The sequence below is a fragment of the Hypomesus transpacificus genome, unplaced genomic scaffold, assembly GCF_021917145.1.
Source record: "Hypomesus transpacificus isolate Combined female unplaced genomic scaffold, fHypTra1 scaffold_146, whole genome shotgun sequence".
Taxonomy (NCBI): Eukaryota; Metazoa; Chordata; class Actinopteri; order Osmeriformes; family Osmeridae; genus Hypomesus; species Hypomesus transpacificus.
Window position 1 is genome coordinate 5,174 of NW_025813717.1, and position 133,439 is coordinate 138,612.

A 133,439-nucleotide genomic window follows, 5' to 3' on the forward strand; every position below is an offset into this window, starting at 1 on the left:
TCCATCGTAGAGCCCTTGATAGGAAAGAGTGCACTCGTTCTCCCAAATCAGATTGTGCTCCTCACACAAACACACACACACAAACAGTCAGGTAGAGTCCCATTTGGTTCCCTATTACCCTCTTCAACGTATTCACAGACTCCCCATATGTCCCTCACCAGGGGCCCCTCCTTTGGAACTCACAGCTCAGTTTGGACCATGCTTCGGATCAGGTCCAGATCCGGGGTCTGCTTGCTGACGTGGCGTCAGCGCCTCCTGGTGGTGGCGGAGGTGATACTGCGGCCGAGGCTGAGCTGGGGGAAGTGGACGGTCGGGGTGCGGGGGGTGGGGCCGTACAGGCCCAGGTTGCGGGCGGCCGGCGACTTGCGGGGCTGCTTGACGCAGGGGAACGGAGAGAAGACCCCCTGCTGGGCCAGGGGCCGGGAGGGATGGGGGGCCGCCTCCAGGGGGGTGGGGGTGCTGGGGTAGCAGGCAGCGGGGGCGGAGGAGAGGCCAAAGGGCGGGTCTGGGGAGGGGCTGGGGGTGGAGGGGGAGGAGGGGAGGCGCTGCGGGGTGGAGGAGGCGGAGGAGGAGAGGGCGAGGGGGGTGGAGGGGGAAGAGGAGAGGGGTAAGGGGGTGGAGGAGGAGGAGGACGAGGTGAGGGGGGTGGAGGGGGAGCGGCGGAGGGAGCGCAGTTCGGCTGTGGCCTCGGGGACCAAGGGGGGCGCCTCCAGGGCTGCGACTGGCTCAGTCTCTGCGGGAGGGGCGGCTCCCACGCCGATCTCCAGCTCCAGGGAGGCGAGCCCCTCCTCCACTTCCCCCACCTCCTCTCCTGCTCCCGCCAAGGAGCTTTGGGAAGGAGACAAAGGCAGAGGGCTGACCTCCCTCCCCTCCTCCACTTCCACCTCCTTCCCCTCCTCTTCCTCCTCCTCCTCCTCCACTTCCACCTTCTTCCTTTCTTCCTCCTCCTCAGCCTCTCCTCCCCCACCAGAACCACCTCTCTTCTCCCCTCCCTTCTCGGACGGCCGTCTGTCGCACATCCCAGGCTCCTCCCCCACCTCCTCCCGATCCTCCGGGTCTCCGAAGCCCAGCTGAGCGCGTGCCCTGGCCACGTTCCGGCGGTGGGCGCGCACGTGGGCCCGCCAGGGGGAGCCCATCTGGGCCGGGCCGGACTGGGCCTGGGGCCTGGAGGGGGAGGAGGCTGGGGACTGGGGCAGGGCTGCAGGCCTGAGGCCCGGCGAGGGGGGTCCGTGTGTGAGGCTGGCCCTGGAAGAGCGGGGCCTTCGACCCAGAAGGAGGTGGTTGACCACTGGGGAGGAGGGGTTCAGCTGGGAGGCCAGGACACTGGTGGCGGGGCACTTGTCTGAAGAGATGGGAAAGATATAGACGTATATAAACAAAACATACAGACCAACATGCTTATATAAACACATACGCAGACATCTCAGCTGAGTGTTTTGAGTGTATCGTTGATGCTACATTACTGAGTTGAGTTTGCATGTTGCCGTGTCGAAACAATAAAATGCACATATTTGAGAGAAGAAAAAAAATTGGGAAAAAGAAATTGTTCTGGCTTGTCTTCAAACCTCAAGCTCCGGCAGTGATCCTCTAAGCCTGTGCACTGTGTTATTACGGTAAACAGTGTTACATAAAGCCGGTTTGGGAGATTGAAAGTTTTCTATGAGCTTCGCCGACTGCAGCAGTTCCAGATTGTTCCCCCTGGGGGAGGGGCGAGTCATGGAAGAGGGAAAATCCAATGTCCCAACCACCTGACCCCCCCCTCCCCCTTCTCACACACACTAAAATGTTCCGTCATGATGGGTCTTTGCGAGGGTAGTGGCGGCGAGCACAGACGGAAATCGACGTCGAGGTGAGCACTCGGGAATACAGTGCCCTCCAAAAGTATTGGAACAGTGAGGCCAATTCCTTTATTTTTGCTGTAGACTGAAAACATTTGGGCTTGACATCAAACGATGAATGTGAAACCAGAGATCAACGTTTCAGCTTTTATTTCCAGGTATTTACATCAGGATCTGATGCACAAATTAGAAAATATCACCTTTTTGTTCAAACCCACCCATTTGTCACGTGAGCAAAAGTATTGGAACATGTGACTGACAGGTGTGTTTTGTTGCCCAGGTGTGTCCTATTACATACATTATTCAATCAATAAATACCACTGAATGTCTACACTCAGGTTCAGATTGGGTAAGATAGGTTTTGTCTATGCAGACTGTATTCAGAGGTGAAAACAACATGAAAACCAGAGCGCTGTCTTTGGGTGAAAAACAAGCAATTGTGAGTCTTAGAGAAGATGGAAAATCAATCAGAGCCATTGCAGAAACATTGGCCATAGCCAGTACAACCATTTGGAATGTCCTGAAGAAGAAGAAAACTACTGGTGTACTAAGTAACAGAGGTCGAACAGGTAGACCAAGGAAAACATCAGCAGTTGATGACAGAAACATTGTGAGAGCTGTAAAGAAAGACCCTAAAACAACTGTTAGTGAGATCAGCAACAACCTCCAGATGGCAGGAGTGAAGGTATCACTATCTACTGTTCGCAGAAGACTTCATGAACAAAAGTACAAGGGCTACACCAGAAGATGCAAACCACTCATTAGCAAGAAGAATAGGAAGGCCAGGCTGGAATTTGCCAAAAAGTACAGAGATGAACCTCAAATATTCTGGGACAAAGTTTTATGGACTGATGAGACAAAGATTAACTTTTACCAAAGTGATGGAAAGGCTAAAGTTTGGAGAAAGAAAGGAACTGCTCATGATCCCAAAAACACAAGCTCATCTGTGAAACACGGTGGAGGTAATGTCATGGCTTGGGCTTGCATGGCTTCTTCTGGGACGGGCTCATTAATCTTCATTGAGGATGTAACACATGATGGCAGCAGCAAAATGAACTCGGAAGTCTACAGAAACATTTTGTCTGCCAATTTAAGGAAAGATGCAACCAAACTGATTGGCAGAGCCTTCATCATGCAGAAAGATAACAACCCAAAACACACTGCCAAAACAACAAAGGAGTTCATCAGGGGCAAGAAATGGAAGGTATTAGACTGGCCAAGTCAATCTCCAGACTTAAACCCTATAGAGCATGCATTTTACCTGCTTAAGAGGAGACTGAACGGAGGAACCCCACAAAACAAACAACAACTGAAAGAGGCTGCAGTGAAAGCCTGGGAAAGCATCAAAAAGGAAGAATGCAAAAGTTTGGTGACGTCAATGGGTCACAGACTTGCTGCAGTTATTGAAAGCAAAGGATTTGCAACTAAATATTAAGTCTTATTCACTTAAATATGTTTTAAGTATATCTGTTCCAATACTTTTGATCACATGACAAATGGGTGGATTCAAACAAAATGTGATATTTTCTTAGTTGTGCATCAGATCCTGATGTAAATACCTGGAAATAAAAGCTGAAACGTTGATCTCTGGTCTCACGTTCATTATTTGATGTCAAGCCCAAATGTTTTCAGTCTACAGCAAAAATAAAGGAATTCGCCTCACTGTTCCAATACTTTTGGAGGGCACTGTATGTTCTGCCTTAGAACGTCAAAAGCAGAACATCACAAGCAGAAAAGTAAATAAGCACCCGCCATCCAAAGAGAGAATCGATAAGATGCATCCCAACACCAGCCCTACCACTGATCAGTACCACCGTTCACACCCTCCGAATCGCCCTTCCTTTGAGATCTTTATTCACACCAAAGAAGCTCCCTCCAAACAACGCTCTATGGTTTAACCCAAGTAGGGTCATATTGGCGGTCAATACCATGTTTGGGGATGGTGGGGGGATCTTGGGGGACCCCAGGGGTTGTGGTCATTCCAGGTCCTGGGAGTCACACAAACATTTCCTCACACATTTCTCTTCAGTGTGTCATATGGATTGGTGCTGTTGTCAGTGCAGATGTCGTGTCGATGAGTTTGTGCGTGGTGTGTGTACGTCTGTGAGCATGCGCGAGTAAGTGAGTCAACCAGATGTGTATCTGTACCGATCTGTGTTTTTCTGTGGGTACCCAAACATATGTGTACTAATGTGTGTATTTGTCTGTATTGGGAAAGGCTATGTAGGCTGCATATGTGTGTGTATATCTGTGAGAGTGTGTGCGTGTGTGTCTGTGTATATTGGTGTGAGAGTGTGAGTGTGTATATTTGTGTGAGAGTGTGTGTGCGTACCTGTGCGTATGTAGACCTGCGTGGCCTGCTGCTGTTGCCGTCTCTTGATGCGACCGTACTGCTTCTTCAGGGCCCAGATATCCGTACTCATGCGTTCCTCCATCATACTGTTGATGGCGGCGCGGTGCTCCGCCCTGCCGGCCCCCCCCGCCCCCACCGCCCCCGGGCTCAGCTCCCCGATGTTGCTCTGGTCTGGGAGGTGGGGGGGGGGGGGGAGGCGGGGGGGGGGGGGGAGGCGGGGGGGATGAGAGTGGGGACAGAGACAAGAAACGAAAGAGATGGAAAGAGAGTTTGAGGTGGCGAAACGAGAGGAGGAGGTTGGCAGAGCAACATCGAGAGGAGGAGGAGGAGGAGGAGAGGGGGTGTAAAGAGCGGAGGGAGAGGGGAAAGAGAGCGGATTTAGATTTACGCGCTTGGGTCAAAAAACAAGCAAAACAAGTCTAGAACAACCCTCTCTGACGAATAGCGCCCGGGCAGACACAATCCATTGTTCCTTTTGATACCCTGACCCCCCTTCCTCCGCCTCTTCCTCCCCCCTCCCCACCTCCCCCCTGCGGCCCATGGCGAGGCCTGAAGCCTTGCGAGGCGGAGGGATGCCCCTCTTGTTGCAAAGGAGAAACAGCAGGGGAGGACGGGGGCTGATCCAGCACAGGCGTCACACGCCACGCCCGACCATCTACACGGCCTCGCCGCCTATAGAAAATCAGGGTGACACCCCACCCCCCCTCCCCCATCATATCCGGTTGCCTGTCTAAGTGCTCACGCGGAGCCAACAAGGTCGGCAGTTCCAGCAGTTCTCTGGACCCCGTCTGTCAGGAAGAGATAAAGAAGGGGAGGATGAAGGGGCATCCGCCTGTAGGAAACTAGATAGTGACTGCATAGTACGGACACAGTATCTACAGCTACAGCTTCACACTAGTGGCAGGCCCCCGATGACAAAATCCTATAAATATTTATCGAGGAAGGCAATGACTTACTGGACATCCAAGGCCATTTCGTATGTTTGACCCTGTAATTGCTTTCTTGTCCGTGGAACGTCCTCTCTGTCTGTCCATATCGGGGTGCAAACTGGGGTCCTCTGACTAGCGAACGCGACAACGCCCTCTGTAAACACCTCTTTAGCCAGCTACACCACCAAAAAGGTAACGCTTGGATGGAGTTTAAAATATTTGTTTCATTTTTTATTGTTTTAAGATTGAGTACAATCACACAAATGCCATGAGTGCAATTACACAAATAAAAGAATGCCTTACTCATTTCATTTTCCCCCTTTCCTAACCCTACTCAACAAGGTGGCCAATTTATTTTTACTGAGGAGTGGGTTTAAGGGTTGCCGAAACCTAACTGAGCACGTGGGCACCCCGTCTTGGTTTTATCCAAGTTGAAGGGTCCCTGTGCAGGGTTCAGAGGTCATAGAGACTCAGGTTTTCCCGCAGCACTGCAGTTAAGGCTAAGCAACACAAGCCTGCTGCCTTAATTACGTTGTCGAAAAAAAATACATTTTAAGGAGCGATATCCGCCGTGTTACTCCATCCAGTTTTCTCCCTTTCACTCCAACGTCTCCCTTCTCTGCAGAACTTAGTTTTTTGAGGAACCCCCCCCCCCCCCCCCCCCCCGATGGTCCATCAGCAAACCTCACCCTACCACCTTAACTAACACATTTCTTCTGAGGGAAACCCTGATGAGACCTACCTTTGAGGTGTTTCTGGTATCTCTGGAGCTCAGGGGCCAGCAGCCCCCCCAGGGGCCCCAGGCAGCCCAGAGCCGTCACCACAGAGTCCTCTTCATCCATGTCAGCATCGTCATCACTGTCCCAGCCTCCCAGCCCACTGCTGGAACATAGTATCATGACCATCACCTTCATCATCATCGTTTTCCCAGCCTCTCACGCCACAGCAAGAACACAATATCGTCATCGCCTGCATCATCACTGAGTTTTTCCTGTCTTCCTTGAGGGTTTAGGTTGGTTGAGGGGCAGTTCTATGGGTGCATGTGAAGCACTCTGGGACATTGCTTGTAAAAAGGGCTATACAAATAAAAAAGTATTTGATCATCGTGATCATCATCGTCGTCTCCATCCCAGCCTCCAGGCCACTGCTGCAGTCCCTGTCATCCTTATTCTCGTTCTCTTCATCATCCTTATAGTCATCGTCTCTATCTCAATCTGCCAGGCCCCCCAGCATCGAATATGCATGGTCATCATCATCCTCATCAATATCCCATTCTCCCTGGAACACTGCCGTCATCCTCCTCACTATCCCAGCGCAGTCAGACACTTACTAGGCTATTTTCATAGTTATCATAGCTGTCACTATAGCCACGATCTGGAGGCACACTCTGTATACGATCGTTGTGGTGATAAGCAGGGTTGGCACAGGGAGCAGATTACCCTTAGGTGAAACAGCACAGACATCCCATAACAGGCACCAACAGCTCTCAGGGAAGAACGAGGACAAGAAGGGAGGTGTCTCTCTTCTGCTTCCAAGGGTCACGGAATCTTCCAGGTTTTTTTTATCTAACTGTTTGAGGATAGGAAGGAAGGAAGGAACGAAACCAGGTTCCCACACTGGCCGCTAGCCAAGCGGCCACAATCATCCTCTCTCACGACGGATTTACTGTGATTACATCCTAAAACCTTGGAGGCCCTCTGAGGAGATGGGCAGGGAAGTTGCATAACACCGGGCAGAGGACAAAGTCCAAAAGTTGCCTCGGAGGAATGGAATTTAGTGTCAGGGAATCCTTCATCACACTGAAAGACAAGTATTTAACTCCCCCCCTCCCCCCCCCCTCCAAACACGCATTTATACACATATACATACACAAACACACTCCCCCCTTCCACTTCCAATTTATACCAAAATGTGCCACTATCGTGTCCCTGCGTGCTTATGTCAACACACCACCGGCTGTAAATGTAGCTGGAGGATAACAGCTGGGGGGGTTTTATTTGTTCCTCATTTGCATCGACTTAGGAATCGTCGTTGGGGAACGACTAGCTGGTCAAACCGCCAAAGATCACCAAGGAAGGGTTATGGTTAGCACTGACCCTGACTATGAATGATGGGAGGGACAAACATGCCATCTCACTGTGTGTGTGTGTGTGTGTGTGTGTGTGTGTGTGAGTACCAACCTGCCATTGGCCTTGACGGAGGTGGGGAAGGGGGTGATGTTGTAGGTGTACTTCTCTCTGAGCTCAGCCAGCTGGGGGAAGGGGAACACTGCCATGGAGTACACTTCCTGTCAGGGAGGAGGTGTGGGGGGGGGGGGGGGGGGGGGGGGGGGAGCACAGGGAAGGATAGACGAGGATGAGAGGGCACACAGGGCTTAGTGGAGAAAACATGACTGACCTTGCTGCTGGAGCACATCAGCTTACTGTGGCGTGAGGCTGTGACTGAATATGATACAAGGGCGGCATAACGTCTGTGTGTACGCGTTTGTGCTTGTGGTGTCCATGTGTAGCTCAAAGTGAAGTGTTTTTGTGCAGTGTCAAGTGCGTGTGAGGTGTTTCTGTGCAGTGTAAAGTGCGTGTGTGGTGTTTCTGTGCCGTGTAAAGTGCGTGTGCTACCTGCATCATGTCAGTGGGCTCTATGAGGCTGTGTTCCAGCATCTCCTGCGTCAGACAGCCCATGGTGCTGTAGAACTCATCAGCTGTCTGGCAGTACTCGATCCTCCTGACACACACACACACACACGGACAAACACAAGCACACAGAACCGATCCGAGCAGAATGTTAAGCCCTGACCTGTAACACAGTAAGACTACAGCTCCGCCCAATGTGAACTAGCGCAATGCGTTTGCGGTAATAAATACATTTAATAAGTCTAATAAATGATTGGTGTGTCTTTATGTGTACGACTATATTCAGGCACGCACACAGCATGTATTCATTAAGTGTGTGTGTGTGTGTATACGTACAGTATGTCTATCCTGAGGGAGTGTGTGTGCTTATGTGCGCGGGCAACGTGCGGTGTGACGCAGCACTCACTGGCCCAGCCGCTCCCAGATGGCCAGGGCCACCCTCAGCAGGACCTCGGAGCCCTCGAAGAACACCGAGTCCCAGATCTTCAGCACGGTGGCCGGGGGCAGGCAGGTGGCGAACATGGTGAGGAACCACTGCATGGTGAACACGTTGGTCAGGGGCGGCTCGTAGCTGCCTGGAACACACACACACAGATTATGTTTGTTATGAAGCATGCATGAATTCCCAAAAGTGTTGAAAAAGACTAGGCGCACGCACACACGCACACAAACACACACCCACTCCCCACCCACACACACCTCCGGCCTCGCGGTTGGCTGCCTTCTGCAGGTGGTGCAGGTGCTGTGAGAGGCGGGGCAGCTTGAGCCTCAGCAGGTCCCTGAACACGGCCATGTCCACTGAGAGAGCACGCAGGTTGTTGGCAAAGTAGCTCTCTGGTAACACCTTGTCTATCAGGTAGATCATCACCTGGAGAGGAGGAGGAGGAAGAGGAGGAAGAGGAGGAGGGGATGAACAGGAGGACGTGGGCGAGGAGGCAGAGGACAAAGGGATGAAAAGAGGAGGAGGAAGGAAGGAATGAAGAGAGGAGGAAGTTGAGAAGTTGAGGAGGAAGAGGAGATGAACAGAAGGACTCGGACAAGGGAGCAGAAGAGGAAGGGGAGGAGAACAGGAGGAAGACATGTAGAGAACGAGAGGAGAAGGAGAAAGGAGAGGATGAGATGACGAGAAAAAGAGGGAGAAGAGGACACGACCAAAGGATTTCCTTTGGTAAACCCTGTCTTTTACGGTTGCAGTCAATGTAAATACAGGCTCTGTGTGTGTGTGTGTGTCTCCACACCTTGAGCGCGTCACTCTCGCTGCCCTCCGTCACCTCCAGGATGAGGGCGGCCAGAACGTTGAAGCCCTGGCAGTAGCCCACAGTCTTGTTCCAGCGAGCGTACGCCAGCAACACCCGCTTCAGCACCACCCGGTCCTGCTCCCCCTCCTGGCCGCAGTAGGAACTGCAGCCTGTCCTATGGAGGTCCTGGGGAGGGGAGAGATACAGGAGTTCTGCTATGTTGTTCCACAGGTAGGTCACTACAGAGTTAACATACTGCAGGTTAACTGACGGAGGCGAGAGAGAGAGAGAGAGAGAGAGAGAGAGAGAGAGAGAGAGAGAGAGAGAGAGAGAGAGAGAGAGAGAGAGAGAGAGAGAGAAATTGTGAATGGGGGAAACGGAGTGAAGAAAGGAGAGGGAGTGAACGAGTTACATCAAGTGGAAGGCAAATGGCCAAATGAAAGAGAGAAATGTTGAGACTAAAATGGAGAGACACAAAAAGAGAGAAAGGGGAGGAAAACTGCACTTTGTCCTGTTCAGGTTAAACAAACATATCCTGAGTCACAGAGTTTCTAGAGTGAGGGAGGAGCGAGGAGGCGAAGAAAAGTCCTCTTTTTTTCCGTGATGGAGTCATGACTGACGCACAGCAGTGAGCAAACATTACCTGAGCTAAAGAGGATGTCACGCCATGACTCAGCCCCACAGACACACTGTATTCGCAACACACACAAGCAACCCTCACCTTTCTGCTTAAATAGACAGGGAAACAATAGTCCACTTTAAAGTAGGCGTCATTGTAATGCCAAGCCTTCTGAAAGCTATTGGCCAAAATGAGGGCCAGACACACACAAAGAGAGAAATCAGACTGGTTACCTTGACAATCTGGATGCCGAGGGAGTCATCGTCAGGGTTACTGCGCTCGTTAAAAGCAAAGCGGAGCGTCTTCTCCCAGTCTATGGAGATACTGTGGAGGTACTGGTCGGCAAGGGTCAGCCAAACCTGGCAACGCACAGCACACCGAAATGAACGTCAACAAACACCAGCACAACACTGACTGAATGCTCATGTCTAAGAATACAAAAGGGTGCCTTTGGATTGGACACACACAGGAGAAAGTGCTCATACCCTCTTCCTCCACTCTTTCGGGATGCCTGTCGGCAGCCTGGCCACAGCCTTGAGGGCATCGTACCACTGTTAGGACACACGCACACACACACAGCCCAAGTCAGCTGAAGAGATACAGCTCGAACCATAAACATACAAGCCTTTGTTTCTTCCCTTACCTGCTGGAAGCCATTTTTGCCCAGCGAGGGTTCTAAGGTAAACTTCAGCCTTGTGTCCACTCCTATTAGAGGAGAGGAAAAACAGAAAGTCAGCGATGAACTGTTCGATGAATGACAAAAGGAGTAACTCAATAAAATGATCATTTAAAAAGGCCGATTCACGGACTGTTGATCCGTTGGCCTACTGTATGACCGTCTGAAGTTAGCTCCGAGGAACAAGTCGTAAGTATGCTCTCACCGACAAACTTATATTTACTTGTAATTAGGCCTACTGAGAACTCGTTCTTGTCTATTGCGATTGATGCGTAGATACAGAACCCAGGAAGCTTAGGCGTATCAGATGTTGCATTCGAGATGTCGCTGTCCCCTCTCCGGTGCTGATTCCAAACTACAATCTCTGGTTACAGAAAACCGTGTTCAAACACTCGCCGACACGAAAGTACACAAATACCTTACGAGACACTCAGATATCTTATTGCGTCCACCATAATGAAACGGAAATGAAAATCTGAGCTTTGGTTTTAATGGAAGGCCGATTCCCCGCGGCAGCTTCTCTGGATGAGCGCCAAGCCAGCAGCCGTAGCAAGCCGCCATTGCTCTCGCAGCGGCAAGAGAAACAACTCGCAGCACTTCGGAAGACGGCCTGATGCAGCACAACTTTCTCGTCAGCAACACTAAGTTTTGCTCGAAATACAAACACTTAAACAAAACCCAACCTGCGTGCGTATTGTCTTTGTCGTCCAGCTCCATTCTTGGCTCACCTCCAGTGTGGGTCTGCGGTCATGTTTACATTTGGATAGCGTTATTAGTGGCACTGACAAAGGATTACCATAGAGCCCTCCTTCTACTTCCCTGTCAAAGCCTAATACTGCTGCAGCACTTCAAACACCCACACCGGCCACAGCACACGCTGAGCGCGTGGGCTACAATGTGTCAGTGTCACCCACGAGAAAAAATGAATGAACGGACGCTTAGAATCTGACCTCACTATTTTACCATATCAAGCTATGCGCAAGGTGCTGGTTTTGTCACTGGTTTAGGTCATAATACAAAAGTAGTGTTCTAAATGCAATCAGCTAAATGAGTACAGACACTTCTCGAGACAAGTATTATTTCAGCACCACAACAGCTAGACAGCGACGGCGGCATCGGATGCTCTAGGCTACTTTTCATTTATAAAAGTATAACAATGAGCTAACACATCTAGGATTGCTTAGGGATATCACCACGGATATTTAACGGATCAACAGGTTAAGTTAACCCCACAGAATAGAAAACAATGGTTTTGAATAAAGAACCCCCCCGTGTGTCACCTGGCTCGAGTGTGCACAGCAGGCGGGGCGCGCTCCGAGAGATGCCGTTTCTTTTCTTGAGGACATTGCTAATAATATTTCCAACCCCTGCCGAAGCTTGCCGCTTTACACAAGCCCGCGATCTCCTCCCGGCGATTGTCCGTTCCTGACGCATTTGGTATCAAACAGGATCTCACGTTAATAAAGGCCACAGTAAAAATTTCCTGCTGAGTTCTGTGTCTTCGTTTGAATAAAGCGTTATTTAACTCAATTAACTGCTGAGTTATCGCCAACACTGTCCCAAATTCCCTTCGATTGAGATGGAAAATGAATCACTGGAATTGATCATTGCGTAAGAGGCTCTTGAATCTCTCTCAGCGACGGATTGTTTACCGCCAGGCGCCCCCAGAAAAATAGCCACTGACTCATCTTCCATTAATGAGAAAATCACATCCGATGCCGTGCAAAGTACCAAGTTCAATGACCCGTGCATGGAAATGAAATGTGAGCCATCCAAGAAGCGGCTTTTGGTCAAGTCATCCAAAGCGGACGAAGAGATAACATCAGAGAGAAAAGATGCGGGTTATGCAGCGGGGCTCACACGCATAATGTGTACATCCCCGTTTGCAAAGTCGTATATGGGAGGGATGCGGTATGATGTAGAAATATGGAGCGGAGGGGTTGGGGGGATGAGGTAATGGGGGCGGGAAGTGGAGGAAAGCTGGCGTGAGATGGGCAGGGCCAGAGAATAAAAAGAGACGTCTTGGGTCAGCCCAAGTTTTCTGTCACTGCATGCTGCTCAAATGATGGAAGAAACAAATGTTTATTAAATGTTAGTCGGGATAATGTCAGTGATGACTATTCTATCCCCCAAATAAATCAGGAAAACGTCTACATTTGAGAAAACCGATTATTTTGACATTTGCTAAATGAACCACCTTTTGGGAGAAACAACATATATTGCATAATTAAATGTGCATGATTTGTCAATGTTGTACAAATCTGGACTGCAAGTCAAATCAAAATGATATTGTGATTAGGCAGGGCAGGAGGATGTAAGCACATGTGTATGTAGGCTCCATGGGTGCATGCTCATGTATGTGTGCTAGAACATTTAAATATGCCAGTGTGGGTACTGTGTACATAGTATGAAGTGTACGCCGCAATAAATGAGCCACATGTCACATCACCATCCACCAATGTGGGTGACCGAAATACAGTAAATTTTTATTGCTTCCACTTTATTTGCCACGCTGCGTGTGGGCAAAACAAAATAGGAAATGAATCCAAACAAATCAAGCTTCTTACACGGATCTTTATTGTGGGCTTTGTGTAATATGGTATTATCCAACTTAGGGTTACATAAATGGGGAGGGTTCTTTTGAATTACTTCTAAATTTACCATGGGGGAATAGTCTTGTTAATCTGCTGTTGATTTGCTGCAGTCGTTTTAGCGTGGCATCAGAGCCACATCCCACGTGAAAAGGTATATTAACAAGCTGTAATCCAAATTTAAAGGTTAGCTTACAGCTATAGTTTACACACTACTTTGCCTGTCAGAACCATAAAGCAATTGAAAGAGAGAGAGAGATAGAGAGAGGGAGGACACGTCAACTACACCCTACCACTAGCCTAGTCCTGTGTCATTGGAACTCGAGTTTCACATGACTCAGGGCATCGCCTAGGAGATGCCCATGACTACCAGGCCTCTTCTCACAACAATAACAGGAAGCAGCAGAGGAGCAGTCACTCCCGGGCCTTCAAATACCCAACTCCACCCCCCCCCCCCCCCACCCCGCCCCTCTTTATAATTACGTTTCATCTCACACGAACGGGATAGTCGAAAAACATGCTCTTCTCTAGGCAGCTGTTGCCAACTGATATGACAAGCTGTTGCATGTCACGCCAGTTATTTTGCCAAGGAGGAAACACAATGTTTCAGACTGTTTTGATCAGATGGACGGAGGTGGAATATGATACAGCCTCCCTTTTAACAAAAGGCTCTGTTCTAAAGATTCCTGCCAGAAGATAAAGGGTGAGAGAAAGAAATCCTCTTTCTTTACCTGAATCACTTCCTCCTGAGACAGTGCCATCTGCTCCACTATCCATGACACAGGACATGGGGAAGGAGAGAGCGAGTGAGACAAAGAACAAAGACAGAAAGCAGCTCAGACAGGGAGAAGGGTTTGAGGGAACACGAGAGAGAGAGAGAGAGAGAGAGAGAGAGAGAGAGAGAGAGAGATCAAAGAGACAGAGAGAGAACAGAGAGAGAACAGAGAGAGAACAGAGAGAGAACAGAGAGAGAACAGAGAGACAACACAGAGACAACAAGAGAGAGCATACAGAGAGAGGGAAGGGAGATGAGAGGCCGCGCGCTCTCTCTCTTACGTCTCTTCTGGGAGACGGCCTGCAGGCAGGCGGTGATGATGTCGTAGTTCTTCTGGAGCTTGTGGTGGAGGCGGTCTCGTCTTCTCAGCTGACGCAGCAGCTTGGTGGACTGCAGACCGGTGCGGTACTTCACCTCCTGGATGATCCAGTGCAGCTGCTCCGGGGCTGCATGCACACACACACACACACACACACAGGGCATAAGGATGCAGCTATGCTCCTAGTTGTAGATTGTATCTGAAATGTACATTTAGTCAAACGGAGTCAGGGTCACAAAGCAGGTTTGCCATGCCTGCCTTGAGGAGACTGACTTACAGAGAACAAATATTAGACCCGTTGACACAGTCTGACAGTGGATCCACATACACAATGGACGTTTGACTAGCCATGCATACCAATGAAGAAGACCCCTTCACTCAGGCTACAGGTTCCAACTGCACATTTCAGTCTCTCAATAGCTCGTGAGGCTAGGGTATTAATTGCACTAAGCTGCTAAAAGTTGTTCTCTTCGGTCCGAGTTTTGTGATAGTGAGTGCATATCTGTTGAGGAACAGTTATAGGGTAAGCCCCATTCGAATTTACATGTCCATTCAACTGTAGATTATGTTTTGCCTCTACTGAGCTCACCTTTCTGAGCCAGGTAGTTCATCTGGTGCCGCCTGGTGTGCTTCTCCTGCAGCTCTTGAAGGAAGCTGGAACCCGTGTTACTGCGGCCGAAGAAGGCATCGGAGCTGGAAGCTTCCGTGGAGCTGTCCAGGCTGTCCACGCTTCTCCTGTTGCTGCTGTAGGTGTCATATAGCTCCACTAGCAGACAGTCCACGATTGAGGTGCGTGGGATTTTGAGGTTCTCGTCCTGGCCCTCAGTATCAGAATAGATGCCTGTTTCCTCGGCTTCTGCGCTGGCACTTCCATTCAGGACCTCCTGTTCGCAATGAGTTTGGGATGATGTGTCATTTGAGCAGTCAGCGGCGGTGGCGTTGCCGTGGCTTGATGTGGAACTCCATTTCTGAAAGGCGGAGAAGCTATCCGACAAAGACGCAGCTGAGTTGACAAAAACTCCGCTTTCCGCTTCAGAGTACATACTGTCGCAAATGTCAATTTCTAAAAGTTCATCCCCGTTTACTTCACAGGACGCCATTTTCAATCGGTATCCTATTTGACTTTTTGGGACTTCTGATGTTGGAAAGTCTCAAGTTGTCATCTCCCTCATATGAACGGTGCTTGTGAGCAGGTAGTTTAGCTAAACTCTCAACAGGTTACACGTTGAAGAGGATAGAGTTCCGGGTGCATTCCATTCCTCTCCTCGGGAGGTAGCGCACTTGTTTCCTGAAACTTCCAAATGCTGTTTTGCACGTCCCTTCTTTAGTGAATAGTCCAGCCCACTTCAAAAAACTTCTGCAGCGCCTCTACCAAACTTTCGACTGCCTCTGCAGGTGCAGCAGGTGCAGTGCGTACACATCTTGTAACAAACTCTCCTGATACAGAGTTGCAAGACCGGCAACAGAATAACAATAATTTGGAAATAGAAATATGAATATAACCTACATACATATACATCACATAGGCCTACATTGTTTTAAGGAGGCATTGGACTATTCAAGACAGCAAATGTGTGCCTTTGTGTTGTGATTAAAACTTACAGATTTATATTTTATTGTAGGCTTAGGCTACTTGCATTTTATTATTATTATTAGTTACATCAGCTACAAATAGCGGGGAAGAAAATCTGACATTGCTGGTGTAACATAGAAACATGAAATGAATGTGCTGTAGCCTAATACCTATAAGTCAAACTGTTACAGGGTCAAACCTGTGCCGGGACATTTATGCTTGGAACAAGGTTATATTTGAATAAGAGTAGACCGTCCAAATAAAAATATTTGTAGGCTAAGGCTATTAAACGGACTTTTTAGATTTTTCTTTTAGATAGACTACGTTTACAAACTTTTGTTAAACTCAAGTCATAGTTACATAATACTCCAAGCTTTCTGAAATCAGCTGACCGGTGTTTCCGTTGTGCCAAGCATAACACATGACACAGGGAACAGGGAAGTGCTACCTTTGGAACTGAAATGCATTCTTTGCTCCGCTCTATTTGAAGACGGTTCCCTAAAAACATTTCACGCTTTTATCGAGAAACGAATCAGTGGGGACCAACACAGCTTTAGCTATTACGATTTTCCCAGTGAAAATGGCCTCGATCCACCTCCGTCTTCCGACGTTATTGAATGTTCTCCTTATCTGCGTCACTTTGCTGTTAAACAACGAGTGTGTTGTTGCCAAGACATATCGCAGACCCAACATTGTTTTGATACTAACGGATGACTTGGACATAGCAATTGGCGGCTTGGTAAGTATATCATCATATCAGTTTCATAGATAGATGGTCATGGTCTGCATGAGAGAGTGTATTCCAAACCAATCGTGCACAGCTAGCCATTTAGCTAGCACTCGCCAGATGAGATAGCAAAAGGCAGCCAAACAATGGCTAGCAACCTAGCTTGATTAGCTGTGTAATAAAGTGTCTCGCTACTAACTAGTTTGTGTAGACCACTGTGAAATAATCGTAATAGTATGTTCTTTGTAAAGTCCATTATGGTTTCCCTCAGCTAATAATAAACCCTAATCCTGATCAAACCAACTCTCTTAACATAGACTTCATCCAAAGCCAAACACCCCCACCCTCCTCCTTATTCTAAAGAGGTTTGGGTTAACCAGGGTTATTTTGTACTTTAATACATTTTAAGTTGTCATAAATGAATCTATTTATAAGTTCAGTTACTCACTTTTTATACGAAGTAATCTGAAGATGTCTTGTTCTCTTTAAGAAGTCGTGTGTGTCATGATGTTTAAATTGGCCCTTTTAGTTTTACACTCTGTGTTTCAGAATCCATTGATCAAAACCAAAAAACTTATTGGAGATGCTGGGATTTCATTCACGAACGCTGTGAGTACCCAACTCCCTCATCATCTTATTTCAAATCCAGGATCAAGCAGCAACTACACTCTGAATCCAGGGCAGATCATGAAATGCTTTCATCACCCTCATCATCCTCATCATGTGCCTTGTGACTAAGCATCCTGAATGCTAGTGCTAGTTCAGCCCCTTCGCTTAGCAAGTTCCTACTATATTTGGAGGTCAGCTCTGTAGCCTGAACATGCAGGATTGGGGGGGTCACATGGTGGTTGGCTTCTGTTTCACAACCCAACCTAACCAAGATATTTTTTGTATTTTTAAATACCTGCCTAATCCCCCCCCTCCCCCAGTTTGTGGCCAGCCCGCTGTGTTGCCCCAGCCGGGCCAGCATCTTGACGGGGAAGTATCCCCACAACCACCATGTCATCAACAACACTCTGGAGGGCAACTGCAGCAGCCTGGCCTGGCAGAAGAGCCAGGAGCCCCAGACCTTCCCTGCCCTGCTGCAGACCTACGCTGGCTACCAGACCTTCTTCGCTGGGAAGTACCTCAACGAGGTAGGCTCCACCTCCAGGTCGCACAATATGTCAAAGGTGACATACTAGATGAGGAGATACTTGACTCAGACGGCTTGTAAGGGATTTATTCTTATATTTCTTAGCAACTGAAATAGTCAAGTTTTTTTTTTAAATGTATGCTTCATAGAAGTGTGTACGGTCTTTGTTAATCCAATTTGTCTTCAACCCGCATCAAGTAGTAGGCTTTGCTTTACCTTACATCTTAAGTCTCCCCCTAACACACCTCACACCTGCTTGTCTGTCCGTCCTTACGCTTGCACAAGAGGTAATGTATTTCATTTGTGTACAGAAACTGATTGTGTGTGTGTGTGTGTGTGTGTTTTCCAGTACGGGAACTCTGATGCTGGTGGGATTGAGCATGTTCCTGCTGGCTGGGACTACTGGGTCGGCCTGGTAAGACAAACAAATGCAACCCCCCTCCCTCCCAAACGAATAGGCCGCTCTGACCCCCAGTAAACAAGATGGCCATGAATCAGCCACACCCTACTGCTCCCCCCCCCCCCCCAAACAAATAGGCCACTCTGACCCCCAGTAAACAAGATGGCCATGAATCAGCCACACCCTACTGCTCCCCCCCCCCCCCCAACTCCCATCCTGGCAAGGAGACCTTTCACCGTTTCCCAGATCATTTATCAGCCGAAGACATGCGCTGGTTAATGGGTTGTGGTTAGGGTTGTAATATTGCAAGAAGGGCAAATGTAGGAACTTTCTGACGTCCCTTGGAGGTAGTCTTGTGACGGTGTTGTTTATCAGACCAGTGGAGATTAATTCATATAAAATGTTATCTGAAGTCTGAACTCAGCGAAGAACTCAAGTTTAAACAAACAAACGAACAACATCGAGAAAAAAAGGCCAACTGCTTTCTCTTGAGTATGAATGTTTTATTTTATAGGAGAGGAACTCCAAATATTACAACTATACTCTGTCGGTGAACGGGAAAGCTAAGAAGCATGGGCAGAACTACAGCACAGACTACCTGACAGACGTACTGGTGAGAACTCCACCGTCCTTTCCTCCCTATTCAGCAAACTTTATCAAACACAGTCAACATTGTGGCAATATCCATGTTACAATGACATTTTATGCAACTCAATTGGTTACTGAACTGTCATTCAACGTTCTAACCCTGACCTTTCCCCAATCTGTCTCAACTCTTCTCCGTTTTCTCTCACCCCACTCCTTCCTTCTCGTGTCCTCTCTCTCTTGCTCGCTCTCGCTCCGTCTCTCTCGCTCTCTCTCTCTCTATCACACTCACACACACACAGGCCAACATGTCTCTAGACTTCTTACAGTACAAGTCCAACTACCGGCCGTTCTTCATGATGGTGTCCACACCGGCCCCCCACTCCCCCTGGACCGCGGCCCCTCAGTATGAGAACAGCTACCCGGACGTAAAAGCCCCCCGGGACCCCAACTTCAACGTCCATGGAAAGGTAGCTCCTAACTTATGGGTTCTGTCCTTATCAGTTTCTGGCTCTTTTGCGCTACACTTGCAGCATCTCACACGTGTAGCCTTTAAACCCTAAACCAGGATTTTTCTCTCTCCCTCTCTTGTGCGTGACTCTAACCCTGAATCATTCTCCTTATTTTTTCCTTCTCTCACCATAACCCTACATCTCTCTCTTTCTCTTTTTTTATCCAGGATAAGCACTGGTTGATCCGACAGGCCAAAACCCCCATGACCAATTCCTCAGTGGAGTTCCTGGATGAAGCTTTTAGGAAACGGTCAGTCATCTTCCCCTTCTCAGTGACTTAAAAATGGTGATATTAGCTCACTGCTGCTGCTGAAAGTGTTTGTGTGTGTCCTCCGGGCCTGTAGGTGGCGTACTCTCTTGTCAGTGGATGACTTGGTGGAGAAGGTGGTGAAGAGGCTGGAGGTCAGGGGAGAGCTGGAGAACACCTACGTCATCTTCACCTCCGACAATGGCTACCACACCGGTACACACACACACACACACCTTATACCAACTACCAGACATGTCAGCAGGCATGACTGGCATGGCTTGACTGACTCCCTCCCTCTCTCCCCCCCTCTCTCTCTCTCTTTCTCCCCCTCCCTCTCTTTCTCTCTCTCTCCCCCTCCCTCTCTCTCTCCTTCTCTCTCCCTCCCCCTCCCTCTCTTTCTCCCAGGCCAGTTCTCCCTCCCCCTGGACAAGCGGCAGCTGTATGAGTTTGACATCAAGGTTCCTCTCATGGTCAGGGGCCCCAAGATCCAAGCCAACCAGACCAGCCCGGTAACAACACTGGCCTCAAATGACCTTTTTAAATGCTTTGAGCATATAAAAAGGCCCAAAATATATGTGATTTGTTATGGGAATATATCCGTTTTATTATACAAAATAATCATTTTTGCTAAGTAGTTTTCTTGCTATGCGTAGATGCTGGTGGCCAACGTAGACCTGGGACCCACCATCCTGGATATAGCGGGGTACGACGTCAACAAGACCCAGATGGACGGCATGTCATTCCTGCCTGTCATGGTGAGACCAGATCAGACCCTCACACCATAACTCGACAACCACACAAAACTGGTGCTAATACGCTTGCCAGGCAGAAGTGTACTGACTTCGTGTGTGGGTCTGTACCCACCTCCCTCTCTGTGTCTCTCCCTCTGTCTGTGTCTCTCTCCTCTCTCCCTGTGTCTGTCTCTCCAGCAGGGGCAGGTGAACAGCAGCAGCTGGAGGACTGACATCCTGGTGGAGTACGAGGGAGAGGGGAGCAACATCACTGACCCAGCCTGCCCCCTGCTGGGCCCGGGGGTATCGGTACGGAGGAACCGGTGGGGGAGGGGAGGGAGAGAAGAACACTGGGGCTCTGACTCAGGAGAAGGAGAGGTGTTTTTAGTGGAGTGGAGTGGATGAAAGGAGAAGAAGGAGGAGGAGGTGGGAGTGCTGATACTGACGTGCTCTCTCTGTCTGCAGGAGTGTTTCCCAGACTGCGTGTGTGAGGACTCGTACAACAACACGTACGCCTGCGTGCGCACCGTCGCCCCCTCTACCAACCTCCAGTATTGCGAGTTTGATGATAACGAGGTAACGACTAAATGAATGAATTGTATTTGTATAGCCCTTTAAACAAGCAAAGTCACAGAATACTTCAGCTTCCCATAGAAACCAACCCTCAAAACCCAGCATTTTAGAACAATACCTACACATTCACTGGGATGTACCTAGAACGACGCCTACTGCATGTCAGTAAGCTAAAATGTGACTCGCGCGCGTGTACAGGTGTTCGTGGAGGTGTACAACGTGACAGCTGACCCCTTCCAGCTCAGCAACATCGCCAAGAGCATCGACCAGGAAGTTCTGGAGAAGATGAACCACAGGCTGATGATGCTGCAGTCCTGCTCTGGACAAGCCTGCAGGACGCCGGGGGTTTACGACACGCGGTCAGTGGAGTGGGGCACACATACACACACACACGCGTCCAGATTGCACGCGTACATACTCGCACGCGCACTCGCACACCTACACTCAACTTCAAAACATTTATCTCTCGATTTAATCCTGAATGTGTTGTACAATGTTATTATATGTATTGATCTATCGATTGATTGAGATATATATATATATATTAGAGCTGTCAAACTATTAAAATATTTAATTGCGATTAATCGCATTAGTGTCATAGTTAACTCGCGATTAATCGCACATTTATCTATTCTAAATGTCCCTTGATTTCTTTTTCATCCATTATTTTTTCAAATTGTAATGCTCTTATCAACATGGAAAAGTGGTTCGGATTGCTTCGTGCAACTGTTTTTTTTTTTATTGAAAACAACATTGCAATCGCCTGGCTTTGACGAGCGGGCGGAGCATTTGCATCAGCTGTGTGCTTGGCCATCAAAATTGTATTTTACACTCCACGACGTGCTGCGATGATTCACAACGATTCACAGTTCACAACGACAGAACACACTGATCACTTTCGTATAGTAAATGGAACCATTTGGCAACCTTTTAAAAGTAAACTTTCTATTCAGAATCTTATTGGCATCCATTTCGGCGTCTGGCGCTGGCAATCAACTCAAAACGTAACGTTAGCCTACTACCAGAGAATGTTTAATATCCGTAAACGGGCTCTGCTCTTTAGCCGGCTCGCAAGCCCAAACAAGTGTGTGGCGTGCCTGTTGTTTTGTTTCCGGTCTAGCTAGATCCGGTGCGGTATTGTAGTTTTTCTAACGTCCGTGGTTGTCGCAACAGAATGTGAAAAAAACTACAAAGTTTGCTAGGTCAAAAAGAGCGTTAATCGCGCAATAAAAAAATTGACGCCGTTAATTTGGGTTTGCGTTAACGCCGTTAATAACGCGTTTAACTGACAGCACTAATATATATATATATATATATATATATATATATATATATATACATATACTAACACACACACACGAGAGGGAGAGAGCCCACGTTGATGTGATTGTGTCCCCCTTCCAGGTACAAGTTTGACCCCCGCCTCATGTTTGGCAGCCACAACCCTCGCATCAGCAGACTGCGCCAAGTGCTGAAGTAAGATGGACCGACGGAGGGAGAGCGAAGGAGAGGAGGGAGACTTAGAAGGCCCCTTTTGTCCGGTTGTTGCCTTGTTTCTGAGAACGCCAACGGTACCTGGCCCAATCGGTGTGGGAAAGAGGGAGGGGGGGGGTTTGGAGGGGTTGGCAAGGTAGGGTGGAAGGTCCAATATCTCTATACAACACTACAGCCACTTTTAACAGGGATGCCTTTTTGTACGCAACACCGTTGCCTGTCACTGCCGTACCGGGCACTCGGAGACAGGAAGTGACACGTCGTTTGTTGTGGATCGTCGTCATTCTATACGTGTTTGTGGTGAGTTTGATAGGGCCTGTAGACATTTCATGGTTCTCTTTGTATTTTAACATAACTTCGTTTTTGTTTACTTTTGATGTCCAGATTATCTGATTTAGGAACCAATGAATATCTCCATCACAGAGCCACCGTGGCTTGCTAAATGTCCTCCTCTCCGCCGTGGATTCTCACGTGCATGCCTACACGTGTACTTTTCTGGTATTATCATTATCAAAGTATTGATTTGACTGTAGGCCTTACAACTGACTTGTTTTTATGATCTGAGAACTGCCCAGAACAAGGGACATCGCCTAACCCGGATGTATTTCCCACAAAAGAGAAGCGGATGTTTATATATATTTTTTTTTTAAAGGGGGAGGGGGGTACACATGACAGAAGGAGAGTAGGAAGTGTGATTGTATGGACTGGATTGAGGGAAACGGGCCAACTATGCTTTTACCCTGGATTCAATCAGCCCAATCAAAACGGTTCCTTGTATGTCACACACAAAGACACAGACAGACATTTTCCCGGAGATTAAACGATAGTACCTATATTCTTCACGTTATATTGAGACTATACATTGTATGAGAACATGAGTTTCATTTGTTCTGCTGTTGATCACAGGGTTTGGATCATGAATGAGCCAAAGGGGAGGATCTGTGATGGTTCGTTCCTCCAAAGAGATTTTTTCTTTTATATTGTTTTCTTTTTCTTTCATTTTTTGGGAAGGGGGGCCAAATCAATGGTTCCTTCAACTAATCTGCTTAATGTGAATTCTGTAGGGAAAACCATTCTTCCTGTTTTAGACAAGGGAATATTAGGGAAGGAGAGTGAGACTGATGCATGGTTTTATAGTAAAAATACCATGATAGTGCTCAAGGAAGACTGAAACCTTAAAGGGAAACTATCTTCTTTGAATATTACTAACTCCACCTTCGTCATGATAGGGCGGCCCAAACTTTGCCATCTAACTCCCCCAGCAGTGCTATTGTGGTTCATTCAACATGCATCAAATGAGTTTGTTTGAACTGCCTGTTGTTTGATTGTTGATTGACTGTTGAATTTGTTTGAAATGAATGGTAGTTCTGTTATTTACATCAAAGATCTAGTCTGACTGTATTAAAGGTGCAAGGTTCTGAACAATACTGGACTGATAATCGTCACACACACACACACAGAGAGTTATGCTGTAAACCACAGGAACTGGTCAAACCCATTTCAGCTCATTCATGCACTTTCCAACTTGTGAAAAAGATGTTTTTGCACATTATTTCTTTACATTAGTCGTTTTGTAACAGAGTATGCATTTCTGGCTTGTGTTTGTCCATTAAACATAGTCTGCGATTGGCATATGAAATAATTTGTCGGTTAATGACCAAGTCAGTAAACTGTATAGTCAGTTTGACACCTATTACACTTAAGACTCTGCTGCCCCCATTGGTTAATGGGTATATCATCAGACACTTAGCCAGGTCTCAGCCAGAGAAGACAATGGAAAACAATGGACTAATTCACCAGCCTGCTTAGAAAAGCAGGCTGAATGTTATTTAATGTAAAAACATGCTACTTCATCCAAATTCAACTCCAAGCATTTCATTGTGTCAAAGAAGAGGCACCAGTGTTATAAAAGTCCAAAGTATGACATGATCAGATAAGAGGCATTCCTCCGGTAAAATTGCTGGTATGTCCACCCCTAACAGCAGGAACAGTGTGGGAAAAGATGAGTATCTGTAATTGAATCCACGGTTAAAACATCAGCTACACCATGCCGACGCGCTGACACATGTCACAGTGTAAAAATCCTCCATGTCACAGAATAAAAATCAGATGTGCTTATCCTTTACCCTAACAGTGCAAGAGGCTCTGACTAAATGATTTCCTGAATCACTGAAAGTCCCTCGTCTCGACCTTCTAATAAAGTTCCTCAAGTGATCCAAGATCCAGAAAACCCTCCCACCATTCAGGGTTATGACATTTGATCCCCAACCATACATTCCGGGTCAACTTCTCCCTGCTGCCCAGAGGCTAGGCTAGGCTAGCTCCACTCCTCCAGGACAGGCAGGAAAGGCAAGTCGGTGCTCCCCAAGTAGACCCTCCCGCGGTGCTGGAACGCGTCGCTGACGGCCCAGGTGAGGCTGCCGTCTGGGTCATGGAGAGTGCCCACCGGCTGGGCGTCCGGTCCCAGCTCCAGAACCAGGCCGTAGCGTGGCAGCAGTATATTGTACAAGCTCAGAGGAACCACCTGGGACACATACACAGGGATGGGTTCAACAAATAATAATAGCCTGGCATAAAGGTTAGGTAGAGTTTAGCCCCATCTGTCTGGCCATTACTTCTACCCAGTAGGTGGTGGTAATGCACCAATGACGTTGGAAGCCCTTAAACACAGAAGAAGGAGAATGTGTGTGTGTGGAAGGGGGGTCTGAGTTCATAGCTTGCACCGCATGTGACTAAGGATTAAAGAATTTGATCAGACTTAAATTAGCAGAACTTTGCATGGTTTACTTGGTTTTTAGGATTGTTTCCAGTTTATCATATTCCATATTCTGCCAAAGTTGTGCTTTACATCTTTATAACACAATATCCCTTTAATACACTGTGTCTGGGGAAATAAGGTTCTAAATACAGAGCAAAGCATTACCATTTAGTTTAACGACCATTTAATCACCATCATATAGTGTATGAGGTTGTCACTGATGTCACCCTTTGGTGATCAGGGACTGCAGCCCAAAGTTCACTGAAAGTTCAGCTCAACAACCCCAAACAACCCCCAACCCACTCTACTGCCCCAGCTATTGCTGCGAGGGAGGTGTGTGTGTGAACTGTATGTGTGTGTGTGTGTACTGTATGTGTGTGTGTGTGTGTACTGTGTGTGTGTGTGTATGTGTGTGTCAACTCAAGAGCCCTCGTTGCTCTGCGTCACCCTGTCCTATCAGATTACACACCATCTAGTCTTGATGTGGGCTAGGAACAAAGGCTGTTTCATCCCGACGCCCACAACGTTAAATCGCTCACACACAAACACACAGGTTGGGATCGCGAGAAAGGTTGCAGCATTGTGAGGTTCAATTGGACACGCTTTAAGAACAGAGAACCCCTGAAGTTTTTCAGTGAAGACATCAACAAGGCTTGGAGAAGCTTCTCTCCCACAGTCACCACACCAGCAGCGATGAAGACCATGGTGAAGCTGATGACGAAGGTAATGGTGACACTGACACTAACCTTGGCCAGGAAGCGCTTGACGGCCGGGTAGGGGGCAATCATGTCAAGGAACGGAGGCAGTAGCCGTCGAAACCGAGTGGTTGTGATGCCAACCAGGAAGGTTCCATGGTCACTACGGCGAATGTTGTCTGGGTAACCAATCATATTGCTCATGACCACTTCCTTCCTGCCAGCCTTGGGCCCCTTCAGCCAGTACCTGAAAAAGAAAACATACGTCTTTTAATAATACCCCTTCAAAACTGTACAGTGAAAAGTGCAAATATTGTATGTGAGTGTACAGTATGCAACATAAATACAGTATTATACATGCTGTATATGGTGTTCACAGAAATGTTCTCCTTTTTTTATTTAACCATTATTTATTCAGGCAAAGAACAGTATGTCATAATTGTATGTCTTATCTTCATATGTACACCAGCAGCACTTTAGATGATAAGCCTGAGGATTTACATTGAACAGGGAAGTAGAACAACGTGTCAAACACTGTGTGTGTGTGCGTGAGTGTGTGTACCTGAGAATACGTCCAAGGCTGGTTTCGGCCAGCAACAGGAAGTCCTCGTCAGGAGACAGCGCTATGCCGTTGGGCATGTAGAGAGAGTCCAGCAGCACACGCACGCTTCCAGACCCCGGCTCATAGGCCAGGAGGCGACCCAATCGGTTCAGCTCGATCACCTGCAGGGGCATGGGGTCAGAGGTCAGGAACAGACAATGAGGAGCTTCATTGAAGTCCCCAATTAGTGAGTTTTGGCTGGCAAGTTCTGGGTGAGAATGCTTTGGTTCAGAGAGCCAAGCTTGGGGATTCTGGAGCATGCTGTCGCTAAGGCACCACGAGGAAGCGCGGTGAATGGTTGCTGTGTCTCTCCATTCCTGCACCTCCCTCTCTCACTTTTCCCTCTCTCATCCAGCTCCCTGACCTCCAGTTTGACGTGTCTGCGACCCCAGCGACTGGAGGAGTCGGTGAAGTAGATGGTTCCCGTCTGGGAGGAGATGTCCAGACCGTTGAGGAAAGCGAATGGGACACCGTCAGCACCTGGGGCACGGTACAAAAAGTTGTGAACACACATTCACTGCCATTTCCCGCTCTGGCATCCGTACCTGCCTACCTACCCTTTTACCTCATCTGGAGGATAAAAGTTTCAAACTTTTTTAAGTTTCAAAACATTATTCACTGAATGAATATAACAACCAGGGAGATCCCAAAATGATGATGAAGCGTTTGGATGCTAACTGGTTTGTTTTGTCATTCTGACCCTCTTAAATGGCGAGGGGGATAATTGACCTTAAAATGCCTAGTCATTTTCCCAACAATTCCTCGGATATGGATAAGAAAAATTCTGTACAAGTTGATAAATACAAGAAAACCTCAGGGATCAGGGAGTTCAGTGTACAGTATGTGCTGGAGCGTTTGGGGCTGGTGTTGGACCTTGGGCGTTGGGCAGCAGCAGAGTCTTGTGTCCATTCTGGGGGTTCACACTGTGCAGGCCCAGGTAGGAGTCAGCCACAATCAGCTGGCCCTGACTGTCCAGCCTGACGCCATGGGGACGGCCACACACCGGCTCGTAGTCAGTACTGCTGCCTGAGGGGGATGGGCAAACAGGAAGAGAGGATAGGAAGGAAAAATTAGATACTGACGTGTTTGGGATAGAGGACCTGTGAGGTGCTCCAGGAAGTGGCTGTAACCAATCCAGACAGGTGCTCCAGGAAGTAGGTCACCCCCTATTCAACCAGTCTGCATCAGATTAAATATTTTCTCTATTCAAAAATATTAATACATGAAAAAATATGAATACATTTTTTCTCTATTCAAAAATATTAATATATGACATGTTTTTTTTATCAACAATAGTAAAAAAAAAAAATATTGCATCTGAATAAAAATTTGGAAGTGAATTTAGAAGTCATTTCAAAGTGACTTAGTTTAAACTCCTGGAGGTGAGTTACAGAGTTAAACAAGCGTCTTTAATAAGTGGTGTTTCAGATCCTGGCCAGGGATGTTTCCGGGCTCTCTGTCCTGCTCTGTGCAGGACTGAGCTATCTGCTGTCAAGCCTCCTTTAAAACGTCATCCCTGTTTACCAGCACCACAGGAGTTATTGAGGCCTGCTGGACCATGGCTAATGCACTCTGGGACACACTCCCTACCTCTCTCAAAAACATGTTGGCCTCGCTCCATGAATCATCCCCTCAAACAAACATGAGAAAGAGCCACTGCGAACCCTCCAACGCTGAACCCTAATCCCTGATCCAACAACCTCCCTCGGGTTCTCCTGGGCTGTGATGTGACTGACTAGAATGACAGACTGACTAAATGACTGACTAAATAAATGACTGACCACACTCTGGGATGTCCTGGCCCATATGGGTGAGGAGAGTGAGGCTGTCGTCTTGGCCAATCCTCCACAGCTTCCCATCTACGGTCCCTGTGTACACGTTACCTGAGGAGGCAGGGAAAGGGGAGCAGTGAGCGAAGGCATCGACAAACCTATTGTGCCTACAGTATACGCAACACGTTTTAATGGGGGAGGTTAGGGTTAGGGTAGTTCAGTATGTAAGGGTGTCAGGCATAGGGCTGCACTCTGGTCATTTGGAAACACACACTCACACAGCGATAAGATGGAATTAAGAGTCTCAATATTATCTGCATACTTTAAGTACATTCTTTCAGACTTTAAGACTTCCTAAACTGACAGGCCCCAATGTGGAGTGCAGTGGATGCTCTACTGATCCAGAACTCTGCATGTCTGTGTTTCACCATCCATTTGTACATATTTATTTGTTAGCTTTACTCTTCCATGATTGTATTAATCTCCCAATAATAATTAATGAATGTCCAAATAATTGCTCTTAAAGTTTTCTCCATTGTTCTCTCTTTTCCTAGGAGTTTTTTCTTGTCTTCTTTAAGGGCTTTGGTTGGCTTACGTACAGTTTATATGTAAAGCCCTTTGTGACATTGTTTGTAAATACCGCTTTAAAAATACAATTACATTTGATTCGAAGACAAGCTTCATCTTCTCACACTGAACTGCTTACCATTCTCATCAGCAGTGAAGGACTCTGGTCCATGTAGTTTTCCAGTGAACAGTCTGCGGCCCTTTTGTAGGCGTTTATTTACAGCGAAGGGGCCCTCAAGAGCAGGAGGGGGCCCTTCTAGTCTGAGACAGATAAAAACCATAGCTGAATTGTAAACACATCATTGCAGATGTGTATGTGCGTGTGCGTGTGAGTGTGAGTGTGCCTTCTCACGTGTGTGGTTCAGGGTCAATAGGAGAGGGTATGAGATATACCCCCACAGCTACTGCTATCAGGACAACTGATAAAGGTTTCTTTCCCAACCTGAGAAAGTAACAGGAAGATGAACAGTCAGGGCCGCGTTTCCCATATTCGTTAAGCTTCTATGTTTTTAGAACGCTCCTAAGAAGCTCTTTGCGTTAAGAGCTTCTTAACAAATCTGGGAAACGCGCGGCCCAGATCATATTGTAGCCTACATTAAATCAGACATCGCCGTCAAACTCACGTTGGTAAAAAAAAAAAAAACAGGTAACAGCTCGTTTTCCTATCTTAAGTTAATACATCAGCAATGTTGTGTCATGTATGAACCCTATATCTCCGACATCCAGTGAACTTTGTCATTGTGTCAGAGCGGACAAGCGTGCTCTGCTTTCAAATTTCAAGAGCAGAGCGTTCAAGTAGGCTAAACATGTTTGTGTTAATTTGTATCCATTGATCAATTGGAAAAATAAAAATCCCTGGCCATTACACTTGCCAAACAACAAAGCAATCGTCTTCCTTATAGAGTGCCAAATGTTAATCGTAATAAAATGCTGAATGACAGTGAGCAACCGTTCGCCGTATTTTTCTGCATAGCAATTTAGGGCATCCGAATATTATTACCAAAGTATTACCCTACGATAACCCGACTCGGCGACCTTAAATTACAAAAGAGCTGTCCGCAAGCGACAGGGATATTTGTTTGACTGTTAAAAAAAAACGGGTAAAGGCGGTTACGTTATGCAATTTCGTAATCATTCGCAACAGACAACATACCAAACTTACATTGTTAATCCTACAGAAGACATCCGTTCTTCCTGTTAGTTCAGAGTTCTCCTCGTTGTCGATGAGTACATTCTCCCATGGAAGAGTTGCGAAGTGTGTGAAAGTTTGTGTACTTGGTAGACAGAGAGAGGGGGGGGGGCAGACGAGGGAGTTTAGTGTGTGTGTGTGGGCAGGCAAACCGCGACTGTGTTCTCTAGGAGTCTTGAGTTCATTCATTTAGGCTGTGATCACTCTGCTGGAGGACATACTTGCGATGGGGTCATGCAGGGGCCAGGAGCAGTGGCGTCGTTAGACCCTTTTTACTGGGGCACGTGCGTCAGTATAAATCTGCTGTGCCCCAGTAAAATCAAAAGTTTGAGTTTTAACAATTTACTTTATTACTCAGTGCATTAATTTGTATTGACAATCCCAGAAAAAATAAACAATATCCCAATCAACGCTTGTAAAAGTGTTTAACCAAAAACACAAACCCATGCATGCAGAATTCCATGTCCGCGCTCTTCTGAGTTTACCAAATAGCCATTACAGCGCGCAGACTGAAGTCCAGGTGTCGGACTCAGCACACAATTCAGAATTGAGGTAAGAAAACATTACAAAACTAAAGATAGTTTCTAAATGATAGGCCTACCAATCATCTTATTTTTACTAAAACATAAAATCAATATTACATGAAGCAAAAAAGTGTTAGCGCTCAAAGGAATTTAGAAAAAAATCCCAGCCGAAGCAGATATCAAACTTGCGTCCCTGAACTGTTGTAGCCTAAGCAAGGGGAGTTTCTATAGCTGAGTAGTGCATTGTGTGCAGCAAGCTTGAAAGAAAAAAGGGATATGAATAGGGGCCTGTGCCCCAGTATAGTTTTATGTCTATCAACGCCTCTGGCCAGGAGCACACAGATGGCTTAGGGACAGGAAACAACACAGGACGTAAAGAACTGTAACCTTGATAATGGCAATCACCCAAAAAAAGAAGATTGATTTAAAACTGCTCAATAGACTTTATAGAATTTAACTAGTTGCATTACAAAACAGTCTCAATCCTGCTGTTCTTAATATTGCATGCAGTCCTATGTCAAAGTTATTTTTAAATGTATTTGATAATTGTCCTATGAAATGTTTTGTCAACTGTGCAACACAAAATAAAAAACCTTGCTTTTAAATTTCAACTTTATTGGACAGATGCCGTTGTGTCCTGGGCAAGGCACTTCACCTACTTGCCTTGGGGAGATTGTCCCTGTACTTACTGTAAGTCGCTCTGGATAAGAGTGTCTGCTAAAAGACTACATGTAACGCAAATCCCCTTATATGGTCTCAGCAAATCACCTAGGGATACATTAAAGGGATATGACACTCCTGTCTTTAATCCATTGTCATAGGGAACTTGGATAAGGAAGACATGCTCTATCCTTTAACACCACTAAAGATCTATGATTGCGAGTTTGAACACAGTAAGGGCACGTTTCTGTTCTAGGATCTCCAGTACAGTAGCATAGCAACAGGAGTAGTAGAGCCAGAGATCTTTGGTAAACAAGAGTTACATATATCTGGTTTATGAGGTTCTATAATGATCTGTCCTGTCTATTTTCACCAGTACTGGCCTTTGGTTGGAACACTGCCACAGACATGAATAGGTTTAACATGACAGTTTGCACAAATAACATATCATAGCCCAAATTAACCATCCAGATAGCACTGTCACTCAAAACATGCTACAATTTTATCTAAAGTTACTTACATACTAGCTTACAGACTCGTTGCTCTTGTTTGTTAGTGGTAACTGATTTTAATTGTTGTACTCGCTGTGAAATATTTTTTACTGTTGCTTGCTTTTCTACAGGTACACCTGCACTTATAGCCATTAATGTTGTTTAATTGTAACTTGTTTAACTACATGCTCATATGGTTCTTTCCTTTGGCACTTATTTTGGTTGTTCACAATATGTGCTTCATGTTTTGTCCACCGCAATGTTTTTTGGGGCTATCTTGTTGTTATTATCAGTGACCTATGCACTTTGTAAAGCTCTCTCTTGGAAGTCGCTTTGGATAAAAGTGTCTGCTAAATGAGTACATGTAAATGTTTAGTCGACAAATCGAACGATGGGCTAAATAAATACAATAACAGCCATTTATACAGCAGCCAGTTCCAATGAGAAGTAAGATACATAAAAACATTGCATAAAATTGTGGTGGAAGATGCAGGCATTTGCACAAATAGGAGAAGAGAGGAAAATATAAAATCCCTGAGCGAGAATAGAAAGTGAGCTTTAGTCTCAATATCTGTTCTGATTGAAGGCCCTGACACTATCCAGAATCACTTACTAACTAGGTCATAATGGGACAGTGGTGTCTGCCTTATAATACTTGTCTGTGCTTGGTAGCAATATTGTTTAATTGATTTGCAAATCAAACGATGGCTTCTTCGGGATATGTAAATATACATGTGTCTGCACAGAACAAATGAATAACAGACCACCTTAAATTATACTAATACCCAGTGTTTGAAATTAAATTAAGTGTGGGTAATAGATCTCCAAAACAAATGAACAACATTTAATCAATCCACAGTTGTGACATAGCTCAAGACAAGTCACTGGCTGTCCACTAGATGTCAACATTGTCAATCTATTTCTATTTATCAATCTGTGTCTCTGTCAATGGTGTATTCTGTAGCATCTGTAAATGTCCTCTCTCTATAACCCACGGATATGAGTGATTTCCAATGCCTTCTTTAGCGTTTGAAAAAAACACCTGTTTGTCTTGAAACCTCGAGAATGAAGAAGTGTGTGGTCTGTGACAAAGAGGGGAACATACAGTTAGTGGAGGAGTGTACGAGGAGGAGGGGAGGAGTGAGACTGTGTCTCCAACCAACAACAACCATCACCCAATTCTTTTCATCTCCAATGTGCAGTTTGGAGTCAACAAATGGTTCAACACTACGGCAAGTTGGATGGCCGTCCCCAGATTTGTTAAGAAGCTCTAAACGCCAAGAGCTTCGTTGTAAGAGCGTTGTAGAGCGCTCTTAGAATGTTCTTAAGAAGCTCTTAGCGTTAAGAGCTTCTTAACGAATCTAGGAAACCCGGCCTTTAACAGTTACAAATGTAAACATCCACATCACGGTGGGTCTCTGGCAGGATGGTGCTGGTTGGGATTGAAACAGCAGTAGTGTTGTAGGAACCATGAGAAAAGCAAAGACCATTCAGGTTATCATAATGCTTCATAATGTAGATAACATACACATGCTCACTCTATACACACATAAACACACCAAACACAGATATACACACACTTACATTTCTAAATTAACAACATCAAAACATCCACCACCATCTTTCTGTCTTTCTTCCCACCTCACTCTCTATTTGTACATGTCCGTCCATTTCTGTCTATAACTCTCTATCTCCCCATCTCAAGGTGTCTCTTAGTAGAACGTTTCATTCATCAGCACAAACATCTGGAGAAAGTCAAGTATTTGGTAGTTCTTCTTCCTCTCCTGCCAGGATCTCTCCTATGTTCTCCAAGCTGCACTGTACAGAGGGAATGTGTCTCTCCAACTGGTTGGGAGTGTTATTGATGTGAAATCTACCGAGAGGGGGAAGATGGGTAAAAAAATCGACATTTTGTTAAGAATGTATGTTAGGAAGAGCATCAGTAGGTAGACAAATATGTGGAAAATCAACAATGTTTGAGAATGTCATCATTTTTTACGTAGTGTCATTCTCTACTTTTGCTTCATTAATCATGTAGCATGATCCTTGAAGAATATTAAATAGTGAGAGGAATCCTTTCTTCAATTCAACTTATTAAAGACAAAATACATGATAATTGATTTTAGAAAACATGCTTACACACATGAAGTTACATCCATTACGGGTCAGACAATGGAATGTGTACAATCCTACCAATATCTTGGGACAATTATAGCCTCAAAACTAAACTTTAATGCAAAGTGGTGTGTAAAAAGGTGCATAAGCGTTTGTTCTGCTTAAGGAAGCAGTCTTATTTCCACATTAACAAAACTATGATTACTTTGTTATCGTGCTTTTATTGAATCTATTTGATCCTTTTCTTTAGTGTCTTGGTTACGTAATCTATCCTTAAACAGCGGGAATAGCTTGAGTCACATTGTTAAATGGTCTAGGGGCTAATTGGAGTCACAGTTTAACCCAGCATCTACGGTGGCCCTGAAGTGCAAATGACACCCCCTAATATGAGTACATCCCCCAAATGAAAATACTCCCCCCCAATACGAGTCAACTCCCCCCAAATCGGATGACTTGTTCACCTCCCCCCAAAAATGAAAATACTCCCCCCCAATACGAGCCAACTCCCCCCAAATCGGATGACTTGTTCACCTCCCCCCAATACAAAAACGCGCCCCCCCCCCCAATACAAGTCAACTCCCCCCAAATCGGATGACTTGTTCACCTCCCCCCAATACAAAAACGCGCTCCCCCAAATGGAAAACGACATTACATTAACTCAAAAACACATTACATTAACTCTGAACGGAAAGGGTAGGTACTACACTTTAGCGCTGATTGGATGCAGTAGGCTAACTGACAAGAAATAAGAAATTGATTGACAGAAGTACAAAATGCAATAGCCTGACAGAGTTACGTGCACCAGGACATTTATTTGGGTATCGAAGCATGTAGCATAGGCTATGTATGCAAAAGCATAAATTGCTATGTTAAACGTAAACATCGATAGCCAAACAACTAGTCCACGTAACTCTGTCATTATCATGAAATTAATCGTTTTGATTTGAAGGAAAGAGGAAACATTAATGTTTACAATTCAGAGTCATTACACTACTCTTTATTTTAATCAGGGTCATTCCTATGAAATAATCTTAGATCTGCTGTTAACGTTTCACAATATAAGTAGCCTATGCGCACGCTAAAAACGCAGTTGAAGGAATCAGGACTTTTCAGAAGAAAAAACTGATAGTCCACTACAGAAGAATGAAATGCCACAATGACAGAGTAACGTGGACCAGGATAGTTGTTTGGCTATCGATTTTTACATTTAACTCGAAATACTTTTGCCTAAGAAGCCTACTATTTGCTACATTCTTCGATAGCCAAACAAATGTTCTGGTGCACGTAACTCTGCCAGGCTATTGCATTTTGTACTTCTGTCGATCAATTTCTTATTTCTTGTTAGTTAGCCTACTGCATCCAATCAGCGCTAAAGTGTAGTACCTACCCTTTCCGTTCAGAGTTAATGTAATGTGTTTTTGAGTTAATGTAATGTCGTTTTCCATTTGGGGGAGCGCGTTTTTGTATTGGGGGGAGGTGAACAAGTCATCCGATTTGGGGGGAGTTGACTTGTATTGGGGGGGGAGCGCGTTTTTGTATTGGGGGGAGGTGAACAAGTCATCTGATTTGGGGGGAGTTGACTCGTATTGGGGGGGAGTATTTTCATTTTTGGGGGGAGGTGAACAAGTCATCCGATTTGGGGGGAGTTGACTCGTATTGGGGGGGAGTATTTTCATTTGGGGGATGTACTCATATTAGGGGGTGTCATTTGCACTTCAGGGCCACCGTAAGCATCGCTGTATACCAGACAATTACAGCGGCTGGCTCAATACTTAATTTCAGCTCCTTCCTTCTGGACGAAGGTTCACTTTTCCAAAGTGCAGAACAAAGCGGTACGAAAATAACTTTGTTCCGGCAGCTATTAATTAGCTGAACAAGTCCTAGAAAAATGGCTAGTGTAATGATATAAATGTTATGCTGATTTTTATTTAAACTTTTTATATATTGTCTTATGGAATGTGGAGCATCAGTTTTATAATGTAATTTAGATTTTTAAGTCATACATTGTTTGTGTTGTTTTGTGTATATGTGTGAAAGTACAAAGTCTCCCACTACAGACTAAATTTACCCAATGGTATAAATTAAGTAAACTGAACTGATTCATATGAGAAATGTATTTAGAGGGACAGAATGTCAGGTTTTCAGTAGCTTTGAAGTTACAAGCGTTTCTGTTCTGCTTGAGAGAATTTCTTAATGAAAGGGTTAACTTTGTTTAGAGGACTGGGAGGGGAGGAGCCTCTTCTGAACATTTCACTGAAACGAAACTAAAGAGATTCTAAACTCAGGAAACTCGTTCTATGTAGTTTAGTTTGATAGATTTTCTGTTAATGTATACACGGAGATCTGAGACAGCACAATATACGAACAAACAGGTGAGAACAGAGATTGAATTTGACCTGTTTAATTTATCTTCAGTTGTATCCAATGGTGATGTAAATACACACTGTTGCTTAATTGACTGACATTTGAAAGCCTGTTGAACTATGCTATTCTGATCCTTGATATTCTGCTGTATTTTCTACATGCACTATTTGTACCTCCATTTGGATAGAAGTTTTGGATGAATGAACTGTAAAATGTATAGCAATGTTTCATGTAGCATTTCTATATTGTATTATTTCTGTAGCCATTACCTCCATTTATGAAAGTACATCAATAGTATTGGTAAAATATACCATGACATAGTTTTGTTGATGAGTTCATAGGTTCACAAGATTAACAAATTAATTGTTGGTCTTATTCTAGAAATGGCTTCGTGCAGCAGTCTCCTGTCTGAAAAGCAGTTCCAGTGTTCTATCTGTCTGGGTGTGTTCACTGATACTGTCACTATTCCTTGTGGACACAACTTCTGCAAGGGATGTATCACCAAGTACTGGGACTACAGTGACCTGTGTAAATGTCCCATGTGTAAAATGACTTTTGATAAGAGACCAGATCTCTATGTCAATACTTTCATCTCTGAGATGGCTGCTCAGTTCAGGAAGTCAGAGCCACTGAAAGTTACCATCAGACCAGACCTGAATTCTACTAAACCTGAAGTGTCATGTGACATCTGTTCAGGTACCAAGCTCCATGCCCTGAAGTCCTGTCTGGTGTGTCTGGCCTCTTACTGTGAGACTCACCTGGAGCCTCATCAGAGAGTTGCAGCTTTGAAGAAACACAAACTGATCCACCCTGTGGAGAACCTGGAGGACAGGATGTGTCAGAAACATGACAAACTGTTAGAACTCTTCTGTAAGAAAGACCAGACATGTGTTTGTGTAATGTGCATGAAAACAGACCACGAGACCCATGACACTGTCACTTTAGAAGAGGCATATGAACAGAGGATGACTAAGCTGGGACAGATGATGGTTGAGATGAACCAAATGATGGAACAAAGATCTAGGAAGGTTCAGGAGATCAAACTCTCAGTAGAGACCAGCAAAAGAGATGCAGAGAGAGAGAAATCAGACAGTGTTCAGGTCTTCACTGCTCTGGTGCGCTCCATTGAGAGAAGCCAGGCTGAGATCATCGAGGTGATTGAAGAGAAGCAGAAAGCAGCAGAGAAACAGGCTGAAGGGTTGATTAAAGACCTGGAGCAGGAGATCACTGAGCTGAAGAGGAGAAGCACTGAGCTGGAGCACCTCTCACACACTGAGGACCACCTCCACCTGCTGCAGAGCTTCCCATCCCTGAGCACCCCTCCCCACACCAAGGACTGGTCTGAGATCAGTGTCCACAGTGATCTGAGCGTTGGGGCAGTGAGGAGAGCTGTGTCTCAGCTGGAGGAGACACTCAATAAAGAGATGGAGAAGCTGCCTGACCCTGAACTGAAGAGGATTCAGCAGTATGCAGTGGATGTGATTCTGGACCCTGATACAGCACATCCTGATCTCATCCTGTCTGAGGATGGGAAACAAGTGAGACTTATAGATATAGAGCAGGATCTCCCTGACAACCCAGAGAGGTTTGATAGTTATGTTTATGTCCTGGGAAAGCAAGGCTTCTCCTCAGGGAGGTTCTACTATGAGGTGCAGGTTGAGGGGAAGACTAAGTGGATAGTGGGAGTGGTCAGAGAGTCCATCAACAGGAAGGGGAAGATCACACTGAGGCCTAAGAATGGATACTGGACTGTATGTCTGAGAAATGGAGATGAGTTTGAGGCTCTGGCTGTCCGTCCTGTCCTCCTCTCCCTGAGACAGAAGCCCCAGAAGGTGGGGGTGTTTGTGGACTATGAGGAGGGTCTGGTCTCCTTTTATGATGTGGAGGCCAGGTCTCATATCTACTCTTTCTTTGGCTGTACCTTCACTGAGAAACTTTATCCACTCTTCTGTCCTTGTGTGAATGATGGAGGTGACAATGCTGCCCCTCTGATCATCACTCCTGTCAATGACTGAAACAGATTTGGAATTGCAGAAGTTAAGTCATGTTTATTGTACAAAGGATAAGATATGTTTCAGACTGTGTTTGGTGCTTAGACCGTATGGGGAGATCAGTTGATCAATGGTTGTCTGCAGCACGAAGAGAGCTCCCCAATGGAGTCCAGACACTGGTGGTGGGGGCTGAAGACCCAGACAGACAAAAAGCAGAGGAGGCAGACACTAGATGAAGCCAAGAAGACCAGGCGGTGACAGGGAGGTGGAGGGTCACGCACATGGTAGCATGGACGAACGAAGGCAGGGAGAGAAACATATTTAAAGGCTCGGCAGCAGTATGATAGGCTAGAGAAGGCTTGTCTCTGATATATTGGAGAGAAGTAAGCGGCTGATAGAACAGCTGAAACCCCGGTGACAGCCCAGGCTTTGAGGTAGAGGAAAAGGAGAGAGCACCTATAGTGGGGGGAGTGTGTAGAGAGACAGAACAGCCCGAGCGTGCAGAGTTCATTCTTCCTAAATTAAATTGTGCAAAACTTCATTAATCCAATGTATTTTTTAAATATATATATGTATATATATTCACTCTGAAATTGATTATTTCAATATCATAAAATAATGAAATAAAAGGTCACTTTCGTACACGTAATGGTACAGTTAGTGCAACACCTTTGACAGAGAAGGACAATGGAATGAAATGACCAACATTTATATTAAATGAACGTACTTAACAAAACACTTGCAGTTAAAACCATTTGTCTACTCTTGTTTGTTTGTTTTATTTGGTACAACTTCTGACCAGGATCCTGCAGTGGTAGAAATGGTCACACAGAGACAGAAACAGAGCTTCACTAGACAAACCTTGTAAATCATTAGTTTAAATGTGCTGTTGTCAGATCTCTAGAGCACAGGCAGCACAAATGACTAACTTGTCTCACCTCTTTACGGTCCTCCATGACAGTCTTTGAGCATCAAAAGGTGCTGAGGATGCCTTTAAGATTTCAGCCTGCACACACTAACACAAACCTAAAAAATTTTCAACTGCAGTTCAGCCAAAGAGCTGTTCATTTGCTGTGCCCCGTCCTTACTGCTGGGGTCAGGGTGATAGAGATCAAAGGTGAAGGACAATCCAACACCCAACAGGGGTTACTTGTCGTGTTAGACATTCACCACTAGATGTCCCCCTAGATCAACACATTTACAGTATTCTGTACACGGTGTAGTTCTCAGTGGAACGTAAATCAAGACAAAATGATTGGGTCCTACACTGGACAAGCTGCTGTCTTGATAACAACACATCGACTGTAACATGGGAATCGGTATTACCAGGATGAGAACATGCTCTGTGTGTGTGACACCTCAGATCAGCTCCAGGTGGTCCAGTCACTGGTCTGATCTCCCTGGAGTTCTGCCCAGTCACATGGTGCACATTCTACCTGTGGCCCCCCTGAGCTGACTGAATTATAAAAAAAAATTTACACGCTTTTCTTCTTCTAGCAGTCATCATGAAACGAGGAAGGGAAATTGCAGCCTTTTTTGCCCCAGTAGATAAAAAAGTGAGAGAAACATATCAGGGTATTGAGAGAGCTGAGGAGCTGGAAGAGGGAGAGCCAGAACCGTTTGTATGATTTTCATGTAAAGCTAAATTAAAGTCATTAATGTTTAAATATAATTTGTTTCACTTTTTTATGTGCCCCTCTGATTAAACACTGGCCCACCCAGTACAATTTGTCTAGAACCGCCACTGGCCTTCACAGACCCGGACACACATGCTCACACATCATGTGTTACTGTGTACCTGCATATTGTGCTGTTGCTGCCACCCTCCACCATCCCCAGCTCCTCCATACTACAGTCTTCTGTATCATCACTACAGGATGTTGTTAATGCTCTGTGAAGCCTTTTGACTTTGCTTGTTAAAAAGTCTAAACCTTAAGTTTGATGTGCTAAGATTGTGCTATACTAGCTTCTCCAAAGCAGAATGTTTTCCAATTAGAGAACACTTCCCAAAGATCTCTATCCACTCTTCAGTCCCTGTCTGAATGATGGAGGTAAAAACTCTGCCCCTCTGATCATCACTCCTGTCACACACGGACAAACAAAGATGTGGAAGTCTCTCCCAGGTGATAAGACTCTCCAGGTCTGGAAGTCTCTCCCCCTTAGGAGATAATATAACTCCAGGGGTTGACCAGGCAAATGGTCTACTGTTCCCTTTTGGAAGGGTCAAAGAGTGAGGTCGAGAGACGCAATATGAACTGAGAAGAGACTATAAATGCAACCATTAAGTATTGAGTTCTACTGTATGTAAACACTCCTCTCCCTTGCTGCTAATCAGCCAGGTAAACGTACGTAGACCAGATGCTTTGTTGAGCAGAAAAAACAAACAAACATCATCCTGTCTCTCTCTCCCACACTCTCAATTTTGCGATTAGTCATGTACAGCGCAATGTCCTCACTGATCACACGCTCACACACACGCTCACACACACGTCATCTGAGGCATGAATAGGTCATGGAAGCAGGGTCTCTTCTTAGGCAGGTGAGAGGGGGGACCGGCTGTGCAGACGCAGGGACAACAGGCATGGTATATTTATTCAGATGGTCATATTGCTGGAGACAGAAACCCCATCACCCAGCAGGTAGTACCCATCCCTGCTCCTCTTCCTGTCCATCTCTCTCTCTTACACACACACACACACACACACAGGTTAAGAATAAACACATGAAAAGCCCAGTTCAAGGAAAGGAATGAGAAAAGAGTTGGAAACCGGTTCTGGTGCAAGATACGAGATCAACGAAAAGAACGCGGATTCATCACTGCGTGACCAGGCTTCATCTCCACAGCACAGCATGACATAACACTTACTGAGAGTTAGGAGTCTGAAAACCGCATCCCTGCTGTTCTCCTGTGGGGGAAACTCAAAGGCCCTGAAGTCCTGTCTGGTGTGTCAGACCTCCTACTGTGAGACTCACCTGGAGGCTCATCACATCGCCCCTGAAGACACACAAGCTGATGGAGCCTGTGGAGAACCTGGAGGACTGGCTGTGTAAGAAGCACAACAAGCTGTTGGAGCTCTTCTGCAGGACCGACAAGACGTGCGCGTGTCCAATCTGCCCGGAGACCGACCACAGGTTTCACTACTTCCTCAGTCTAGAGGACGAGTGTGAGGGGAGGAAGGTTCAGCTGGGGGTCGCGGAAGTCCAACAGCTGATCCACGAGAGGGCGAAGAAGCTTCAGGAGATCAAACTGTCGGTAGAGACCAGCAAGAGAGACTCCGAGAGGGAGATCTCCGACAGCGTTGAGGTCTTCACGGCCCTGGTGCGCTCCATAGAGAAGAGCCACGCCAAGCTCGTCGGGACGATCACGGAGAAGCACAAGAAAGCCGAGAGAGAGGCGGAGAGGATCGTCCACGAGCTGCGGGAGGAGATCTCGGAGCTCAAGAGGAGGAACGAAGAGCTGGACGAACTCCTCCACACCGACAACCTCGTCCACGTCATCCAGAGTTTCCCGACCGTGAGACCCCTCCACACACCGAGGACTGGTCTGGGGTCAGCGTCTACAGCGACCTGAGCGTGGGGGCGGTGAGGAGAGCTGTGTCTCAGCAGGAGGAGACCCTCGCGATGGAGATGAGGAAGCTGTGCCAAGCAGAACTGAGGAGGATTGAGCAGTACGCAGTAGATGAGACTCTGGACCCTGACACAGCGAACCCCTCAACTCATCCTGTCTGAGGATGGGAAGCAGGTTCGATACGGGCAAATGCGAAAGAGTCTCCCTGAGCTCCCTGCTAGGTTTGATAGAGGTGTGAACGTGCTGGGAGAGCAGGGCTTCTCCTCGGGGAGGGTCTACTATGAGGTGCAGGTGGAGGGGAAGACTGAGTGGGATCTGGGTGTGGCTGCTGAGTCGGTCAAACGCAAGGGGATGATCACATTGGACCCTCTCATTCGTTACTGGTCCATAGCTTTGAGGGAGGGCAAGGGGTACATAGCTTGCACCACCTCTACTCTGCGCCGCCTCTCCCTGACACAGAAGCCCCAGAAGGTGGGGGTGTTTTTGGACTATGTGGAGGGTCTGGTCTCCTTTTATGATGTGGAGGCCAGGTCTCATATCTACTCTCTCCCTGGCTGCACCTTCACTGAGAAACTCCACCTGTGAGCGACCAACAAACAAGAAGAAACCATGAAACACAAACGATTCAGACTTAACACGGACTAAACAGACAAAGCTGAAAAACAACTGTTCGACAGTGTACACAGAACACGGATGGCTGGCTGGCGATCGGAGGCCAGTTCCGCGTTTTTAAAAGGCAGCGGGATAGACGGACGGGAACGTGATTGGGCGGACCCCGGATGGAGCACGACGATCCCGGCCAATCGCGGACAGCCACCTGCAGATAACGATAGGGGGGAAAACGAGAGGGAGGGGCAAACACAACAGGGCAGACAAGGCCCTATAGGCCGTAACAAACATACAATAGGATGTATGATAGTAAAGTCAAGGGCTGGTGGTTGATTATGTGTTCTAGTGTCCTGGGATCAGAATGTATTTGCAGTTTTTTCAGTAAACTGCTGCATCCTGTACATTTATGTCTGATCCTCTGAAGAACTCACCGGTCGCGAGTGTGTGCGTATCCGCACAGCCTTTTAATGCTGCCTTATCGGACGTGGCTCAATGGGCTAATGCTGGCTAACACAGGTGTAGTTAATGAAGCGGAGGACGCGCTGCCCGAGTGCCATGCCTGAACTAGCTTTGCTCATATGTGGTCAGTCTCCTGACATGGGAGAGGTATTGATACTGCTAGGCTGTGCACTTCACACCACATTACCCATGATGCATCAGACTTTATTCGTTCATTTGCATTACATTTATGCATTTAGCAGACTTTTATCCAAAGCGACTTCCAAGAGAGAGCTTTACAATTAACCAATAAGGTACGAGAGACAGTACATTATCGTCAATAAAGTACGTGTTCCAGGGTGCTGTTAGGCCCGACGCTGCGCGTCGAACGGTTCACGCCTCCGCATCGTCCATTATCAGGTGATATTGGACACCTCGTCGGGCATTATCCCTTACATAATACATACCCTGGAACTCCCTCTCAACCAATCAGAATGCTTGATTTCATCCACCCGTATTATAAAAGTGCATAGGTCACTGATCATAACAACGAGAAAAATTGTGGGTAGCCAAACATGAAGCATACATTGTGAAAACTAAATAAGTCCCAAAGAGAAAAACCATAAGAGCATGTAGTTAGACAAGTTACAATGAAACAGCATGAAACTCAAAAGTGCCAGAGTGTACCTGTGGAAAAAGCAAGCAACAATAATACATTTCACGGCGAGTACAATCATTTTAATAGGTAAGCTATTCTGCTCCAGCACCTCTATATAACACAACCAAACCTACCTACAGTATAGGACTGGGTTAGAGTCTGTCTTTATCCTACCATATAACTGGTCTGTTTGAAGCTGTCAGTCAGAGGGCTGCCAAACAGATTAGTGGACAGAAAAAGCCCCAATCACAAATCTGTAGACATATTTTAGATGAGAAGTTTAACAAACAATCGTTCTACTTCAAAAAACCTGAACCTTGCATTTTTTATAGATGAGTATGCTCCACTTTGACTTATATCCAGATAAAGTTTAGCCTGTACATGAATGTACTGTACCACACAGTTAAGAATGTGCTCTAAAGTATGAAAAACATGACAAAGTTGACTTCCAAAACTCATAGAAACTATAGGAGGAGTGAAGCAAGAAAACAAACACAAAAAATGGCAATATCTCAAGAGATAGATAATCTTTTCTAATCAATGATCAGAATGTGTGTGCAAGTCTTCATGTGTACAGTAAGTGCGTGACTGTGTGTGTCTGTGTGTGTGTGTGTTTGTGTGTCAACACCCACATTGCTCCAGGCTCAAAACAGGTTCAACTACAAAAACCAAAAAGGATGAGATGATTGAAAAGTGAGGTAGAAGGACGAAATTAAAGGTCAGAAGAGACTGTTAATGTAACCATAAAGATTTGAGTTCTACTGTACGCAAACACTCCTCTTCCTTGCTGCTAATCCGCCAGGTAAACAAGCGTTGAGCATATACTCTGTTGAGCTGAGAAAACTCACTTTTCTCTATCTCTTTTGTACAGTATAATGTGCTCACTGATCAACCACACCCACACATTCTGGTCTTTACTGGTAATCTATCTAGTCAGTAAAGGGTAAACAGTTTGCACTGTAGTACTGTAGAAGAACTAGGTAGGAGGATCATTGTTACCTCAACTCACTGAAGAGAAACTGAAGTGGAGAGACTTACAGTACCGCAGCACTGAACAGACGCACATAACAAGAATCTGTTTTCTACAAGTATCCACCAGTTAGAGGAGAATATCAATATTAAAATATACAGGTGAGTAGTCTGAATTTCAAGGACTTCATTTTGTCTTGTAGTTTTTTTTATATCATGAAAGTATATTCACGTTAAGGCATACAATGCAGTAATGTGAATCATAAGTGTGAATAATTAGTATAGATTTATAAGGTTAGTATAGGTTATTATGTGTATTATGTGTATTTAGAGGTTTAGTATAATGTATGGAATATTGTACATTATTTATATATGAGGAGGTTTACTATATTCGAGCTTATCACAGATGTAATCTATGTTCCGTGTACTTGTATGTTATGTTATGCCAGGTTGCTTTGAGTTGTCTTGTCCTAAGAATTTCAGTGCCCAGTCTGACCCCATGCTGTTCTGTGCATCTGACAATGAAACACTTGAACTAATGTCACATGACTGTATTTATCACTGTTTCTTGAACAATTCTAAATAAAAAAAACTGCCACGTAACAAATGACTCACTGACTGAGCTTAGCTTTCATGGTTTCACTTTTGATCTATCTTTCCAGTGAAAAAATGGCTTCCTGCAGTAGTCTCCTGACTGAAGAGCAATTCCTGTGTTCTATCTGTCTGGATGTGTTCACTGATCCTGTCTCTACTCCATGTGGACACAACTTCTGCAAGGCCTGTATCACTAAGTACTGGGACAGCTGTGACCTGTGTCAATGTCCCATGTGTAAGGAGAAGTTCTATAGGAGACCTGAGCTTCGTGTCAACACTTTCATCTCTGAGATGGCTGCTAAGTTCATAAAGTCAGTGAAAGGTAAACCCAACAGCCAATACCTACGACCAGCCAGATCTGGAGAAGTGTCATGTGACATCTGTACAAGTACCAAGCTCAAGGCCCTGAAGTCCTGTCTGGTGTGTCTGGTCTCTTACTGTGAGACTCACCTGGAGCCTCATCAGAGAATTGCAGCCTTGACAAAACACAAACTGGTCGACCCTGTGGAGAATCTGGAGGACAGGATGTGTCAGGAGCATGAGAGACCCCTGGAGCTGTTCTGTAGGACTGACCAGGTATGTGTGTGTCAGATGTGCACTGAGACAGACCACAGAACGGTACCATGACATGGTAACTTAGATTACAAAAATAATTACAATCCGACAATTAGATATTAAAATGATATTCATAATCACATTCTCTAGTAATGACTTCCACGTATGGCTTATGCAGGATGACTCAGTAGTGTTATTTACTTGATACTTGATTGCACACGGTACAATACATGATTGTAATACTTGAATTTGGCATAATGGGTCTGCTCGCAGCGGCTCCCTGCCGCACCCAACGGAGACATCGTCTCGACATCCGAGCAGGGAGCAGCAAACGCATTCCCCCTACGAAGCAATTCCCAGGTCAACAACGCCGGTGTGCACTCTTCCTTTACCAAGGAGGAGGACAAGGTGAAGGGCAAGAAGAAGAAGAAGAGACAGACCAAGGCTGACATCGGCACACCAAGCAACTTCCAGTGAGTTGGGGGGGGGGGGCTAAAGATTTTCCCATGATGCATCGTTCCATCCTCTGGACCTCCTCCAGGTCCAGCGAGTCTCAGCATCAGTGGTGAAACATGGCTCTGTTGGTAGGTGACTGGTCCAGGTTTATTTTGACATCGTGTTAAGGCCTCTCTCCCTCTTGTGTTTCCCTCCAGGCACATTGGACATGTAGGCTGGGACCCCAACATAGGATTTGATGTGAGTATGGCTTATTATGCCACAATGGATACAATGGCAATATATGTGGTGGTCTTGTCTGGATATTGTTTGGGGGGGGGGGCTGGGTGAATGTTAAAATGTCCTGCCCTGGAAAAGAGAATACTAGGAGACACACTCAATAAGTTCCTTTTCCCTCTGGAGTCTAGTAACGATCCAGGTTATGCTTAAGGGAAGTTCTAACCCATTCAAGTTCTTATAGATGTTCTTACCCAGTCAGGCTCTAACCTGTTTACTTCTGTTCCTCACAGTTGAACAACCTGGACCCAGAGCTGAAGAACCTGTTTGACATGTGTGGCATCTCGGAGGCCCAGCTGAAGGACAAGGAGACATCCAAGGTCATCTACGACTTCATTGAGAAGAAGGGAGGAGTGGAGGCCGTCAAGAACGAACTCCGGAGACAAGGTCAGAATCTCCAGTGAGGACCAGAGAGGGTGTGTGTGTGTTCAGAGGATGTGTGTTCAGAGGATGATGGCAGGATGTAAACCACATAGCAAACAAAGGTAATGTTATGAGTAGCACCATGGTTCAATATGGAATAAATCTGTCAAACCATCGTTTCCACCCCAGCCAGTGTACAGATGAATATTTGATCACGTGGCATCTGTTTCAAACCAGTACCTCCATATCTATCAATATTGGTCTACTGTTAACCTGTGTGGTCTAGTCTAGGTTTGTTGTAAACCTGTGAGGGCTAGTGTAGGTCTACTGTTAACCTGTGAGGACTAGGTCTGTTGTAAACCTGTGAGGGCTAGTGTAGGTCTACTGTTAACCTGTGAGGACTAGGTCTGTTGTAAACCTGTGAGGGCTAGTGTAGGTCTACTGTTAACCTGTGAGGTCTAGTTTACTGTTAACCAGTGTGATTATGTCCCTCAGGTCCCCCCAGGTGGAGTGGTAGGTCTGTCTGCATGCTTTTGCCATGTGAGCAATCGACTATAGTAATCAATGACCTTATAATGACCTTCCATGGTAATACAGTGTTGCTACAGGGTTGATCCATATTAATCCCTATCCCAATACACAGTCAGTCAGACTTTTAAGGTCTCTGTAAATTGCTGCGTCAGGGTTGGTAAGTCGTGTGACATGGAGGTTATGCCCCTAGTGGCCTGCTTTTTGAACTGCATGGTTAGATAAATGATATGAACAGCTCTTCAGGCCGTTTTGAAGCACAATGTGAAGAAAGTGTGATGTTTGCTTGTCGTACTGAACCAAGCTCCTCCTCTTCTCATGTTCTCCAGCCCCCCCACCCCCGCCCTCCAGATATGGTGCTCCGCCCCCGTCCCCCCACCACGGCTCAGCCCCCCCACCCCCGCCCTCCAGAGGTGGTCCTCTGCCCCACCACCACGGCTCAGCCCCACCTCCGCCTCCCCCTGCCTGGGGCCGAAGGGCCCATCCACCCCCTCCACCGTCATAGAATGTGTGAGTGTCTGTTTGTATGTGTGTGTGTGTGTGTGTGTGTGTGCGTGAGGGGGGAGGGATGATATGAAGAAGTCAAATGAAAGGTGCCATTTTCATGCACCTAGCCACAGTGGAACAAATGCTATTTGTCTGTGTAAAATATTAATTATGATTGTTCACCAACTGGGTGTAATAGTTGAAACTTTTTAAAAATTAAAGGAATAGCTAGCAACAACTATTCCTCTATTGTACAACCTGAAAGAAAGATAACACTTCAATTAAGACAACATTTTAAATACATTTGTTTTCATTTATAAGAATGTGGATGTTAAGAACGAACTCCGGATAGACGATGCGTCATTAGAACCTCTAAATTCAGTCTTGCCCCCAGATTCCAGAGTCACTTCGCTGTGGACCTTGCCACTGTCAGTAATGCATATATGAATAGACACATTTAAGGGAATCTTCAATAAAACAGTGCCCCCCCTTGTAATCACAACAGAGAGCAGCCTGTAGAAGTCAACTAGCCAGATCATGGTAACACTACACTTGTTGAAAGACAATTTTTACATACAAGTATATTTTGAATCCTGGCACAATCATAGTAATAGACTGAACCCACAAAATGTGTGCTTTTCCTTGTAACTCCATAGTTGAAAATGTCAGACTTTCAAAGATTTGTTCAAACTGTAGAACTAGAGACTTTGTCTCTTAAAAGCAGCGGAGATATGAGGAAATATATAGTGTGCAATTGTTTAGATGTGAATTATTCTCGACCATGTTAGTGGATCTGATGTTCGTTCACTTTTATGTCCATTGCAGGTGTGGAAGAAATTGGGATTTCCTGTGTGCTTACATTATTCACAAATCAATAAAACTAGTCATTGGATACAAGTTAGTATGTTCTTATGTAAGCTTTCTACAAATAAGAGTAGATTCTTTCTATGTGTCAGGGTTGATAGATGTTCGGGGTCAGGAGAAAGTACTGGCTAAACGTCCCTTGTCATGACTACCAGAAGAGCTCCAACTTTGATCTCTCTAGTCTGAGAGTGGTCATGAATTCAGGAACATGAGAGGTGCAATGACCACTAAGGTTTTTCTAGTGCATCATAAATGGTGGAGCTAGTTCTGGCATGGCATTCAGACTGTGCGTCATGTCATCAGCTGATGTCACTCACACAATCACCTGCAGGTGTGTTAATTGAAGGTTTCTACCTTCCCCCTAATGCTGGGTACACACCACAAGATAATCGGGCTGATTTGAACCGATTTCCCCCTTCCGACAATCCTATGTTATGTCACGCCAATCCTAGGTAATGTCCCGATTATCTAAATAAAAAATGTCTTCAGATTTTCCCTTGGTGTGAGGTGTGTTAAGAGTGAACGAACTTGCTCGGAAGAATCGTAAATATTCAGTATTTACGATCAGAAATCCTGATGTGTGGGGGGAACCCCGAGGACAAACACCCACATATTTTTTTGTTTGTGGTCTCTCACATTTGAAAATCTTAAAAGATTTTAAAATCCTTTAGTGAGTACCCAGCATTAGACGACTTGAATACTGCATACCTTCACAGACCCAGACACACATGCTCACACATCATGTGTTACTGTGTACCTGCATATTTTGCTGTTGCTGCCACCCTCCACCATCCCCAGCTTCTCCATACTGTCTTCCGGATCATCACTACAGGATGTTGTTAATGCTCTGTGAAGCCTGTTGACTTTGTTTGTTAAAAAGTCTAAACCTTAAGTTTGATGTGCTAAGATTGTGCTATGCTAGCTGCTCCAAGGCAGAACGTTCAGATCAGTGAAGAGTATCTTGACTGAAATGTAGATAACATACACATGCTCACTCTGCACACACGCATAAACACATCTTACACACACTTATGTTCACTTCCATTCACCACTGTCTCTCTCTGTCTTAACTTTTTATTGATCTCTATTTTTATCTCTCTCAATCTCTCCCATTCACTGCCTCTCTCTCCAGCACAAGCTATCTCTTGGTAGCATGTTTCGTATTTTAGTTCAAACAACTTGAGGAAGTCAAGTGTCTAGTAGTTGTGTTGCGGTCAGGATCATTTTGTCTCATCTTCCGCTCCTGTCAGGATCTTTCCAGTGGTCCCCAGCATGAACTATTACTAATGGACAGAAATCTTAAACATTTGTCATGATCACCATGGAAAAGTGCTGCTGGGAACCATACTGTACTGTACAAAGGGGATGAGAGAGTCAGGAATGTGTCTCTCCAACTGGATGGGAGTGTTATTGATATCAAATCTACAGAGAGGAGAAGTAAAGAGAATAATGTATGTTGGAAAGAGCATTAGGACAACAATATTTTAAATTAATATGTGGAATATTGACAATATTTGAGAATGTCACAGAATTTATCTTATCTTTATTTATTGTAATTCTTTGCTTTTGAGCACTTAGCAGTGTTCATATCCATATCAGACAATAAGTTAGGGATCCACTGGAATGTCTCATTTTCATGAGCTTTAAAGAAATCTGTCTTTCCTTTTGGCTTGCTAAATAATTCAGCCATGTAAGGGTTAACTTTGTTCAGGACAGAGTACCAAGAAGGGAGGAGCTTCTCATTATTTCACTGAAACGAAAGCGATTCTGAACTCAGGAAAAACAAACGACTTAGCTTTGTTTGATAGATTTTCGGTAATTTCATACACACAAATCCAAGTACCAACTGGTGAGAACAGAAAATACAGACTGTTGCTTGTTTTGAACTATGCTCTTCTGATCCTTGATATTCTGTTGTATTTTCCATATGCACCATTTGTAATTTACTTACTTACTTCTTGTTACTTACTTAGCTTCTTCTAAATGAATGAAATGTAAAATTTATAGCAGTGTTCCATGAAGTATTTCTGAATTGTACAATTTATGTAGGCTATTCCTCCTTTTATGAAAGTAAGTTTTTTACAATATCAAAGTCAAAGTAAACTTTATTGTCAATCAGACCATGCAACAAGTAGTTACACAGACAATCAAATTTCCCCATACTCCAAATGTGCAACATTAATGTTACAGTTGTTTTGATGAGTTTGTAGGTTCACAAGATTCCTTATTTACCTTTTTCTCTTATTCTAGAAATGGCTTCCTGCAGCAGTCTCCTGTCTGAAGATCAGTTCCTGTGCTCTATCTGTCTGGATGTGTTCACTGATCCTGTCACTATTCCATGTGGACACAACTGCTGCAAGGCCTGTATCACCAAGTACTGGGACAACAGTGACCTGTGCCAATGTCCAATGTGTAAAATGACTTTTGATAAGAGACCAGATCTCTATGTCAACACTTTCATCTCTGAGATGGCTGCTCAGTTCAGGAAGTCAGAGCCACTGAAGGCTACCATCAGTCCAGACCTGCGTCTTCCTAAACCTGAAGTGTCATGTGACATCTGTACAGGTAGTAAGCTCAAGGCCCTGAAGTCCTGTCTCGTGTGTCTGGCCTCTTACTGTGAGACCCACCTGGAGCCTCATCAGAGAGTTGCAGCCTTTAAGAAACACAAGTTGATTGAGCCTGTGAAGAACCTGGAGGACAGGATGTGTCAGAAGCATGAGAGACCCCTGGAGCTGTTCTGTAGGACTGACCAGATGTGTGTGTGTCTCATGTGCATGACAACAGACCACAAGACCCATGGTTTTATGACTTTAGAAGAGGTTTTTCAACAGAGGAAGGTTAAGCTGGGACAGATGATGGCTGAAATAAAGCTAATGATGGAAGAAAGATCTAGTAAGGTCAAAGAGATCACATTGTCAGTAGAGATCAGCAAGAGAGATGCAGAGAGAGAGAAATCAGACAGTGTTCAGGTCTTCACTGCTCTGGTGCGCTCCATTGAGAGAAGCCAGGCTGAGCTCATTGAGGTGATTGAGGAGAAGCAGAAAGCAGCAGAGAAACAGGCTGAAGGGTTTATTAAAGATCTGGATGTGGAGATCACCGAGCTGAAGAGGAGAAGCACTGAGCTGGAGCAGCTCTCACACACTGAGGACCACCTCCACCTGCTCCAGAGCTTCCCATCCCTGAGCACCCCTCCCCACACCAAGGACTGGTCTGAGATCAGTGTCCACAGTGGTCTGAGTGTGGGGGCAGTGAGGAGAGCTGTGTCTCAGCTGGAGGAGACACTCAATAAAGAGATGGAGAAGCTGTCTGACACTGAACTGAAGAGGATTCAGCAGCATGCAGTGGATGTGACTCTGGACCCTGATACAGCACATATCCGTCTCATCCTGTCTGAGGATGGGAAACAAGTGAGACATGGAAATGCATGGACAGACCATCCTGACAACCCAGAGAGGTTTAGTCGTTGTGTTAATGTCCTGGGAAAGCAGGGTTTTTCCTCAGGGAGGTTCTACTATGAGGTGCAGGTTGAGGGGAAGACCAAGTGGACAATGGGAGTGGTCAGAGAGTCAATCAACAGGAAGGGGAAGATCACAGTGACTCCTGAGAATGGATACTGGGCTGTGTGTCTGAGAAATGGAGATCAGTACAAGGCTCGGGCTAATCCTGATGTCCTCTTCTCCCTGAGACAGAAGCCCCAGAAGGTGGGGGTGTTTGTTGACTATGAGGAGGGTCTGGTCTCCTTTTATGATGTGGAGGCCAGGTCTCATATCTACTCTTTCACTGGCTGCAGCTTCACTGAGAAACTCTATCCCCTTTTCTGTCCCTGTGTGAATGATGGAGGTGACAACTCTTCTCCTCTGATCATCACTCCTGTCAATGACTGAACAGACTTAGAATTAATGACACTCTGATTATTAAACATAAATCTAGAATTAAAGAACAAATAACATTTCAATCAGAAGGAACAAGTGAATGAGTAAAGTGATTGTTTATTGTACAAAGGATAAGATATGTTTCAGACTGACATACTGTTTGGTGCTTAGACCGTATGGGGAGATCAGGTGATCAATGGTTGTTTGCAGCATGAAGAGAGATCCCCCATGGAGTCCAGACACTGGTGGTGGGGGCTGACGACCCAGACAGACAAAAAGCAGAGGAGGCAGACAGGAGACGAAGCCAAGAAGACCGGGTGGTGACGGGGAGGTGGAGGGGCGCTCACAATGATAGCATGGACGAACGAAGGCAGGGAGAGAAACATATTTAAAGGCTCGGCAGCAGTATGATAGGCTAGAGAAGAAGGCTTGTCACTGAGCTATTGGAGAGAAGTGAGCGGCTGATGGAACAGCTGAAACCCTGGTGACAGCCCAGGCTTTGAGGTAGAGGAAAAGGAGAGAGCACCTATAGTGGGGGAGTGTGTAGAGGGACAGAATGGTCTTACTGACTGAACTTGTGCTAAGCTACATTATTCCAATGAATATGTGTAATGGGAGTCAGGTGGCTGAGTGGGTAGAGCATCGGGCTAGTAATCTGAAGGTTGCCAGTTCGATTCCCAGTAAGACATGACGTTGTGTCCTTGGGCAAGGAACTTCACCCTACTTGCCTTGGGGAGAATGTCCCTGTACTTACTGTAAGTCGCTCTGGATAAGAGCGTCTGCTAAATGACTAAATGTAAATGTAATATGCATCACTAAACTGGATTTGAAATATAATAAACAATGAAATAAAAGGTAATCTACATACACATGATATGTTTATCGGTACAGTTAGTAAAATGCCTGTTGCAGAGAAGGAAAATGGAATGGAATGACCAAAATGTTATAATAAAGGAACATGCAAAATAAAACACTTGCAGTCATTACTATTTCTCTATTTGAAGTTTGTTTCATTTGGTACAACTTCTGACAAGGATCCTAGAGTGGCAAAATTGTCTCGCAGCCACACAGTGGCAGAACTCCACAAGACAAACCTTGTAGATCATTAGTTGAACTGTGCTGTTGTCAGATCTCTAGAGCACAGGCAGCACAAATTACTAAAGTGTCTCACCTCTTTATGGTCCTCCATGACAGTCTTTGGAGCATCAATGGTACGGAGGATGCCTTTTAAGATTTCAGCCGTCTCTCTCACACACACACACACACACACATAAAAGATCAGAATCAGAAGGGATTTTATTCGCCATGAATGTTTGCACAAACAAGAAATTTACTTTGGCGGGGAGGTGCATACATTAAACATATAGGAATATTGGAACTTAAATATGTGGACTAACTATACAAGGAGCAAAGTCTAGCTAATACTAAGGGGGGTCTAGCTAATACTAAGGGGAATACAAAATAATATATAAAATATAAGTAGCCCTAATTAACAATCTAACCTAAAAATCAGATTTAACTGTTTCAACAGCAGGAGTTGAGACAACGAGCTGGCTGGTGATGTGCTGTGACACGTCCTTAGTGCTGAGGTCAGCACGGCGAATCTAGGTTCCCACTTTTGGGGGGACTAAATCCCTAGATAAAACCTATAATTTTTCCTGTGACCCAGCAAAACTAGGGCGGTCTGGGGGCATGTTTCCCCACAATTTTTTTTTTTGCAAATATCTTTTTAAATAGTGTCCTCTAGTGGGTTTTAGGAAGAGAAATTAACAAATTTTGATTTAAAATATGAAGATTTTTTTTATATATATATACATATATATTTTTAATAATAATATTTTTTGGGAGGGGCTAATGAAACTTGTGATTTCACTTTCACCTCAAACTTTCCTGTGTGCTGAATAAACTATTTTCAAACTTGTGCTGATGATATGATTCAGTGGAATGATGTTATCTCGTCATTTTATGCCATGGCCCAAATAAGCTAAAATATTTAAAATAAGCATTTTAAATAAGCTTTATTTAAAATGCATCTGATATAGATGCATATGCAAACACACACACACACACTGTCATGTACACACATACAGTAGAAACACATTCAGGAGCTACCTAATGAGAAGCTCCATTGAGAGCCAGCTGGTTTACTGTGTGCCCTATGGGCTGCAGGGTAGGAGGCTGCGGTCATGCTGAGTGATGCTGAGGTCAGGTCAAGAGACAGAGAGGGAGAGGGAGAGAGAGAGAAAAAGACGCACACCTTAAGCAGAAGTTGAGCCAAGGAGCCGGTGATGATGTGTCGTGCCCCGTCCTTACTTTTGAGGTCTGGGTAAGAGAGGTCAAAGGAGAAGACTCAAGATCAGGGGTCATTGTGTAATTCTGTAACACACAGAGACCTCAGTCAGACTCAGTTCATTCAGAGGCATTCACCACTAGATGTCCCCCTACATCAGCACATACAGTATTTTCTCTACACTAGTGTAATACTGAGTGGAACATGAATCATGTCAAATGATTGGGTATTACACTGGACAAGCTGCTGTCTTGGTAACAAATCAAATCAAATCAAATCAAATCAAATTTATTTGTATAGCCCTTTTTACACGCAAGCATGTCACAGAGGGCTTCACATGCGCCCATAGAACTGCCCCTCAACCAACCTAAACCCTCAAGGAAGACAAGGAAAAACTCCCAGAAAAACTCCCACCGGGAGAAAAAATGGAAGAAACCTTGGGAGGAGCAATTCAGAGAGGGATCCCCTCCTCCAGAGACGGTTGGTAAGAGAGAGGAGCAGAACACAAGCTAAACATAGTCATACAGTGTCAATGGGTTTTGAAACACCAAAATCCATTGTTCGGCTTTATAGACGTTGGATGGGACCGGGAAACTCGCTAACAACAACAGTCTAACAACACATAGACTGTAACATGGGAATAGGTATTACCAGGATGAGAACATGCTCTGTGTGTGTGACACCTCAGATCAGGCTCCAGGTGGTCCAGTCACTGGTCTGATCTCACCTGGAGTTCTGCCCAGTCACATGGTCAGCAGCAGCAAGGAGAGATCTCAACAAGCTGCAGGTGACTCAAACCAGGCTGCTAGATCAGGGCTGGAGTGTTCATTTCACTGTCAAACATCCACCTTCATTTCTGACTAATAAAGACAATGCTTGTATGGTATCTGACTTGATGTTACCAGTGTGCATTATTGTGTGATAGACCGCAGAGAATGAATGAGTATGGGTACACACCACGGTATATTTCCCCCCGTCCGACAATCCTAGGTAATGGTTATTTTGATGGTTCTACTGATTATCTTATCAGTGTTTTCCTTGGTGTGAGGTGTGTTAAGCGTGACCGAACCTGCTTGGAACAACGTGAGAGCCGGCCCGATTGCGAATCGTGATTATTGAACATGTTGAATATTTACGATCAGAAATCCTGATGTGTGGGGGGAGCAAAACGGTTAAGTCTCGCATTTTTTTGTCCTCGTGCTTGTGGGCTCTCACATTTTTTTAATCTTATAAGATTTAAAATATATTTTTGTGTGTACCCAGCATTAGTGTGTACTCTGTATGTGACAAAGAGGGGAACATCCAGTCAGGGGAGGTTTGTATGGATGTCAGACTCTCTCCAGTGGTCTATGAGTGGTGTACAGGGTGTAGTGATTTACTGGGGGATTGGTTTAGTGATGTACAGTCTTGCAGTACAGACAGAGTACAGGGTTCAGGCACCAGTTGTATTGTAGGAAACATGAGAGGTGCAATGACCACCAAGGTTGTTATGGCGCTTCATAAATGGTGGCATGGCATTCAGGCTGTGCGTCACTTCATCAACTGATGTCACTCACACAATCACCTGCAGCTGTGCTAATTGAAGGTTTCTGCCTTCCCCCTCAGAGGACTTGAATACTGCATGTCTTCACAGACTCTGACACATATGCTCACACATTATGTGTTACTGTGTAGCTGCATATTGTGCTGTTGCTGCCACCCTCCACCATCCCCTCCATACTGTCTTCTGGATCATCACTACAGGATGTTGGTAATGCTCTGTGAAGCCTTTTGACTTTGCTTGTTAAAAAGTCTCAACACTAAGTTTGATGTGCTAAGATTGTGCTATGCTGGCTGCTCCAAGGCAGGAAGTTTTCCAATTAGATAGGACCCTTGCCAAAGACAAATGTACAGTATTCAATGGCAACAAATGGTTAACTGAGTACAAGAGTATCTTGACTGAAATGTAGATAACATAAGCACACCATACGCACACACTTATATTGACACAACATTCTGTTCAACATGTCTCTGTCATTCTTCCCTCTCTCCCACTCACTTACTTCAGAGTAATACAACCCTTCCTGTCAGCTGACTTGCTAGATAGAATTCGGTCATAAAAGGGTTAACGTTGTTTAGGACAGAGGACTCGGAGGGGAGGAGCCTCCTATCATTATTTCAGAGAATTTAAACATAAGAGATTCCAAACTCAGGAGACAAGTTCTACTCATTTTAGGTAGAAAGTGATTTGGTTATTTTACAAACAGAGATCTTAGAAAACAACATAAGTACCAACAGGTGAGAAGAACAGAGAATCAATCAGGTGTATCCTATGATGATGTGACTAGTGTAGGTGGTGAATTGTAAGGCCGGAGACGCTTCGTGTTTGTCCCCGGCTTGGGCAACACAATTCAATTCTGTTTACATGTTCAGGGAGATAATTGACTCGTTAATCTGACTCCAATTTTAGAAATGTGCAGAAGTGCGTTATCTGTAACCTTGAGCGCCAAACAGTTAATGACATGAAACACTGACGTAGGTAAAAAAAATAGTCTGCTTGACCAGAGCATCGACCCTCAATGCGTGTTCACCAATCAGTCGTTTATCACTACTAAATATGGATTTAACCACCGACCTATGTATGTAAACCGATCACGCAGAGGCTCCGGTAAATTCCTTCGGAGCGTGGAGATGCACTGTACAGAGGCCTTAAGTTAAAACCTACTTCAAAACTGTGTATAATCAGTATTAGCCGTATCAACCAGACTAACCGATCAGAGTTTTCACCGCCGTAGCATAACAGATACGTTTCATGGAGAACAAGTAACTTGAAGTGCACAGTAGTTTATTATCTAAATAGTAAGATAATCAACACAATGATAATGAAATATCATCAAATACAAAACATACCTTCAAAGTTTGGTTAACAATGGTATTCACAATGAAGACTAGGCGCCTAACCGCACCGGAGCTGTATCGTAAACAGAACTTAAAGTGATTGGTAAAACGTATTCCTTTATACACCCAAACCTGACTAAAATGGGGACGCCGTTTATATGACTGAAAAGTTGTCTAACGCATACAAATTCAAATTGGATCATTAATCAAGGCTGCAAGTGGTGCCCATGCAAGACAAGGGAATATGTTAAACACATGTTGGTCTGCTGCAGGCACAAACTCTGTAAACCCTGTACATGTTACAGTAAAATTATTACTAAAATGTAATACATAAAATAAGAAACAAAGGCATATCAAACATGACATTAGAAGCTGTTTAGAACGATATTTACAAAAACACAACTTTTAATTATAATTTCAGAGTCTTCCTCTGTCCACCTTCCTCTTCAACTGTTGAGATCACCTCTCCAGAGGGGTGTCATTCAGGTGTGATTGTCATTTTAGCATTCATGCAAATCAACGACTGTCCCAGACGAGTGTCTGGGTGACCAGTGACAAAGGGGCTGACAAATACAGCCCTACACTAGTAATGGAGACTGTTGCTCGACTCAGACGTTCTAAAGACTATAGAACTATGCTCTCCTATATGCAGTATTTTTGTATTGTAATATTTCTGTCTGTGCTATTGCTTCTTTAATGAAAGTACATTTTCAACAATATACCAGTACGGTTTTGTTCATAGGTTCACAAGATTCATAATTTAACTTCTGGTCTAATTCTAGAAATGGCTTCCTGCAGCAGTCTCCTGTCTGAAGATCAGTTCCAGTGTTCTATCTGTCTGGATGTGTTCACTGATCCTGTCACTACTTAATGTGGACACAACTTCTGCAAGCCCTGTATCACCAAGTACTGGGACAACTGTGACCTGTGTCAATGTCCCATGTGTAAAATGACTTTTGATAAGAGACCAGATCTCTATGTTAACACTTTCATCTCTGAGATATCTGCTCAGTTCAGGAATTCAGAGCCACCGAAGGCTAGCATCAGTCCAGACCAGGGTCCTGCTAAACCTGAAGTGTCATGTGACTACTGTACAGGTACCAAGCTCAAGGCCCTGAAGTCCTGTCTGGTGTGTCTGACCTCTTACTGTAAAACTCACCTGGAGTCTCATCGGAGAGTTGCAACCTTGAAGAAACACAAGCTGATCGACCCTGTGGAGAAGCTGGAGGACAGGATGTGTCAGAAGCATGAGAGACCCCTGGAGCTGTTCTGCAGGACTGACCAGACGTGTGTGTGTCTCATCTGCATGAGAACAGACCATATGACCCATGACACTGTCACTTTAGAGGACGAGTACAGACCAAAAAAGGATGGTCTAGTGAAGATGATGGCTGAGATGAAGCAGATGATGGAAGAAAGATCTAGGAAGGTTCAGGAGATCAAACTCTCAGTAGAGACCAGCAAAAGAGATGCAGAGAGAGACATATCAGACAGTGTTCAGGTCTTCACTGCTCTGGTGCGCTCCATTGAGAGAAGCCAGGCTGAGCTCATTGAGGTGATTGAGGAGAAGCAGAAAGCAGCAGAGAAACAGGCTGAAGGGTTGATTCAAGATCTGCAGCAGGAGATCACTGAGCTGAAGAGGAGAAGCAATGAGCTGGAGCAGCTCTCACACACTGAGGACCACCTCCACCTGCTCCAGAGCTTCCCATCCCTGAGCACCCCTCCACACACTAAGGACTGGTCTGAGATCAGTGTCCACAGTGGTCCGAGTGTGGGGGCAGTGAGGAGAGCTGTGTCTCAGCTGGAGGAGACACTCAATAAAGAGATGGAGAAGCTGTCTGACCATGAACTGAAGAGGATTCAGCAGTATGCAGTGGATGTGACTCTGGACCCTGATACAGCACATCCCAAACTCATCCTGTCTGAGGATGGGAAACAGGTGAGAGATGGAGACATAGAGCAGGATCTCCCTGACAACCCAGAGAGGTTTGATTATTTTGGCAATGTCCTGGGAAAGCAGGGCTTCTCCTCAGGGAAGTTCTACTATGAGGTGCAGGTTGAGGAGAAGATTGTGTGGGATCTGGGAGTGGCCAGAGAGTCCATCAACAGGAAGGGGGACATCATTGTAAGTCCCGATGAAGGATACTGGGCTATATGTCTGACGGATGAAGCTGAGTACTGGGCTCTGGCTGGTCCCTCTGTCCTCCTCTCCCTGAGCCAGAAGCCCCACAAGGTGGGGGTGTTTGTGGACTATGAGGAGGGTCTGGTCTCCTTTTATGATGTGGAGGCCAGGTCTCATATCTACTCTTTCACTGGCTGCACCTTCACTGAGAAACTCTATCCATACTTCTGTCCTAGTTTGAATGATGGAGGTATCAACTCTGTCCCTCTGATCATCACTCCTGTCACACACTCAAAAACACAGATGTGGAAATCCTTGAGTTCGAAAGAAAATGGAATTAGAAAATATTAATCTGAAAAAGAAACAGTTGTTGATTTGCGGGAGACAAAGTATTTTAGATTTTCAAACATTTATAAAAACTCAGGGACTGGAATTCAATCCAGCCTGGACTGTGTCGTGCTTTTCTCTTTTACTTAATACCTCTCCTGTCACTCTTTTATGGTCTGTATCAAATAAAGGCAAATAATCAGGTAATCTTAAAATAGGAAATGTTGTCCAATCTAAAGTAATAATATGTTTTATAAAATATGGCAATGAGACGTCACCTAAATGTACCAGTGAACAAATGAAATAAAATGTCTTAAAATGCAATAAATAAATATAAAACCTCATTCAATCCTTTAAAAAAATCTGTTTTGTGCACTACCACAATCAGTGAAAAGCACAAATCACCTATTGGGGGGGGGGGGGGGGGGGGGGGGGGGGGGAATCAAGACTGCCCTCTCTCTCCTCCCTCTCTCCCCAGTGTGTGGCCAGCCAGCTTCTACATCATCCTCCCCCCCCCCCCCCCCCCCCATGATGAAGGCTCCTCCTCTGGCCCTGATCCCAAAATGATCACATCCTGGCTGCAGCCTCCAGCCAGACGGAGCATCTGTCAACACCAGAGAGCCCAGCTGGGTCTGGGAACACCTGTTCCCTGGTAGACCCACCAGGCTGCACCGACGCCTATCAAGGTTGGGCCCCTCTCCCCGTCTCCCCATAACGACCACATCAGATATTCAGCCTCCAGCAAGAGCATTCAGGGGAGACCCGTGGAAAGTCAAACGAACACCTACCTTCTCTGACCGGTACGCTGGGTCGGGTTTCAAAGACGAATTCTAAACAGTTTTACCGGGCCCGTTGAGGGTTAGCGATTCGTATTCCGAGGAGCGCGTCCCTCTTTTGTCGAGGCCGCTCGCCATCTTTTCCACTAATCACTCATCAAAGGTGTGTTGAGCGTGTGCCTGGGCTCCCCCTCCAGCCTGTCAGACGAGGGCTCAGAGGCACGGCGTGTCACTAACTGAATCCACCCCATCAGTGGACAGCCGTGATGCCGGCTTCCTCCACAATAGCCTTTGATTTCATTATACGGGGCCTCAACGTCTGATTGGTGTTAAAACGCGACCGTTGGTTTGGTCACGATAGAGGGAAGCTAGATCGGCTGCAGATACCGTGTGGAATCTCGCAAGTGGCTCTTGAGGATGAATAGGGCTATTAGGGGACAAGATGATGGAGGGCTGCACTTGGTGAGAAGAGAATGAGGATGAGTAAGTGTGTTTGTGTGTGTGTGTTGGGGGGGGTTCTGTGACTGCAAAGAATACCTTCATGAGCCAACGGAGGCTGATCACCTGACAAACAACGAGGAAAACACATCAAGATGCTGCACGAGTACGTAAGACAGCGTACAGGATATGATGTCGTTTTAGAAACTAACGTATTTCCCTGTCACCGAGGTAAAACTTACCATTATCTGCCATTTTGGAAAACTTCTCTATCCAACCCATAGACAGTTACCCCGCTGAGAAGAATTCACTGAAGTCAGGTAAAAGCTTGTTGGTGCTTCGAGGTCAAGTCCACCTGACAGGTTTTTTAAAGACGTAAAGCGTTGTTGGTTTTTTCAGGCATTTGTCGGCAAGCAAGCAGCTGAAGAGAGAGGGTGGGAGAGTGGAAGAGAGGGAGAGGGAGAGTGATGAAGATACCGGCAGAGGCATGAAGGCAGACTGTCACGATGGGCATTCTGGTAAAAGAAAAAACGTTACGATTGTAATATTCAGCACAATGATGACACTGTGAAGACATCCCTTTCCTATCTTCCTTCCCTTCCTGTCTCCCTCTTCTCACCTGTCTCCTCTCTCCTCCCCCTCTGCTCCCATCTCCTCCCTCCTCCTTCTCCTCCTCCCCAGTGAGTCCAGAGGCTCAGTAAAGTCAACATGGCCTCAGCGCTCCTCCACCTTCCTGGACAGACTCAGGGAAGCTTCTGTGTCTCAGAAGGACGGGCTGCAGTAGAACACACACGCTGCAACAGAACTCACACTGAATACTAACGGGGAGAGGGACCGGAGGGCTGCACCGGAACTCAACCAAGCATCCCCGTCCCATCTGAGGGCTTCTCTCCCAAACCTGCAGCAAGACCTTCTGGCTGTACCCTGGTCTCTGACACACCACTCACACACACAGAGACATACACAGTGTAGAGTTGCAGAATGACCGATTCAAGGACTATACTGAACAACAAGATGAAAATGTTAGTCAGCCATTTTTAGTTCTTGAAAGACATCCAGACCAGGAGGGACAGAAGAAAGAGGAGAATAGTCCTCATTACATATCATTACAGAACAGGAAGCATCCAGCAGTGTCTCTGCTTGGTTTACCAATTAATATAAAAATATTAAATTATCAAAAAGTTAGATATGGCTTCCTGCGCCAGTTACATGTCTAAAGAGCAGTTTCCTGTCTAACATTATTACTGTATATAATATGTTGGTGGCTTTTAGAAGCTAGTATATTTCTTAAAGAAAGTAAAGTGTTTTACTCCAGTAACAAAGCATCAAGTCATGACTACATGTGTAAATTGTCATCCAAAAGAATGAATGTATTGTTAGCTTCCACTATTGCACTTGTATTTGTGTACTAATTTAGAAGGGGATTTATGTGAAGAGTTAACTACAGGTAACAACTATGGATGTGGAGGAGCATACCAACGTCACCTCAAGGAAATGAAACAAAACAGATACTTAAAGGATGTCCTCCTCGACCTTTTTGGTCTTTTTAAATCTAACTATTTGTATTATCCGTGTGGTCCTTTTGCCATTTAAAATGCTATCTTTTCCCGGTTTTCTGCAACCACGCTGCGCCGCATCCCGAATGTTTACAAACATATAATTGGTCTCTGAATAATATCGGAGATGTGTCACGGTCACGTTGGTTGGCTCGATACAGCATACGTTGTGAGAGCCAAACTGTGACGTCAGGAAGTGTTTTGATGCCGAGGGATCCAACTTTCGCTGCTAAGGTTCTGTAATGTCTAGGTGACGGCCATGAGATTTTCCATTATTCCACTACGGCCCAAAGTAGAGTTTAGACTACACATTTTGTCAAGTTTACATTGAAACAATATTTGTAGGAGTTTTTCTGTGTGACCACATTTGTATTCTTTCCTTTATCAGACTCCCAGAAGAAAACACTAGTAGTCCATCTCCACTACAGCAAGCCCACTTGAAGCAGTGCAGTAATAATCATCAAGTAGTACCCATCAAGAAGCAATACCAAATAATACACAAAATGTTAACTTTATTGAGAACAACGTTTTGTCAAGCATCTGTGATATGAAAAAAAGTCTGGTGTGCAACTGATGATGTCATAAGTGTGTATGTCTACATGATCTCTGTGTAGTGAAAGAGAGAGTGAGAGAGAGAGAGAGAGAGAGAGAGAGAGAGAGAGAGAGAGAGAGAGAGTGAATGTGTGTGTGTGTGTGTGGGAGAGAGAGAATGTGTGTGTGTGTGTGTGTGTGTGGGAGAGAGAGAGACAGAGAGAGGGAGAAAGAGAGAGTGAATGTGTGTGTGTGTGTGTGTGTGTGAGAGAGAGAGAGACAGAAAGTGAGAAAGAGAGAGAAAGCTAGTTAATGTGTGTGTGGGAGAGAGAGAGAAAGAAAGAAAGAAAGAGAGAGAAAGAGAGAGAGAGAGAGAAGGAGATGTTTGTTAAACATCTGAACAACAGCCGCATATGAGTTTTCGTGACAGCCACTGGAGAAACCTGTCAATCATAAGAAAAAACATCAAATGTAATCTGCCATACCAGTACGCATTCTCTCATCCTTAAACTAAGGGTCTTACTGTCTTCACCCACATTCTACAACCCCCTCCATTTAGCCTTTCTGCTATCTGCCCTTACCTCTTTCCCACATTCTTCTTTTTCTCCTCCTCCACATTGGTTTCAGAGTATTCCTCTGGCTGTTTGTTATTGGCTTCCAACACAAGCAGTGGTTTGACATGCCGCTTGGTTTTGGCCATCTTCTTCCCTTTGCCGGCCTTCTTCTTCTCCCCTTTGCAGGTCTTCTTCACCTCCATCACATCCTGAAAGCAGAACACAAGCTTACATGGATGAATCACTGAGCTGAGAAAAAATATCACCAATGAAATCATGGTTCTTTTCCAGCCTCATTAGTCCGCAATGTATTTAATTAACTTAAATGTATTTATGCTTTAACAGTGAATATCATCACATGTTTGCCTGTGATGATAATGACCTACCTGTTGGAGCCCGTCCAGTCCTCCTTGGAGCAGCTTCTTTACATCCGCGCTCAAGTGGTCAATTGGTGCCAGACGACGGGGGGGTAAATACTCCACAGCAGGCAAAGACTCAGGCCACGTAGGAGTCACAACTCCAACGGTGACACGGTAGAGGGGAGTCAAAGCCCGGGGAAGCTGCAGGTTGGGGAGGAGGGCCTCAGGAGTAGGAGGAGTCAGAGGGGGGGATTCAATGGCGTCCTCAATGCGGGGGACCACATGAGTGATCTCTGTCTCAGGTAGATCCTGGGGAGACACAAGAGAGTCACAAGAGAAGACATAACCTTTTGGCCTGTGGGACCCGGAATATTGCTCTGTAGGATGATAATCAACAAACAGTGCCATGCCACACCTTGAATCAAACAATAGCTGAATAAATGAATATGTAGGTCTGTACTAATTACTTACAACACGCTGGATGGAGGACTCCTCTTCCTGAGAGGGTTGGACCTGTGGTGGGGAACGACACACCTCGGGTGGTGGGATCCTCTCAGTACAGGCCGTGCAGGCCATGCGCAGCCTCTTAACCTCTCTCTGCCAGTTCTCTAGGCCCGTCAGATTGATATCATCTTTGCAGTCCTCCATCACCACTTGGATCAGCGCATCGAAATCTTTGCTGACCCGCATATACTTCTGCGCCTGAATCTTCTGGAGCCTTCTCCCTCTGACTTTATAAACAAGTCTTCTCAGCGACGCACCCATCAGGCCTTTTCCCTGGCTCTTCACACGAGACATCTCTTCGAAGTACTCGTTGGTGTCCAAGAGCTCCTCCTTGGCTTTCATAAGGTCCTGTTCCAGGGCAACCAGTGATTTTTGGAACCTTTTCATGACTATTGTGTCACGGGACTGCCTGTCGCGCCTCTTCTGATCTTGTAGCATGGGGGGGTGCACGTCATTAGAGACGCAAGGCTCGGTCACGGCTCTCACAGGAGAAGGAAGAAGGCCCTGGGCTTCGTAATCCATAACATGATTCTAGGGAGACCAAAAGTAAAGTACAATGTGTAGGAACAGGGGAGAGGGAAAATGTTAAAATATGAAGATCCATATGGGGAGGGAGGTCACGTGGGTCAGATGGCTGAGCAATTAGGGAATTGGGCTATTAATCAGGAGGTTTACAGTTTGATTACCGGCCGTGCCAAATGAAATTGTGTCCTTGGGCAACGCACTTCACCCTAGTTGCCTTGGGGGAATGTCCCTGTACTTACTGTAAGTCGCTCTGGATAAGAGCGTCTGCTAAATGACTAAATGTAAATGAGGGAAAAGCTGATTCAGCACTAGCAAAAAAAGCCAATTCATTGACCTTTTGTCACACACATACACCTACCAGGCGTTTATCCGGAAGTGGATTCTGCTGGCGGTCACGGTCCCCATCAGACTGTGAGTCAGATGGAAACATATTGTTCACACAGTCTATCTTCAAAATGTAATGTACCTTGATGCTTTTGATGCACAAACTGACCAGAAAATCTCTCTCGCTGACTGAACGTAGAGAGAGGTCATCGTAATCTACGGTTTGACGGATAGTGTTCCCACCACGTTCCACTTCCTACATTAGAGACACAGTCACTCAGAGGTATTTGACCATGTTTGATGATTAACCATTTAGGTTTATGTAAAATAAGGATCTTACCAATTCTGTGTCATCCCTTTCACCTATCGCTATGCATACATTACTGACCAGAAAATCTGCCTCATCAAAGGAATGGAGTGAAAGATCATCCTGATTTTTCCAATCCGTTTCCACCTCTTTGATAGTTGTCCCATCATGGTCAACTTCCTACATTAGAGACACAGTCACTCAGAGAGGTATTTGACCATGTTTGCGTTTTAAACATTGAAATTTAAGTTGATATTATTAGGCTCTTACCATTTTTGCGTCGTCCATTTCTCTAACCAGTCCTGACCTGACTGGAAGAGTTTGGTTTCGGCACACAATGATTGGCTGTGAAGCAATTGAGAGAGAAAACGTGTCACTTTTGTAACTCCAATGCTGTTGAGGTTTAATTTACAGGCCATTTGTGGACTGACTCTTGAGTCTCTTTTTATTGATGTGGTCAGTTATAACAAAACACAAAAAAAATCTAAACTTGCTTTAAATGTATTTGATGCGATGAGATTGACAGTAACTGCATAACAAAAGTGTGGATTAAATTTAGAATTAAATTATGTTTTATATGTAAGATTACAATAAGTAGGGGAAATATTAATGTGTAAATAAGAATTACTCACCAAAAAGCACAAAATAGTCTGAAAAGCCTGAGAAAGTCTTCTGAAAAGATTGCAATACAAGTCTTCAAGTTACTATTCACCTGCCTGTTCAGAAGAAATGTGATGTAGCTGTGTAATGTTTCATTTAAGTATGAATATACACCATTATGACGTTTTTGTACGTCATAGCATTCAAACATACTTTTTATACAGAACGTATGTCCGTAAAATCAATGTGTCAATATTCTTCATTAGAAATGTGTAATTAGACACAAGCATGTAGCTCAGATGACTCGAATAAATAATACGCAAACAATGCCCACTATGCAAACTACAACACGTAGGCTATGCGATAATTGTTACTTTGCCCATCTGCACTAAACGTTCCGTCATGTAGGACAGATTCGATTTTGAAATCCATACAAGCCTAGCAGTCCTTTACCTTGGCAACATCTTTCTTGTCTGTATACCGACCAGAGCCATTAAATTATTATTTGTATTAAGCTTTAATGATTGATTCATTATCAAAACTTGCTTTAAATGTAATAGAATTTTGAATCTGAGGGACATTTTCTTAGTTGTACAGCCATGATATTTACGGTAACGCATAACAAAAGTGTGGATTAAATTGAGCATACAATTATGTTTTGTGTAAGATTACAATAAATACGGGAAACATTAATGTGTAAATAAGAATTACTCACCAAAAAAGCACAAAATTGTCTGAAGAGCCTGAGGAAATCTTCTGAGAAAGCTTACAATAGTCTTCAAGTTACTATTCACCTACCTGTTCAGAAGAAATGTGAAGTAGCTCTGTAATGTTTCACCTAAGTATGAATATACACCATTGTGACGTTTTTGTACGCCACATCATGTGTAGCATTCGGACATACTTTTATACAGATAGAACGCATGAAATAAATGTCAATATTCCTCATTAGAAATGTATTACACACAACCACGTAGCTCAGATGACTCCAATAAATAATACGCAAACAAATGCCCACTACATACTACAGTATGCTATACTTGGCCCATCTGCACTACATGTTCCTTCATGTAGGACAGGTTTTATTTTGATATCTACACACAGCCAGCAGTCCTTATGTTGGCAAAATAAAAAATAAAGTATTATTACTGAGCTTTTCTTTTCTTTATTTTTTAAGAAAAGTAGTACTGCTCACGTTTCCCACGAAAACATTTTAGATAGCTACTTTGCATGACACCATCTCTCGCTAGCCCCGCCAGCTGCTCCAATCCAATTGAACTGTTCCTGCTGGAGAAGAGGTTCAGTGCAGGAGAGGAACTGTAGCAAGTCGTCATTTTAAAGGGAGTTATTGTAGCTTCCCAATAAGGGCCGACAATTTTAAGTAAGAAACAGAAGAGTACTGCACATTTTAACCCTTCTGTTCCTGACTCAAAAATGTAAATTGTCCTAAACCTTTTTGAAAGTAAAAGAAAAAGGTGCAGTGGTCTCTAAAAAAATTCCAGAGCTTATGTCAAATGTCTTACCTTCAAGTTAAAAATATTTACTGAACATAAACCATGTACATGGAAGGAACTGGCTTCACAGTCTTTTGTCCTCAGTATTTCCATCTAGATCGTTTAAATATTTCACCTCTAGATAAATGTGACTAATGCCAGCATCCTCCCACAGATCCAACACAAACACACATGACATGCTCTCCAAGAATCCAAAGACTGAGGCAAAAATGTTAGTTAAAAAAAGAAAAAAAAAGAAAAGGCCTCTCCACTTGTTTTTAGGTGTCCTTGTTGCTCCCCTTTCCCACTGAGGTTCCAAGTCTCCTTCCATCTCATTCTCAAAGGCCTCACATAGAGATGAAGAACTGACTGTATGGGGAAAGGGGAGGGAGGAGCGTGTGCAACAGCCAGCAGAGAAGGCATTCTAAGAAGTGGAGTCAGTTGCTAGCTCCAACTGACCAATCACCATAGCCGATTGCTGATGGTTTCGACTTAGAACGGACCGGACATCTGAAGTGAATCTGCAACAAAAAAGAAAAAAATATATATAAGTATGGAGTATATACAGTAATATATCATGTATATTTTATACAGACGCTTAAGAGACAAAGAGGGGGCTCGGAACCTGTGACCTTGTTCTGTAGCTGTTCCCACCCCTATACTGAATGTAGACTCATACCAAAACAGTCCTGTCAGTGTTTTACAGACATACCTCAGAGCATCTAGCATGGGTAGCAGGTTTAGCAGGGCTGTGTCACTGGGATCACTGAACCATGACTTGATGGGTATTGCATTGTCTGCAATCACAAGTTCAAAGTCAAAGTATTATTATTTATCAAATACACAGTGACAGTGTCAACTTGAATGAAATGCTTGAGACCAGTATCCATTCAACAATGCTAAATAAAGAATTTAAAAAAAGAATATATGTGTGAAACTATAAATACAAAATCAAAATATATCTGAGGAGCAGTGCAATTAGTAATGCAAAAATATGTAATATTAAGGAAGTAAGTCCAAGTAGCCAATGAAAGCACAGTCGATACATTTTTACTGTCCAGTGATGGACAGGTACTCACCTGGATGGCTGCGGTAGGCCCCAGGCGAGTTGTCCAGGATGACCACACTGGACAGATCATGGTGGACCACAGACAAGTCTTTAATATAACTACCAAGGTCCAGCGTACAGTGCTGAACAGCAAGAAAACAAATAAACATTAACAATCACTAACGGTTGACAGTTCAAAGGTCAAAGAAAAAATGTGTACTAATGTCACTTCTCAGTAGAATAAATGGAGGCGCATGTTTAGAAATAAATACCTGTTCCTACCCTCTCTTCCTAAGGACCATTTACTGAACTGCAGTGCATACAAGTGCATCAAGTAAATGTATGTGACAATCGTTAGTTACATGAAGGATATAAGTCAGGTAACATCTGGCCACTATTTGTTCTTTTTAGTTCTTGTTTGTATTAAAATAAAAATGATATAAGTGACATAAAGGAAAGAATGTCAGTGTCTTTACCTGTCTGTAATATCTTCGTTTGAGGATGCCCTTGTTTTTGATACACACAACACACACTTCACGTCTTATTCTAGAAATGGCTTCCTGCAGCAGTCTCCTGTCTGAAGATCAGTTCCATTGTTCTATCTGTCTGGATGTGTTCACTGATCCTGTCTCTATTCTATGTGGACACAACTTCTGCAAGGCCTGTATCACCAAGTACTGGGACAACTGTGACCTGTGTCAATGTCCCATGTGTAAAATGACTTTTGATAAGAGACCAGATCTCTATGTTAACACTTTCATCTCTGAGATGGCTGCTCAGTTCAGGAAGTCGGAGCCACTGACACAAGCTACAATCAGTCGAGACCTGCGTCCTACTAAACCTGAAGTGTCATGTGACATCTGTACAGGTACCAAACTCAAGGCCCTGAAGTCCTGTCTGGTTTGTCTGGCCTCTTACTGTGAGACTCACCTGGAGCCTCATCAGAGAGTTGCAGCCTGGAAGAAACACAAATTGATCGACCCTGTGAAGAACCTGGAGGACAGGATGTGTCAGAAGCATGAAAAACTGTTAGAACTCTTCTGTAGGAAAGACCGGACGTTTGTTTGTGTCATGTGCATGAGAACAGATCACAAGACTCATGGCTTTATCACTTTAGAAAAGGCGTATGAACAGAGGAAGATTATGCTGGGACAGATGATGGACGAGATGAAGCAGATGATGGAAGAAAGATCTTGGAAGATTCAGGAGATCAAACTCTCAGTAGAAACCAGCAAGACAGATGCAAAGAAAGAGATATCAGACAGTATTCAGGTATTCAAAGCTCTGGTGCGCTCCATTGAGAGAAGCCAGGCTGAGCTCATTGAGGTGATTGAGGAAAAGCAGAAAGCAGCAGAGAAACAGGCTGAAGGGTTGATTCAAGATCTGGAGCAGGAGATCACTGAGCTGAAGAGGAGAAGCATTGAGCTGGAGCAGCTCTCACACACTGACGACCACCACCACCTGCTCCAGAGCTTCCCATCCCTGAGCACCCCTCCACACACCAAGGACTGGTCTGAGATCAGTGTCCACAGTGGTCTGAGTGTGGGGGCAGTAAGGAGAGCTGTGTCTCAGCTGGAGGAGACACTCAATAAAGAGATGGAGAAGCTGCCTGAAGTCAAGCTGAAGAGGATTCAGCAGTATGCAGTAGATGTGATTCTGGACCCTGATACAGCATGTCATCAACTCATCCTGACTGAGGATGGGAAACAAGCGAGACATGAAGAAATAGAGCAGGATCTCCCTGACAACCCAGAGAGGTTTGATTATTGTGCCCGCGTCCTGGGAAAGCAGGGTTTCTCCTCAGGTAGGTTCTACTATGAGGTGCAGGTTGAGGGGAAGACTGGGTGGATTCTGGGAGTGGTCAGAGAGTCCATCAACAGGAAGGGAAGGATCATACCAAGTCCTAACAATGGATACTGGACTATATGGCTTAGAACTGGAGGTGTGTATGAAGCTCGGACTGGCCCTGATGTCCTCCTCTCCCTGAGACAGAAGCCCCAGAAGGTGGGGGTGTTTGTGGACTATGAGGAGGGTCTGGTCTCTTTTTCTGATGTGGAGGCCAGGTCTCATATCTACTCTTTCACTGGCTGCACCTTCACTGAGAAACTCTATCCACTCTTCAGTCCTGGTTTGATTTATGGAGGTACAAACTCTGCCCCTCTGATCATCACTCCTGTCACACATTGAAAAACGATGAAAATGTGATTACAAAATATTAATCTGAACACACTGAAAAAAAAGACGTGGTGTTGCCACAGGGAAAGTGTCACTATGATTACAAAACAAATTCAGAATCAGATATTCTCTAGTAATAGTTTCCTCTGATGGTTTAATGAATGTTATAAACAAGTGTATGATTATAAAACAAAGGATAAACAAAGCAAAAAAAATAATGGAATTATCAAAAATGATATTTGAATAAATCATGAATGAATGACAGATTCATGAATGTGTGTCTGATATTTTACAGTAATCACAATCATTACCTTACATCTAGTTAGCCTTTATATAACCCATCCTCTGCTTGTATTACACACCTCTTACGGATACATGTGTGTTCCCCACATCTGGTGTTGTCCTCCACTCTAGGTTCATCTTCAAGGTCAGGGGTCAGCAAGGTCAATCCTGAATCTACTGATCGTCCTCCTCTGTCCACCAGAGGGGACACATGTCAGGTCTTTGTTCTCAGTACCTCCATCTGGGTTGTCTCTTCCTCATCTCTTCTTTCTCATCTCTTTACTGAATACATGGAGCTCCCTGACCTTGAAGCGAAGAGAGTTTTGCAAAGACTCTCCTGACTCCTTCTGTTGTCATTCTAATCTTACAGTCTGAAGTAAATTGTTCTCTTCTGTCAGCTGTTGAGCATTTGTATTTACTGTCACTCATTGTCACAGACTCAGACATATATACACACACTTGTTACAGACTGCATTTTATATTTGTCATGTCAGGCATTCACCACTAGATGTCCCCCTACATCAACACATACAGTATTTTATCTAGACTTGTAGGACAGTACTGAGTGGAACATGAATCATGACAAATGATTGGGTATTACATTGGACAAGCTGCTGTCTTGGTAACAACACATAGACTAACACGGGAATAGGTATTACCAGGATGAGAACATGCTCTGTGTGTGTGACACCTCAGATCAGGCTTCAGGTGGTCCAGTCACTGGTCTGATCTCACCTGGAGTTCTGCCCAGTCACATGGTCAGCAGCAGCAAGGAGAGATCTCAACAAGCTGCAGGTGACTCAAACCAGGCTGCTAGATCAGTGCTGGAGTGTTCATTTCACTGTCAAACATCCACTTACATTTCTGACTAATAAAGACAATGCTTGTATGGTAGCTGACCTCATGTTACCAATGTCCATCGTTGTGTGATAGACCTTAGAGAATGAATGAGTGAGTGTGTGCTCTGTATGTGACAAAGAGGGGAACATACTGTCAAGGGAGGTTTGTATGGATGTCAGACTCTCTCCAGTTGTCTATGAGTGGTGAACAGGGTGATAGACAGCTTTGCCTGCTCAGTGTTGAGTGTTGTCGACTGAAGGAAAGTGAGGTACAGAGTCTAGGTGTGATGCTGATTAGTTTATTCCTGGTTTAGGGATGTAAAGTCCTGCTGTACAGACAGAGTACAGGGTTCAGGTGGGATTCAGACACCAGTTGTATTGTAGGAAACATTACAGGTGCAAAGACCATTAAGGTTAACGTGGTGCTTCATTATGTAGATAATATACACATGCTCACTCTAAATCCATAAATACACACCATACATAGGCATACCCATACTTATATTCATCACATATACGATGTACATTCACCATCTTCTCTTTGTTTGACATTCTTCCCTGCTCTCTATTTTCCTTTGTCTCTCTCTCTCTCTCTCTCTCTCTCTGTGTCTGTCTTCGTGTCAAGTTATATCTTGGTAGCATGTTTCATTCGTCATTACAAACAAGTAGGGGAAGTCAAGTATTGAGTAGTTGTGTTGAGGTCAGGGTCATTTCATGTCTTCCTCCTCTCCTGCCAGGATCTCTCCAGTGTTCCCCAGCATGAGGTGTTACTCCTGGACAGGAATCCTACACCTTAGTCCTGATCACCATGGAAAAGTGCTGCTGGGGTTTACAGTTTTCTATATGGTTACTGTAGGTTACAGCAAGCAGATCCTAATGATATTAGGAATGTCCCAGGGCCGTTCTTTTGCGCTCTGTTATTCAGCTCTCTATCAATGAGCAGGTTTTTGTGTTAGAAACATAGTTAGAGGGACCAGCTGAAATATCTGATTTGCAGTAGCTCTGAAGTAACAAAAGCCATCCAGTTATGCTGACTTGTTTGAGAGAAGTCAGCAATAAAGGGTACACCTTTGTTCAAGCTAGGCCTGGGAGGGGGAAAGCCTCTTATCATTCTTTTTTCTAAACTTAGGTGATTCCAGTGTCAGAATTGTATCTAATTCATTTAGTTTGAGAGTGTTTATGTTGTTTTCTACTAAGAGATCAGAAAAACGGAGCAACGTAAGTACTAACTGGAGAGAACAGAGATTCAATCTGACCTGTTTAATTTAAACTCACGTGTACAACAGTGTTTCGGGTAATTTTTCAATACTATACTATTTGTATAGATCATTACTCTATTTGTGAAAGTGCGTATACCTATACAATATACAGCTTTGCTTGTAAATAGTTCCACATAGCATTGATAAAAAGCCCCCAGTCTCAAGCTGAAAAGACAGCAGATTTTCTCATGATTTCAAAGCGTAATTTAACATACTTGTCCATGTTTTTTTTTTCATTTGAATATGGATGGATAGTTAACAACCCATTATTCTGTGGTGCAATGAACTTAAAACTCCTTTTCAACTCAACTTTACAAGATCTTTGACAGGTTGAATAGCATTCACGAAAAAGGGTTTCTACTGGTTTTGTTATATAAACTTGCTTTAAGCCGCATCGAAATATAAGCCTCACCACCACAAGAAACATTTGAAATCGGTGTTTAAACCGTGGCTTTATTTCCGAAAAATACTGTAATGTAATCAAACGTGTGGCCAAAATCACTTTTTCTTGAACAATTCACAATCTCAAACTGTCATGTAACAAATGACTCTTTGACTCAGCTCAGTTTTCATGGTTTTACTTTTGATCTCTCTCTCCAGTGTAGAAATGGAATCCTGTCCCTCATGTGTTCTCTGATCCTGTCTGTACTCCATGTGGACACAACTTCTGCAAGGATTGTATCACCAAGTACTGGGACTATAGTGACCAGTGTGAATGTCCCATGTGCAAGGAGAACTTTGAAAAGAGACCTGATCTTCGTGTCAACACTGTCATCTCTAAGATGGCTGGTCAGTTCAGGAAGTCAGAGCCACTAAACGCTACCATCAGTCCAGAACTGCGTTTTACTAAACCTGAAGTGTCATGTGACATCTGTACAGGTACTAAGCTCAAGGCCCTGATGTCCTGTCTAGTGAGAGAGCCCCAGTAGCAAAAGAGACAGGAGGGAACTACACTTGCTGATGTGTCTCCTCTTTGTGGTCCTCCATGACAGTCAGTATAGTATCAATGGTGCTGAGGATGACCAGGACCATGACAGTCTAGTCTCTCCTCATGCTCCTCACTCTGCAGCACTTTGGTGAGGATCTCACCCATGCACACACACACACATACATACACACACACAAACACACATATACACAGATTTACAACACGTACACAGTTTGCGTTGTAGACTAATTTTAAACCATTTAGTATATGAGTCACAGACAGCACAATACAGTTTTTCACGATTGCTAAAACACATTTCTTGAAACAGTCAACCATTTTCACAAAACCAAATATTCAAACTCAATTTCCAAAACCTCTGACTCTTCTGGCAAAATCAAACACTCGCTCCTAAACCATGTAACCTGTGCTAAAAATCAAACGATGCTTTCAGATCATAAACACAACCAATCAATATATAAACACTATGGAGCAATTATTAGACACAACACAAAAAAGAGAGAGAGAGAGACAACACACACACCTTCGGCGGGAGTTCAGCCAACAAGCTGGCTGTGATGTGCCGTGCCCCTCCTTATTGCTGGGGTCAAGGTAGCAGAGGTCAAAGGTGAAGAGGTCACTGTGTAATTCCGGAACACACAGAGACCGCGGTCAAACTCAGTTCATTTAGTCAGTCTAGAGAACAATCAAACACTCAATAGAGGTAACTTTTTTTTTTTGAAAATAAGCTGCGACTTGTACCTCCGATTATTCCCGTATTTGTCTTGCGGTGATGCGGCTTATATTTTGGTGTGGCTTATAGCACGTTTTATAACAAAAAAAACTGTAGAAACATTAACTATAAATGTTTATAATATTGATACAATACACTAAACACTTCGGTTTATTTCTGGACGTACTATCCGCAACCAAAGTGTGTTACACAACGGCATGCTGCTCTCAATCTATCCCACTCATTTACTTACATTTACATTTTACATTTATGCATTTAGCAGACGCTTTTATCCAAAGCGACTTCCAAGAGCGAGCTTTACAAAAGAGCATAGGTCACTGATCATAACAACGAGGTAGTCCCAAACATTGCAAGCAGCCAAAACATGAAGCATAAATTGTGAAAAAACTAGTGCCAAAAGGGAAGACCCATAAGAGCATGCAGTTATACAAGTATACAAATTAAAACAACATGAACCACAAAAAGTGCAGGACTGTACCTGTGGAAGAACAATCAATAGTAAAAATATTTCACAGCGAGTACAAGACTTAACTTCGTTATAACTAACCTACAAGAGCAACAAGTCACTCAATAAGAGTCATTGTGGTCCTGGAGGAAATTAACAACAGGTCTAGCCAAGCATTCCTAAGTGCCGTTGTACTCCCGGAACACTTCACAGTAATAAAACTACTATAACTAACTACTGAAATGCAAGATAGAATTCAGTCACGAAAGGGTTAACTTTGTTCAGGAGAGGACTGGGAGGGGAGGAGCCTCTTATCGTTATTTCACTGACGAAACTACAGAGATTCTAAACTCAGGGAACATTTTCTACTTAGTTTAGGTAGAGAATGATTTGGTTATTTTGTACAAAGAAATCAGAGGAAACAACATAAGTACCAACAGGTGAGAACAGAGAATTGATCAGGTGTATTCAATGATGAAGTGGCTTGTAAAATAGAGACTGTTGCTTGGCTGACGTTTGAAAGACTGTAGAACTGTGCTCTTCTTTAAGCAGTATTCTGTATCGTACTAATTCTGTCTGTTCTACTGCTTCTTGAATGAAAGTACATTTTCAACAATATACCATGATAGTTTTGTTCATCAGTTCTTAGGTTCACAATTTAACTTCTGGTCTTATTCTAGACATGACTTCCTGCAGCAGTGTCCTGTCTGAAGATCAGTTCCATTGTTCTGTCTGTCTGGATGTGTTCACTGATCCTGTCTCTATTCTATGTGGACACAACTTCTGCAAAGCCTGTATCACCAACTACTGGGACAACTGTGACCTGTGTCAATGTCCCATGTGTAAATTGACTTTTGATAAGAGACCAGATCTCTATGTCAACACTTTCATCTCTGAGATGGCTGCTCAGTTCAGGAAGTCAGAGCCACTGAAGACTACCATCAGTCCAGACCTGTGTCTTCCTAAACCTGAAGTGTCATGTGACATCTGTACAGCTACCAAGCTCAAGGCCCTGAAGTCCTGTCTCGTGTGTCTGGCCTCTTACTGTGAGACTCACCTGGAGCCTCATCAGAGAGTTGCAGCTTTGAAGAAACACAAACTGATCAACCCTGTGGAGAACCTGGAGGACAGGATCTGTCAGAAGCATGAGAGACCCCTGGAGCTGTTCTGTAGGACTGACCAGACGTGTGTGTGTCGGTTCTGCACTGAGACGGACCACAAGACCCATGACACTGTTCCCCTAGAGGAGGAGTGTGAAGAGAGGAAGACTCAGATGAAGAAGACAGAAGGAGACATGCAGCAAATGATCCAGGAGAGACTGAAGAAGGTTCAGGAGATCAAACTCTCAGTAGAAACCAGCAAGAGAGATGCAGAGAGAGAGATATCAGACAGTGTTCAGGTCTTCACTGCTCTGGTGCGCTCCATTGAGAAAAGCCAGGCTGAGCTCATTGAGGTGCTTGAAGAGAAGCAGAAAGCAGCAGAGAAACAGGCTGAATTGTTGATTCAAGATCTGGAGCAGGAGATCACTGAGCTGAAGAGGAAAAGCACTGAGCTGGAGCAGCTCTCACACACTGAGGACCACCTCCACCTGCTCCAGAGCTTCCCATCCCTGAGCACCCCTCCACATACCAAGGACTGGTCTGAGATCAGTGTCCATAGTGGTCTGAGTGTGGGGGTAGTGAGGAGAGCTGTGTCTCAGGTGGAGGAGACTCTCAATAAAGAGATGGAGAAGCTGTCTGACACTGAGCTGAAGAGGATTCAGCAGTATGCAGTGGATGTGACTCTGGACCCTGATACAGCATGTCCCTACCTTATCCTGTCTGAGGATGGGAAACAAGTGAGAGATGGAGACATAGAGCTGGATCTTCCTGACAATCCAGAGAGGTTTGATAGTTGTCCCTGTGTCCTGGGAAAGCAGGGCTTCTCCTCACGGAGGTTCTACTATGAGGTGCAGGTTGAGGGGAAGACTGAGTGGGGTTTGGGAGTGGTCAGAGAGTCCATCAACAGGAAGGGTCAGATTACTCTAAGTCCTGAGTATGGATACTGGACAGTATGGCTGAGGAATGGAGATCAGTATGAGGCTCTGGCTGGCCCCTCTGTCCTCCTCTCCCTGAGACAGAAGCCCCAGAAGGTGGGGGTGATTGTGGACTATGAGGAGGGTCTGGTCTCCTTTTATGATGTGGAGGCCAGGTCTCATATCTACTCTTTCACTGGCTGCACCTTCACTGAGAAACTATATCCATACCTCAGTACTGATTGTGATTATGTAGATGACACCCCTTTGATTATCACTCCTGTCACACACTGATAAACTAAGATGTGCATTTGCCGGAGGGAAAGTTTGATTGATTACAAAACAAATTCAGAATCAGAAACAGACATTAGAATTGTATATTGTATAGAATATGATCTTGTAGTCATTTTCACTGGTTTTAATGAATGTCATAGTAAGTGGTTTGACTAAATAAAAATGAAATGAAAAAACGGAATTACCCAAATAATTGTATATATGAATTTACAATCACAGTCGTATCCCTGATATGTTACAGTAATAGCAACCTTTAGCTTAAGTTAGTGTCGTTTATGTTACCCATCCTCTGCTTGTATAACACCCCTTTTAAACTAGGATACATGTGTGTTCCCCACATCTGGTGGTGTCCTCCACTCTACGGGTCAGGGGTCAGCAAGGTCAATCCTGGATCTACTGATCGTCCTCTTCTGTCCACCAGAGGGGACACATGTCAGGTCTTTGTTCTCAGTACCTCCATCTGGGTTGTCTCTTCCTCATCTCTTCTTCCTCTCTCTTTACTGTATACATGGAGCTCTCTGACCTCGATGATCAGAGAATGTTTATTGTTTATTATTGTTTATTGTTAAAAGGATCCCCATTAGCTGACACCAAAGTGGGATGAGCTAATCTTCCTGGGGTCCAACAAAAAGAAAAGAAAAATCACTTAACAATGATAATCTAAAAGCAGTAACACAATGATATACATTCTGGGCTCTGGCTGGTCCCTCTGTCCTCCTCTCCCTGAGACAGAAGCCCCAGAAGGTGGGCGTGTTTGTGGACTGTGAGGAGGGTCTGGTCTCCTTTTATGATGTGGAGGCCAGGTCTCATATCTACTCTTTCACTGGCTGCACTTTCACTGAGAAACTCTATCCACCCTTCTGTCCCTGTCAGAATGATGGAAGTAAAAACTCCGCCCTTCTGATCATCACTCCTGTCAATTACTGAAAAACAAAGATGCGGAAATGCTGGAGTTCAAAAGAAAATGTTATTACAAAATATCAATCTGAGCAAAACTGTTGTGGGTTTTCTGGAGACAAAGTCATTTAGATTTTCAAACATTTAAAAAAGATCTACAAGCAGAGGTAGTGTTCCCCTGGTGGCTCACTGGGTAGAGAGTGTCTCACAGACTGAGGCCTTGACTCAGGGTCTGGGGTTCAAGTTTAGACTGGGCCATTTCCTGCTTTTCTCTCTTTCTTACTACCTGTCCTGTCACCCTTTCACTGTCTGTATCAATTACAGGTTAAAAAACATAAAAAGTAATCTTAAACCAGGATATATGGTCCAGAATACTACGTTTCATGAAATACTCCAAAAATATGTCACTTAAATGTACCAGTGAATTAATTAAATAAAATGACCTCATATGCAATTAATGTTTATAAAAACACATTCAATCCTTTAATTTTTAACTACCACAATTACTAAAAGCACAAATCACCTATGAGAATGTTTGTTTTGTTTAGAAAACCTTCAACATGAGATCCTAACATGGTGCTTGTATTCAGGGACGATGTACAAACACAGTTGTTTCAGGTTTAACAACTGTCTTGTTCTGTTCTGTTCAAGTTCAAAATGCTCTGAAGAGCATAAACTCTTGCTTTCTCTCACTGCTTCAGTCAGTGTGTTTAAGTTGTTCAGGGTAATCCACATATTTAACATTACAATCACACTCAACAGGTCAGTCAACTAGACATTTCCTCATGATTCATGACCAACAGAGTCACACTCCCTCTCTCTCTCATATATATAATTAGTCACACACAAGCATCATTTCTGAATTAATGTACTTCAAATTTTACATGTTTCAAAAGATTCTGCCTAAACAAATTGATTCCTCAAATAATGTGATGACAAACATGTCAGAATCAGAATTTGTGTTATTTGCCATGAAAGTTCACACAAACAAGGAATTTACTGTGGCAGGAAGGTTCATACTTTATACAGATCTTAAATAAAGTACAGTACAAAGTCTAACAAATACTAAAGGGCAATAATATGTAGAATCAAATAAGATATAAAATACATGTCAAAATACAGCAACATGCCAAGGTGGCTTGTGCAGATAACGTGTTAAAGTCAGTGTGAGTCATTGGCCTTGCTGAAGAGGCCGGCAACGGATGGAAACAAAACTGTTCTTGTGGCGTGAGGTTTTGGTCATGATGGACCACAGCCTTCTGCCGGAGGGGAGTGGCTGGAACAGAGTGTGTCCAGGGTGGGAGGAGTCAGCCACAATCTTCCTCGCTTGCCTCAGGGTCCTCAGACACCCTCCAACAATCAACCTTGAACTCAAACAAAGACACACCCACAGAGATCACATACTGTCTTTATTATTGGCATTGACACATCCCTCAATTATCTACATAATCAACCCTCATCATCTGTGAACATAGACAAACGGTTGTGTTTTGTGTGTGTGAGTGTATGAGTGTGGGTATTAGATTAGATTCAACTTTATTGTCATTACACAAGTACAGGTACAAGGCAACGAAATGTAGTTTAGGTCTAACCAGAAGTGCAATAACAGTAAGTTATAGTGCATTATTATTGTGTCCAGTAAACCAGTCTGCACCAGCACTTCTATATAACACAACCAAGCCGACTTAAAGTATAGGACAGGGTTAAACAGGGTCTATTTGAAGTTGTGTCAGTCAGAGATAAAGGCCAGCCAAACTGATTAATGGACACAAAAAAGCCCCAATCACAAATCTCTCGTCAGATTTGAGATGAGACGACTAATAATCCCACTTCTTCGGAAAACCTAAGCTGTGCGTCTTTTATAGATGTGTACGCTCCACTTTGGCACATTTAGTCCTCCATATGTCTGAACTCCAGACCATATACCTCCTGTTTATGAATGGACTGTATGTACTACACAGTTAAGAATGTGCTCGGAAATATGAAAAAAATTTACGTGTTGACTTCCAAGACACAAACTGTGGGAGGAGTAAAGCAAGAAAACAAACGCAAACAATGGCAATACTTCAAGAGAGAAAAAATCTTATCTAAGCAATGATCAGAATGTGTGTGCAAGTGTTCATGTGTACTGTGTGTGTTTGGGTGTATGTGTGTGTGTGTGTGTGTCAACACCTTTAGTGCCGGGCATAACCGGGCTCAAAGCAAGTATAACAACAGAAACCAGGGGGATGTTCCAGAAAGCAGGTTATGCGATACAACCGGATAAGTTAACTCTCCAACTGACACACAATGTTGCAGCAACTTACTGGAAATGTTGCTACAACGCTGGCTGTCACATGAGGAGTTAACTTCCCTTACAAAAAAGATGTGCTGTATATTAAAGTATACTATAAGTATACTTAAAATGGATAGTACATTTTTAGTTCACTTTTGATATGTTTTAAGAAGTATGCTTAGAAAAAAGTTCACTTTGATATACTTATAAGTATGCTTTGAAAATAGTTCCCTTTCGATTTACTTTTAAGAAGTCAAAACACTTTTAAAGTACGTTACAAGTAAAACATTTTAGAATCATTTTGTATATATTATATATATATATATTATATATATATATTCTTGTATATACATTCTAATTATTCATGTCTAGGGAAATATATTATGCATTGCACATTGAATCTTTTTAGTTACTAAAGCTGTAACCTTAATTACTGCCAAAACATTTTGAAGCACTATACTCTTACTATACTAATAATGAATTTTTGTATTAATGGAAAAAACGAAAAAGCTACTTGAGAAAGAAGCCGACAGAAGGGTTGCATCATGCATTTGAAGGTTATACTGTCAAACTGACTGAAGAACGAAATAACAACGTGAAACTGATGATAGTGTGGCTCATTGGCTGGTCAATTCCCATGATGCAAGGTAAATTGAGTTTTAAAATTTGCTGATAAGTTTGCCGTTTGTTTGAAATACATATGTAACTTCGTTTTTTGTACGTGTCTGCTTAGAATGTGGTGGTTTGTTGCGTGGTAATTGTCATTACTTTAGGAAGTATACTTCATGAACTGAGAGTGCACTACACAGGTTAATTTAAAGTATTCAAAGGTATACTTTGAGGTATTTTAGGAAGTATACTTCATGAACTGAAAGTGCACTACACAGGTTACTTTACAGTATTCAAAAGTAAACTTTTGAAAAGTACACTAGAAGTGAGACCGAACTGGAGTTTCGCTGTAGCTGTGAAGGATGCAGTTCAGGACTGCAGTGGTCGTTCCCGCCCATGCCCCAGTAAGTCTGCCAGCTGTGTCATTCCTGGTCCCTCAATAGGCTAAGATTTGATGGCAGAACTTTGGATCTTGTCCTTCACCTTCTCCCCTATGCAGAGTGATGGTGTTCCACTTAAGCAGATTCTGTTACGGCGCACGGTGGCATCTCGAGAAGTCGGAGGAGCCCATTCTTCTCAGCAGGGAGCTGCTGCTCTGCTCTGGACCGACCTGTGACGAGGCACTCCCCAGCAGGGCTACCCAGGAGCGGGGCCAGGCTCCTGGGTGCCAGGGACACACCCAGACGGGGGTTGTGGCTCAGCAGTCCCGCTGACAGCACTCTGTGGTTAGAGACTTGCACCACACACGCGGAGATCAGTCCTGATTAGAACACACATCCCCACAGCTGGGAGATGACTAGGGAGTTCAGTGCATGTTAGTTTACCGTGTTACCACCCTTGGCTGATCCAGTGAGCACTGAGGAGGGGTCAGAGAGACAGGGAAGTCCCCCCATGGCAAGGACAGAGATAAGAGAGAGACACCAAATATCAAACATAGACTGTATCTAATCAGGAAGAACAAATGAATCGTACTTCAGGATAAAGATGGGTGCTCTTTGAAAGTGTGTTCACTGTGCTGCACTGTGTGTGGCTGTTGGTTGCCTGTTTCCAGGGCTCAAGGTACAGCCTGGTCAGTGTGTTGAGTCACTTTGAGGCTCACACCATGTACACTCCCATACAGGAGCTGTTGGTAAGTGTTACAGTTAAATACCCATGCACATAGGCCCAAATTGACTGACCTTATTCAGCTACTTCTTTTGAATAACATGAACTTATTTAGGTTGCTGGGGGAAACATTTTGCTCTGGGTTGATGAACACAAACACACACACACCACTTACACATTGACAGCACCACAGTGGCGTGAACATGTGAGTATAACCACGACTGGCTCTACCTTACCTAACAGACCACTCTCCTCTCCCTATAGACCACTACCTCTGTGACTGTCATTACTCAGACGGCGACCCCGAGGACCAGACAAGACCGCTGGCTCACCTACAATGATGACATCGTCATGGAGACGACCGGCGAGTTAGTCTGCGAGCGCAGGCAGAGGAGCTCCTACGTGCTGTTCTACGAGAGACAGGGACTGAAACACCAAACACTGACTTCCCCACGCCACCTGACCCTCACTCATCTCTCTCCACTTCACCGGTCACCTCCAAAATGTGTGGTAACGTGCTCATCCAACGTCTAACTGCTTCATACCAACAGTGAAGATCCTGCTCCACTCTGATGTTGATGTTCTCTGCTCCCTCAGCTGTAGAGCAGAACCAACACCTGTCAGCGGGCCTGTGCCGGATCCAGCCAGCGATGGAGGCGTGGGGAAGTCTGTGTGCAGTGTAGCAGTCCAGCCTCAGGAGGATAGGCTGCCCCCCAAGGGCCTGGATCCTCTCCAGGTTTCTCCCCCCCCCCTGAGGGAGTCTTTCCTTGCCGCTGTCGCCACAACTTTGGGTTGGCCCTTTTTTAGAAAAGAAATGGTTTCAGCCCTTCCGCTCATGTGGTTGGCATTGCTTGGCATACTGATAATTTATTTGGGGGATGCTTTTCAAAAGGCTCAAGTACATCGTACATCAAATGGGCCTATCTAGAGGAGTTCAAAAACAGTGGGGGTCAAAAAAAGAAACGTATGCAGTATACGTTGGGTTGTGACAAAAGGCTTTGGTGGGCATCTTTTTTTTGAGAGGCATCATGAGGAGACTGGTAAACATGATATTGAAGTGTAATAATTCAAAATAATTGTCATTATTACTCCTAACTTTAGGTGTACATCCTACAAGCCTGGGAACGGGTTTAACTCATTTAAAGACTGTTTCAAACATCACAACTGGAAAAACAACAAAACAGACTTCATGTAGGAAGACTACAAATATCAACAAAGCCACTGACTTCTTCTTATTATCCACCTGACAGAGCTCTCAGCTGCCAAAGCCACAGAGGTTAGTGACTTAGTGACAATACTCAAATACTATATGTGCTGATGTAGGGGGACATCTAGTGGTGAATGCCTGACACAACAAATAATCTTGAGTGTTGCATTGTTGACTGACTGAATGAACTGAGTCTGACCGAGGTGTCTGTGTGTTACAGAATTATATAATGACCCCTGATCTTGACCCTTCACCTTTGACCTCTCTTACCCAGACCCTAAGAACGGGGCATGGCAAATCATCACCGGCTCAATTTCTGAACTCTTGCTGAAGGTGTCCGTGTCCGTGTCCCCCCTTCCTCTCCCTCCCTCCCTCCCTCTCCCTCCCTCTCCCTCTCTCTCCCTCTCTCTCTCCCTCTCCCTCTCCCTCTCTCTCACACTCACTCAGCATGACCCCAGCCTCCTACCCTGCAGCCCATAGGGAACTCAGTACACCAGCTGGCTCTCAATGGAGCCTCGCATTAGGTAGCTCCTGGTTGTGTTTCTACTGTATGTGTGGACATGACAGAATCATATCATCAGCACATAGGAAAGTGTGAACAATTTATAGTCAGGTGAAATCACTGTCATTCTGATTGCATTATGAAAGCAGGTTTATTCCTATAGAAGGGGGGACTCTTCCTATATATTGAATGTTTTTGCCAATTAAAGCCTTTAAAACTAATGAAATGTGCATTATTGGTTTCCAGTATACAATAAAAACGTGAAATAATCTACAATTACTGAACCAGCCAATACAAATGGGCACCATCAATACTTTTGGCCATGACAGTGCATTCTATTGCTGCATTTTACACATGAGCAATAGGAAAGTGTTGATTGTATCATATTAAATGTAGTCTGTGACAATTGTGTGTATATGTCTGAGTCTGTGTGACAATGAGTGACAGTAAATACAAATTCTCAACAGGTGACAGAAGAGAACAATTTACTTCAGACTGTAAGATTAGAATGACAACGGAAGGAGAGTCTTAGCAAGACTCGTCGCTTCAAGGTCAGAGAGCTCCATGTATACAGTAAAGAGAGACGAAGAAGAGATGAGGAAGAGACAACCCAGATGGAGGTACTGAGAACAAAGACCTGACATGTGTCCCCTCTGGTGGACAGAGGAGGACCATTAGTAGATCCAGGATTGATCTTGCTGACCCCTGACCTTATGATGAACGTCGAGTGGAAGACAACACCAGATGTAGGGAACACACATGTATCCTAGTTTAAGGGGTGTGTTATACAAGTAGAGAATGGGTTACATAAAGGCAACACTAACTTACTGTTATATATGATTGAGATTACTGTAACCGGGATACACATTTGTGTACAAAATCTGTGATTGTTTAATCATATATACTATTATTATTTGGGTCATTCCATTTTTTTTGTGCTTTAGTCATACCATTCACTATAACATACAATAAAAGTATCAGTGAAAACTATTACTACACAATATTCTAGACAATATATCATTCTTTTGTCTGATTCTGAATTTGTTTTATAATCAGTTGTACTTTCCCTCTGGCAAAAGGGAAAGTACTTTCTTTTTCAATGTGTTACAGGACTGTTGATCAGAGGTGCCGAGTTGTCACCTTCATCATTCAGACTAGGACTAAAGAGTGGATAGACTTTCTCAGTGAAGGTGCAGCCAGTATAAGAGTAAATATGAGACCTGGCCTCCACATTATAAAAGGAGACCAGACCCTCCTCATAGTCCACAAACACCCCCACCTTCTGGGGCTTCTGTCTCAGGGAGAGGAGGACACAAGGGTCAGTAGCTATATACGTGTTACCATTCCTCAGGATAACAGTCCAGTATCCATCCTCAGGACTCAGTGTGATCTCCCCCTTCCTGTTGATGGACTCCCTGGCCACTCCCAGATCCCACTCAGTCTTCCCCTGAACCTGCACCTCATAGTAGAACCTCCCTGAGGAGTAGCCCTGCTTTCCTAGGACACAGGAACAATAATCAAACCTCTCTGGATTGTCAGGGAGATCCTGCTTCATGTCTCCATGTGTCACTTGCTTCCCATCCTCAGACAGGATGAGATAGGGATGTGCTGTATCAGGGTCCAGAGTCACATCCACTGCATACTGCTGAATCCTTTTCAGCTTGACTTCAGGCAGCTTCTCCATCTCTTTATTGAGTGTCTCCTCCAGCTGAGACACAGCTCTCCTCACTGCCCCCACACTCAGACCACTGTGGACACTGATCTCCAACCAGGTCTTGGTGTGTAGAGGGGTGCTCAGGGATGGGAATCTCTGCAGCAGGTGGAGGTGGTCCTCAGTGTGTGAGAGCTGCTCCAGCTCAGTGCTTCTCCTCTTCAGCTTAGTGATCTCCTGCTCCAGATCTTGAATCAACAATTCAGCCCGTTTCTCTGCTGCTTTCTGCTTCTCCTCAATCACCTCAATTAATTCAGCCTGGCTTCTCTCAATGGAGCGCACCAGAGCAGTGAAGACTTGAACACTGTCTGATATTTCTCTCTTGGCATCTCTCTTGCTGCTCTCTACTGAGAGTTTGATCTCCTGAACCTTCTCCAGTTTCTCCTGGATCATCTGCTGCATGTTTCCCTCTGTCTTCTTCATCTGAGTCTTCTTCACTTGACACTCCTCCTCGAGAGGAACAGTGTCGTGGGTCTTGTGGTCCGTCTCAGTGCAGAACCGACACACACACGTCTGGTCAGTCCTGCAGAACAGCTCCAGGGGTCTCTCATGCTTCTGACACATCCTGTCCTCCAGGTTCTCCACAGGGTCGATCAACTTGTGTTTCTTCAAGGCTGCAACTCTCTGATGAGGCTCCAGGTGAGTCTCACAGTAAGAGGCCAGACACACCAGACAGGACTTCAGGGCCTTGAGCTTGGTACCTGTACAGTAGTCACATGACACTTCAGGTTTAGTAGGACGCAGGTCTGAACTAATGGCAGCCTTCAGTGGCTCTGACTTCCTAAACTGAGCAGCCATTTCAGAGATGAAAGTGTTGACATAGAGATCTGGTCTCTTATCAAAAGTCATTTTACACATGGGACATTGACACAGGTCACAGTTGTCCCAGTACTTGGTGATACAGGCCTTGCAGAAGTTGTGTCCACATGGAATAGAGATTGGATCAATGAACACATCCAGACAGATAGAACACTGGAACTGATCTTCAGACAGGAGACTGCTGCAGGAAGCCATTTCTAGAATAAGACCAAATGTAAATTATGAATCTATTATTAAAAGGTAAATTATGAATCTTGTGAACCTATGAATTCATCAACACAACTAACATTTTAGATTGTATAAGTTGTACTTTCATAAAAGGAGGAATAGCCTACAGAAAATAAACAAAACTGCATGAAACACTGCTATGAATTTTACATTTCTGTCATTTAGATTAACCGAAGGTACAAATTGTGCATATTGAAAATACAACATAATATCAAGGATTAGAAGAGCACAGTTCTAGTCTTTCGAATGTCAGAGTCAAGCAACAGTTTGTATTTTCTGTCCTCGTACCTGTTGGTACTTACTGTGTTATGCTGTCTACAATTTATGTGTATAAAATTGCCGAAAATCTTTCAAACTCAGCTAAGTAGAACGGGTTTCCTAAGTTCAGAATCTCTGTAGTTTCGTTTTGGTGAAATAATAAGTTGCTCCTCCCCTTTTAGTCTTCTATCCTGTGCAAAGTTAACCCTTACATAACTGAATTATTTAGCAAGTCAAAAGGAAAAACACATTTCTTTAAAGCTAATGAAAATAAGACATTCCAGTGGATCCCTTACTTATCGTCTGATACGAGCACTGCTAAATGATTATTATGTGACACTCACATATTGTCAATATTCCACATATTTATCTAAACTAATGTTGTCCTAATGCTCTTTCCAACATCCAGTTTGGATTTAAACCCAAACATGGTAAAGACATGTGTATATTTGCCTTGAAAGAACTGTTAGAGCTGTATCACAGTCACAATACCACAATTTTTATGTGTTTTATTGATGCCTCAAAAGCGTTTGATTGTGTGAACCATGAAAAGTTATTTGATAAATTATATAAGACGGGTGTTCTTAAATGTCTGATAAGAATCCTGGCTTTCTGGTATGCCCAACAACGTATTTGTGTGAAATTCTATATCGGCCCCATTTCACTTCTCTAATGGAGTAAGCCAGGGCAGTATATTGTCTCCATCTCTGTTTAATGTTTATATGGACGATTTCTCAATACTTTTAAATGATTGTAGAACGGGCTGTAGGGTTGGTAACAGTATCATCAGTCATCTTATGTATGCTGATGATTTAGTAATTATCTGTCCATATAGTGCTGGTCTACAAGAGATGTTACGGGTGTGCTCCCAATATGGATCAGATTTTGATATCCAATACAACGCAAAGAAAAGTAATATCATGATTGTCCGGAGCAGGGGGGACTCAACTCTCTTCCCCTGACTTCTTGTCTGGAAACAAACTAAATATCATTGATGATTGTAAATATCTGGGACATTACATCTGTGCTGACCTGTCTGATGAGTCATAAATAGACAGTGTCGAATGCTCTATGGACAAGCCAATATGCTTATCCGAAAGTTTGGTGCATGCTCACCACCATTTAAGACCAAACTGTTCAAAGCATACTGTACCCCCATGTATACTGCCCACCTGTGGAGGCACTACAAAAAGAGTAGTATGCACAAACTGAATGTTGCCTGTAATGATGGCTTGCGGATGTTGCTAAGGATACCACGATGGAGCAGTCCAAGCCAAATGTTTGTCAATGCGGATGTGCCCACCTGCCCTGCAGTGCTGCGCAGACTCACGTACAGCTGCATGTGCAGACTTACAACCTCTATGAACAGTATCATTCTGGTACTGACCAATCCAGCGCTAAGATCAATACGTTATTTTTCAAATATGTGGACTCACTGGCGTCTGAGCCTCCTCAGAAAATGATGTACCTCATGTTTTTATTATATGTTTGTTGTTACGGTGTGGTACAGAGTGGACCCAAACGCAGCACAGATACAGAGGCAAGAGTAAGGCAAGCCAAGGTGATTTATTGGGGTGTAGACTTGAGGTTGTGAACCAGCGGGTCGACAGGCAGGCAGGTACTAGATACACGGATGATGATCCTAGGCACAAAGAACAGGTTTAGAGAATGCAATAATCCAAGTAATAATTGATGGTCTAAAAGTCCATACTACCACAGTAGCTGTGACAACGATCTGGGGGGGGTATTCCAGGTAGCGGGTTTAACAAACTGAGATTAACCCTGAACTCTGAGTTAGTCTAACATGGGAAACTTTGAAAATTCGGTTCCAGAAAAGCTGTTATGAGTTTGTTAACTGTTATGAGTTTGTTAACTCGTACGTCAACTCAGAGTTAGGCGCGGGCATGAGAACTATTAAAAGCCAACATCAATGGAGCTCCGATACTAGGATCCACCATGGCACACGGCGACAAAAAACGTTGCATACTCCACGAAACTTCAGATACAAGTTATATTTCGTGTTTATGGTCGAGCACATATTCCAGGAAAAAAGCAACACGGCTGTAGCAGCGTATACAAGTGGCGTGGGAGACAATTGCTGCCGAGTCAATGCATAATTTGAAGGCAATAGCCAGTCCATTTATTGAACATTTAACCCCACTGTCTGTTAATATTACAGGAGAAAAAGTGCTTAGGCTATCCTACGCTTGTGATTGTAGCCTCGACGTCACCTTAGTATTATGTTGAATATGATTAAAACTAAGTAAATATCAATTGGTGCCTATTTCAATTTGTAGTAGCAGTTTCCCCCAACAGAATGGGATGGATGGATGATGATGACAAAGAGACATTAACTGCTGCCGCAGATATGGATGCAGAGAATTATGAATGGTAGCTACTGGTAGTTCTCTCCCCATCTACTTTTATTTACAGGCTTGTGCGGAATTGTCAGTTACACTGACATTGTGAGAATAATTAATATTAAAAAAAAATACATATAATATACAAGATTTTGGGTGTCCAAGATATGAAGGATTCTGATCTGTAGCAACAGTCTAGCCATGTAGCTAAGCCTTCTCCGGGAAGAGTGGATTTTCGAAGTCTGGAAGACAAATTTAGGCTAGTGCTACTTGCCCCACTGCACTGGACAAGTTATTAAAACTCAAATAAAATGAAATGCAATGTTAGGCCTACTTCACGTTATGTGCCACTCATTAGGCTACGTCTATCGATTTTATTTGACCAAAATCTGCATCAGTAAAACACCAAAAAAGTGTCTTCGTCCCAAGATCTCTACAAACCGGCTAATTCAATCAAGCAGCGCTGCAAGACCCAGTGAAATGTATATCCTTGCTAGCGGTTTAGGCTGAAATGAAGTATTTTCATGAACAGACAAAGTTTTGACATTGACAAAGTTGAGGCTGTGGCAATGAAGTTTTCAGATACAAGTTATACAAGTTAAAGTAACAACTTTGTTGCAGGAGCATTCTTTGTCTACGTTGCGAGCGAACAGTGTCCGGTAGGCTTCTTCGCTATAAATAATGATGTCGCTATAAATAATTATGTTAAACCGAGACCATAAGCCCTCAAAGAAAATGTAAGGTCAAAGAAACAAAAGAAAGGTTTGAGGTTACTCTGAAAATTATCAATACAATAGGCTAATGTAATAATACAACTCCTAAATCCTTTTCTAACTAGACTCCTCTATCTTGCATAATGAAACATAACGTTTTTTAAGTAGTCTAATCAATAAGCCTGCGCTTGCCATCATTACTCAAATGATGCCATTCAGGGCGGTAAAATTACAAAATAGGACGCAAGTGTCTCAGAAATAATAGAGAGCTATTTGTCTTCAAGGCCAACCAATGGGAATATTGAGAATAAAAACAACACATACACAGGGAGCTAATAAACAGGCAGATGTTAGCCTTGTATTGTTTGAAAAAGAAGAAGCGGGAAGCCAGCTAGTATATAATAGGCAGATGTTGGATCATATCACACCATGGAAAACCAAAGTCGTCCCCACGTCTGGATCGTTGGTAGCTCGTTGATCTACTGGCTTGCGCGGCACGCGGAGGAGGTCGGACTGTACCCCGACCTTGCACTGGAGTGCCATATTGAATGGGTAGGGGTGAGGGGCATGAGGTGGGCAGACCTTGTGCCTAAGCTCTGTGAGAAGCGTGGTATGCTTCCCAGCCCGGACATAATGGTGCTCCACGTCGGGGGAAACGACCTAAGCCAAGTGACCGGGCTGGACCTGACGAGGCGGATGAAGCGAGACCTGGGGGCCATCATGGACATGTTCCCAAACACACTGCTGGTGTTTTCGGATATCCTGGAACGCTGCATCTGGAGGTATCAGAGGAGCACCAGCGCTTCTGGTATCGACAGGGCAAGACGTTGAGTCAACGCAGCGGTGTCTAGCTTCCTGGCCGACCGTGGGATGGGGAGCATTCAACACCCCCAAATACAACACGGTTTCGTGGGGATGTACCGACCCGATGGTGTCCACCTTGATCACGTTGGAAACGATGTGTTCTTGGGAAACATCCAAGACGGTCTCCGACGACTCCTGTGCTAGCCACAGCACACACAACAACGGCTCTTTTAAGAGCCACCCATAATGTAAAAAAAAAGAGCAATTAAACCGTTCAAAGTGCCGTTGTAATTTTACAACCATGGGGTCTTACAGGGTTAAATGGTACCATCTTTACATATTTGAAGTGTGTCATAAAAAGCGGCGTCACGTAGGCTAGGCATTGCGAGGTCAGCTCACGGTGTAGGCTATACGGTAGGCTACTCCATATGGCGAGCAACTCTACATTCATACGTCTCTGAGCTTGCTTTAAAATAACAGAAAACATTAATATATTGACGTTGATAGGCTACATTTAGATGCTCTTATGAATCAAAACGTCCTACCACTTGAGAAATAGTCCTACACATAATTAGACAAATGCAATATTAGATGTCCCATAGCCTACAACCTCATAACCAGGTGTAACAGTTGCCTTGAGAGGATTAAGGAAATGAAGAAGCAGATGCTGTGTTTTCCTCTTGTTGGGCAACCAACAAGTTGTTTATATCTGATAACAATTTAATAAGTTACCTAGCGCTGCATCTTCATGAGCTACATTTGGCCTCCTCCTTACCAGTATCACCTCTCCTCCATCTAAGTGATACATGTAATTTTTACAAAATTATTATCAAGGGAACACAATGGTCAGAACTGCAGTCATACATTTAAATGCTTTTTGAAATATTTAAACACCAGGAGACTATGGGCAGCCGCAAGCACACCCTCACAATTTCCCCAGAAATTGTATGCTCTCTAGTTTCAATTATTTTTCTTTATTTCAGTGGAAAAGGTATTTGGTCAATTCTGAGTGCAAATCCACGGCGAGTAACACTATCGATGAAGACCCAAGGGCTGAGATTGTTGCTAAAATAAATTACAGATTGTTAACGGTGACGTTAACTTAGGTATTTATCAAGGAATTAAAGTACATCAAACCGCAATCTTAAAATCGTCTCCCGGCGTATAACTAAGCGAATTAAATTTCGTTCGAGATCGCTCGGCTGAACCAGGAAATGATATGCCGTGTCTGCCAAAGCTATCAGGCTAAGGAAGTGGGAGGGGATCGGTAGAAACCAGAGTTTGGCATGAAAAACCTGCTAGCGAGTAGGTTAGATTCAAGGAGTAAGTTACCATGGAAACTTACCAAAAGGTTTCGTTACCTCTCTTTCTGGAACGTGGAACTCAGAGTATGCCTCTTTTCAGGGTTAAACAACTCAAGGTTTTCACTAAACCCGCTACTTGGAATACCCCCCTAACGAGGAGTGGTTGGAAAGCCGGGTTGAAGTAGGCAGGATGATGAGGTAATGGGCGGCAGGTGCGTAGGGTTTTGGCAGGATTTGGTGAACCAGCAGGGGGTGTAAAAGGGACAGGAACCAGGCCGTAGCCATAACATTTGTATGTTGTTTTGTAATCTATGGACCTAGTAAGTGTTCGAAATAAAGTCTATATATATATATATATATATACATCCTTGATGAAATATGTCCTTTCTCACACATCTCCCCTGACTCTGTAGAATAACACTCCCATCCAGTTGGAGAGACACATTCCTGACTCTGCCATCCCCTCTGCACAGTACAGTATGTGTCCCAGCAGCACTTTTCCATGGCGATCATGTGTAATGTGTAGGATTCCTGTGCAGGAGTAACTGTCAGGAAAATCTTTTCTCAAGTAGTTGACAGAGTCAATGAAGTCAAGAAGTTTATTACTTGCATGCAGCAAGGAGACAAGTCCATGGTGGTACAAAGTTGTCTGAAAAACTAGTCTTCATGCAAGACCATTTATACAACATTGGTGAGAATTCTCCTCCCCTGCATAGCAGCTGTCTAGCTGCTAGATAGTGTAAATCCTAAAGTTCAGTAATACCTCATACTGGGGAACACTGGAGAGATCCTGGCAGGAGAGGAAGAAGATATGAAATGACCCTGACCTCAACACAACTACTAGACACTTGACTTCCTCGAGTTGTTTGTGCTGATGAATGAAACATGCTACCAAGAGATAGCTTATGCTGCAGAGAGAGGCAGTGAGTGGGAGTGATTGAGAAAGATAAAAATACAGATCAATAAAATAGTGTGATAAGGGAAGACTGATAGAAAAGACTGTGGTAAATGGAAGGTGTGTGAATATAAGTGTGTGTGTCAGGTCTGGGACTGAAAAAAAGCCCAAGATTTTGAAATGCAGACCGGTACCATGACCGTGTATATATATATATTCAGATGGGTCTCCAGACTCCTAAATTAACATTCTAATTACAGTAATTGGTTTCCTTTCAGACCTTTGACATCAACATCATCCTCTAGGTAGCCAGCATGCTCTGTGAGGCCAGCAAGAAGCTGAAGGTACGGCGCACTGCAGCAGCCTCTAACGAAGTAAGACCTGAATCTGTCCTAGTCATGTTTGGGACAGCCCAGACACCAGTGTGGAGACAAGACAAAGCACTGAGGAGAGCTCAGCTGCCAATTAGCCACAGAGGTTAGTGACTTAGTGACAATACTCAAATACTATATGTGCTGATGTAGGGGGACATCTAGTGGTGAATGCCTGACATGGCAAGTAATCTTGAGCGTTGCATTGTTCACTGACTGAATTAACTGAGTCTGACCGAGGTGTCTGTGTGTTACAGAATTACATAATGACCCCTGATCTTGACCCTTCACCTTTGACCTCTCTTACCCAGACCCCAACAGTAAGAACCGGGCAATGCACATCATCACCGGCTCAATTTCTGAACTCTTGCTGAAGGTGTGTGTGCGTGTTGTCTGTTTTCTCCCCTCTCTTTCTGTCTCTGTGTCTCTTGGTCTGACCTCAGTACCACTCAGCATGACCCCAGCCTCCTACCCTGCAGCCCATAGGGAACTCAGTACACCAGCTGGCTCTCAATGGAGCTTCTCATTAGGTAGCTCTTGGTTGTGTTTCTACTGTATGTGTGGACATGACAGAATCATATCATCAGCACATAGGCAAGTGTGAAGAATTTATAGTGAGGTGAAATCACTCTGTCATTCTGATTGCATTATGAGAGCAAATTGATTGCTTTAGAAGGGGGGACTCTTCATATATATTGAATGTTTTTGCCAGTATACTATAAAAACGTGAAATAATCTACAATTACTGAACCAGCCAATATAAATTGGCACTATCAATACTTTTGACAGTGCATTATATTGCTGCATTTTACACATGAGCATTAGGAAAGTGTTGATTGTATCATATTAAATGTAGTCTGTGACAATTGTGTGTATATATGTCTGAGTCTGTGTGACAATGAGTGACAGTAAATACACATTTTCAACAGGTGACAGAAGAGAACAATTTAATTCAGACTGTAAGATTAGAATGACAACGAGGGAGAGTCTTACATTTACATTTAGTCATTTAGCAGACGCACTTATCCAGAGCGACTTACAGTAAGTACAGGGACATTCTCCCCCCCCCCCCGAGACAAGTTGGGTGAAGTGCCTTGCCCAAGGACACAACAGCATTTGAAAAGGCGGGGAATCAATCCAGTAACCTTCTGATTACTAGCCCGACTCCCTCACCGCGCAGCCATCTGACTCCCCATCTGAGTCTTTACATTTACATTTTAATCATTTAGCAGACGCTCTTATCCAGAGCGACTTACAGTAAGTACAGGGACATTTACATTTACATTTAGTCATTTGGCAGACGCTCTTATCCAGAGCGACTTACAGTAAGTGCAGGGACATTCCCCCCGAGGCAAGTAGGGTGAAGTGCCTTGCCCAAGGACACAACATCATGTGGCGCGGCAGGGAGTCAATCTGGCAACCTTCTGATTACTAGCCCGACTCCCTCACCGCTCAGCCATCTGACTCCCTATGACATCCCCCCCAAGGCAAGTAGGCTGAAGTGCCTTGCCCAAGGACACAACGTCATTTGGCTTGGGGGAATCGATCCGGCAACCTTCTGATTACTAGTCCGACTCCCTCACTTCAAGGTCAGAGAGCTCCATGTATACAGTAAAGAGAGAGGAAGAAGAGATGAGGAAGAGACAACCCAGATGGAGGTACTGAGATCAAAGACCTGAAATGTCCCCTCTGGTGGACAGAGGAGGACCATTAGTAGATCCAGGATTGACCTTGCTGACCCCTGACCTTATGATGAACGTAGAGTGGAAGACAACACCAGATGTAGGGAACACACTTGTATCTTAGTTTAAGGGGTGTGTTATACAAGTAGATAATGGGTTACATAAAGGCAACACTAACTTACTGTTATATATGATTGAGATTACTGTAACCGGGATACACATTTGTAAATCTGTGATTGTTTAATCAAATATACTATTATTATTTGGGTCATTCCAGTCTTTAATTTATTTTTTCATACCATTCACTATAACATTAATTAAAACCATCAGTGAAAATTATTACTACATAATATTTTAGACAATATATGATTCTATTGTCTGATTCTGAATTTGTTTTATAATCAGTACTTTTCCTCTGGCAAAACCAGATCTTTCTTTTTCAATGTGTGACAGGAGTGATGATCAGAGGGGCAGAGTTTTTACCTCCATCATTCAGACAGGGACTGAAGTATGGATAGAGTTTCTCAGTGAAGGTGCAGCCAGTGAAAGAGTAGATATGAGACCTGGCCTCCACATTATAAAAGGAGACCAGACCCTCCTCATAGTCCACAAACACCCCCACCTTCTGGGGCTTCTGTCTCAGGGACAGGGGGACAGGGGGGCCAGCCAGAGCCCAGAATTGATCTCCATTCCTCAGACATACAGTCCAGTATCCATTAATAGAGGTCAGTCTGATGATCCCCTTCCTGTTGATGGACTCTCTGGCCACTCCCAGATCCACATCAGTCTTCCCCTCAACTTGCACCTCATAGTAGAACCTCCCTGAGGAGAAGCCCTGCTTTCCCAGGACACAAGGACAAAGATGAAACCTCTCTGGGTTGTCAGGGAGATTCTGCTTTCTGTCTCCAAGTCTCACTTGTTTCCTATCTTCAGACAAGATAAGGTTGGAATATGCTGTATCAGGGTCCAGAGTCACATCCACTGCATACTGCTGAATCCTCTTCAGTTCAGTGTCAGACAGCTTCTCCATCTCTTTATTGAGTGTCTCCTCCAGCTGAGACACAGCTCTCCTCACTGCCCCCACACTCAGACCACTGTGGACACTGATCTCAGACCAGTCCTTGGTGTGTGGAGTTGTGCTCAGGGATGGGAAGCTCTGGAGCAAGTGGAGGTGGTCCTCAGTATGTGAGAGCTGCTCCAGCTCAGTGCTTCTCCTCTTCAGCTCAGTGATCTCCTGCTCCAGATCTTTAATCAACCCTTCAGCCTGTTTCTCTGCTGCTTGCTGCTTCTCCTCAATCCCCTCAATGAGCTCAGCCTGGCTTCTCTCAATGGAGCGCACCAGAGCAGTGAAGACCTGAACACTGTCTGATATCTCTTTCTTTGCATCTCTCTTGCTGGTCCCTACAGAGAGTTTGATCTCCTGAACCTTCCTACATCTTTCCTCCATCATCTGCTTCATCTCAGCCATCATCTTCCCAAGATCATTCTTTTTTGTTCTGTACTCATCCTTTAAAGTGACAGTGTCATGAGTCTTGTGGTCTGTTCTCATACACATGACACAAACACACTTCTGGTCTTTCCTACAGAACAGTTCTAACAGTTTGTTATGTTTCTGACACATCCTGTCCTCCAGGTTCTTCACAGGGTCGATCAACTTGTGTTTCTTCAAGGCTGCAACCCTCTGATGAGGCTCCAGGTGAGTCTCACAGTAAGAGGCCAGACACACCAGACAGGTCTTCAGGGCCTTCAGCTTGGTACCTGTACATATGTCACATGACACTTCTCTAGATCTGGCTGGACGTAGGGGTTGGCTGTTGGGTTTACCTTTCACTGACTTCCTAAATTGAGCAGCCATCTCAGAGATGAAAGTGTTGACACAAAGCTCCGGTCTCCTATAGAACTTCTCCTTGCACATGGGACAGTGACACAGGTCACTATAGTCCCAGTACTTAGTGATACAGGCCTTGCAGAAGTTGTGTCCACATGGAGTAGAGACAGGATCAGTGAACACATCCAGACAGAGAACACAGGAATTGATCTTCATACAGGAAACTGCTGCAGGAAGCCATTTCTACACTGGAGAGAGATCAAAATTGAAACCATGAAAGTTGAGATGAGTGACAGTTATTTGATACGTGTCAGTTTGAGATTTTGAATAGTACAAGAAATTGTGATAAACATTCATGATAATCACTTATGATTTACGTTACTACATTTACATTTAGTCATTTAGCAGACATGCTTATCCAGAGTGACTTACAGTAAGTACAGGGACATTCCCCGAGGCAAGTAGGGTGAAGTGCCTTGCCCAAGGACACAATGTCATTTGCCACAGCCAGAATCGAACCGGCAACCTTCTGATTAATAGCCCAATACCCTAACTGCTCAGCCATCTGACTACACTATATTCTCTAACATGTACACAGTTTCATTAAATAAATAAGAACTACATGCCAATGCTACATTGTACGTGTCAATCCTTGTAATTTAGACTACTCACGTGTGTGTTTTATATTCTCTCTAACTGATGGATACTTGTAGAAACAGATTTTTGTCATGTGCGTCTGTTTTGTGCTGCAGTATTGTAAGTGTCTCCACTTCAGTTTCACTTCAGTGAGTCGAGGTAACAATGCTCCTCCTCCCTAGTTCTGCTATTGTACTTAGGAGAACTGTTTACCCTTTACTGACTAGATAGATTACCAATAAATACCAGAATGTGTGGGTGTGGATGATCAGTGAACACATTATTACCGTACAAAATGGGGGAGAAAAGTAAGTTTATTTTAGCAGCAAAGGAGAAGAGTGTTTGTGTACAGTAGAACTCAATACTTGGATATGGTTACCTTGATAGTCTCTTCTCATCTTTTATTTTGTCTTCCTACCTCACTGTTTCAATCATTTCATCCTTCCAGGTGCGTAATCAGGAAGCAGGTTATGCGACATGTCTAGGTGAGCTAACTCCTCATCTGACAGCCAGCGTTGTAGAAACATTTCCTGTAAGTTGCTGCACCATCGTGTGCCAGCTGGAGAGTTAACTTGGCCAATTATGTCACATAACCTGCTTTCTGGAAGAAAAAAAACCTTGGTTTCTGTCCTCTTGTTTTGAACCCGTTTATGTTGGCACTAAAGGTGTTGACACCTACACACAGTCACACACACACAGTCACACATGAACACTTGCACACACATTCTGATCATTGATTAGATGAGATGTTTTCTCTCTTGAGGTATTGCCATTGTTTATGTTCGTTTTCTTGCTTCCTTTGTTTTAGTTTTTTGCTCTTCTTCCTCCCACTGTTTCTTTGAGGTTTGGAAGTCAGTTTTGTAAATGTTTTTCATGCATGGAGCAAACACACGAACGATGTAGCCAAAAATGACAAGATTTAAAGATGACTTTAATTAGATTCTTCATACATAGAATATGTTGTGTATGTACATTAGATTAAATGGAAAGTTTATCAAAGTTAATACTTTTATTTAATTTCTTATTTGTATCAGATATAATTTTACAAGATGCAATGGTTAACTGAACAAAAAATAAATTATGATCCCAGCACACTACAACACATAATCAACCACCACCTCTTGATTTCACTATCATACATCCTATTGTATGTTCTTGTACATTTTCTATGGTCATCGTAAATGTAGCTTGAAACCTCCTATCTCCACCCTTTCTGACACTAGTATCCATCTTTATGAGACATTGGAGATGGTGAGAGGGAAAGAGTGCTTGCCCCCCTCACTTAAAAAAGGGCTCAAGAACAGGTAAAGTTTCTTTATTAATATTAAAGGGGCGATTGACAGTTTTTTGAGGGGGTATTTCACACTGTTCCTTAAGGTCTCCGAATAGGGTATGTAACATTGGTTGGGTTGAAAATGGCCCGGGTGCTGTTCTATGCCCCCTGATAGATCCTCTGAAATGTTCCCGGGAAAAAACACTAGCTTTTCTCCTCTTATGGTATGCTCATTAATATTTAGATGAGCTGCGCGCTGATTGGTTGGTTTTCAATGAGTGAAGCTGGGGAGCAAAAACGCATCACGGCTAACAGCAGCACTCACTGAAACACCGAAGGTGTAGACTTGAAATAAAAAAGCGCAAATAAATCCATTGTGTCTACACAACACTGTTTTCAACAGATTGACTACATATCATTTGAAATGATAACGTTAGTTGTTTCTACTTCTGCTGTCGAAGCAAACTGGATTGATTTAGGTGGGTAGAATGTTAGGCTACAGCTTAGCAACCAAACAACTATCGGCTTCAGTTAGCTAGCTGTTGTAGCTCTAGGTATCTTGCTAAAAAATAACCTGGACAAGATCTAGACAAACATGCGTTGTGAATAGTAGATTTATATAAACTGGTAATTTATTTGAATGAAACACAGTCAGGAACATGACACAACGTTAGCCCCATTGCCAATAAACTAGGCTAAATCATCACACATTCTACCTATGCTCTTACGTTAGCAAGCTAAACTAGTTCACATGCCTACTAGTACATTAGCGGTTAGGTGTTTTTGCTATCTAGCTGTTCTTGCATTCCTTGCAAATCAGCGTTAATAAAAATCAGATGAGCTAGAGTCAATCTAACATTGACTAGACGGGCATGGCTGATGTTTGTCTATACTGTAGCATAGAAGATCCCTGTGCAGTTTGACCCTCGACAAGATTGCGCAAACCATTTCACCAAGGACGGTTTTAAAAACCTGGGAAAATGTAAAGCAGGATTTGCTATAAAGCTGTCGCTGAAAAGAGGTGCCATCCGACCTTACGTTCATCACAACCGCAAGCTGTAGTATGATTTTGTCAGTAACAGTCAATGGCAATGCTAACGTATCCTGTATCTAGCACCTGCCTTTAACCAGTTCTTTCAAATAGATCATCTAGACAGGTGTTAGCAATAGGCCAGACAACTATTAGTTTTCTGGCTATTTTTTGGAAGCTTCCCTTCTAATGCCGACTACAGCTAGTCTAGCTAGAGTCATTTGCGAAGTAAAGTATGTTGATGTGTATAGCATTGTACCTATGCTAGGTACAGGAGACGTTAGCATTGCTAATAACTGTTAGCAACAAAATCATACTGTAGCCTACTTACAGCTTGCAGTTGTGATGAGCATACGGTTGGAACAGCACATCTTTTCAGGTTCAGCTTCTTAGCAAATCCTGCTTGAAATTGTCCAAGGTTGACAAAACTGCCTTGGGTGAAATGTTCAGAGTAAATGTATAATTGCGTGTCGAACTTCGCCGAGATCTTCTCATAGACAAACAGCAGCCATGCCTGTCGAATGTTTGGGTCCTTGGGAAGACTATAAGTGTTAGCCTTCCCAGTACAGCCTGGAACACAGCATTTACGACCGTGGTCCATTTTCAATATCCTTGTTATTGCTTTGAAGTAGCCTACATAGCAGCGCCCAGCTAAACTAGCATCGGAGATCTACGCTACCTCGGACTGTGGGCTGGTCTGGATGTAAATTTGGGGGCGTGACAAAGATACAGACCAGAGCCAAAAAGGGTTTTGTTGAAAAGCTTGAGTTTTACAGACACATTTTTTCATTTTGAGATTTGCATAGGAAAGAGGTGTCAATGGACTTTGATATTCACTGTATGTTCATTTTACCCATCAACAAGTCGTTATTCAACTATGACAAGGTAAAATCGGTTTTGCAATCAATCGCCCCTTTAAGCCAGTGAAAGAGTACATATGAAACCTTGCCTCCCCATCATAAAAAGACACCTGACTCTCCTCATAGTCCACAAACACCCCTACCTTCTGGGGTTTTCCTTCTGGGAGAGGCGCAGAGTAGAGGTGGTGCAAGCTATGTTCCCCTGGCATCCCTCGAAGCTTTGACCAGTAACCGTTGACAGGGACAAATAATATCATCACCTTGACTGACTTAGCAGCCACGCCTAGATCCCAGTCAGTCTTCTCTTCCACCTGCACCTCATTTTAGACCGTGCCTGTAAGGACAATAATTGCAAAGAAATGTTTTGTCATCAGTAAAGATGGGGTGCTGAAGTACTTCTGGTAAAATCTCAGCCGTCTGTGTTACTTCCGCTGTCACTGTTTTGTATACAGATATTACTTTCTATCGTACATATTTAAGGGTGTTGCGAACATGTCACCAAAAAATATATAGGCCTATTTTTCAACAAACTGATAGTTCAACATCTAAACATTGCTGTGTGGCAATGTGTCAGGCGTCAAGTAAGTACTTAGTTTTCATGCGTTTCCGCCCGCTTTGGAAACGAGAAAGAAATGGATCATTGCTATGCAGAAGGTGCACTTCACTGTTAGTCCCCATACAGGGTGAACGGGGAAAAAATGCCATGCCAAACAGGGTTGCCAGGTCTGTGTGACAAAACCAGCCCAATGGCCAATCAAAACCAGCCCAAAACCAGCCCAATGGCCAATAAAAAAAAACAGCCCTGAACTCAAAATACACCCCTGCCAAACCATATATACTGCTTTTAAAGTCCAACAGCATTGCTTTCATTGCCAAATCAATTTTTATATCTAAAAAGTAACACCAAATGTTTAGTATGCCAGCATTAAAAATTGTTTCTGGAGATTTTCTTAGGAGACTAAAAGCATTGGGCACGTGTGCACACGCACAGTGCGTGTGTGCATGTGTGCGTGCCCCATGTCCACGTGTGTATGTGCTGATCTGGAGTCAGTTTGGTAGGATTTGGGCATAAATAAATTATTTCATTTAAAATATAAATGTTTATTTAAAGATATTAATGTAATTTGCATGCAAAATGGGTCTACCCGAACCAGCGGACAAAAAAAATCAACCCGCAGCAACACTTCTAAGGTAGCCCAATTCCGCGGGAAAACCGCGGACCTGGCAACACTGATGCCAAATCTTCTACCACTGTCACCGTTAGTAGGCAGGCTCGGTCGAAATGCGGAAGTGGGCATGCATATAGCCTTTGCAGAGTGATGATAAATTAGCCTTACATAGTTTTCATGCAATGGTTTCAACTAAGAAATAAGGAAATCACACACAGTTTGTGTTTTGTCTTTTCTTGTTCGGTAGGGGGCGGTGTGCCCATCTGCATTACATTACGTTGCAAATGTGCCGGGAAATTGGAGATGGGTATGGCTGCAGCCTGCAGCCTCCCGTTTCATGCCCACCCGTGTCATGCCCTCCCGTGTCTTGCCCTCCGTCTCATGCCCTCCCGTCTCATGCCCTCCCGTGTCATGCCCAAGCTGTCCAATGGTAAATTCAGAGGGTCAATAACACTAATCGCGAATAATTTTACGGATGGAGTTAAAGGTAAGTTCGTGAGCACGTTTGTTGCAATAAATTGAAAAACTTGAAATTGATTTTTTTATCCATATAGTTTGCTGATTTCTGGATGTTATTGTTCTGTCCATGATGTTACAGTAACGTATATTGGATGAAACCTGCGATGACCTTCATTTAAAACTGCATCAGCGTTTTATGTTGACATTTGTTAGCGAATATTATTAATAGTATGTTACCAAGAGCAATTTATGGTTGCAGACTTTGATGGTTTCTTTTTGTGATTTTCCTTAAGGTACAGATCAGAAAAAAAGAACACACCGCAGGTAACAAAATGCACGGTGTGCTGTACCGACCGTCATTGTCCCCCAACCATCGTGGTTGTACCTAACCTTAACCTCGACCTCTGCTACGACTCCTGGCCTTAAACCAATCCTAACCGCAACCGTCGTTGTGACGCCTAAACTCAACCGGGCCTCCCAGGCTGCAGCCGTAGAATGGATTTTTAGTTTGTAGTCTAGCTGAAAAAAAACACGCACACCAAAGTAGGAAGAAGAAACAGCAGACCAGACAAGCTTTTATTTTGAAAAGTAGAAGCATGAGACGGAAGGGCATGAGACGGGAGGGCATGAGGCGGGAGGCTGCAGCCATACACTCTTGGGAAATTGATTGAATTGACGGGTCTTAAGAGGACGCATCACAGAGTTAACAACTTGATGTCAAAATATGACTAAAACAGTGGCAGAGCTACTATTAATGTGTAAATCTGTGATGGCAGAGTATGCAGCCAAGCTCTCTATGACTTGTTCTACTTGGTCACGGGCATCAAACTCAGCTATATTATTAGATTCTACCTGCTCAGCTAATTCTAACAGTGTTTGCACAATTTGAGGGAGCGCCATCATCTGAGATGCGTCCTCTGTGAAGACCCGGCAATTCAATCAATTTCCCGGCACATTTGCAATGTAATGCAATGCAGATGTGCACACCGCTCCCTACCAAACAAGATGGGTAGCTCGGTCAGCAGGGAGCTTAAGGATAGCGGCTACTGACGTCAGTCTGCTGCGCCGCTCAGATTGCTTTTTCATTTTCGAATTATGGGCAGTAGGCTACTTTGCGGGCAATGTTCGCTCTGTTTTCTTTTTGATTATGGCATACAATGTGCAGTCTTGAAGAAGAAAATGCAAATAGAATGATTGATTAAGTCCAATAATGCAGCCACATTCCTAAAATGAAAAAGCATTTCTGCAAATTCATTGTCCCAAGTTTGAATGTTTTCCGACACATAATGCAGCTCGCTTCAGAAGCATTTCCAGGCATCGACCTTAACCAGAAATACAAACGAATCAAAGAGGAGGAGGACCTACACCTCAGGAGATGGAAGAAAGGGTGGCAGAGGTGAGGGGGGGAGGAGTGTGAGGGAAGTGGCCAAGAAATTCGGCATGCCTGCCAGAACCCTCCAGGACTGGGTGACTGGGAAGTACAGCCATGGGCCCCACATCAACCTGGCCATCACTCCAGAGGAGGAAGAATTGCTCAACCGGTATTCCCTGTGGATGGCAAACCATGGGTGGCCATTAAGCCGGGCCACCATAAAGGTCTACGCACTGGAGATGGTTAGAGCCTCAGGGAGGGCATCTCAAGTCAATCTGGAGCGGGGCCTCAGTGACAACTGGTGGTCACGGTTCTGGGCTTGCCACCCGGAGCTGTCTACCAGGATCCCCAGCCACATCGACAGGGCCAGGGTATTTGTGGCCACCAAAGAAGCCATTGATGGGTCTACCGGCAGCAGGTGACCACACCGGAGCACATCACTGTGCACAGCTGCATCAGTGCTGCAGGGGCAGAGATAACCCCCTGTATAATATTCACTGGCTGCCACCCAAGTGCTCCATATGCCCTGGAAGGCCCCCCCTGGTGCAATCTATGGCAGGTCCGAAAAAGGATACATGGACAGTGCCCTGTGGCTGAAGTGGCCAAGCCACTTTATCAAATGTTGTGGACCAGGCGGAAGTTTCTGAAGGGAGAACATGGTGGTGTGCCTCCCTGCACACACCACCCATGTAATGCAGCTGCTGGATGTGGGGGTGTTTGGTCCTCTGAAGAGGATTTTTGACCGGGATGCTGCCCGCCTTGACCTGGTGAGGGTTTTTTTTAAAAACTTTTCAACCACCACCGGCCCAGCCCCCTTCACCGGCCCAGCCCCTTCCAAGGCGACCACCATTGGCCCAGCCCCTCCTGCAGCAACCCCTTGCTGCCCAACCTCCACCTGCCATCGACCTGCTCAATCCAATTCTATGGTGCGAGCAGGTCTGGTCTCAGCCAAGTGGAGAGACATTTAATGCCCCCAGTGATGGCCAACCGCCAAGACCAGCAGCTACCAGTGGTGAGGAGGAGGCCACCACTTGGTCGTCACCAGCGATGAGTACAACGAGCTGCTGGTCCGACAGGAGGAAGAGGAGAAAGAGGAAGCTTGGCTTCGGAGGCAGGCAGAGGCGCAGAAGATGATAACATATGGAAGAGAGTACATACTGTTGTAAGTAAGATGATAAAACGATTGAATAATTTAGTCAGAGTTAGTGATAAAGACTCATGTCTAGGTGAAGTGTTTGAGCTACCGCCTCCATATGGGCGTGAGGTTGTAGAAACTCCACCCTGCGCGTCTCATGATGCCGGTGAGACAAGTCAAAATGAAATTTTTGATGTTAGAGAAGCAAATGATTTAGTGATTGGTTTACATGAACAAGTGAGCATAGTTAACAACACTAAAATAGAGTACCAAAAAGTAGAAGTAGATATAAGGAACATAAAGATATACCAGGCTGAGAAAGAAATAAAATCGCTTAGAGCAAAATTAATCAAATCGACGGAAAGACAAAGTCTGGTCAAGGTATGTAACATAAATAGAAAAATTAAGGAGGAGGAAAGACGATCAAATAGATCACCTTAAAGCTCAATGTAAAGGGAATTTGCAAGTAGTGCATGACTTTGAGCAGGCAGAGCTCAAAACAGAGAGAGACTAGAGCAAAACATTAACAACTTGCAATTCCAAATGCAAGGTCTTGGGGTAAAAGATAAAAGCAAAAACCTCAAGAGGAAAGATGTAGCTTTTCCGGACAAAATGACCGATTTAATTGACCAAATACTGTACTGGCAGGATCGCAGTGTTAAAGCTGAAGATCAGACCAGAAGCGCGTTAGTCTTAAAATTAGATGATCGTGTATTTAATGATAAAACTAGGCAGACAGTAATGGAGCTGACTTCGGTATTAGGGGTAAGTATGAATAAAGCAACGGAAGTAATAGATTGCGTTTTTTAAATTATGTCAGGATTAGAAACCGAGCGTTTACCTAGCGTGTCAACGTGTAAAAATGTAACACTAGAGGCGAGACATGTATCCTTGCAGCAGATTAAAAGTAGGTTGATAGAGGAAGACAACCTTACTCTTACAACAGACGGTACAAGTAAACTGGGACACAAATTCGAAACCGCTGGGGTTTGTTTTTCTGATGGGACTAGGCTACATTTAGGTCTTAGAGAGCAAGCATCCGACTCTGCCCAATGCACTTTCGACACAATTGTTGAAATGGTGCATGATGTAGTCAACACAGTGCATGTAGAGGACGATACGGGTGGGCTCTCAGACAGGATCTTTTCTAAAATTACTAATTTGGTAGGCGATAGAGCAAGTACTGAGAAGAAATTTAATGAAATACTCTTTCAGTACCGTATGCAAATATTGCCAGAAATAGTCGATGGACAACTCAGTTACCTGACTCAGAAAAGTCTAAACTTGCTGTAGTCAATGAATTGTTTTGTGGAATGCATGTCATTGATGGACTGGCACATCAAACAGGTGTTACTTTAGATATGTGGGAGACACTAGTTTTTAAGGGAGATAAGGTAGGTTGCGTTAAGTTAGATTCAACCCTTAAATCAGGGGGGGAGAGCGGTACCGTGAGGCTCATCCGTTCTGTTTGTAAGACCGTGCAGGAGCGCGGCTGTGAGAAGAGTGGCAAACCCGTCCAGTTCAGAACCTTCTTGTTTAATAAGCACGGTTCTGATCATGTTCCATTGGTTCCATTCAAAGGTAACCGTATTAATGTAATGTTCCATAATGCAGCAGGAGTTTACTATCTTTACCCTGACTTCTTGGAATTTACACGGTTATCTCAAAATTAGAACAGGTTAGTTCATACTGTCCATGCTGACCTTAATATTGGTCAGTTTATAGCAGGTTGTTGGGCATTAAGGCTCATCTCCAAACAGGTAACAGAACCGTTCTGGAGAGTTCTTTCCAAGTAAGAACATGTATTAGCAATGAATGATAGGTATAGAACGCTTGTTTTAAAGCTTAGAGAGTGGCAGGCAGACAGCAGGCAGTTTATGAAGGGTGAGGTCACTCTGTTTGAGGATGTAGACATCCACAGAGGACCCATCTTAGATAAGTTGTTGGAGTCAACGTCAGAAGAGTTTGATGCTATGACTCAACGAGTTCTAGAACTTGTATTTGCTAGTTTAGTGAAAGTTTGCTGTAGGTTGGTAGCGGACCACTTGGAACATGGACGGTATGATGATGTGTCTGAAGATCAGTATCATGTCCTCAGATCAGTGCCCAAAACAAATGTTTCGTGTGAAAGGGATTTTACATTTAGTCATTTTTTTAGCAGACGCTCTTATCCAGAGCGACTTACAGTAACTACAGAGACATTACCCCGGAGGCAAGTAGGGTGAAGTGCCTTGCCCAAGGACACAACGTCAATTGGCACGGCGGGGAATCGATCCGTCAACCTTCTGATTACTAGCCCGACTCACTCACCGCTCAGCCATCTGACTCCCGATAACACACTATTGACATTCAACGTTGAATCAATATTTGATTATTTGATTAGATCAAAGTTCAGGGCAAGTAAAATAGCATTAGAGGGTATGGTCATGTTTAAGCAGAATAGGTCCTGGGAATGGTTGTCAGGATTAGATCCAGATAGAGGAGCTGAAGTTTTCGCCTCAGCTCGGACATCTGTGAAAGGGCAGAGGGCACTGTTCTGTGAAAGAATGCATAGAATTAGAGAAGATTGCATGTGCTTAGAGACCAACAGCATAGACAGGTAGTTAGAGAGGTTCAAGCAGTGCGCAGGAAACAACAGCTCACTCTTGAACTTGGTAAGTATGGTGGCCTATGGACAAGCGAGTTAGAGGTTAATGGACAGGTGAGATTTAGTGAGAGATTTAATACTAGCAGTAGTTGCTCAGTTAAAGTTCCGTCGTCTACCAAACATCGTTGACTTGTAATCTAATGTCATAATAACTCCAACAAAGATAATGTATTCGTGAGTAATGATTATTTTAACGATTGAAAACAGATGCATCATAGACCGCTGTAGTATGTGTTGCCCGGGCAACAGAAGCTAATGTCATGATGCTAATTCTTCAATGAAATAGTAGACTACTGTTTCCGAAAGTAGATGTACCTCCTTAACAATATTAGCTTATATTTTACTTTACACATTACAATTGTGTGTCATATCTCGAAGTAAAATGAGCAAATAGTTATAACCCAGGACTCTTGTGTCGATTCTGCAGCTGCCTTGCAGTAAAGCAGTTATGTTACGTTTCGTGACATTAGTGACGTTAGTGGCGTCAGTGACTGTGGCTAGCAAGTTAGCCACCGTTAGCTTCACTTTTCACCACAAAAACGTAATTTCAATTTAAACCGTGCAACGGAACGTAAATCCCATTACAAGCAACTCAATGGCTACCAAGACGAAACGTTTGACACCAAGGTTGTCTATGTAGTCCAAATATTAACAACGTTTTAGGCGGGCAAAAATAAATATTAATAAGATTAGGACTGTGAAAAATAACGCATTAAGATTAAATTACAGGATTCATCCGTAATTTTTGTTTAACGCATTTAACGTCATATAACCACAATTCCACCCAATCTGCATCTTCTGGATGAGAAGTTTGTGTTAAAAAAAAACTAAGATGGAACATCCAATAAAACCAAAGTGATATGCACACTCTGCGGCAGGGCTCCAGACTACGACCAAATGGTCGCATTTTGCGACCAGTTTTTGAGACAGCGCAAGCATTTTTTACAAGCACTCGCGCATGTGCGACCTACAAGTTTTGAATTCATTGGGTGTGCACAATGTCAGCACACGTTAGCAACAACGCATAGATACGACGTTCTAGTAAGACAGCGATATCAGCTTTCCTTCTGCATTAGTACCGTAGCTTAAAGTCGAGGAAAGTTGAGGCTATTTTTCGTTAGGTTCCTATAAACCTAGCTAAAAGTCTTGGAAAGTTTAGGATATTTTTCGCTAGGTTCCTACGAACATGTCTTAATCTGCCAGACAAGTGGGTGCCCCTTCGTTCTTTTGGTGAGCAGTTTCACGACTCCTTCTTACCCGGCGTCATGGAGCCTAGCAGCTAAATAAATAAATAAAAATATTTATTTAGCACTAGCGTTGCTACTGAATCCCTGCCTGTGTTTGAGCTGTTGTGCTGTTATACTCGGCAAGTATCGTGTTGGGGTGTCGGAGGACTGATCGAAAAGTGCATCATACATTTAAGTCATTTTGCTAAAACTTGCATGTACAGTACGTAATGTCACACTAAATAATGTATATAAACTCAAGCTTATATGGTTTGCGCAGGGGCGATTCTAGGATCAGACCTTTAGGGGTGCTCAGCCCCCAATGAGAATGTGACATGAATACAGTGCCTTGCAAAAGTGCTAAACGTAAACCCCCTTGCTAATATAAATCCCTAATTTCACTGGATAACAATTAATACATTTATATATCATTATGCAAAATATTGAATGAAAAAACCATCTTCATGAACTACCAGCATCAAATGATAATAAACAATATATTTAAGAAAATATAAAACAAATATTAGGAGTGCTTGAGCACTCCTAAAAAGGATCTAAAATTGCCACTGAATTGTACCCTCTCCAGTTACATTAATAAATGCATTGCAGGTCAATATAAGGTGTGCCCCTTAATTTTCTGCTTGCGTTCCTTAAATTTTCAGTCAGGGGCTACTGTGCTCCTAGTAAAAAGAGTTAGTCTGGAGCCCTGCTCTGCGGGAAGACGTTATCGCTCTGGATAAGAGCGTCTGCTTAATGACTGAAGGCTAAATGACTGAATGTTATCGTTTCACTGAAGCAATACCAGCCTAAAGTAACCTATACCACCTCAACGCGAGGCATGCGTTAGTCTGCGAGGGGAGTTCAAGTGGAATGCGCCAAACCACCTTCACTGAACAGCGTAGGGCCCTCACTAAGTCTGCCTGTGACAAGGTGACTAGCTCAGTTGCCAAATGTTTTGCAAAAAGCTGTAGACCGATTGATATTTGTGAGGACGAGGGGTTCACCAAAGTTTTGCGAGTGGCAACGGGTGACTCGAACATCAAGGTACCGCAAAATCAAAGACGCACACTAATGACAACAATTCGGAAAATCGGTAATATGTAATTAATCATGATTAATCCACAGAAACCTGTGATTAATTCGATTACAATTTTTAATCATTTCACAGCCCTAAATAATATATATATGAGATAACAATGGTTGTGCCCTTTCCGAAGGCAAAGCTCACCCAATGACTCATTTGGTTGTTAGAATGAGCAAATAAATTGGTCCATTGTAATAAACATACTTACGGTAATTTAAATGGATAGTATATACTGAAAGTTTTGGAACACTGTGACCTAGTCATGATGTTCCGAACAACGCCGGATGTCGCAGTTTTTTTTATATTTTGACGTATATTATTGGTTCATCATCATATCAATCATAGCTCAGAAAGTTGTCAAGCGTTTTCCGTTGCAGCCTCATTTAAAGTCGCTATACGTTCAAGTTTGTACGGAACACTGTGAGTGTACAGTACCGCAAAATAATATTCGACCTGGCAGAACAGATTGCCTGCATTTTCGCAGTAACATGACACCCCAATAAATTAAGACCCATCCAATCTGAATTTAAGACAATTTAAGACTTTTTAATCTTTAGATACGTGAGTTTTAAATACTTCTGACGCTTCCACCAGAGTGAGTTATTTTTCCAAAACGGAAGCTAGCTAGCTGTAGTTAGCTTCCATTACCTAGCAACCTAGCTTAATACTCGTAGCAATGCTCCTACCTACTTGTGTTACTTGTTAGCCTCCTAATTGTTCAATTTGAAGCCATACTATAGACCAATTATTTGTTTGTAAACAATCGGGATGCGCGCGCACTGTGGCTGCAGAAAACTGGGAAAGGATAGCATTTTAAATGGAAAAGAACCACACGGATAATAAAAATAGTTAGATTTAAAAAGTCCAAAAGCGTCGAGGAGGACATGCCTATAGGAGAGAAAGCGATTATCCAATGATCTGTCTCATCAGAATTTTGATTTGGGTCACGAAAGTCTTGAAATTTGAGTGAGAATGTCGCCCGGTACACACCGCATAGTCGAGCGGCAACCATGTCTTCACGTCATGTCACCAAGTTCATAATTTTACACTTTAACAGTCAATTCTACATTTAAAAAGTCGAGCAGGGCAGCTTTCAAGAGATATGGAAATTCTGCTTTTAGTCAGCTGGTCCGATTATTTTTCTGATTTGTTTAAACTGGCAATCTGAGTGAGACTACATCCCAGTTACACTGTTTTGACGTTGGCCTCAGTCAGACTCGCTCACTGGCAGTGTGCACAATGTTGTATTTCACTCCATTCTACACCAGAAACGTCAGGGAGGACTGCCTAATGTAGATACGAGTCTGGTGAAGATAGCCAGAATCTCTGATTTCTTTAACCTGTCTGTTTCATTTGTCATTTGCCTGAGAAAGCGACCTCCGTTAGCCAGGCTAGTTTTGCCCGATCACTTGGACAGGCTATTTATTTAAGGGTATCGGGGTCAAGTGACTTTTGTGCATAGACAAGTGAACGTAAATGTATTTGTCCAAAGGCCAAGAGCCTCAAAAAGTTAATATCAAGCCCTGCAATCCAGTGGCTGAGGAGTCAGATGGCTGAGCGGTTAGGGAATCAGGTTGGTAATCAGAAGTAAGGTAAGGTAATCAGCTGGTTCGATTCCCAGCTGTGCCAAATGACGTTGTGTCCTTGGGCAAGGCACTTCACCCTACTTGCCTCGGGGGAATGTCCCTGTACTTACTGGAAGTCGCTCTGGATAAGAGCGTCTGCTAAATGACTAAATGTAAATATATGATGACCTGAACGACACTCCAAGAGTAATAGAACGGGGAGAAGTTCGTCTTTTGCAACCCACATGCGAAGTTGAGCCTGCTTGACAGTTGTGTGACGTAGGGTGATAATTGGTCTATAGCGGTTGTCATACAGTTTTTGTCTATCGGAAAATAGTCGGTTGGAATGTTAAGAATCACATATGTGCAACCCTACGCTGTGGGGCCCACTTAAGAATGATCACATGTGCAACGCTACTCCATAATGGGTTAAGACCTTATTTTTTAGGAAAAGTGATTTTAGACTTTTGAAGGACCCGCGGTCACCCTGCTTTCATCAGTGAGTTGGCCCGTTTCAATATCCCTGTCAACTTCATGTTGTTCATCTGTGCCCGGGTCTGGAGATGCTACCACGGAAGGTGTGTCAGTACCACACAAGCTGACAGCACGCAACAGACGCATCACTTGTTACCACCGGTTGAGAGAAAAAGGATGTTACCTTCTGGAGTTTCAGTTTCGTAACTACTTTATCACTCTCCCCTTTTTTCTTCCTCTTTTGTGCTCGGCTCTGGTAATTGCGTTTCATTTTGTTAACTTTGAATTTACTCTTCAAATTTCTCTGACAACTTACTGATATGACGTGCTTTGCTTGCAGCTGCGCTGGTTCTGCGATTGAATAGTCCACAGTAGTAGGGGTTGGGAAGGGAAGCCTGCGTTGACACTAATAGCGCTCGGGACAAAAGCGTCTGCTAAATGCATAAATGTAATAGAATAAGCGCTCTGTTGGTATTTCAGTTTATACTTTTGGGGGAGGTTATGACTTTTAATCGATTTGTGTTATTATGTTAGTTGTTATTGATCATATTGTATTTTTAAGGAGTCTTTCAAGGGGCCCCAGGCAGCTGGGGGCCCAGGCGGTTGCCTACTTTGCCTAATGGGTAAGTCCGCCCCTGCTCTTACGTCACTTGTGTTTGCGTGACTATGTTGCTTACCTAGAAAACTAATGTACTTCACTCTGTGTGCCTGCGCCTGGTTCATAACTGCATACAACGTTAGCAGGGCATCTTTGAGAAATACAAGGTACGGCGTGTGAGTGTATGAACTGGTTGAAATGCGTGTCTCGCGGTCAATGCATGAGGCTGCCTTGAGATGCTGTTAATGTTTTGAGAAGACTACAATCAAAATAAGAGATATATAGTTCCACCCGTCAAAGTGGCTAGTAAGAGTGACTGCTTTACCCGCCACAGACACATTCTACCTGCATTTAGCAGATGCAAATGTCAAGCCCTGCTTACAGTACTGTTAGTTCTTTAGTTATTGTTTCGCGCTTTTGAATTATACTTCTATTTTATTTATTAATAACTGTTAATTTATTTATTAAGATCTGTATGTTTATTGTATGCATCTTCCTGCCACAGTAAATTATGTGTTTGTGAAAACGTAGGCCTATGGTAAAAAGAAAATCTGATTAACCACATTACATTTCAATAAAATAAAGGTAAGTGAGGGACACTGTACAAACATGACAATGACACCCAGTGCACGTTTTTTGTTGTGAGTTCCAAAAATGTTGAGTACCAGTTTATCGCTAGTTGCTCAATAAAAATGTTGTCGTTAGGGAAGGTGAAAAGTTGCTGAATCTAGCGACAACGTTGGTAATTTCCCAACTGTCCATTTGTCCTGTTGGGGAATGTGTGATCAGTCTGGTGTACTAGACCAATGAAAGCTAGGTAGGGAACACTTCACAAACATAACAATAACATGGCCTAAGGCCTTTCCTTAACATTCCCCATTAAGTTGCTGCATGAGATCTGCATCTATAGCACTGCCTATGGGTCAGTTGGTCAAAGCAAGTACGCATAATTGGTCTACTGCACTCTTTTCATGTTCCCCCATTCTTTCAGTGCTTCCAGTTACTAAAGCAGCTGTGGGGAACTTCCGGCCCGCAGCCGCCATGGCACTGAAGGCACTAGTGATGTGTCGTTCGTGAACGATTTGTTCATTTTGAACGAATCCTTATAAGGACTCGGGAGTAACGAGTCCTCTCAACGAGTGATTCGTTCATTTCCCGACTCGGTCTTTCTACGAGTCTTTGGATCATTTTTCACGTGACCTGCATAGGCTCTGTAGCTAGAGGAAACGAACGATTCGTTCCTTTCCCGACTCGGTCTTTCTACGAGTCTTTGGATCATTTTTCACGTGACCTGTATAGGCTGTAGGAAGAGGAAACGAACGATTCGTTCCTTTCCCGACTCGGTCTTTCTACGAGTCTTTGGATCATTTTTCACGTGACCTGCATAGGCTCTGTAGCTAGAGGAAACGAATGATTAATTCCTTCCCCGACTCGGTCTTTCTACGAGTCTTTGGATCCTTTTTTCACGTGACCCGCATTGTATTTTTTAGTAGAGGAAACAGTTTCCTTATTCCCTTTCGCGTGGCCGCTGTTTTAGTAAGACGTGAATGAATGATATTCGCTCAAGTCATCATACTGACTGGTTTTGTTATTTTCACTTTACATTTACACTTACAGTTTAGTGCAGTGTAATTGTTTGACGTGATAATTAAATGCTAGTGTGATAATACATGACCAAATCATACAAACTCATGATACATTATTTTAATGCAGGAATTTATTTTGAAATATTATTTGCTGGTGCACATGTCATGCACTAACCTACAGTGGACGTATAAGGGCTATACGTCCTTTGCAGTGGACGTATAGCCCCCAACCCCCCCCCCCCCCCTGAAATGAACAAATGACTCGAAAAAAGATTCGTTCATTTTACTGAACGAGATTCGAAGAACCGAATCAGTAAAAAGAACCGAACTTCCCATCACTAGAAGGCACCATATTATGAGGTGCATTATTCATTGGCAGCAGCACAATTTTTTAGGAGGACCGTGGAGGTGTGCAGTGTTGGGTACTAATGTACCAACATATTTCGCTCTGCACACTCGCATTGAGTGGAATTCCCTTTCTAGCTTCAAATCAAACCCAGAATACGTTGTTAGTTTGGCCTAAGCTCCTAATGTTTACAATGTCTGGCTATGAATTAAGAATGTCACTGGAAGTGCTTTGCCACAATGCAGGGTCAGTAACCTCATAGCGCCCACAGGAATGGCTTGGTTGTTGATTTGATTAGTTTGAACTGCCCAACTTGTATACCCTTCAATGTTGCCAAATAGTTTCAATGTAAAGTAGTTCAAGCCTGCTTGAAAAGTCGCTAAATGTCGTTAGATGATGTCATACACTGATAGACTAAATTGTGTCCACCCTTAACATGTGTTTGGTTCTCTGTACCTACCCTATTTAATTCCATATATTTATCAATAACTCTAGAGAGAAAGTTAGAAGCAACAGAAACGTAATCCTTTCATTCACACGGTGCTCTGCTAACCTTAACTTATGAACAACTGTTTAAAATTTATTGTGATCAAGTACATGAAAATAATTATATTAAACAGTCAAATTAAACTCTTTAAATCTGAAACTGAAGGGAAGTAAATATTACAGATTTGTGATTGGTCCTTGACAACAATGTTTGCACATGCATAGGTCATTCACATCTATTTCTGCTGCTGCACCTTCTCTGTCGGTCTCACTGAACAGAGTAGATGTAGAGGCTTGGGCAAGTTAGCAAGACCCTACGCTTCCTGGGCGAACTGGCGACTTTCGATGGAAGGTAGCTAAGGTTAATCCAAAAAGTCGCTAGATTTGTCTACATTGTCACTTAAGTAATACTAGGCTTCTCAAAAATCCAAAATTATTGTCCAGTACAAAATCATATTCCAAATGAAAATCTGTATCCAAAACATTTATTTTTTCTAATCAACATAAAATTCTTGCTTCAATACTTTATATTCATGAATAGAATGACGGTCAAAAAACGTTTTGGCTTCTAACATTTACAAAAATGTGTTCTTGTCAAACAAAAATGCTAATGTGTTGGGAAAAATGACAAACACCAATTATGGTTTAACCAATAAACTAAAAGTATGGAATTAACATTTAACCCGAAATGTAGATTGAATTACTATTTCTTTATTAACGTTCTAAATATGACCCTGCGTAAGTAATTTTTCTGAAACGGTAGCAAGCTAGCTGCATTTTGAAGCCATACTACAGTGTTTGTTGCAGTTTTTGTCAATTGGAAATCTTCAACCAGAGTAACAAAATGTCATCTTGGCTGAATACCTAAACAGCGCTCCTCTGTACAGTCATCGCATCAAACCCGTTCATGATACCAGTGTGTATCATTGTGTGATGGACCTTAGAGAATTTCCTATACAGGCACGGCAACACCCGCAGCACATGGCTTGGAAGATGCGAGCGAAAACACGCCTCGCCCTCTTAGCCTTGTGGATGGGTACTTCTGAAAGAGCAAATTAAAGCAGGCATTTTAATTTGAGGAATCATTTCACCATGAAACATGACCTAACAGTCTTTGTGTGTGAGTTTCCTACCAGGCAGGAGGATCTTGTTGGGGAAGGAGGTGAGAGCATCACCAATGTGAAAGTGGGCCTCAACAACCTCATTGATGGTGTAGACCTCAGCAATAGCAGCTTTCTCAACAGAGGTGGGGGCCTCAATGATGGGGGCCTCAATGATGGGGTCCGCAATGATCAGCCCCACAACAACAGGGGCTCAATAATGGGGGCATCCACATTGGCAGACTTTCCAATCAAGTCACCATCCGTCAGGGCCTGAAATGAAAAGCACATGAGGTATGACATTTATGGATAAAGGAATATCCCACTTTATTTTTTTCACCGTCTTAATAGCTCAAGCTCCATTAGTTGAATCTCTCACTAAGTCACTAACCTCTGTGGCTTTGGTAGCTGAGATCTCCTCAGTGTTCTGTCCACACTGTCTCCACACTGGCGTCTGGGGCCATCCCAAACATGACCAGGACATGGCCTCCCATGATGTTGGTGAGGAAGGTGATGAATTTCAGACACTGAGTGTCATGGGCCTCAGCCAAGAGCTCTTGCAGGAACATCTCTGAGGCCTTACCCAGGATGGCGTCTACCATATCAGAGCACCAGTTCTGGGAATAACAGACCTGAAGCGGGATATTACCAGCCTCGGCTCCCTGGAGAAATCGGCCATGATTGTCGTCACGCCATTCTGAACACGGTGCAGAGCCTGTCGTTGGTCGGAAGCAAGAAAGAGAATGAGGACGGAAACCGAATCCACTGTCCATTGATGATTTAAGATGAAGAACGTCCCACTTCTGGAACAAGCCTGATGTGGACAGATTCAGGGACAGATTTGTGTTTTATGTTTCACTTTAAACAAAAGTCAGTGGCCTTTTGATATTTGTAGTCTTCCTATATTAAAGGCCATGTTGCAGGTGAACCATCACTTTCGATTAATGGGTACAAAAAGCACTCAAGATATGTGTATCATTTACAAAATCTCCAAATGGTGTTTAAGACTGTTTTTGGTATTAGCGTTAGCCAATTAGTGCAATTTAGTGATGACGTCACGTCGGGGAGACATGGAGGAGACTAGCTTCAACCTGGGACTAGAACTATGGCGACTGACTGGGATGAGGAATACGAAATGTGTTATCTGAAACAGAAATAATAATTAGTGCATAATAGTATAAAAAGAGAAAGTATAGCTTGAAGTCCATCTGATGTATGTACATATAACCAATTGTTTCATTTTATGGAAAGAACAATTAGTACACATTGAAACAACTGGATAGCTCGACGGTTATCTGAAAAAAAAGAGAGTTTATTGTTTTGACTCCAGACAAGGGCTCCGAGCAGGTTGACTCCTCTGTTGGTTTACTATGTCGTCCTTATTTTTTTTGAACCATTCTTAGTCTGGCCCCTCACCTGAGACCACTTTGTCTTGGGAGACCCTACCAGGAGCACCAGGCTCCAGACAACACAGCCCCCAGGTTCATTAGGACACACAAACCTCTCCACCGCGATAAGGTGATGGTTCTAGAAGAGGTGGTTATTTTTATTTTTTTAAACAGAAACTGGATATCTGAAAAAAAGTTTTAATAACAGGAACTGAATATCTGGGGAAAAAATAAGGTTTTTGTTTTGTTTTTTTAATAACACAAACTGGATATATCGAAGACTATCTGAAACAGAAAATATTTTTGTGTGTGTGGGGGGGGGGGGTTATAACAGGAACAGGATATCTGAAACAAATTTTTTTTTCTTCTTTTTTTTTTATAACCGGAACTACATATCTGAAACAGAGAAAGGGCAGTACAATAGAAAAAATAGTTGTATATCATTATATATGTATAATGCAAGGAGTGTTGAAAATCTGCTACTTGTACCGTTGGCTTTTAAATCCCGCTCAACGGCCAAGGTAGAACGGGAGATCCGTTGGCTTGATCAGTTGTTGTGGCATGACCCCTCACCAAGATGTCATGTGAATGTCCTGCTTGAACCGTTGGCTTTTAAATCCCGCTCAACAGCCAAGGTAAAACGGGAGATCCGTTGGCTTGATCAGTTGTTGTAGCATGACCCCTCACCAAGATGTCATGTGAAGGTCCTACTTGAACCGTTGGCTTTTAAATCCCGCTCAATGGCCAAGGTAGAACGATGGGTGTTTAATAATGTTTGAGTGTGTGATACTCCTCAAAACATGGGGCAGCACACGAGGCAACGTTGAATGTGGCCATTGAGAACAGCAGTGTCTACCAAGTGAAAGAAGACTTTCTTATACCACTTGGTAGTCTTCCTGGAACATTCGACAAAGCTGTTCACCATGTCCGCCATGTCCACAGCCCCCATCTTCTTGTTGTAGTCAAGAACACAAGCTGGCTTGAGTTTCCTCTCCCCGGTGGCATGATCAATCCTTGCCGTGGCTGACATCACTGATGAATGAACAGTGGTGAGCATATGAACGTCATGCTTGTCATGCCACTTAACGGCCAACTGGAGTTTTTGTTTAAACTCCACTTCACCATTCTTCATTTTAGGGCTGAAGGCTAGCATCCCCTTCCGATTTGCACGAACGGTCCCACAGGCCCCGGTTCCTCGGGAGAGGAGGTGCTGGAACAGTGTTGGACTGCTGTACCAGTTGTCGATGTACAGGACGTGGCCCTTTTTTAGGTGGGGTGCAAGTAAGGTCATATATTCCAGATATATCCAAGCCAGATATTCCAAGTCCTGGAAAGTGGGTGATGTCAGTGGTGGATCCCATGTAAATGATCATGTCCTGCACATAACCAGTCAACACATCACAAAAGACAAAGAATTTGACACCAAACCTATGCTTTTTTGATGGTATGTACTGCCGAAATGCCAGCCTACCCTTTCACTTAATTAGGGATTCATCGACACAGAGGTCTCTGTGTGGCACAAAAACCCGTTGGAATGAAGTGGTGAGAGCACTAAACACATTTCAGATCTTGTGCAGGGGATCATTTACATTAGCGCTTGCACTGTCGACGAAGTGCAAGCAACGGAGGAAAAGCAGGAAACGGTCCTGGGAGAAAATTGTAGCGAAAAAGGGGGTCAGGAGGATGGGATCTGTGGTCCAGTAGTCTCGGAGGGACGACTTTCTCACAATTCCCATCAGGAGGACAGCGACCAAGAATGAGTACATCTCATTCACGATTGTCCGCACACATTTAGCAATCTTGCCTTTTACTCCGGACGGCATAATCTCCTGCTGCACTGAAGCATACCGGTTTGTTTCCTCCACTATCTCCTTGACCAGTTCTTCTGTGAGGAACAGTTTGAAACACTGAGCATCAGTGGGATCTTCGGGGGGGATCTGCACCCCAGACAGTGTTTCATCAAACACAACTCTGGGTCCAGGGGGAGTGAAATCGTTGGCGGCCCACCAGCTCGTGGAACTCATCTCTTCCACTTCATCCCCCATTTCCATTCCGCCATCACTAAAGGGACCTTCGGCCTCTGGGTTTCCAAGGTCCTCTAGGTTTGGAGGCAGACCCTCACCATCACTGTCATCACTGCTACTTGCATCGGTGTTGTACTCCTCCTCTTCATCTGAATTAAAAAATATTTCCTGGATGTCGACGTCTGTAAGTTGCTTCCTTTTGCCCGAAAAAGATGCAATCTCTGGAGTAATACTTTGGATAAGTGCGTCTGCTAATTGACTAAATGTCGTTTGTTTGCTGGATGTTTGCTGTCCGTGTTGTCCTTGTCGAGTACGAGTAGTAAGTGGCGGGTTGCGAGAGACACTGACAGCAACGTTACATCATTTGTCATTGAATGGGGAAAGAATCTCAAGAGTGCTGAGGTATAAATATTTTATCTGCTTATGTTTTCACGTATATTTACAAATAGGGGGCGAATCAGATATTCCGATTATCAAATATATTGAAATGAACCCAAAATTGCCTTTTATATGGAAGTTGTACAGATGACAACAAGTTAGCTTCCAAAAGCTATCGATTTGCCGGTGATGGGGGCAGCCATTATTGTTTACATTGCAATGCGGTATGGGTGGATCAGTAAGTGAAAATAAAATTACTTGTAAAAAGTTAGTGTGGTCATATACAACGTAATGTCTTTCTTTTCACCAGGTTATTGCTACGTACGGTGTATATACTGTTCTGATTTTCAAATATTCACATATAGTGATTTTAACGTGTTTATGATGTGTGCACGTTAGTTATGTGGACAGAGATATGAGCTAATGTGGCGTGAAAGGCAGCAATGATTAATGCATCCATTGCCAGGATATAATAATAAAATATGACAATATTTTAAAAGTTTGGGACAGCGGGCTTAACTACGTTCCGCACTGGGTTCGATCCTGTCACGTCGGACATCTCAAACGCCATCACTCTACCAACTACGCCAACGAAAAGCTATAGTTTTTGTATCTGCAGATGCGCTTTGCCTGATACTTAACTGAGGAATGAGTTTCACCGATACACACTGGCTACATCTATGAACTACTTGTTCTGAGCAGGTGTTGTCAGTGAACTGTAAAACTGTTGCTTAAGAGACTCGTGAAAAACTGATGCTAATTATCTGGGAAACATTTTTTTACAGCAGTCAAGTTGTCATTGTTTGTGTCAAACAAGTTGTGAATTTGTTGTAACATTAAAACAGGAAATCATGACTGTGCTCAAAGTGATGCTCGAGCTCCAGCGGTTTGCTTTGTAGGTGAACAAAACTTTCGGAAGACGTAGCAGAATCACGAAAAATTACAGGATATGCTTTTTTTCCATTGGTTGTTGCATTAAATCTTACCCAGATACAATGGTGCCTATTTCCGATTGGCTATTGTATAGACCCTTTCTTTTTTTGATTGGCTGATAAGTGGCAGGCTCGACTAAGAACTCCAGGGGAGACGTGCCTGACTGCCAAGTTCAAGTCTTTTATTTGTCAGGTACACAGAACAACACACGGTTAGACTGGGCACTGAAATTCTTAAGACAAGACAACGCAAGCACCTGGCATAACATATAAGTACACGGAACACAATTTACATCAATGCTGAGCTTAAATAAGTGAAACTTCCTAAATATACACAGAGAAATAAATATCGACTATACTAACCCTAATACTAAAACTTCCTAAATTACAGATAACAATAGATAGTACACTATACTAACCCAAATGCACAAAAAACCTGTTTCAACCCTATAACCTATTCTAACCTAAGTGGAGTACAGGACAATAGTGCAAATTTGCAGATCAGTGACTATGTCAATGACCATACAGGAGCCTGTTGGCGAGGTACAGTGAGGTACAGTACTGCAAGTTACTGATAGAGCAACCAGTAGCTGAAAGTGACAGTGCCGGTTCCATAGTGAGAGTGGGGCGGCCAGAGGAATTTTGGTTGGGTGCTGCGGCATATTAAATATATTATAAAAAAAGATTTTCTGCGTGAGAAATACAATGTGTGGCTGGAGGGCGTGACTAAAGACCGAAATGAGTGACTGTCACTCTCAATGCGTGACACTTGAGAGCCCTGAGAATGTCCTGGTCGGCCTGAGAACCGTCCTGTAAGCGTGTAGCTTACGAAACAACACAAAGGTTCTTTTCAGAGCCACCCAAATACCCACAAAATGTGCAATTTTCATAATGTGGTCAATCACCAATAGGCTATAAACCTGCACTGATGCGCAGCGCGAAACAGTAACGCACACTCGATGTAGAAAGTTGTGGGATGTTGCTGTGGCTGTACCAGTAATATTAGTGTTGATCCAGGTGAAACTTTTGTAGTAAGGGTCAGCCGGATAGTCCAGCGGAACGGCAGGTTGTGGGCACTACATGTCAGTGTTTCTGTGTTCACAGTCGCAGGAGTTTGGAGCGGGAGTGTATAGGCTACCGAACGGCAGGAGTTTGGAGCGGGAGTGCTACCGACCGGCAGGACTCAAGGCGCAGACAGAGGACGACACTGAACACAACGAGATAAACGTGTTCCTCGACCAGAACCAATGCCTTGAATTAAAACGTTGTAATGCCAAATTGTTTCGTCTGTTTATAATCCGTTTTTATTTAGGTGTGCCAATTTAAAAAAAGTTCAAGTCTTTTAATGTCAGATGCACACAACAACACAAGGTCAGACTGGGCACCGAAATTCTTGGGACAAGACAAAGTTAAGCAACCTGGCATAACATATGTACCCAATGTGTCATCATCGGTCATTCTCCTGGGATAGTTGAACATTGTGGATCAATTATATTTCTCTGACTGGTGAATGTGAGTGCAAATCATATGAGCGGGAATCATGTGAGTGACGTGTCTGACGACCAATATTAGTAAAAAGTGACTGTACTGTGGTAAAATTAAACGTATATTCCTTTTTAAAACATGTTGTTGCAAATTAGGGAAGTAGTTGCTATTTCGATTTTCAAATATCAACATATTTGGATGTGGTATATGATTTTAGTGGTAATGGTAGTGTGTAGGATGATAAGCTTTGCTATTACCGATAACATAGGCTGGCATGTTTATTGTTTTTAATCAGTGCTCAATGCATTGTGGGTGTCAAAGGGTCAACTACTCTTCTCAAGTGGTACATCATCAAGGGTCATATTTGTTGCCGGAAGAAACAAAAATCTAAGATGGCCTCTAGTATCTCAAAACGAGATGAAAGACGAACTTTTGTCGGATGTTTTATATGCATATTAGTGAACGTATATCTATTATTTCGATCTCTAGTTGGTTGTACAAAAGTAACATGTGTTGGAATTGATAGCCAAGTATCTGTAAGTTAGCCTGCTTGACAGTTGTGTGACGTAGGGTGATAATTGGTCTATTGCATTGAGTTTAGTGTCACACAAGTTTATTGTCACACTAAGTCAAGTTAAGCTGTATTTAAAATTGTGTTAAATATAGGCTCAATAGCTCATAACATTTGTGTTTGTATTTCACTCATTTGATAGGATTATGATAAAACGCAGCAACTAGCTAGTGTCTGCACTGCGATGCTAGCTACATTATCGAAAAGTCGGAGCACATTTACAAATTAGGAGTGTCATCAATAAAATAAGTACATTTTCAGCAACTACACTGCCCACTTCTCGATACATTTTTAGTCAAATGCTGATTTACAAGTAGCCTGGTCCTAACCAGACCCTCGTACATTTCATTTGTACAGAGGGTCTGGGATGTCTTGATTGACAAACGTTAACTTCCTTGAAGGCGGGTCCTCTGTTGAAGTTTAAAACTATTGGATCCACCCAGAGCCACTCTGATTTGCCATAGCCAATCGCAAGCTTTCGCCTTAGCCAACTCCTTTACCACTACTGTAACGGAGCTAGCTGCGTAGCTGGAAAATCAAACTTTTCCTGAACCCCGTGGGGAGGAGGGCCACAACATCATGGCCACCAACAAAACTCAGCAAGGAATGTTCTTGCTCCCGCTTTAACCTATATTCGGCAGCGTTGCCACAACCGCAGAATAGTTTCGCTCGCATCTTTCTCCGCCGCCATTACTGAACTACTCAAACAAGTGCACGACATTAACGTCATCGTTCTCAGCCACTCCCTCTGTTCGCTGATTGGACCTACAAAAAATGTGTTTCTGGAAACCGACTTTAGAACCGACATCCCAGACCTAGTATAGAAGCAAAATCCAAATTGAGTAGAAGTACGTAGGAGGGCAGAGCCAGGCTAATTTACAAGTATCGTTTAGCTGAAATATGAATTATAAGAACTTAGAGCAATGGCGGTCAAAGGATTCTGTTTAACTTGTTGCTCACGGTAACCCCGCGCATAGAGTTATGGGTAATACCTGCCACCATTAAGACAACAAGGCAGCTCATATGTAATGAAAAATTACCGTTATGTGACGTATTTCAAGGTATCTTATTAGAGCGGAAGAGAAGGTTTAAGACATTTCGAACTGTCCTTGCTCTCTTAATAGGAAGGAAGGAGGCATTTTAAGACATTTCGAACAGAGCCTATGTGTGGGAAACACTGGGGTCTATATAACCTGTTCTGAAATGGTTCTATTATAATTTATATATCGTGATGTACATCGTGATATATATCATTATCGCAAGAGGCTGCAATGTAAATCGCAATATGGATATTTGGCCATATCGCCTATCACAAACGCAAGCTGTAAGTATGATATTGTCGCTAACAGTTAGCCTATTAGCAATGCTAACGTCTCCTGTATCTAGCATAGGTAGAATGATAAATACGTTTCTAAACACATCAACAATGCTGATAATTCTGTATAAAAAAATTATAATCCCAATTACCTTAATCACTTATGCTTTCAATTTATCACAGAGTAGAAAACAGTCAATAATTTGAAAATAGAAAAGTGTTTCTAAAAAGTTGTTGAAATGTATGTACATTCATATTACGACAACTGGAAAAATCTGTAGACTACATTCTCAATAATTGAAAGAGAGCAGTCCATCTGTGACATATTGTGACACATATTTTCAATTTGATTGATATAATGTGGCTTGAATGTGAGACCCTAATTTAACCTATTTTTCTGCAACCCTCCTCCCTCGTTCACTTCCTACATCCCCCTTCCCTACCTCACATTCTATCGTCTTGTTTGGTTAATCCTAGCTCTAGTTTAATCACAAACAAAGCCAATCAGTTCCAAAGAAGAGCAGTACATGTTGTGGGTGCTGAGGTGTGCGCTATTGACGATAAAAAAAAAAAAGACACATTGGCCCAGTGTTAGAATTATCTTGTGGGAGATGAGGGTAGGCCTAAATCGCGTAAAGACTTCACAACAGTGTTTTACAGATTAAGTGCACCAAACGGGTTATTTTCTCAAATAGGCTGCCATGCGAAGTAATTTAGGCCTACAGTATTACGGTGCGAGATGGCCAAATGAATAGTCGGCTATAGTTCATTAGGCTGGCAACCATCAAAAAGCAATACCAAATGAAACACAAAATGATAACTTTATTGAGAATAACATCTAGTCAAGCATCTGTGATATGAGAGAGAGAGCGAGATAGAGAGAGAGGGAAAAAGAAGGAGAGAGAGTGAATGTGTGTGTGTGTAAGGGTGGAGTGTAACTGATGATGTTATATGTGTGTATGTCTACATAGGGCTGGGCGATAAATCGATAAAAATAATTATCGAAATAATGACTTCCCTCGATAAAGATATCGTAACATTAATTCATTTTCAATAATATCGATAATGTCAATAGAGAATAATTAGGAACAGCAGTCCATATAATTTCTGTGATGCAGCAGGAAGTTGCGGAGAAATGGTAGCCTATCACTAAAATATACCGAGCACGTCGAGTGGAGTAGCTAATGTTAACCGCGGAAAATTCGTCTAATTCCCGAAAACTGTGGCAGCGATAGCCATGGCAAGGGAGCAACTTCCAATGAAGAAATTATTCATAAAAAGGGTTGGTCTTCTTCAGTTATTTGGAAGTTGTTTGGCTTTTTGAAATCCAACACAGAGCAGAGCAATGTTTGGTGCAAATTGGTGTACTGTAGACTCACGGTGTTCAGCGCAAACTCGGACGTAGAGCGACTTTAAATAAGGCTGCAACGGTCAAAAATAAGGCTACAGCTAATCTGATAGCATCGTTGTTGCCGTAAAACGCTTGGCAACTTTCTGAGCTATGATTGACATGATGTTGAACCAATAATATAGGTCAAAATATAAAAAAACGGCGACATCCGGCGTTGTTCGGCACACCATGAGTAGCTCACGGTGTTCCGTGCACTCTATTATTTAACACATGGTGTAACGTTTGCTCCTTTCCACCAGGGGTCCAACAGATGGAAACATGTTTAACTGACAACCACAACGATAAAACATTTAAAGACACTTGTGAGACACATATAAGAACCTTATATGTGTTTATACTCATAATATAATATACATAATATGCATAAGTATAATATGGATACTATTATATGGATGATAATAATATGTATAATAACCTAATATACATTATTAGTCTTGTCTAGCTTGTATTTGTGTGGTTGTATCAGTTATTCGCTAGCACACAGGTTTTCAGTGATACTTTATGGGAATACAGTGGAAGCTCCTGTGATTCTAGTGGTTACCCCTTACCTTGAATATGCGTCTCAAAATGAAAGCTGGTGGAAAGTTGGCATCCGTCACAGGGTTCTCACAGGGACAAGTTATTCCTTTGGCTAGACTACTTCTCAGCATTAGAAATACAAGGTGTTGTGAAATGGACAAATTGTATGTGGACAAAGCCAACTTCAATCCATAATTGCATTCACTCTTTATTTCCATAGCTATTGTGGTTTCAAACTAGCATAACTACATATCCTACACAAAGATATAGAATTGTAACCCCGAGCCCTGCCTTCAACAGAGAACTGTGAGATGTTGTGTTTAGAAATACATTAGGATCATTAGCTTCCCTGCAAGAACAGGTACTGACAGGAGGCGCGACGAGAACGCTGATCCATATGCCTCCCAAAAAAAACTATTAACATTAAAGTTGATTTTAAAAGATTAAACTGATTAAAGATTGAACAGTTGAAATGCCAAAGATAGGCGGACAAACCGATTGCGCGACGCCAAAGGTGTCTTGTTTCCTTATGTCACTTCTGTCCGGACAGGATAGGAAATGCAGAACATATTCAACAAAAACATTAAACAGAACTGGTTAAAATAGCCAAAGATAGCAAACATATATACAAAGATAGCAAACATATATACAAAGTGCTAGATCTCACTAAGAAAGCACTTGGGGCAGTACCAGTCCCCTGCTGGCACACTTGCAATCCCCAAACAGGTGAGGTGGAACCAGAGCTCGCAAAGTTCACACTGTACCCACTCGTAGATGGCATCCTCCACACCTGCCTCCTCACCTGAGGGAGGGGATAGGCTACGGCAGACAGCGCAGTGTCCGCCAAGCTTCTCCACTACTGCCATCTGCCTCTCCTCTGCCCTCTTCCTCTCCTTTTCCTCCCTCTTCCTCTGGGCCTCCTCCCTCTTCCTCTGCGCCATCTCCCTCTTCCTCAGCACTTCTGCCTGTCTCCAAAGCCGCGCTTCCTCTTTCTCCTTCTCCTCTTCCTCCTGTCGGACCAGCAGCTCGTTGTATTCGTCACTGGTGACGACCCGAGCACCAAGTGGTGGCCTCCTCCTCACCACTGGTAGCCGCTGGTCTTGACGGTTGGCCATCACAGGGGGCATTAAAATGTCTCCCCACTTGGCTGAGACCAGACCTGCCCGCACCAAAGGATTAGATGGAGCAGGTCCATGGCAGGTGCAGGTTCGGCAGCAAGGGGTTGCTGCAGGGGGGGAGGGCCGGTGGAGGGGGCTGGGCCGGTGGTGGTCGCCGTGGTGGGGGCTGGGCCGGTGGTGGTCGCCGTGGTGGGGGCTGGGCCAGGGGTTGGGCCGTTGGTGGGGGCTGGGCCGGTGGTGGTCGCCGTGGTGGGGGCTGGGCCGGTGGTGGTCGCCTTGGTGGGGGCTGGGCCGGTGGTGGTCGCCGTGGTGGGGGCTGGGCCGGTGGTGGTCGCCGTGGTAGGGGCTGGGCCAGGGGCTGGGCCGGTGGTGGGGGCTGGGCCGGTGGTGGTCGCCGTGGTGGGGGCTGGGCCAGGGGTTGGGCCGTTGGTGGGGGCTGGGCCGGTGGTGGTCGCCGTGGTGGGGGCTGGGCCGGTGGTGGTCGCCTTGGTGGGGGCTGGGCCGGTGGTGGTCGCCGTGGTGGGGGCTGGGCCGGTGGTGGTCGCCTTGGTGGGGGCTGGGCCGGTGGTGGTCGCCGTGGTGGGGGCTGGGCCGGTGGTGGTCGCCGTGGTAGGGGCTGGGCCAGGGGCTGGGCCGTTGGTGGGGGCTGGGCCGGTGGTGGTCGCCGTGGTGGGGGCTGGGCCAGGGGTTGGGCCGTTGGTGGGGGCTGGGCCGGTGGTGGTCGCCGTGGTGGGGGCTGGGCCGGTGGTGGTCGCCGTGGTGGGGGCTGGGCCGGTGGTGGTCGCCGTGGTGGGGGCTGGGCCGGTGGTGGTCGCCGTGGTGGTCGCCGTGGAGGGTGCAGGTCTGACTTTGGTCAGCTGCGTCTTGTCGTAGCCTCCCCTGTTGCAGGGGAAGAGGCCTGTCCTCCTGAAGGCTGCTCTGATGATTTCAGGCTTGGCAGCCTTAGGCCAAGCCTCCTTAAGGAGGGGGGAAAAGTTTTTTTTCCCCAAAAAAACATCCCCCCTCACCAGGCCAAGACGGGCAGCATCCCTGTCAAAGATCCTCTTGAGAGGACCAAACACCCCCACATCCAGTGGCTGCATGATGTGAGTGGTGTGCGCAGGCAGGCACACAACCACCACCATGTTCTCTCTGCAGAACCGGATGGCTTCCCTGTTCTTATGTGGCTCCGCCTAGTCCACCACAAGGAGCAGAGGCCTCTCTGGCGGGGCATGTTTGATGAAGTGGCCTAGCCACTTCAGCCACAGGCCACTGTCCATGTACCCCTTCTCTGACCTTCCATAGATGGCACCAGGGGGACCTTCCAGGGCATATGGAGCACTCGGGAGGCAGCCAGTGAAGATGACCAATGGGGGGATGTCTGCCCCTGCAGCACTGATGCAGCAGTGCACGGTGATGTGCTCCCGGGTGGTCACCTGCTGCCGGTAGACGTGCTTCTTGCCCTTAGGCGCCAGCACCCGCTCCCTGGACTTCGGTTTGTCCCCAAACCCTGTCTCATCGGCATTAAATACCAGATGAGGTGTTGTGTGGAAGCCGTGCTGGTGGAAGATCGGCTCATACAGCTCAAAAAACCCATCGATGGCTTCCTCGGTGGCCGCAAACACCCTGGCCCTGTCCATTTGGCTGGGGATCCTGGTAGACAGCTCCGGATGGCGAGCCCGGAACCGTGACCACCAGTTGTCACTCAGGCCCCGCTCCAGATTGACCAGAGATGCCCTCCCTGAGGCTCTGACCATCTCCAGCGCGTAGACCTTGATGGTGGCCCGGCTCAATGGCCACCCATGGTCTGCCATCCACAAGGAGTACCTGATGAGCTCCTCCTCCTCATCCGGAGTGATGGCCAGGTTGGTGTGGGGCCCATGGGTGTACTTACCAGTCACCCAATCCTGGAGGGTTGTGGCAGGCATGCCACATTCCCTGGCCACTTCCCTCACACTCCTCCCCCCACTCACCTCTGCCACCCTTACCTCCATCTCCTGAGGGGTGTAGGTTCTCCTCCTCTTTGCCTGTTTTGATGTCATGGCTGTAGAAATAGGCAGATAATTTGCGTTATCATTTGTGGCATAATAGATGAAGCTCGAGTTCTTCTAGATATTGTTTTGGCTGGTGTGCCACGGTTAGGCTACAATACAGTATATTGATGATCATATATTGATCATGCTAAGTCTACTAATAAAGGCAAAAGACACCACAGGGATTTGAACCCCGTCCTGACAAAGCAGGAGTGCCACCACTGGAGTCAAAGGGAGCGCCACACAGTAGTAGACCCTACTGTACCTGTTTTCTATTTCATAATATATTAAATAATGTTGACTATAGCATCAGTAATAACTGTTCAGTAATTGTATTTGAAGTAAGAGAAATATCACGTCTAAACAATATTGTTCAGTCTTCTGATTTTAGGTTGCGGCTGCATAAGACACAACATGACAGTTAAGGTTTCCTGAGGTAATTTTTTAAAAATAAATTGTCTAATTGGGTAGTTTCGATAATGATTGTAAAGGAATACTTTAGCGTTAAATAAAATACGATCAGTTTGACGTAATTCAATACATAACAATACATTTATATTAGTTTCACTCAAAGAGACGCGTCATGACAGTCAATTTTCCTCCGGTGATTCTAGCATTAAAACATCGCGTAATCAAGACTGTAACAAGTCATTTTAAAACAACAAATTGTATGAAATGATACGTCAAAACATACTTTAATATGTTTTTGTTTAATAAAACATTTGTTAGTTGATAAAACAAGGCTTAGAGAGCAATTTCCCTTACGGAGATATGGCTCCGCCTAGTAAGTGAGTAAAAGTTGTGCACGGAACACCGTGAGTCTACAGTAGTAAACAAACAGGTGGTTACCAAGTCTGGTAATATGACAAACTGCAAATGTGGACTTCTTGTTGACTTCGACCTACGGTCTCGGTTAACAAACGTTTAAACAAATCTCCGCTTACAAAGGTGTTGGTAGATCTATCGAAAGCCCATATTAGTTTTTTTTATATAATATAACAACACGTAGGAAAATCCCAAATCAAACACGCTATGTTGTCAACATCTCCAAGAAAACCGCTTGCTAGGTCCGTAAATGGACCTCTGGAGAGGTCTGCAAACGGTTTTGCGGATTTCATAAAACGTCTCTGGACCTATAAGAACAGCGTTTTGGTCCAATTATAATACGAATATATAAGAAACCTTTTTTACCACCTGAAGCAAAATCACTCGTTGGAACATGCAGAAAGTGTGAGTTTGCGCCAAGGTATTGATACGTAGGCTATTGATAAAAAGCAAGGTTTTAAAAAGCTGAGTGTAAAGGGCCCTATTATCGTCCACTCTAAATCTCCAACGTTCGGGGCCCCATTATAGTCCACAACCATTTCTTCCGTTAATTTCTTAAAGAAGATATGCAGCAGCAACGAAAGAAAGTAACTCATCGATATGTACACATCTTATATTGCTGCACACCAAATTACAGCTTCTTACTTTGAGATTTGAGTATGTAAATACGCTCTCAAACCGTATGTGTAGCATCTGCCTTCCGCAGCGTCAAACTGACATTTCTCCATTGAAAGTGGTTGGGGGGACGATAATGGGACCCCCTGGCTAAATGCTAAAATCAGTAAAGTAACATTTCTAGGCATATCCTGATTGGATTTCAAAACTGGAATGTTATAATATAGGTGTGTATCTATATATTACAATTAAGTACAATGTTGTGACATAACGTTTTTTATTTGTATTATAACGACATTTTAGTAACATTGCTAACGAGCGTCGAGAGCTAGGTGGACGATAATGGGACCCCTTGCGCTAAGTTACTTGACCCCAGGTAGGCCTACTTGCTCCCTGGCCGCAAACATTTCTCTCACACTGCTCTGCCTAAACCTTATGCCGAGTGTAGGGAAAACGTTGAGGAGACTTATTTAGCTACTATTACAGATCTGTGGTCTATCTGGTAATTATCGTTATCTAATGTAAATATCTATATCGATATTTTGTTACCCATATCGCTGAGCCCTATGTCTACATGATCTCTGTGTAGTGAAAGACATAGAGAGAGAAAGAGCATGAGTATGCATGCATGATGTTTGTTAAACATCTGAACAACAGCCGCATATGAGTTTGCTCGACAGCCACTGGAGAAACCTGTCAATCATAAGAAAAAACATAATAATCTGCCATACCAGTACGCATTCTCACATCCTTAGAATGAGTGTCTTGCTGTCTTTACCCGCATTCTACTACCCCCTCCATTTAGCCTTTCTGCTATCTGTCCTCACCTCTTTCCCACATTTTTCTTTTTCTCCTTCTTCACATTGTTTTCAGAGTATTCCTCTGGCTGTTTGTTACTGGCTTCCAACACAAACAGTGGTTTGACATACGACTGGGTTTTGGCCGTCTTCTGCCCTTTGCCAGGCTTCTTCTTCTCCCCTTTGCCAGTGTTCTTCTTCTCCCCTTAGCCAGTCTTCTTCTCTTCCGTCACATCCTGAAAGCAGAACACAAGCTTACATGGATGAATCACTGAGCTGAGAAAAAAATGGAACCAATAAAATCATGGTTCTTTTCAAGCCTCATTAGTCCGCAATGTATTGAATTAATGTAAATGTATTTATGCTTTAACAGTGAATATCATCATATATTTGCTTATGATGATAATGACCTACCTGTTGGAGCCCTTCCAGTCCTCCTTGGAGCAGCCTCTTTACATCAGCGCTCAAGTGGGTGATTGGTGCCAGAAGAGGGGGGGGTAAATACCCCACAGCAGACGGAATCTCAGGCCAGCTTGGAGTCACAACTCCAACGGTGACAAGGTTGAGGGGAGTCAAAGCCCGGGGAAGCTGCTGGTCGAAGAGGAGGGCCTCGGGAGTAGGAGGAGTCAGAGGGGGGATTCCATGGCGTCCTCAATGGTGAAGGAGACCACAGGAGTGGTCTCTGTCTCAGATAGATCCTGGGGAGACACAGTCACAAGAGAAGACATCCCCTTTTGGCATGTGGAACCTGGGATCTTTCCATGGCTCTTTAGGATGATAATCAACAAACAGTGCCATGCCATACCTTGAATCAAACAATAGCTGAATAAATGAATACGTACAGTACGTCTGTACTGATTACTTACAAAGCATTGGATGGAGGGCTTTTCTTCCTGAGAGGGTTGGACCTGTGGTGGGGAACTACACACCTTGGGTGTTTGGATCCTCTCAGTGCAGGCCCTGCAGGCCATGCGTACCTTCTTAACCTCTTTCTGCCAGTTCTCCAGGCCCGACAGATTGAAATCATCTCCGCAGTCCTTCATCACCTCTTGGATCAGCGCATCGAAATCTTTGCTGACCCGCATATACTTCTGCGCCTGAACTCTTTGGAGCCTTCTCCCTCTGACGTTATAAACGAGTCTTCTCAGAGACGCACCCATCAGGCCTTTTCCCTGGCTCTTGACACGAGACATCACTTTGAAGTACTCGTTGGTGTTTAGGATCTCCTCCTTGGCTGTCATAAGGTCCTGTTCCAGGGCAACCAGGGATTTTTGGAACCTTTTCATGACCTTTTCTCTTGTGACACGGGACTTCCTGTCGCGCCTCTTCTGATCGTGTAGCCCGGTGGGGTGCACGTCATTAGTGATGCAAGGCTTGGTCACGTCTCTCACAGAGGAAGGAAGAAGGCCCTGGAGAAGACCAAGGAAACGCTGGAGGGACTATGTCTTTCGGCTGGCCTGGGAACGCCTCGGGGTCCCCCAGGAAGAGCTGGTGGAAGTGCCCGGGGAGAGAGAAGTCTGGGCCTCCCTGCTTAGGTTGCTGCCCCCGCGACCCGACCCCCGGAAAAGCGGCAGATGATGGATGGATCTTCTGGTTTACATGCACTAACATATAGGGCCCTATCTTGCACCCAGCGCAAATGACTTAGTCAACGACGCAAGTGTCATTCCTAGTTTGCACTCTACGCAAAGCCGACTTTTCCCTCCACAGACACACGTCGAAATGACCTTTCGCTCCCGTGGAAGGTTCAGCGAAAAAGGAGGCGTGTTCCGGCGCAAACGTTCCCTGGTGCTATCTTGCAGTTTCCGAAAAACAATTCCGCTACTGACCAAGAAAAACGTGGTCTAAAGTCAATGGCGCATTATTCAGATGCTATTTGAAGGGCGCAAGCTTGGTCCGTGCACACT

At 44.2% G+C, this 133,439-nt stretch overlaps 13 protein-coding genes and 2 long non-coding RNA genes across 20 annotated transcripts; 9 read left to right on the plus strand and 6 right to left on the minus strand.

Annotated features, from left to right (window-relative positions):
- Positions 1-245: 245 nt before the first annotated feature.
- On the minus strand, positions 246-15,865 carry tbc1d30 (TBC1 domain family, member 30). Its single transcript, XM_047051316.1, has 15 exons — positions 14,558-15,865; positions 13,931-14,095; positions 10,251-10,312; positions 10,093-10,158; positions 9,841-9,966; positions 8,989-9,174; positions 8,450-8,618; positions 8,157-8,325; positions 7,736-7,841; positions 7,301-7,407; positions 5,863-6,002; positions 4,171-4,362; positions 3,767-3,826; positions 592-1,342; positions 246-516 (listed from the first exon to the last, which is right to left on the minus strand). The coding sequence occupies exons 1-15, from the start codon at positions 15,066-15,068 to the stop codon at positions 246-248; spliced, it is 3,081 nt and encodes a 1,026-aa protein (XP_046907272.1). The 5' UTR covers positions 15,069-15,865.
- Positions 15,866-15,966: 101 nt separating this feature from the next.
- Positions 15,967-23,587, plus strand: gnsa (glucosamine (N-acetyl)-6-sulfatase a). Its single transcript, XM_047051265.1, has 14 exons — positions 15,967-16,280; positions 16,818-16,877; positions 17,198-17,404; positions 17,753-17,818; positions 18,318-18,416; positions 18,691-18,858; positions 19,068-19,150; positions 19,245-19,363; positions 19,556-19,659; positions 19,804-19,905; positions 20,080-20,190; positions 20,347-20,457; positions 20,653-20,813; positions 21,859-23,587. The coding sequence occupies exons 1-14, from the start codon at positions 16,122-16,124 to the stop codon at positions 21,932-21,934; spliced, it is 1,626 nt and encodes a 541-aa protein (XP_046907221.1). The 5' UTR covers positions 15,967-16,121; the 3' UTR covers positions 21,935-23,587.
- On the minus strand, positions 22,922-29,699 carry zgc:194209 (uncharacterized protein LOC570908 homolog). The gene is made up of 9 exons (XM_047051266.1): positions 29,504-29,699; positions 28,694-28,783; positions 28,481-28,602; positions 27,784-27,885; positions 26,876-27,028; positions 26,367-26,482; positions 25,964-26,124; positions 25,453-25,648; positions 22,922-24,472 (listed from the first exon to the last, which is right to left on the minus strand). Exons 1-9 carry the CDS (start codon positions 29,524-29,526, stop codon positions 24,266-24,268), a joined length of 1,170 nt encoding a protein of 389 aa, XP_046907222.1. The 5' UTR covers positions 29,527-29,699; the 3' UTR covers positions 22,922-24,265.
- Positions 29,700-35,579: 5,880 nt separating this feature from the next.
- LOC124488574 (E3 ubiquitin-protein ligase TRIM39-like) lies at positions 35,580-38,411 on the plus strand. Its single transcript, XM_047051269.1, has 2 exons — positions 35,580-35,692; positions 36,066-38,411. The coding sequence occupies exon 2, from the start codon at positions 36,068-36,070 to the stop codon at positions 37,697-37,699; it is 1,632 nt and encodes a 543-aa protein (XP_046907225.1). The 5' UTR covers positions 35,580-35,692; positions 36,066-36,067; the 3' UTR covers positions 37,700-38,411.
- A 1,765-nt stretch (positions 38,412-40,176) lies between these two features.
- LOC124488578 (tripartite motif-containing protein 29-like) lies at positions 40,177-41,608 on the plus strand. Its single transcript, XM_047051275.1, has 2 exons — positions 40,177-40,214; positions 40,628-41,608. Exons 1-2 carry the CDS (start codon positions 40,177-40,179, stop codon positions 41,244-41,246), a joined length of 657 nt encoding a protein of 218 aa, XP_046907231.1. The 3' UTR covers positions 41,247-41,608.
- Positions 41,609-43,646: 2,038 nt separating this feature from the next.
- waslb (WASP like actin nucleation promoting factor b) lies at positions 43,647-49,119 on the plus strand. 3 transcript variants are annotated; one of them, XM_047051271.1, is made up of 6 exons: positions 43,647-44,079; positions 44,580-45,087; positions 45,328-45,539; positions 45,720-45,762; positions 46,032-46,185; positions 47,019-49,119. In XM_047051271.1, the coding sequence occupies exons 2-6, from the start codon at positions 44,587-44,589 to the stop codon at positions 47,192-47,194; spliced, it is 1,086 nt and encodes a 361-aa protein (XP_046907227.1). In that variant the 5' UTR covers positions 43,647-44,079; positions 44,580-44,586; the 3' UTR covers positions 47,195-49,119. The 3 variants fall into 3 exon arrangements, with proteins under 3 accessions (XP_046907227.1, XP_046907229.1, XP_046907228.1); XM_047051273.1 differs by lacking the exon at positions 47,019-49,119 and adding an exon at positions 46,657-46,996; XM_047051272.1 differs by having other exon boundaries at positions 43,654-44,079; positions 45,340-45,539; positions 47,019-49,109.
- LOC124488573 (zinc finger protein RFP-like) lies at positions 47,119-52,616 on the plus strand. Of its 2 annotated transcripts, none has more exons than XM_047051268.1 (2): positions 47,119-47,199; positions 50,290-52,616. In XM_047051268.1, the coding sequence occupies exon 2, from the start codon at positions 50,292-50,294 to the stop codon at positions 51,921-51,923; it is 1,632 nt and encodes a 543-aa protein (XP_046907224.1). In that variant the 5' UTR covers positions 47,119-47,199; positions 50,290-50,291; the 3' UTR covers positions 51,924-52,616. The 2 variants fall into 2 exon arrangements, with proteins under 2 accessions (XP_046907224.1, XP_046907223.1); XM_047051267.1 differs by lacking the exon at positions 47,119-47,199 and adding an exon at positions 49,217-49,888 and having other exon boundaries at positions 50,290-52,615.
- Positions 52,617-56,372: 3,756 nt separating this feature from the next.
- On the plus strand, positions 56,373-59,815 carry LOC124488576 (E3 ubiquitin-protein ligase TRIM39-like). The gene is made up of 2 exons (XM_047051270.1): positions 56,373-56,478; positions 57,861-59,815. The coding sequence occupies exon 2, from the start codon at positions 58,019-58,021 to the stop codon at positions 59,549-59,551; it is 1,533 nt and encodes a 510-aa protein (XP_046907226.1). The 5' UTR covers positions 56,373-56,478; positions 57,861-58,018; the 3' UTR covers positions 59,552-59,815.
- A 3,364-nt stretch (positions 59,816-63,179) lies between these two features.
- On the minus strand, positions 63,180-67,280 carry LOC124488602. Its single transcript, XM_047051302.1, has 10 exons — positions 67,197-67,280; positions 66,717-66,799; positions 66,034-66,117; positions 65,672-65,746; positions 65,264-65,581; positions 65,129-65,179; positions 64,213-64,776; positions 63,769-64,050; positions 63,410-63,591; positions 63,180-63,271 (listed from the first exon to the last, which is right to left on the minus strand). Exons 7-10 carry the CDS (start codon positions 64,765-64,767, stop codon positions 63,217-63,219), a joined length of 1,074 nt encoding a protein of 357 aa, XP_046907258.1. The 5' UTR covers positions 64,768-64,776; positions 65,129-65,179; positions 65,264-65,581; positions 65,672-65,746; positions 66,034-66,117; positions 66,717-66,799; positions 67,197-67,280; the 3' UTR covers positions 63,180-63,216.
- A 697-nt stretch (positions 67,281-67,977) lies between these two features.
- LOC124488592 lies at positions 67,978-68,648 on the minus strand. Its single transcript, XR_006958721.1, has 3 exons — positions 68,574-68,648; positions 68,207-68,291; positions 67,978-68,015 (listed from the first exon to the last, which is right to left on the minus strand). It is a non-coding gene; the product is annotated as an uncharacterized LOC124488592 (long non-coding RNA).
- Positions 68,649-69,070: 422 nt separating this feature from the next.
- Positions 69,071-71,555, plus strand: LOC124488591 (E3 ubiquitin-protein ligase TRIM39-like). Its single transcript, XM_047051290.1, has one exon. The coding sequence runs from the start codon at positions 69,095-69,097 to the stop codon at positions 70,727-70,729; it is 1,635 nt and encodes a 544-aa protein (XP_046907246.1). The 5' UTR covers positions 69,071-69,094; the 3' UTR covers positions 70,730-71,555.
- A 3,954-nt stretch (positions 71,556-75,509) lies between these two features.
- LOC124488590 (E3 ubiquitin-protein ligase TRIM39-like) lies at positions 75,510-78,306 on the plus strand. The gene is made up of 2 exons (XM_047051289.1): positions 75,510-75,661; positions 75,902-78,306. Exon 2 carries the CDS (start codon positions 75,904-75,906, stop codon positions 77,527-77,529), a length of 1,626 nt encoding a protein of 541 aa, XP_046907245.1. The 5' UTR covers positions 75,510-75,661; positions 75,902-75,903; the 3' UTR covers positions 77,530-78,306.
- Positions 78,307-83,696: 5,390 nt separating this feature from the next.
- On the plus strand, positions 83,697-85,048 carry LOC124488614. The gene is made up of 2 exons (XR_006958725.1): positions 83,697-83,954; positions 84,591-85,048. It is a non-coding gene; the product is annotated as an uncharacterized LOC124488614 (long non-coding RNA).
- On the minus strand, positions 84,075-92,390 carry LOC124488612 (E3 ubiquitin-protein ligase TRIM39-like). 3 transcript variants are annotated; one of them, XM_047051313.1, is made up of 2 exons: positions 92,362-92,390; positions 84,075-86,850 (listed from the first exon to the last, which is right to left on the minus strand). In XM_047051313.1, exon 2 carries the CDS (start codon positions 86,846-86,848, stop codon positions 85,220-85,222), a length of 1,629 nt encoding a protein of 542 aa, XP_046907269.1. In that variant the 5' UTR covers positions 86,849-86,850; positions 92,362-92,390; the 3' UTR covers positions 84,075-85,219. The 3 variants fall into 3 exon arrangements, with proteins under 3 accessions (XP_046907269.1, XP_046907268.1, XP_046907267.1); XM_047051312.1 differs by lacking the exon at positions 92,362-92,390 and adding an exon at positions 87,170-87,316; XM_047051311.1 differs by lacking the exon at positions 92,362-92,390 and adding an exon at positions 87,184-87,314.
- A 2,723-nt stretch (positions 92,391-95,113) lies between these two features.
- Positions 95,114-97,884, minus strand: LOC124488611 (E3 ubiquitin-protein ligase TRIM39-like). Its single transcript, XM_047051310.1, has 2 exons — positions 97,769-97,884; positions 95,114-97,344 (listed from the first exon to the last, which is right to left on the minus strand). Exon 2 carries the CDS (start codon positions 97,310-97,312, stop codon positions 95,708-95,710), a length of 1,605 nt encoding a protein of 534 aa, XP_046907266.1. The 5' UTR covers positions 97,313-97,344; positions 97,769-97,884; the 3' UTR covers positions 95,114-95,707.
- Positions 97,885-133,439: the final 35,555 nt, after the last annotated feature.

What these genes read in the sequence shown, in the direction of transcription:
- tbc1d30 (XM_047051316.1), bottom strand. Translation starts at nt 15,068, where the DNA reads ATGGCGTCCTGTGAAGTAAACGGGGATGAACTTTTAGAAATTGACATT. An exon ending in GCGAGAGTGACGCGCTCAAG is followed by an intron (nt 8,619 to 8,988) that starts GTGTGGAGACAC and finishes CCTCCTCTCCAG; the next exon opens with GTGATGATCTACCTGATAGA. An exon ending in AGCCCACTGACATGATGCAG is followed by an intron (nt 7,408 to 7,735) that starts GTAGCACACGCA and finishes CCTCCCTGACAG; the next exon opens with GAAGTGTACTCCATGGCAGT.
- gnsa (XM_047051265.1), top strand. Translation starts at nt 16,122, where the DNA reads ATGGCCTCGATCCACCTCCGTCTTCCGACGTTATTGAATGTTCTCCTT. An exon ending in TGCTGGGCCCGGGGGTATCG is followed by an intron (nt 20,191 to 20,346) that starts GTACGGAGGAAC and finishes CTCTGTCTGCAG; the next exon opens with GAGTGTTTCCCAGACTGCGT. An exon ending in GCGAGTTTGATGATAACGAG is followed by an intron (nt 20,458 to 20,652) that starts GTAACGACTAAA and finishes GCGCGTGTACAG; the next exon opens with GTGTTCGTGGAGGTGTACAA.
- zgc:194209 (XM_047051266.1), bottom strand. Translation starts at nt 29,526, where the DNA reads ATGTCTTCTGTAGGATTAACAAT. An exon ending in CTTCACTGCTGATGAGAATG is followed by an intron (nt 27,886 to 28,480) that starts GTAAGCAGTTCA and finishes CTGCCTCCTCAG; the next exon opens with GTAACGTGTACACAGGGACC. An exon ending in GCTGCTGCCCAACGCCCAAG is followed by an intron (nt 26,483 to 26,875) that starts GTCCAACACCAG and finishes ACCGTGCCCCAG; the next exon opens with GTGCTGACGGTGTCCCATTC.
- LOC124488574 (XM_047051269.1), top strand. Translation starts at nt 36,068, where the DNA reads ATGGCTTCGTGCAGCAGTCTCCTGTCTGAAAAGCAGTTCCAGTGTTCT.
- LOC124488578 (XM_047051275.1), top strand. Translation starts at nt 40,177, where the DNA reads ATGAATAGGTCATGGAAGCAGGGTCTCTTCTTAGGCAG. An exon ending in CAGGGTCTCTTCTTAGGCAG is followed by an intron (nt 40,215 to 40,627) that starts GTGAGAGGGGGG and finishes CTGGTGTGTCAG; the next exon opens with ACCTCCTACTGTGAGACTCA.
- waslb (XM_047051271.1), top strand. Translation starts at nt 44,587, where the DNA reads ATGGCTTCCTGCAGTAGTCTCCTGACTGAAGAGCAATTCCTGTGTTCT. An exon ending in TGTTCTGTAGGACTGACCAG is followed by an intron (nt 45,088 to 45,327) that starts GTATGTGTGTGT and finishes TTGGCATAATGG; the next exon opens with GTCTGCTCGCAGCGGCTCCC. An exon ending in ACCCCAACATAGGATTTGAT is followed by an intron (nt 45,763 to 46,031) that starts GTGAGTATGGCT and finishes TGTTCCTCACAG; the next exon opens with TTGAACAACCTGGACCCAGA.
- LOC124488573 (XM_047051268.1), top strand. Translation starts at nt 50,292, where the DNA reads ATGGCTTCCTGCAGCAGTCTCCTGTCTGAAGATCAGTTCCTGTGCTCT.
- LOC124488576 (XM_047051270.1), top strand. Translation starts at nt 58,019, where the DNA reads ATGTGTAAAATGACTTTTGATAAGAGACCAGATCTCTATGTTAACACT.
- LOC124488602 (XM_047051302.1), bottom strand. Translation starts at nt 64,767, where the DNA reads ATGGATTACGAAGCCCAGGGCCTTCTTCCTTCTCCTGTGAGAGCCGTG. An exon ending in GACTGGACGGGCTCCAACAG is followed by an intron (nt 63,592 to 63,768) that starts GTAGGTCATTAT and finishes TTCTGCTTTCAG; the next exon opens with GATGTGATGGAGGTGAAGAA. An exon ending in AAGAAGAATGTGGGAAAGAG is followed by an intron (nt 63,272 to 63,409) that starts GTAAGGGCAGAT and finishes TATGATTGACAG; the next exon opens with GTTTCTCCAGTGGCTGTCAC.
- LOC124488591 (XM_047051290.1), top strand. Translation starts at nt 69,095, where the DNA reads ATGGCTTCCTGCAGCAGTCTCCTGTCTGAAGATCAGTTCCATTGTTCT.
- LOC124488590 (XM_047051289.1), top strand. Translation starts at nt 75,904, where the DNA reads ATGACTTCCTGCAGCAGTGTCCTGTCTGAAGATCAGTTCCATTGTTCT.
- LOC124488612 (XM_047051313.1), bottom strand. Translation starts at nt 86,848, where the DNA reads ATGGCTTCCTGCAGCAGTCTCCTGTCTGAAGATCAGTTCCAGTGTTCT.
- LOC124488611 (XM_047051310.1), bottom strand. Translation starts at nt 97,312, where the DNA reads ATGAAGATCAATTCCTGTGTTCTCTGTCTGGATGTGTTCACTGATCCT.